General features: G+C 52.2%; 3 protein-coding genes, 1 long non-coding RNA gene and 4 pseudogenes across 6 annotated transcripts; 1 reads left to right on the forward strand and 7 right to left on the reverse strand.

Annotated features, from left to right (window-relative positions):
* Positions 1-5396: 5396 nt before the first annotated feature.
* On the reverse strand, positions 5397-83247 carry LOC119566310 (perforin-1-like). 2 transcript variants are annotated; one of them, XM_037898910.2, is made up of 4 exons: positions 82892-83247; positions 81728-81901; positions 8571-9156; positions 5397-7946 (listed from the first exon to the last, which is right to left on the reverse strand). In XM_037898910.2, the coding sequence occupies exons 2-4, from the start codon at positions 81864-81866 to the stop codon at positions 6824-6826; spliced, it is 1848 nt and encodes a 615-aa protein (XP_037754838.1). In that variant the 5' UTR covers positions 81867-81901; positions 82892-83247; the 3' UTR covers positions 5397-6823. The 2 variants fall into 2 exon arrangements, with proteins under 2 accessions (XP_037754838.1, XP_037754839.1); XM_037898911.2 differs by lacking the exons at positions 81728-81901; positions 82892-83247 and adding an exon at positions 12713-12887.
* Positions 31961-37536, reverse strand: LOC119566311 (perforin-1-like). The gene is made up of 3 exons (XM_037898912.1): positions 37372-37536; positions 35182-35768; positions 31961-34642 (listed from the first exon to the last, which is right to left on the reverse strand). The coding sequence occupies exons 1-3, from the start codon at positions 37522-37524 to the stop codon at positions 33565-33567; spliced, it is 1818 nt and encodes a 605-aa protein (XP_037754840.1). The 5' UTR covers positions 37525-37536; the 3' UTR covers positions 31961-33564.
* LOC119566313 lies at positions 31961-47898 on the reverse strand (annotated as a pseudogene).
* Positions 54131-57789, reverse strand: LOC102935685 (annotated as a pseudogene).
* Positions 62073-68315, forward strand: LOC122466125. The gene is made up of 2 exons (XR_006291411.1): positions 62073-62120; positions 68237-68315. It is a non-coding gene; the product is annotated as an uncharacterized LOC122466125 (long non-coding RNA).
* Positions 83248-83509: 262 nt separating the features above from the next.
* On the reverse strand, positions 83510-92376 carry LOC119566315 (perforin-1). 2 transcript variants are annotated; one of them, XR_006291409.1, is made up of 4 exons: positions 89284-89448; positions 86820-87406; positions 84851-86193; positions 83510-84458 (listed from the first exon to the last, which is right to left on the reverse strand). XR_006291409.1 is itself a non-coding variant. In XM_037898915.2 (3 exons), the coding sequence occupies exons 1-3, from the start codon at positions 89431-89433 to the stop codon at positions 85119-85121; spliced, it is 1812 nt and encodes a 603-aa protein (XP_037754843.1). In that variant the 5' UTR covers positions 89434-92376; the 3' UTR covers positions 83510-85118. The 2 variants fall into 2 exon arrangements, 1 of the variants encoding a protein (XP_037754843.1); XM_037898915.2 differs by having other exon boundaries at positions 83510-86193; positions 89284-92376.
* A 4481-nt stretch (positions 92377-96857) lies between these two features.
* The window catches only part of LOC119566317, a 40750-nt pseudogene continuing 9015 nt past the window's right edge, over positions 96858-128592 (reverse strand).
* Positions 112466-115964, reverse strand: LOC119566316 (annotated as a pseudogene).

The raw sequence follows: 128592 nt of genomic DNA on the forward strand, positions 1-128592 counted from the left end.
GAGCCGAGGTCGTGGCTGGGTCTGGCCACTAGGGGGAAGTGCACTGTGAAAAGAATCCGTGGCTCGTAATTAGTGGGCCGATGCAGTGGCTGGGTCTGGCCTCTAGTAGACAGTGCAAAGCCACACACAACCCGTGGATTGCGAGTGGTGGCTTTTATAGCCAGCCAGAGCAGTGGGAGCTTGGGCCATGCTAGGCGTGACTGGCGTTGCTGTAGATACTGGTGGGGCCCCCTTGTGGCCAGCCCTAACCGCCGACAGGCCCCAGAGCTAAAATATTCCTCAGCTCAGTTCCTGAGGCAGGTGAGTGATGGGTGCGTCTGCTCAGACCCTGGCTGAGATCAGGAAACTCATTGCACTAGGCCCTGCACAGACCCTGACAGAGATCAGGGACCCCATTGCGCCGGGTGCTGCACAGTCTTACCGACCCAGGTTGAGGACCCCGTCTCTCTTGGTGCTGCACAGATCCATCCCAACTGAGATCGGGGGGCCCCCTAATGCCGGGCTCTGTACAGATCCCTCTATTGAGATTGGGGGCCCTGTCACATTGGGTTCTACACAGACTGCAACCAAGATCATGGTCCCCAGTCCCTCCTGCTCTAACCCACTCGATCCCACTCCCCACCCCGTGCAACAATAGAAGTCAACAGTCCTGATTCCCTGCCCCCCATCCTCTAACCAACTGCACCCCACTCCCCTGCCAGAGCGACAATAGAACCCAGGTGTCCTGACCTTCTCTGCTGGGAGAGACGCACTTTGAAGGTGGATCAAGGCAGCGCACAAGGTGTCCCTCTGATTCTGGGGGGCAGGACTATGCCCCTGACATGCTGTTTGTGGATCGCAGGTGTTGACATTGAAGATGTGAAAATCTCTTTGACCAAGAGCTGTTCACACCGGCACTTTCTGTTAGTAAAGCTTGTTTGGTGGGGCGGTGTTTTTCACACAATTGAATGACAGAAGTGATACCCACAAAAGTGCAGTTTACTGAAAGCCAGAGACTTATAAGATGATAGATAGTTACGAGGGTGTATTGGGGGAGAGAGAGAGAGAGAGAGATGGGGGTGAAAGTGGATGGATAGATAGATTAGATTGATCTGTAAATATGTTATGGGGACAGATAGATAGAACTTCTTAAGACATTGAACATTTCATATCTCTGGGGTCTAGATCTGGGAGAAAGAAGCAATTTAACAGATCTCACAGTAAAGATTTCTACCTCTCCAGTGAGTGCTCATGACAAAGGCTTAATGTTTGGGGTGAGCTGGGTGGGTGGGAGGCAGGACCCCTGGGTTCTCTCCTGATGAGAAAGGCCCAGGCTTGGATGGAGGGGCAACTCTGACTGTCCTGACAGCGGGCGTGGCAGGGAGCTCTGGGGTCTCCCCCCACAACCCAATCATTGACATCGCAGGCGCTCTCTCCCTGCCCCAGTGCCGAGCAGCTGCAGAGAGGGGCAAGAGGAAGTCTGGTGGTCAGAACTGCTCTCCCTCCCTCTAGAAACTCGGCTGTGTGGCTCTGATGCTACAGCTTGACTCATAGGGGCTCCATTTGCCAGGCAGGGGGCCATGAGTCTAGGGGAGGGGGATACGGGAACCCAACCCCCATCGTGTCACATCTCCCAGGCCCCCTTTTCTCCTGGCCTCCTTCCCAGCAGGAGCATTCTGCTCTGGGATGGGCTACATCCCAGCTCCTTACTGGTGTGGGCCGCATGGCTCCCAGTTTCCCAACCTGGGCTCCGTGACCTTAGCATTCAGCCCCTTGGAACAGAGGTAGCTTACAGGTGGGAGCATGTTGCACTGGGATCTCCTGCCTCCCAGCCCCCATCCTGACCTGGTCTTTGTGGCTCCTCGTTTCCTGATCTGGGCTCTGGGATGAATTTTTGCACCCCGCCCCCCCGCCACTGCTCGTGGTTGTATGAGGAGAGCAACACTACAAGTCACCTGTATTGGCCCCAGTGTCTCATCAGCCTCACCATGTCCTTATCTCCTCTCCCATTCATCTTGGCTCCACCACCTGCCATGGGATGCCCACTTTTGCCCATCTTGCTTTCCTTGTCAGGGCGCTTCAGCAACTAGATGATTCACACTCTGCCTCTCCTAGCCCCAGGGCACTGGGGTATAGGGAAGGGCTAGGGCCAGGGGGCAGTGGGTTGGAAGTGGGCTGTGCCAGCTAAGGACTGGTACTTTGCAGGGATATGCTCTGAAGCCACTGGGTGTGTGGTGGGGCAGGAGGACGCTATGGAAAGATCCTCACCAGTCCACCATGCTGTGACATTATTGACATGAACTGTGACCGTATTGTGGAAGTATAACATTGTATAAGTATAACATTGTATAAGGGGACATGCTGGATACATTGTATATGAGAGGGCATGCCAAAACATGTTACAAAGTATCTGAGGGAGCACACCTAGGGACAGTTAGCTTTTGAATGGAGAAGCAATTAAGATAGAGCCAGCACGTCTAAGAAGCAGGCATCAGAATAGAAGGTGTGAAGGGCAATTAGTTAAGTTAACTGGAAGCTGTTAAAGGAGATTGTTAAGGGTGGCAGGTAATTGAAGATACGTGACTGGTCTCAGGGATCTCGAAGGGTGGTGACTAAAATCTTTTTCTTCTTTTGTCTGTAACTTCTCTGTAACTTGTTCTCCAAAAATCTGTATAAATTAAGAGACACAAGCCCCACTCGGGGGGCTCACTTCTAAATGTATTAGCAGAGCAGCTTTGCTAATAAAACAGAGTGGTCTGATAAATTGTGAGTCTGAGTCAAACTTTGACAGTATAGATCATTGTTGCAACCAGGGTCCTATGGCTGCACCAGGTCTTGTACAGAGGAGGTCAAATTGGGTGTCTATGGGAAGACTGTATTTGGTGGTTATGCTTATGCTGTCTGTATGTGTGTACCATTTTTGTATTTTAAGTTATGAATATTGGCTATGTACTTGTATCTCAAAGTGTTTGATTCTAATTAGCCTCAGGGAAGCATTTGGTCAGCTTCCTGAGAAAGGACAATTCTCAGTAAGTGCCCAGTCAAGAAATACTTAATTGACAGTGGACTTTGGGAGACGCCATTCCACATCTGAGCTTTCCTTGGGAACGTTCAAACTGACATGTAAACACTGATGTCGGCCTACAAAAAGCTGAATCATTCATGGACATGTGATTTGTCCATGTGGCTACAAACTCCATCTTGTTGCTGTGATTTTGCACACGAGAACAAGGGGTTTCTGGCCAGAAGATGAAGAATATAAAAGGCCCTGGAACCCCCTCCATTTTGTCTTCAGCTGGCTCAAGAGATGGCCTCTCTACCCACAACAGATGCCTGAAAGAGCCTGGAAAAAAGGCCCAGATGAGAGTCATGGGGCCAGATCAGAACCAGTGCCCCCAAGAGCGGAAGGGCCTCGTGTCCAATTCCCCAGCCCCCTGAGATAGCCAATCCCCCTGCTCTAGGGCCAGATCAGAGCTGAATCCCCTTAGAAGGAAAATTCCTCATATCCCCTTCTGGATCCCTTGGCAATAGCAGTGTCTTGCAAATATCAGCTGGGGGATATTAATACCCCCTAATAACATAGCCCATCTCCCTGTAGCTCTTTCCCACTGTGATGTTCCCCTCTGGTGTTATCTGGACTGGTGATCTCCAAGGTCACGCCAATGCTTGATTCTGGGAACCAGCCTGACCCTGCTTTGCTGTGAGAACCCCCACTCCTGGGCTGTTCACGCACAACCTCTGGCATTCAAGCTGCTCCTTGGATTGTGCAACCCAATGACACGAGCCAATATCTCCGGTCCCAGAGACTACCCTGGGAACCTCCATCTGGCAGTGTCCAGTTATGCCCGCTGGATGCTGCAAGCGTATATAAGTTCATCAATTTAACAATAAAATTGATATGTACCAGGCTTGTTATCGCAAGGGGAGTCTCTGACACGCTTCAAACCAAACGCACTGCATCAGGTAGAATACACAAACAGATATATTACTATAAAGATAAATTTTAACTGATTATCAGTCAAAGCACAACAAGTCAGTATCGGTCAAATGAAATAAAAGCAAAACACATTCTAAGCTGATCTTAACGCTTTCAGTGCCCTTACAAACTTAGGGCCTGGCTACTCTTGCCGATGTAGAGTGCTGTGAGTTAAACCCGCCTTCGCAGAGCGCAGTCGGGAAAGCCCTGCAGTCTGTCCACAGGGACAGCGCACTGGCGTGGCCACATTTGCAGCACTTGCAGCGGCATTGGGAGCGGTGCATTGTGGGCAGCTATCCCAGTGGGCAAGTGGCTGCAATGTACTTTTCCAATGCGGTGGGATGGGGTGAAGTGTGACAGGGAGTGTGTTGTGTGTATATGGGGGGAGAGAGAGTGGGTTTTTGGGGTTCTGAGAGTGTGTCTGCATGCTGTCTTGTAAGTTCAGACCCCCCTTCTGCCCCCCGCCTCTCTCTCACTCACTCAAAGCAAACAGTAAATGTTTACTTTGTCTCTGGCTTCTCCGAAACGGAGCTCTCAACGGGCATTTCCGCATTCCTGCAGCCGACTTCACAACAATGACAAGAGTGGCCACTTGACTTAAGGGGATTATGGGATGTTTCCGGAGGCTGACAAGAGCGCAGTAATGCAACACCTCATTCACACTGGCGCCGCGGCGCTCCAGCGGGGGTGCAGCAAACGCTATTCCACTCGCCGAGGTGGAGTACCAGCAGCGCTGTAGCCGTGGAGTCAGAGCGTTCTGAGTGCCTTGCCCGTGTGGACAGGGAGTGAGCTAGTTGCGCCCGGGGCTCCTTTATTGTGCTGTAACTCGCAAGTGTAGCCAAGCCCTTAGATGCTTCTTACCACAGGCTGGCTACACTTGGTTGCTCTGCAGCCAAATTCTCCCCTTTGATCAGCGCTTCATTCGCTTGTTGTAGTGTCCGTAGATGTAGGTGGAAGAGAGAGAGAGAGCATGGCAAATGTCTCTCCCTTTTACCATGTCCTTTCTTCTCTCTTGGCTTTGCCCCCCCCCCCCCCACCCGAGCCCCTTCAGAGTCAGGTGAGCATTACCTCATTGCAGTCCCAAACTGACCAAAGGAAGGGGGTGACTCCCTGGAGAGTCTAACAGATTCTTTTGTTGTTGCCTAGGTCAGGAACCTAGGATGTTCCCCCGAGGTAAAGAGAGTCACACCCACCCACCACACTCTCTCCCGGACAGAAGCCACTCCCTTTGACTGGCATTAGCCACATTACACCAGATTCCCCATTGCAGCAAATTCATCCAGCTGTCTAGCTCCCCTGTCTTGCCATGCCTTGCTTCTCTCCCTCCCAGAGCTCCCCCTAGTGTTCCCAAGCATGTATTGTAGCCACTCATTTCTACTCTAGATCTAGGTCCAGCCCACTGAGGTTAGAAGAATCACAAGACTTCCTGCTTAGAAATTTGATTTCACATATGTTTATTGAGGCAGGGAGATACATTTGCAAAGATCCAGAGACCTGGAATCGTCCCAGAAACAAATCATTTTGCAGTGGTGCTGCAAAGCTGCATGGCAGTTTTCCAGGCTGGAGATGTTTAACTTGCAGTCAGTAGGGTTCAGAGTTAACCACACCCATCATCAGTGAGGTGCACCGTGGAGCTATTGATCTAGGCTCTCAACAGAGGCAGGTAGAAGTGAGACAGGAAGAATCTTGAATCCCAGAATTAGGGAGAATTTGCTCTTCCCAAATGTGACCCCAATGCAGTGCCATGTCCCTGAGCCTGCTGACAGCCTCAATCAATAGCCCTGTGGCATGTTCTCCTGGGTACTAACTCTGAAGCTTCCTGACGGTGAGTGATACGTCATCATCTGTGACGACCATCTGAGCAGAGAACATCGAGCTGGTTGGTGGGTGGGACCTGTGAATTTATAATGATATAACTAACCCCAAAGCAGCTGGGTAATTGTGGAAAGCAACAGAAACAACATTTAGGGAACAGCCCCCTAATGAATCCTCCCCCTGGGACTCTGGCCCATCGGCTGGGTGTTTTGAACCATGTCCACCCTGGAATATCTTCAGGCTTCTACAGAGGGTTGATCACTGAAGCCGCAATAGGACAGGGCTAAGCTCTGGACCTTATCCCTTCCTGCAGAGAACATCGGTTTTCCAGTGGATACACTAGACAGATAAATACCGTTGGTGGCTGGAGACATGGGGCGGTGGATTGGTTGCCCGGTCTGCACATCTTGGTTGACTGGTTGGTTGGACGTACTTGGGACATTCATTGGTTGGTTGGTTGCACAGTCTACACATATTGGTTGGTTGGTTGGATGTACTTAAGACCTTAGTTGGTTGCTTGGTTAGTTATATTGGATGCACTAGATCAGTAGTTCTCAACCCGAAGTCGCTCGTGCCCCAGTCAGCACACAGCTGAAGCTCGTGTCACATCTGAGGGCCATACAGATAGTATATATGCACTGCGGATGTGGCCAAAATAACACATAGAGAGCCGCATATGCAACCCACAATGCAACCTCCCTTACATATGCAACGCAAAATGGTAAATAGGTTGAGAACAGGTATGCAGTAGATACACACATTAGTTTGTTGATTGGATGGATCCATTGGATGGTTGGAATCATTGGACAGGCTGGTCTGATGGATTTGAAATGGACGGTTCTTGATGGGATGTTTTCCCAGAGGGAGGTGTGAGGATAATGGACCCACAGGAGCAGACGTCTCTTATGGGCATAGGAGACCCCGATTCCCGAGCAAGAGGGACAGCATGAAGCTCAGCAGCATCAGCAGAGCGGGAACTAGCAAATGGTTGGACAGGGAGTGCTATTGACCAATGCACACCCATGCCCCTCTCCGATCCCCTATCTAAGGGGCTCACCAGAAGGCCTCCACCTTCTTCCCCTTGGCTGTTCCCAGCTGGGGTGGCTGGGAGACATAATCAGAGCAGCTCGGCCCCCCGAGGTGAGGCCCACAGCGTAAGCTGTACTGGAACCAGATGCGGCCATGGTTCAGGTAGCAATCCTTCCGGTGGGGCCCCCCACCCTCCAGCGGGATGTCGCAGCTTCCCAGCAGGTCATCGTCCCACTTGTTGTCCTCGTCCCAGACCTGGACTCGGATCTTGCTGGCGCTGGTGATGCGGACGGTACTGAAGTCCAAGTGGACGTTCCAGACGGGATTGTTGTTGTTCCAGATGGTGCCAGTCCGCATCTCCCGCCTCTCAAAGAAGACCTTGACGAAGGCATCCGTAGCAGTAAAGTAATCCCCCCACAGGCCGCTGGCCATCTTCACTGTCACTGTGAGCTTCCCCAGGCCTCGCTCCCGCGAGCAGCACATGGTGTTGGTCATGGTATCCCCACGGCAGACGCAGGAGCAGGGGTCATGGGCGCTGCGTTGAGTCCCCGGGGGGCAGCTTCGGGTGCAATTCCTCCACAGGGCCCTCTCACGGATGTACTCACTCACCGCCCGCCTCAGTGCCTCCCGCTTGGGGTCGTCCTGCTCCAGTAGGATGTGGATGGGGTGCAGCGAATAGGACACCAGGCCAGGGCTGTCTTTGAGGCTCTCCTTCCAGGCCGAGAAGACCTTGGCATCACTCCTGGAGAAGAGCACATCACTTGTGCTCTCTCCTCCCTCCACCTCCACGTGGCGCTCCCGATACGTCTCATGGAAGCTCCCCTGGACCTTCCCCTTCTTCTTTTCCTCCTCGCACTTGCTGTACCCACTCTTGACTGAGCCCATTCCGATACTCACGGCTGCCTCCATGCTCAAGCAGTCCTTGATCTTGTCGTCAGTCAAGCTGCTCATTGACGCTTCGCAGACCCGAACAGCTGTCACGTCCCGTGCCCGGCCCCCCAGCTGCAGCTGGGACAGGTAGTGGGTGCCGTAGTTGCTGATTAGCTGCTGGTACTCCAGCTTGGATTTGCTGTTGTACTGCTCCGGGAGGTTCTCCAGCGCCAGAGTGAAATGGCTGGTGAGCGGGGGCATCTCGCTGACCCGGAACCTGGTCAGGGACACAAGAGGTGGATTGTGCGCCCGGTGAGTCAGCTGAGGTTATTAGCTGCCAGTCCTAAGGCTCCAGCCAACCCAGAAGAAAGGGTCTAAGCAGGTGGCTCCTACTCAAAACAGCCACCCATTGTGCTGAACCTCACAAGCTTGCTGGGGATACCGCCGGCTGCTTGATTGTTCTGACAGACTGCCCCCGCTCTGCTCATAGCAGGTCACCGGGCTGTCCTGACATGCATGAGAAGAAAATCCCCATAACTGTCCAGTCCCACGTGGGAGCCAGTGCCCCCTAGAGGGGAAAGGGCCTGTGTAGCATTCCCTGCCTTCCTAGCTAACCAGTCCCCTGGCCTGGGGCCAGATCGGAGATGGTGCCTGCTAGAGGGGAAAGGTCCTGTGTCCCATTCCCCATTATCCTGAATCAGTCCCCCATCCTGCTGCCAGATTGAAGCCAGTGTTCCCTAGAGAGGAAAGGTTCTGTGTCACATTCTCTGCCCCCCTGAGCCAGCCCTCCTAGGCCTGGATCAGAGCTGGTGCCCCATAGAGGGAAAGACGCCGTATCACTGTGTGGTGTTGCTGTGATCCCAATTTGAGGTGAACCCTCTCGACCCAGGCTGGCTCTCACCTGTAATAGCCACAGGAGACCTCATGGCTCATGAAGCTGTATTTGTCCATTCGCGCGTGGTCTACCACGAAACTGGCCAGTTTGGAGTGCGATCCAGCCAGGGCCACCTGCACATTAACCTTGGGCTTCACAGGCACGTCCAGCCCCACCTTCCAGTCATTCTGCACCGCGGACGCCGCCAAATCCATCATGCCCATCGCAGACTGCTGTACTGAGCTGCTCAGCTTCCGGCGGCACGAGACACGGACCCTCCAGTCCACCACGGCCAGTGGCAGCCTCTGCCACTGCCCTCTTTGAAGTCGGTTCCGGCACAGGGTGCAGGTGCTGTCCTGATGTTGCCAGAGGCTGCTGTCTACCAGATAGGCCCCCTTTCTGGCCATCGTGGTCACATCAATGCCCTCCCCAGCCAGGCTGTGCCCGGGCACAAAGGCTGTGTTTTTCTTGCATTCATTGACCGTACTTGTGTGACAATGAGAGGAGGCCCCAGGGAAGATGAAGAGGAGGAGGGGGATGAAGGCACCAAATCTGGGCATGGCTGATGTGATGGGTTCCCGCACCAAGGAGAGGCCGTCAGCCTCTGAACAGCCTAGAGGAACAGACATACAGAGGTCCAGAATTAGTGACAATCCAGTGGCAGGCAGTTCTGTAAGTTATCTCTGTTGTAGAGACAGAGACATCCACCTACCACCGACGACATCAGCCATGTTTTATTGCACACCTACGAAAACTCTGGGCTCTAGGAGGCATTACACAAATGATGTGATGCCTCATTTCATGTTTGACTACAGATTACCTAACTGGCATCAATTCCCTCCCCTCCCTATTTCCCAGATGTTGTAATACCAGCACTAACTACGAGGAGGAGGTATAGTTTCACATGCCTACTCTACGGTGAGCAACAGAATAATACGTCATTGCAATTCCCCAATGGGGCCACAAGAGGGCGGTGCCACGTGGCTTGTACTGAGTGAGCTGATTCAGTGGCTGGGTCTGGCCACTAGGGGACAATGCAAAGCCACGCACAACCCATGTCGTGGCTTTTTAACCAGCAAGAGCAGCGGGAGCTTGGGTCGTGCTAGGCATGACTGGCTTTGGCGTAGAAACTACTGGGGCCCCCTTGTGGCCACGCCAAGTGGTGGATTTGGTTATGTTGGACTACTGATGGAGGGTCATTTTCTGGGGTTTCTCATGGTCAGCATCAGCCCTAGCATCTGGCGCTGCCACCTTTACACTGCAGCTGTTGGGGAAAGAAGGCAGGAAATGTTACCACCCCGGAAGAGATCCTGGGCCCATCTAACCTCTTATCTTGCTCCCTCCGTTTTGCCCTGGAGCAGGCCAATGTCCCATCTAGCCCAATATCCTGACCCCTCCCTGCTACCCAGAGTAGACCCATAGAATAATAGAATCATAGAACTGGAAGAGACCTTGAGAGGTCATCTAGTCCAGTCCCATGCACTCAAGGCAGGGGTAAGTATTATCTAGACCATCCCTAACAGGTGTTTGTCCAACCTGCTCTTAAAAATCCCCAGTGATGGAGATTCCACAACCTCCCTAGGCAATTGATTCCAGGGCTTAACCACCCTGACAGGTAGGAGGTTTTTCCTAATGTCCAACCTAAACTGCCCTTGCTGCAATTAAGCCCATTGCGTCTTGTCCCATCCTCAGAGGTTAAGAAGAACAATTTTTCTCCCTCCTCCTTGTAACAACCTTTTATGTACTTGACAACTGTTATCACGTCCCCCTCAGTCTTCTCTTCTCCAGACTAAAGAAACTCAGTTCTTTCAATCTTCCCTCGTAGGTCATGTTTTCTAAGAGTTTAATCATTTTTGTTGCTCTTCTCTATACTCTCTCCAATTTGTTCACACCTTTCCTGAAATGTGGAGCCCAGAACTGGACACATTACTCCACTTGAGGCCTAATCAGTGCAGAGTAGGGTGGAAGAATTACTTCTCATGTCTTGCTTACAACACTCCTGTTAATACATTGTCAAGCTTCCTTCCCCACTCTGAACTCTAGGGTCCAGATGTGGGGACCTGCATGAAAACCTTCTAAGCTTACTTTTACCAGCTTAGGTTAAAACTTCCCCAAGGTCCAAACTATTTTACCCTTTGCCCTTGGACTTCCACTGCCACCACCAAACGTTTATCCGGGTTCCTGAAAAAAACGTAGTTTGGAAACGTCTTTCCCCCCAAAATCCTCTCAACCCTTGCACCCCACTTCCTGGGGAAGGTTTGGTAAAAATCCTCACCAATCTGCGTAGGTGACCACAGACCCAAACCCTTGGATCTTAGAACAATGAAAAAGCATTCAGTTTCCTTACAAGAAGACTTTTAATAGAAGAAAATAAAAGAATCACCTCTGTAAAATCAGGATGGTAAATACCTTACAGGGTAATTAGATTCAAAACAGAGAATCCCTCTAGGCAAAACCTTAAGTTACAAAAAAGACACAAAAACAGGAATATCCATTCCATTCAGCACAGCTCTTTTCTCAGCCATTGAAAGAAATCATAATCTAACACATACCGAGCTAGATTATTTACTAAGTTCTAAGACTCCATTCTTGTTCTGTCTCTGGCAAAAGCATCACACAGACAGACAGAGACCCTTTGTTTTTCTCCCTCCTCCCAGCTTTTGAAAGTATCTTGTCTCCTCATTGGTCATTTTGGACAGGTGCCAGCGAGGTTACCTTTTGCTACTTAACCCTTTACAGGTGAGAGGATTTTTCCTCTGGCCAGGAGGGATTTTAAAGGGGTTTACCCTTCCCTTTATATTTATGACAACATCCCAGAATGATGTTTGCTTTTTTTGCAACAGTGTTACACTGTTGACTCATATTTAGCTTGTGATCTGCTCTGACCCCCAGATCTCTGTCCGCAGTACTCATTTCTCGGCCGTCATTTCCCATTCTGTATGTGTGCAACTGATTGTTCCTTCCTAAGTGGAGTACTTTGCATTTTTCCTTTTTGAATTTCATCCTCTTGACTTCAGACCATTTCTCCAGTTTGTCCAGAGCATTTTGAATTTTTATCCTATCCTCCAAAGCACTTGCAACCCTTCCCACTTTGGTATCGTCCCCCAACTTTATCAGTGCACTCTCTATGCCATTATCTAAAACATTGATGTAGATATTGAACAGAACCAGACCCAGAACCCATCCCTGTGAGACCCCACGTGTTATGCCCTTCCAGCCTGTGAACCACTGTCTTCTTCCTTCCGCCCCAGATGCTTTGAGCATCTCACACTTCTCTTTGCATCCCCTGCCGTACTAACCACAAGGGATGCTGTGTTAAATGTCGATTTGAATTATGTTCCACTTGGGTTGGAACTGTACAGCAATGCTGGCTGAGGGGCAGGAAAGGGTAACAGCTCTGCCTCCTGTCAGGGTAGCAGGCTTGGACTGGGAGGGGACAGTAAATGTTTGAACTCACCCCAGCAGAACCAGGCAGGAAAAAACGTATTTGAATATGGACTGCTTGGTTCTGGACAGCCCCCAGCCCCCTGCAATCCGAGCCTTGGGGTTCCCTCCTCCCCGACTCTGCCGGTGCTCCTCAGTCCAGATCTGCTGCTCCCCACTGCTTTGTTGCCAATAGAAAATGAAACAGCCTGAAATTGCAAGATGCCCCGATATGAAAGGTATCAACTAGGTAAATTAATGATCAAAAGCTGAGTGGCAATGTGGGCGAGTTGGCTGGGGCACTGGATTGAGACTCAGGACTCCTGGGTTCTTTTTTTGCTCTGGCAGGGGTTTAGGGTGAAATGAGTTAGAGGATGTAGGGTGGTGGGGGAGTCAGGACTCCTGGGTTCTATTGTCGTACTGGGAGGGGAGTGGGATCGAGTGGGTTATAGTAGGAGGGACTGGGGACCATGATCTTGGTTGAGTTCTGTGTAGCACCCGGTGTGACAGAGCCCCCAATCTCAATGGGGGGAGGGGTCTGTGCAGTGCTCAGCATTAGGGAGCCCAGATCTCAGTTGGGATGGGTCTGTGGAGCACCCAGAGTGATGGGGTCCTCAATCTTGGTCGGGGTTTGTGCAGTGCCCGGCACGATGGGGTCTCTGATCTCGGTCGGGGTCTGTGCAGGGCCTGGGGCAATGGGGTTCCTGATCTCAGCTAGGGTATGAGCAGACCCCCCCATCACTCACCTGCCTCAGGATTCGAGCTGAGGTATATTTCGGCTCTGGGGCCCGTCGGCAGCCAGGGTTGGTCTGTGTCTCTGCTGGGAGAGACGCGCTTTGAAGGTGGATCAAGGCACCGCAAAAGGTCTCCTGTGTTCTCAGTGGCTCAACCATCCTCACACTCCACCCAGCACTGAGCTCCTGCCCCCCTTTACACCCCCAGCCACAGCTAGCTGGGAAGGAAGCTGTGGCCAGAAATTGTTCCACTCATGTAGTGAATCAAATGCACCTACCATGGGTGTCGACCCAGGTTATGAGGAGTTAGAGAGGCTGAAAAGGAACCCACAGTGAGACAAATTCTGCACTGAGTCATTGGGGCCAGCACTGCATGCCAGGGAAGAGCGCCCCCTATTGAGCCGCAGCCCTGCAGCACAGCACCCCCTAGTGCCACACTGGGGCCAGCACCTAGTGCCTCAGGGACCCCACTGTAAATACAGAGCCACCCCACCGATGCCAATGGAATCAGGCCAGGATTCTGATCCCTGGGTAAATCCAGAGCAAGCTCAATGCCCTGGCCCTGTGGGGCAGGCTGGGGCGGAGGTGGGGAAATTGGGCACTGAGCGGGGCACAATGACCCTTGGCTGCAATAGAGCAGGTTTGAGGTTTCTTTCTCTGTCTCTGTTCTCCCAAGTTTTGTTCTATCCACCCTTTCATGCCCTAGGATTCCAACCCCAGGGTCCCACAGCTCCCATATTCCCCCATCAGGGGATTCTGCTCACTCCTTCACCCCCTGCTGGTAGGACCCCATCACCCTTCACCCCCATTATCTTGCCAGGGTCACCCCACTTTCTGCATCGCCATATATTCTACCAAGGGTCTCCCTCACTCCATCCCAGCATGCCCCCATCCGCTTTTGTCTCCTTCCCCCCATGGAGATACAAGCTGGGGGTGGGGGTGTGGCACACTGTACCTCAAAATAACAGCCAGGAACCCCCATATTCAACACTGTGATATGACAATGAAATGTTTTGTGCAATACATGCTGTCAAGGTTCCTTCCCCACTCTGAACTCTAGGGTACAGATGTGGGGACCTGCATGAAACCCCCCCCAGTACCTTCCCCCCAAATCAGAGTACATGGAGGGGCAAAATGCAAGGCTAGATCGGCCCGTGGCTCTTCTCGGGGGCAGGATAACAGGCTAGAAGGGCCCCTGGGTCTAATGCAGAGTGGCACGGAGGGGGAAGGATACCGAGCTAGATGGGACCATGGGTCTGCTCAGGAGTGGTGCGGTTGGAGCAGGATACTGGGCTAGCTGGACCCATAGGTGTGACACTGCATGCCATATTTCTCATCGTAATATTATTATGATATGATTATGGCATAATTATAATGCATTTTCTACAAGATAGGTCATGTGAGGTGTCATTGGAAAAGATACAGTTTTCTGAATGTGATTATCCTATGTGTATGCATGTATCCTTTTTGTATCTAAATTTAGGAATATTGACGATATCTCTGTATTTCAATCATGCTTATTCTACATGACACGCACAACTAGACTTTCTGGTACAACAATGAAGAAGCCGGACAGTGCTGGTGGCCCACCAGCAAAGACAATGGACTGGAATAGCTTAACCTTCCTGTGGGCATTTTGGCCAGCTTGTAAACAATGGCTGCTACAACAAGGCAAGGGCATGTGATCAGACCACAGGTCTCTGGATTCCACTTGGGATGTCAGTATTTTTCCACAAACTGGTCTGGGGACCAAGCTTTGAAACGAAGAGTTCCTACCGTATGCCTACCAATAAATCTCCGGGCATGGACGGGCTGACCTTGGAGTTCTACTGCGTATTCTGGGACATGCTCAGCCTGACCTTGTCACTGTCTGGGGCTAGTCCTCGGGGAGCAGGATCCTCCCTCTGTCATGCAGGCGAGCCGTGCTCGCCTTGCTACAGAAGAAGGGGGACCTCTGTGTCCTTCAGAATTGGCATCCCGTCTTCCTCCTCAGTACGGTCTACAACGTCGTTGCGAAGGCCATCTCGCTGCAGCTGGAGTCCGTGCTGGTGGACGTGGTCCATCCAACGAGACGTACACCATCCTAGGCCTCACCATCTTTGATCATTTGTTTTTGGTCTGGGACCTCCTGGAGCTCAGGTGTAGGGATGGTCTGTCGCTCGCCCTCCTGTTCTTGGAGAAGACGTTCGACAGGACAGAGCAGCGGATCCTCACCTGCGAGCGCCCCTACACGTGCCTGCAGTGCGATGAGACCTTCCTGGCCTCCTGCGATTTCATGCCGCACCACCGGGTGCACTCGCGCGAGCGGCTCTTCCAGTGCGACCGCTGCAGGAAAACCTCTGTGGTCTCCTCCAGCCTCCACGAGCACAAGCGGACGCATGGCTAGCAGCGGGACGGGGAGGAGGCAGGGGTCATGGCAAGGTACGGCTGCTGCCTCTGCCGGGCCACCTTCCCTGATGCAGGGGCACTGTGGTGCTGCCAGCAGGGGGAGCACCAGGAGGCAGGTCATGGGGCGCTCACCTGCCCCGAGGGCGGGGAGGCCTTCGCCTTGCCCTACGATCTGTGTCAGCCCGAACGTCTCCGCCCCTTCCTGCGAATGACCCAAATGCAGCAAGGGCTTCTCCAGCCATGCCGGCCTGAGCCCCACACCCCCTCTCAACAGAGTGGCTCTGTGCGTGGCTGCGGCCCCTCCCCGCTCTGGGGGCATGGATCTCTGCATCACTGGGGCCCCTCAACTCTCTTTGCGGGGGGTGGCTCTGTGTGCCACTGGGGCCCACCCCCTCTGGGGGCTTGGCTCTTTGGTAACCCCCGCCCCCAACGTTGGCATGGCCTCTGATCCCCCTGGGGCTCCTTGCTCTGCTCAGCCCTCAGAGGATCCCCACCCATCTATATGGCTATATGCCCCCCAGGGCTCCTCCCCCTCCTGAGTCCCTGGGGGGCATGGCTCTCAGCCCCTAACCCACACTTTCTCTGGAACATAGCTGTCTGCTCCCCTAGAACCCCGAATTCTTCTGGGTCCATGGGGGCGTGGCTCTGTGCTCCCAGGCTCCTCCCCATCACTCTAAGGGCGTGGCTATGAGACACTTCTTCCAGGGGCTGTAACTGTCTCATCTCCTGGGCCCCTCCCTCTCCTGAGCCCCCACGGGGGTTGCTTTTTGTTCCCCAAGACATGGGGGGGCCTGTTCCCCAACTGAGCGTGGGCTTTACACCAAGCAGTCTCCTTCTCTTGTCCTTCTGCTGCCCTGGGGAGGGGTAGGAGGCTGGAGAGATTATGAAAGGAGAACAGGTCGTGCGAGGGGGGCAGAGGAGTGGCACTATATGTGAAAGAAAATGTAGAATCAAATGAAGTAAAAATCTTAAATGAATCCACATGTTCCATAGAATCTCTGTGGATAGTAATTCCAGGCTCAAGTAAGAATATAACAGTAGGGATCTACTGTCGACTTGACCAGGACAGTGATAGTGACGATGAAATGCTGTGGTGGGAAGAACACCTCAACAGCCCAACACTGTGGCCTTTAATTTCAGAAAGGGGAACTATGCAAAAATGAGGGGGTTAGTTAAACAGAAATTAAAAGGTACAGTGACTAGAGTGAAATCCCTGCAAGCTGCATGGGCACTTTTCAAAGAAAACCCTAAGAGAGGCCCAACTTCAATGTAAACCCCAAATTAAAAAACACAGTCAAAGAACTAAAAAAGAGCCACCGTGGCTTAACAACCATGTAAAAGAAGCAGTGAGAGATAAAAAGGCATCTTGTAAATACTGGAAGTCAAATCCTAGTGAGGTAAATAGAAAGGAGCATAAACACTGCCAAATTAAGGGTCAACATGTAATAAGAAAAGCCAAAAAGGAGTTTGAAGAACAGCTAGCCAAAAGCTCAAAAGGTAATAATAAAATATTTTTTGGGTACATCAGAAGCAGGAAGCTTGCTAAACAACCAGTGGGGCCCCTGGACGATCGCGATACAAAAGGAGCACTTAAAGACCACAAAGTCACTGCGGAGAAACTCAATGAATTCTTTGCTTCAGTCTTCACGGCTGAGGATGTTAGGGAGAATCCCAAACCTGAGCCGATCTTTGTAGGTGACAAATCTGAGGAATTGTCACAGATTGAAGTGTCATTAGAAGAGGTTTTGGAATTAATTGACAGTAACAGGTCACCGGGACCAGATGGCATTCAGCCACAAGTTCTGAAAGAACTCCAATGTGAAATTGCGGAACTATTAACTATGGTTTGTAACCTGTCCTTTAAATCAGCTTCTGTACCCAATGACTGGAAGACAGCTAATGTAACGCCAATATTTAAGAAGGGCTCTAGAGGTGATCCCGGCAATTACAGATCGGTAAGTCTAACATCAGTACCGGGCAGATTAGTTGAAACAATAGGGATGCCCCCTTCCTAACATTCAGTGGGGGTGTTTTAGTTGCTAGCTCCCAGTACCAAAAGGGGAAGGGTCGATGGGAAACCAGGACCCTGAGACTGACAATGGGGAGAGGCCAATGCTCCTGATCAGCCTGAATGACAGGGCAGGCAGGCTAATCAGGGAGTCAGGAGGCCGGGGAGGTCCCGTCCTCCCTGTGAGCTGGATTTGCCTGGGTCAGACAGAGTGGGGCTGAGCTAAGGAGAAAGCAGGGGCCCAAGCTGAGCTGGGGAGCAGAGCTGTGCCAGATCCAGAGGGACCAGAAAAGCAGCCCAGAGAGAGCAGCCCATGTCCTGGGAGCAGAGCTGCAGCAATGAGAGCCAGAGGGGCCAGAGAAGCAGCCCAGGGAGCTGGAGGCAGAGCAGCAGCGGTGCAGAGACCAAGTGGTGGAGCTGGGGCTGCAGCAGTCCGAGCTGGGTGCAGTGAGCAGCTGGGAAGAGCGAGGGGGACGCTGGGCAGCGGGCCCAGCACAGGGAGATGCCTCAGCCAAGAGGCTCTGCAGGCCGGGCTTGGATCGTAACCCCGACACTTAGAGCCTGAGAGCGTGCGGCCACCACCACAGCGAGTGTCCAACCCACAGCATCCCTGCAGCACAGCCAGGGCCGGAGGAGAAGGCCTGGGACTTACAAGGAGCAGACTGTGAACTGCCCTGACGTTCCAGAGACACTGTTTGTGATGTTCCCTGCCACAGAGCTGGATGATGTGTTTCCTTATTCTTTTTAAAATTAATTGTTGATGAAATAACTTGCATTTGCTTTAACTTGTATGTAATGGTCAGTGGGTCAGAGAAGTGCCCAGTGCAGAGAGAGTACCCCGGAGTGGGGACACCCAAGCCACTGTCCTAGGTGACCACAACAGAGTTGGGGGTTGAGCCCCCCAGGAATCCTGGGCCCAGCCTTGTTGGAGTTAGGAGGACTCTGCCAGACAGAAGAGTGGAAGGGGAGTCCTCAAGGGCAGGGAGACCACTGGTTAAAGGAAGTGGGAGTGAGGACTCGGATCCTTTTGCTCACCCAATTCACCGCGGTAGTGCAGAAGCCAGGAAAGTTCCCCACAAGAGCGGGACTATTCCCCCGCTTACATAAAGAATAAAATTGTCAGACACATAGAAGAACATAAATTGTTGGGCAAAAGTCAATATGGTTTCTGTAAAGGGAAATCGTGTCTTACTAATCTATTAAAGTTCTCTGAGGGAATCAAGAAACGTGTGGACAAGGGGGATCCAGTGGACATAGTGTACTTGGATTTCTAGAAAGCCTTTGACAAGGTCCCTCACCAAAGGCTCTTACGTAAATTAAGTTGTCCTGCGATAAGAGGGAAGATCCTTTCATGGATTGAGAACTGGTTAAAAGACAGGGAACAAAGGGTAGGAATAAATGGTAAATTTTCAGAATGGGGAGGGATAATTAGTGGTGTTCCCCAGGGGTCAGTCCTAGGACCAATCCTATTCAACTTATTCATAAATGATCTGGAGAAAGGGGTACACAGTGAGGTGGCCAAGTTTGCAGAGTATACGAAACTGCTCAAGATAGTTAAGACCAAAGCAGACTGTGAAGAACTTCAAAAAGATCTCACAAAACTAAGTGATTGGGCAAAAAAATGGCAAATGAAAGGTAATGTGGAGAAATGTAAAGTAATGCACATTGGAAAACATAACCCCAACTATACTTACAATATGATGGGGGCTAATTTAGCTACAACTAATCAGGAAAGAGATCTTGGAGTCATCGTGGATAGTTCTCTGAAGACGTCCACGCAGTGTGCAGCGGCAGTCAAAAAAGCTAACAGGATGTTAGGAATCATTAAAGAAAAGATGGAGAATAAGATGGAGAATATCTTATTGCCCTTTATAAATCCATGGTACGCCCACATCTTGAATATTGCATACAGATGTGGTCTTCTTATCTCCAAAAAATATATACTGGCATTAGAAAAGGGTCAGAGAAGGGCAAGTAAAATGATTCAGGGTTTGGAAGGGTCCCATATGAGGAGAGATTAAAGAGACTAGGACTTTTCAGCTAGGAAAAGAGGAGACTGAGTGGGGATATGAAGGGTTCATGTTTAGTCCATCCACCTGGAAACAGTCAGGGCACACCCTGACTGTTGTGTAGGAGCAACACATTGCTCCGTCCAAGGACGAGGACCAGATATGAACCCTGGGAAGTTAATTAAAGGACAGTAATCGTGGGAAGCTTCCTTGGCCTGGCCTCAAGGCCTGAGAATTAGGATTGTAGTAGATAGAGGCTGGAAAATAAGAATATTAATCAAAGTCATGTATTCCTTTGTTGTGTCTTTTTGCGGTGGAAGTAGGTAATGCGCAGGGGGGAGAAATATAATAAAAGGGAAGGTGGAAAGCTGACAGGCAGCAGCCCATTTCAGCTGACCAGCTTGTTTGCTTGGATAAATTTGTGTTCTGTCTCATCATTGAACCGCCACAGGGATATGATAGAGGTATATGAATTCATGAGTGGTGTGGAGAAAGTGAAGAAGGAAAAGTTATTTCCTTGTCCCCATAATAGAAGAAGTAGGGGCCACCAAATGAAATTAACGGGCAGCAGGTTTAAAACAAATAAAAGGAAGTTCTTCTTCACAGCGCACAGTCAACCTGTGGAACTCCTTGCCTGAGGAGGTGGTGAAGGCTCGGACTATAACAGGGTTTAAAAGAGAACTAGATAAATTCATGGAGGTTAAGTCCATTAATAGCTATTTGCCAGGATGGGTGAGGAATGGTGTCCCTAGCGGCTGTTTGTCAGAGGGTGGAGATGGAGGGCAGGAGAGAGATCACTCGATCTTTGCCTGTTAGGTTCGCTCCTTCTGGGGCACCTGACATTGGCCACTGTTGGCAAAGAGGATACTGGGCTGGATGGACCTTTGGTCTGACCCAGTCTGGCCATTCTTATATTCTTATGTTCTTAACAGCACATGGGTCAATGCCCCTCCCTCCCCGGGATTGTGGCTGTACTGGCCTCTCACTCCCCAGAGGGCGTGGCTCTGTGGTTCCAGGCCCCACCCCATCGGGCATGTCTGACTGGTGAAATACCATCCTCATGCGTATAAGTGTGTGGGGGGTGGCGCTGCCCCCTGCTGGAGGGAAATGGAGCAGTCTGTGAGAGCAATTCATTGATTCCCTTCGGCGCTGTGGAGTGGGGGTGCTGGGGGGCTGGCAGGGATTGTCGGGCTGAGGGTTTTGAACTGAAACGTAAAGGGAAGCTCATGGTAACCCCCGTCTAAAGCTTCTTTGTAAATCGGCCTCGCGCTGATGCTGTGAAAAGAATATGAAAACAACATCTCTTTTTGTTACCTGGGGGCTTCTGTGATTCCTCCCCACCCAGAGACTGGAGAGAACCCTGGCTCCCAGCCCCCCTACTCTGTCCCGCTAGACCCCACTCCCCTCTCATAACAGGGGCCAGAACCCAGGAGTTCTGTGCTGGGGCTGGACCTGGGGTGGCCTCTTTCCCTGAAATGGGCAGACTCACACTAACCCCCCATCCCCTCAGCTGCCTGCCTAAGCCCTACCCCTTCCTGAACCCCATGGGATGTGGTGTATGGTCCCAAGCCCCAACCCCTCACTGAAGAGGCATGGCTGTTTGATACCCTCATGGGAGCATGATTCTCATGCCCTAGTGCTCCTCGCCTTTTCTGGGGCTCTTCCCAGAGGCTCCTCCTCTCCTGGGGTCATCTCCCTAGACTAGAAGGGCATGGCTGTCTCATCTCTGGGGCCCCTTCCCTCCAACTCCAGTTCTGGGAGTGTGGGTCTGTACTCCCAAGTAGGGTGGGACTCTACTTCCATAGCCGCCCCCTCTCCCGAAGAGGGCATGGTGTTCTCTGCTCCTGGGCCCTTCCTCCAAGGGGGTGTGACTCTGAGTTCTCCTGGACCCTCCCCAATTTATTTCCCATGCCTCTGTACTGCCCCCTGTGACTGGATCCCCAGGGTAGAACCTTGAATTGGGGCACCGCTGTGCCCTCTTACCTCTCCAACCCAGACTGTCTCTTACAGTGCTTTGCCGGTGACAAGCAGCAAAACCCATCCAGGGGCTGAGCTCACTCTGCCAACAATAGGCAAGGAGACACCCAGTTAAATGGCAGGAATGCTCTAATTAGACGGATACAGACATCTGCAAATCTCCCCAGCCTTGGACCCAGGAAATGTACCCTTTTACATGGCTCAAGACCTTCTCTTAAACAGCGCAAGTTCATTAGTTACTTCACCACTTTGTCAAAGGAAAGTGGACATGCACCAGCCTTTCTAGCCTGAGCCGATTCCCCAAGCCCTCTAGGCAAACTCACTGGTAAGGATAAAATGTTAAAGTTAGTTTATTAACCACAGAAAGATCGATTGGAGGTGATTAGAAGTGATAAACACAGAGGTCAATGTTGGTTACACAAGAAATAAAAATAGAATCGCAGTCTAAATTGCTTAGTCTGTTAAACTTAGAAGATTTGAATCCAAGAACATTTCTCACCCCACTGGGTGTTCCAGGGTATTGACAGTTCTCTGTACACAGGCTGGATTTCCTTCTCAGCCTGGGACCCATCTCCCCAGTTCAAAGTCTGTCTTCCCAATGATATTGAGATGCGGGAGAAGAGAGGCCAAGTGGTGATGTCACTAGGAGTCTGGATTCTTCTTGATTGGCCATCAATACGTGTCCGGCCCAGCCTCAGATAAATGTGGATAAGGAATAATGTGCATTTCCCACTTACCACATATTTCAGAAGCAAATGTATTGAAATACTTGTAACTTCACCTACAGTGATAGCACTCACCATTCAACAGGATATTCATGTTCAACAGAGCAAGACTTCTTAAATGATACCTCACAAGGCATGTGTCATAAATATAAAGGGAAGGGTAAACACCTTTAAAATCCCTCCTGGCCAGAGAAAAAATCCTCTCACCTGTAAAGGGTTAAGAAGCTAGGATAACTTCTCTGGCACCTGACCAAAATGACCAATGAGGACACAAGATACTTTCAAAAGCTGGGAGGAGGGAGAAAAACAAAGGGTCTGTCTCTGTCTGTGTGATGCTTTTGCCGGGGAAAGAACAGGAATGGAGTCTTAGAACTTAGTAAGTAATCTAGCTAGATATGCATTACATTATCATTTCTTTAAATGGCTGAGAAAATAAGCTGTGCTGAATAGAATGTCTATTCCTGTCTGTGTGTCTTTTTTGGTAACTTAAGGTTTTGCCTAGAGGGATTCTCTATGTTTTGAATCTAATTACCCTGTAAGGTATTTACCAACCTGATTTTACAGAGGTGATTCTTTTTTACTTTTTACTTCTCTTAAAAGTCTTCTCGTAAGAAAACTGAATGCTTTCTCATTCTTCTAAGATCCAAGGGTTTGGGTCTATGGTCACCTATGCAAATTGGTGAGTTTTTTTTTACCAGATCTTCCCCAGAAAGGGGGGTGCAAGGTTTTGGTGAGGATTTGGGGGGGAAAAGACGTTTCCAAACAATACTTTCTCAAAAATAAACCCGGATAAATGTTTGGTGGTGGCAGTGGAAGTCCAAGGGCAAAGGGTAAAATAGTTTGTACCTTGGGGAAGTTTTAACCTAAGCTGGTAAAAGTAAGCTTGGGGGGTTTTAATGCAGGTCCCCACTTCTGTACCTAGAGTTCAGAGTGGGGAAGGAACCTTGACATGGTGGCAGAGTGGTGGAATTAACTTGAAATCAATTTGAGATTTTTTGAACCAGAAACACAGATTTTAAAAGGAAATTTTTTTTTTCCTTTGGGGCTGCTGGAAAGCAGATTTCCAACTGGGAATAGTTGGAAGCTTTTTTACTTTGCTTTGGGGCCAGAGCAGAGACAAAAGGGAATTATCTTTTGTGAATTGCAGGTTTTCTCGACCTAAAGGCAGAGTAGTTAATCTCCTCCAGGGAATTCACAAGTCTTCACAGACCTGAAGTTTTCTTTTCTTTTTTTTTTTTTTTTTAATTAAAAGTAACTAGAGGGGTTTTCTGCCTATTTGCCTGGAGAAAAAGGTGTTAGGGTTTGTTTTTGTTTTTTGAATTTTTTTTATTATTCTTGTTGTTGGTTTTTTGCGGGGGGGAGTGTGGATTTTTCTGTAGGCTGACAATCACTATCAGAGAACAGGTGTCCGATTACAGCACAGCAAAATTTTACAAGCCAAGTTTTGTTTGTTTTATTTCTAACCCTCGAGGGTAAAGTTAGTTAAAAACAGAGAGGTAAAGATGACAGACACCAAGGCACTACACAAATAGGAGTTAGCCAAAGTGGAGGCAGTGAAAGAAGCAGAAAAAGCTCTAGAAGCTGCTCACAGAAGAGCTATGGAGGCAAAGGACAAAGAAAGGGAGGCAGTGAGAGAGGCAGAACAACACCAAGCGGCTGCTCACAGGAGAGCTATGGAGGCAAAGGAAAAAAGATATGGAGGCAAGGGCCAAAGAACTGGAGGAGAAGGAAAAAGAGAGGAAGCATGTGGAGGAAGAGAAGGAAAAAGAGAAGAAGCATGAACTGGAGATGGAGAACATAAGGGCTCCACCAAATATACCAACAACCCTAGCAATCCTTCTCCAGGCATCACTTCCTAAACCAGAAAGTTCCCCACCTACAAGGCAGGCGATGATACCGAGGCCTTCTTAGAAAACTTCAAAAGGGCCTGCCTTGGGTAGAACATCTCTACAGACGAGTACATGGTAGAGCTGAGGCCACAGCTCAGTGGACCCTTAGCTGAGGTGGCGGCTGAAATGCCTAAGGACCACATGAACAAGTATGCACTGTTTAAAACCAAGGCGAGAGTCAGAATGGGGCTAACACCTGAGCATTCCCGTCAGCGGTTCAGAGCCCTAAGGTGGAAACCAGACATGTCATTTACCTGCCATGCCTACCACATTGTGAAACATTGGGATGCCTGGATATCAGGAGCAAGTGTTAAATCTGCAGAAGAGTTGCCCTTCCTAATGCAAATGGAGCAGTTCTAGAGGGTGTTCCTGAGGAAATAGAAAGATACATCCTAGATGTGAAGCCCAAAACTGTAATCGAGGTGGGAGAGATTGGAGCCAAATGGGTGGAGGTGGTAGAGAGAAAAAAAACTGGTCACATTTGGAGCGGATACCAGCAGGGACAACCTCAGACCACACCCTACTACCGGGGGCTGCCCAAGGCCCCACCTACCCCGACAAGGAACCCTCCAGACACCTTATCATCCCGCCACACCATTCTCTGGCAACCCACCTCGCCCCAGTGACCCGTCAGCTGGACGATGTTATAAATGTAATGAGCTGGGGCATGTAAAGACCAACTGCCCCAAGAACCCCGACAGATTACAGTTCATTGCACCGGAACCACCCCAGAGGTCCTCAGGCCCAGATACCTCCCAGATACCCTTGGAGTGGAGGGAAACTGTGAGTGTGGGCGGGAAGAAGGTCACCGCGTGGAGGGACACAGGAGCACAGGTGTCAACTATCCATGCTTCCTTAGTGGACCCCAGTTTAATCAACCAGGAGATCCAAGTGACGATTCACCCCTTCAAGTCCAACTCTTTCAATTTGCCGACAACCAAGTTGCCTCTCCAGTACAAGGGCTGGTCAGGAACGTGGACTTTTGCAGTCTATGATGATTATCCCATCCCCATGCTGCTGGGGGAAGACTTGGCCAATCATGTGAAGCAGGCCAAGAGGGGGGGAATGGTCACCAGCAGCCAGGCTAAACAAGCCATGACGCCTAGTTCTGTTCTGGAAACTTCTATCAGGATCCGGTCAGAGATGATGGACCCGGACCCTAGGCCAATGTCTGCAACAGCAGTAGTGGATCCAGTCCCAGAGACCCAGATGGAACCAGTCCCAGAATCGGAAACGGCGGAACAACCAGCACCAGACCCATTGCCAGCACTGAATCCAGTTCTTGCAACCCCAACACCAGAGGGCCCAACCGAACCTGAACCGGCAGCAGCCCATAACCCTACACAAGAGGCTCAGCCAGAGCCTGAACCCCAACATAGTGCCGCAGCGGAGAGAGGTTCACAGTCAACGGAAACAGCCCCATCCCCTACATCGCTTCCAGAGGGACCAAGCATAGGTCCACAACCCAATGAGGAACTCATGTCTCCAGCATCAAGGGAACAGTTCCAGACCGAACAGGAAGCAGATGAAAACCTCCAGAGAGCTTGGACGGTGGCATGGAGCAACCCACTGCCTCTCAGATCTTCTAATCGATTCAGGTTTGTTGTAGAAAGAGGACTTTTATACAAGGAAACTCTTTCTGGTGGACACAAGGAAGATTGGCATCCTCAGAGACAGTTGGTAGTTCCAACTGAATACCGGGCCAAGCTCTTGAGCTTAGCCCATGATCATCCTAGTGGCCATGCTGGGGTGAACAGGACCAAAGACCATTTTGGGGGAGTCATTCCACTGGGAGGGAATGGGCAAGGATGTTTCCACCTATGTCCGGTCTTGTGAAGTATGCCAAAGAGTGGGAAAACCCCAAGACCAGGTCAAAGCCCCTCTCCAGCCACTCCCCATCATTGAAGTTCCATTTCAGTGAGTAGCTGTGGATATTCTGGGTCCTTTTCTGAAAAAGACACCCAGAGGAAAGCAGTACATACTGACTTTCATGGATTTTGCCACCCGATGGCCGGAAGCAGTAGCTCTAAGCAACACCAGGGCTAAAAGTGTGTGCCAGGCACTAGCAGACATTTTTGCCAGGGTAAGTTGGCCCTCCAACATCCTCACAGATGCAGGGACTAATTTCCTGGCAGGAACTATGGAAAACCTTTGGGAAGCTCATGGGGTAAATCACTTGGTTGCCACTCCTTACCACCATCAAACAAATGGCATGGTGGAGAAGTTTAATGGAACTCTGAGGGCCATGATACGTAAATTCGTAAATGAGCACTCCAATGATTGGGACCTAGTGTTGCAGCAGTTGCTCTTTGCCTACAGAGCTGTACCACATCCCAGTTTAGGGTTCTCCCCATTTGAACTTGTATATGGCTGTGAGGTTAAGGGGCCATTACAGTTGGTGAAGCAGCAATGGGAGGGATTTACACCTTCTCCAGGAACTAGCATTCTGGACTTTGTAACCAACCTACAAAACACCCTCCAAACCTCTTTAGCCCTTGCTAAAGAAAACCTACGGGAAGCTCAAAAAGAGCAAAAAACCTGGTATGATAAACATGCCAGAGAGCGTTCCTTCAAAGTAGGGGACCAGGTCATGGTCTTAAAGGCGCACCAGGCCCATAAAATGGAAGCATCGTGGGAAGGGCCATTCACGGTCCAGGAGCCCTTGGGAGCTGTTAATTATCTCATAGCATTCCCCACCTCCAACCGAAAGCCTAAGGTGTACCATATTAATTCTCGAAAGCCCTTTTATTCCAGAGAATTCAAGGTTTGTCAGTTTACAGCCCAGGGAGGAGACGACGCTGAGTTGCCTGAAGGTGTCTACTACAAAGAGAAAAGTGCTGGTGGTGTGGAAGAGGTGAACCTCTCCATGACCCTTGGGCGTATGCAGCGACAGCAGATCAAGGAGCTGTGCACTAGCTACGCGCCGACATTCTCAGCCACCCCAGGTCTGACTGTACGGGCATACCACTCCATTGACACAGGTAATGCTCACCCAATTAAAGTCCAACCTTATCGGGTGTCTCCTCAAGCTAAAACTGCTATAGAACGGGAGATCCAGGATATGTTACAGATGGGGGTAATCCACCACTCTGGAAGTGCATGGGCATCTCCAGTGGTTCTAGTTCCCAACTCAGATGGGGAGATCCTTTTTTGCCTGGACTACTGTAAGCTAAATGCTGTAACTCGCCCAGACAACTTTCCAATGCCACACACAGATGAACTATTAGAGAAATTGGGATGGGCCCAGTTCATCTCTACCTTGGACTTAACCAAGGGGTACTGGCAGGTACCGCTAGATGAATCCGCCAAGGAAAGGTCAGCCTTCATCACCCATGTCGGGCTGTATGAATTTAATGCACTCCCTTTCGGGCTGCAGAATGCCCCCACCACCAGCCAAAGACTTGTAGATGGTCTCCTAGCAGGATTGGGAGAATATGCAGTTGCCTACCTTGATGATGTGGCCATATTTTCGGATTCCTGGGCAGAACACCTGGAACAGCTACAAAAAGTCTTTGAGCGCATTAGGGAGGCAGGACTAACTGTTAAGGCTAAGAAGTGTCAAATAGGCCTAAACACAGTGATTTCCCTTGGACACCAGGTGGGTCAAGGAAGTATCAGCCCCCTACAGGCCAAAGTGGATGCTATCCAAAAGTGGCCTGTCCCAAAGTCAAAGAAACAGGTTCAATCCGTCTTAGGCTTGGCCGGTTATTACAGACGATTTGTACCGCAATACAGCCAAATCGCCGCCCCACTGACAGACCTAACCAAAAAGAAACAGCCAAATGCCGTTCAGTGGACCGAAGAGTGTCAGAAGGCCTTTAGCAGCTTAAAGCAACACTCATGTCGGACCCTGTACTAAGGGCCCCAGACTTTGACAAACCATTCCTCGTAACCACAGATGAGTCCGAGCATGGTGTGGGAGCAGTTTTAATGCAGAAAGGACCGGATCAAGAATTGCACCCTGTAGTGTTTCTCAGCAAAAAACTGTCTGAGAGGGACAGCAACTGGTCAGTCAGTGAAAAAGAATGTTACGCCATTGTCTATGCTCTGGAAAAGCTACGCCCATATGTTTGGAGACGGGGTTTCCACCTGCAAACCGAGCATGCTGCGCTACGGTGGCTTCATACCGCCACGGGAAATAGCAAAAAACTTCTTCGGTGGAGTTTAGCTCTCCAAGATTTTGATTTTGACATCCAACACATCTCAGGAGCTTGTAACAAAGTGGCTGATGCACTGTCCCATGAAAGTTTCCCAGAATCAACTGGTTAAAATCGTCCTTGAGATGTGGAAAATATTGTTAGTCTTTACATACTTGGTAGTATATTTAGAGGTGCATGTGTCTTATTAATTCTGTTTTTCCTAGAGCTCCAGGAAGAAATCCCAGCCAGCGTTTCACCCTAGCTGTGATTTGGGAGGTGTGTCATAAATATAAAGGGAAGGGTAAACCCCTTTAATATCCCTCCTGGCCAGAGGAAAAATCCTTTCACCTGTAAAGGGTTAAGAAGCTAGGACAACCTCACTGGCACCTGACCAAAATGACCAATGAGGACACAAGATACTTTCAAAAGCTGGGGAAGGGAGAAACAAAGATTCTCTCTCTGTCTGTGATGCTTTTGCCGGGGACAGAACAGGAATGGAGTCTTAGAACTTAGTAAGTAATCTAGCTAGATATGCATTAGATTCTGATTTCTTTAAATGGCTGAGAAAATAAGCTGTGCTGAATGGAATGGATATTCCTGTTTTTGTGTCTTTTTGTAACTTAAGGTTTTGCCTAAAGGGATTCTCTGTGTTTTGAAGCTAATTACCCTGTAAGGTATTTACCATCTTGATTTTACAGAGGTGATTCTTTTACTTTTTCTTCAATTCAAATTCTTCTTTTAAGAACATGATTGCTTTTTCATTGTTCTTAAGATCCAAGGGTTTGACTCTGTGTTCATCTATGCAAATTGGTGAGGATTTTTATCAAGCCCTCCCCAGGAAAGGGGGTGTAGGGTTTGGGGAGGATTTTGCAGGGAAAGACATTTCCAAGCGGGCTCTTTCCCTGTTATATATTTGTTCATAGATTCATAGATACTAAGGTGAGAAGGGACCATTATGATCACCGAGACCGACTCCTGCACAACGCAGGCCACAGAATCTCACCCACCCACTCCTGCGAAAAACCTCTCACCTATGTCTGAGCTATTGAAGTCCTCAAATCGTGGTTGAAAGACTTCAAGGAGCAGAGAATCCTCCAACAAGTGACCCGTGCCCCATGCTACAGAGGAAGGCGAAAAACCTTCAGGACCTCTTCCAATCTGCCCTGGAGGAAAATTCCTTCCCGACCTCAAATATGGCAATCAGCTAAACCCTGAGCATATGGGCAAGATTCACCAGCCAGATGCTACAGACAATTCTTTCCTGGGTAACTCAGCTCCCACCCCATCTAATATCCCATCACAGGGCATTAGGCCTATTGACCATGAATATTTCAAGATCAGTTAATTACCAAAATCATGTTATCCCATCATACCATCTCCTCCATAAACTTAGCGAGTTTAATCTTAAAGCCAGATAGATCTTTTGCCCCCAGTGCTTCCCTTGGAAGGCTATTCCAAAACTTCACTCCTCTGATGGTTAGAAACCTTTGTCTAATTTCAAGTCTAACCTGCCCAATGATCAGTTTATATCCATTTGTTCTTGTGTCCACATTGGTACTGAGCTTCAATAATTCCTCTCCCTCTCCGGTATTTATCCCTCTGATAGATTTATAGAGAGCAATCAGATCTCCCCTCAGCCTTCTTTTGGTTAGGCTAAACAAGCCAAGCTCCTTGAGTCTCCTTTCATAAGACAAGTTTTCCATTCCTTGGATCATCCTAGTAGTCCTTCTCTGTACCTGTTCCAGTTTGAATTCATCCTTCTTAAACGTGGGAGACCAGAACTGCACACAGTATTCCAGGTGAGGTCTCACCAGGGCCTTGTAGAACGGTACTAAAACCTCCTTATCTCTACTGGAAATACCTCACCTGATGCATCCCAAGACCGCATTAGCTTTTTTTCACGGCCATATCACATTGGCAACTCATAGTCATCCTATGATCAACCAATACTCCAAGGTCCTTCTCCTCCTCCGTTACTTCTAAGTGACGCATCCCCAGCTTATAACTAAAATTCTTCTTCTTCATCCCTAAATGCGTGACCTTACACTTCTCACTATTAAATTTCAGCCTATTACTATTATTATTATTAGACGCTTGATGGTGGCACCATAAAGTCCAAGGGCAAAAGGTAAAGTAGTTTGTACCTTGGGGAAGTTTTAACCTAAGCTGGTAAAAATAAGCTTAGGGGGTTTTCATGCAGGTCCCCACATCTGTACCCTAGAGTTCAGAGTGGGGAAGGAACCTTGAGAGGGAGTCAATCTGGGAGTCAGGACTCCTGGGTTCTATCCCCAGCTCCAGGAGGGGCCTGAGAGCTCAGAGATTCTCCCACCACCATTCACTCACCTGCTGGGAGTGACTGTCCCGGGGTGAAGGGCTGATGAGAAAGGCCCAGGCTTGGATGGAGGTGCAGCTCTGACTGGTGCGGCAGAGGACATGGCAGGGAGCTCTGGGGTCTCCCCCTCCTCCTTCATCACTGACATCAAAGGCGCTCTCTCCCTGCCGCAGCGCCATGCAGCTGCAGAGAAGGGCAGGGGGAAGCCTGTGGTCAGAACAGATCTTCCTGCCGCTAGAAACTCAGAGGTGCGGCTCTAGCGCTGCCCGATGCTACAGCTTGAGTCTGAGGGGCTACATGTGTGAAGCAGAGGGACCATCACTCTAGGGGAAGGGGCTACGGGAATCCCATCCCCATTCTGCCATATCTCCCAGGCCCCCTTTTCTCCTGGCCTCCCCCCCATGATTCCACCCGACTGCTTCCCAGCAGGAGCATTCTGCTCTGGGGTGGGCTATGTCCCAGCTCCATACTGGTCTGCACTGCATGGCTCCCAGTTTCCCAACCTGGGCTCCGTTCAGCCCCTTGGAGCAGAGGTCGCCTACAGGTGGGACCATGCTGCCCTGGGATCTCCTGCCTCCCAGCCCCATCTTGACCTGGCCTTTGTGGCTCCTCGTTTCTCCATCTGGCTCTGGGATGAATTTTTGCACACACATCCCTGACCCCACGACTCACCCATGGTTCTATGAGGAGAGCAACACTGAGACATGCCCATGTTGGCCCCTATGTCTCTTGGGCATTACCATGTCCTTATCCCCCTCCCCCCATCTCAGCTCCACCATTGGCCATGGGGCTCCCACTTCTGCCCATCCCTCTGTCCCTGGCAGCTTAGAGTATTGCCCAGGGTACTCTAACAACTAGCTGATTTGTGCTCTGCCCATGCCCAGGGCACTGGGGTACGGGGAAGGGCTCGGGCCCAGGGGGCAGTGGGTTGGAGGTGGGCCGTGCCAGCTAGGGCCTTGTACTCTGCAGCCATTGGGTGTGGGTTGGGGCAGAAGCAGGCTATGGAAAGATCCTTTCCTCTTCACAATGAATGACAACCACACCCCCATCGGCTCTCGGAGCCGCCACGTTTCTCTACGCCTGCACCATGTTCCCAGCCTTCATTCCAGGGGCAGATCAGGAGCTCGCAGCCTCCCCCCGTCCCCAACACCTTCCATGCACTGTCAGAACTGACCTGCAAGATCGGTTTAGCTGATCACCCGGCTTGGGGCTTCACGAGTCCAGGATGGCACTTGCTGGAGGGAATCGGAGCTGCACCATTAGAAGAGGATTATTATTCTAATTCCCCAGCCTCCGGATCCTGCCATGTCACGGGGCCAGATCAGAACCAGCGCCCCCTACAGGGGAAACACTCGGTGTCCCATTCTCCAGCCTCCTGAGCCAGCCAATCCCCCTGCCCTGGAGCCAGATGAGAGCTGAATCCCCTTAGAGGGAAACTTCCTCATATCCCCTCCTCAATCTCTTGGCAATAGCAGTGTCTTGCAAATATCAGCTGGGGGATGTTAATGCCCACTAATAACACGGCCCATCTCCCTGTATCTCTTTCCCACCCACCCCACTCTGTGCTGAACAGAAGCCAATCCCTTTGGTTGGCGTTAGCCACATTACATTGGATTCCCAATTGCAGCAAATTCATCCAGCTATTTAGCTCCCGTGTCTTGCCATGCCTTGCTCCTCCCAGCCTAGAGCTCCCTGTCGTGTTCCCAAGTGTGTATTGCAGCCACTCATTTCTACTCTACATCTCGGTCCAGCCCATTGAGGTTAGAAGAATCACAAGGCTTCCTGCTTAGAAATTTGCTTTCACAAATGTTTATTGAAGCAAGGAGATACATTTGCAAAGATCCAGAGAGCTGGAATCCTACCAGAAGCAAATCATTTTGTGGTGGAGATGCAAAGCTGCCCGGCATTTTAACAGGCTGGAGAGATTGAACTTACAGTCAGTAGGGTTCAGAGTTAACAACCCTCATTACCAGTTAACAGCACCATGGATCTAGGCTCTCACAGATGCAGATAGGGGTGAGCCAGGAAGATGCTTTAATCCCAGAAGTAGGGGGAATTTTCCTTTTCCAGGGTGACCCCAATGCAGTGCCATCTCCCTGAGCCTGCTGATAGCCTGAACCGATAGGCCTGTGGCATGTCCTTGTGGGTGTTCACTCTGAATCCTACCAATGGCAAGTAATGTCGCATCATCTCTGCTGATCATCTGAGAATGGAACTTCCAGCTCGATGGTAGTGGGGCCTGCACATTCAGGATGAGATAGTTAACCCCAAAGGTACTGGATAATTGTGGAAAGCCACAGAAATGACAGCTAGGGAACAGCCCTCTAATGAATCCTCCCTCCAGGAGCCCATCCCATCCACTGGTGTTTAGAACTTTTCCCATGGCTGGAGTATCTTCGGGTTTCTGCAGAGGGTTAATCCCTGATGCCACAATAGGACGGGACTGAGCTTTGTTCCTGATGATCTCTTTTCAGCTGGATACACTAGACAGGCAAAGACAGTGGGTGGATGGATACATGGGGTAGTGGATTAGTTGCACTACCTGCAATATTGTTTGACTGGATGAACTTGACATTGGTTGGTTGGTTGGTTGCACTGGCTACACATGTTGGTTGGAAGGACATAAGATATTAGTTGCGTGGCTACACCAGATGCACTAGGTACTTACACTGGTTGGTTGCCTGGATGGATACATTAGGTGCATTGGATACACTGGTTGGCAGGATACGCTAAATACATTTGTTGGTTGGTTGGTTACAGTGGGCATCCGAAACACATTCATTTGTTGGTTGGCTGGCGGGCTGGCTTTTTACATTGGATGCTCTAGATAAATTGAATGGCTGTTTGGATGCACTGGATACATTCATTTGTTGGTTTGTTGCATATGTTGGATGCACGAGATATATGCATTGGTTGGTTGGAGGGATGGATATGGTGGATGCACGTCACATGTTCTTTGATAGGTTGGTTGGATAAATTGGATACACTAAATCCAATTGGTGGTTTACTGGTTGAATACCTTGGATAAATTAAATGCAACAACTGTTTCGTTGGTTGGCTGGCAGTTGGCTGGATGCGGGGGGCAGATAGGTTGGATGCGGTAGGTGAACGCCTTGGTTTGTTGGGCACACTGGATGGCTGGAATCATTGGACAGGCTGGTCTGAGGGATCTGGAATGGGCAGTTCATGTTGGGATATTTTCCCAGAGGGAGTTGTGAGGATATTGGGCCACAGGAGCAGACCGTCTCTTCTGGGTATAGGAAAGACCAATACCTGAGCAGGAGTACCAGCATGAAGCTCAGTAGCGTTAGCAGAGTGGGAGCTAGAAAATGCTCTGGGAGATAGGGAGTGCTATTGACCAGAAGACCTCCACCTCCTTCCCCTTGGCTGTGCACTGCTAGGGTGGCTGGGAGACATAGTCAAAGCAGCTCCGGCCCCCGAGGTGGGGCCCACAGCGCAGGCTGTACTGGAACCAGATGCGGCCGTGGTTCAGGTAGCAATCCTTCTGGTGGGGCCCCCCAGCCTCCAGCGGGATGTCGCAGCTTCCCAGCAGGTCATCGTCCCACTTGTTGTCCTCGTCCCAGACCTGGACTCGGATCTTGCTGGCGCTGGTGATGCGGACGGTACCAAAGTCCAAGTGGACGTTCCAGATGGGATTGTTGTTGTTCCAGATGGTGCGGGTCTGGATCTCCCTTCTCTCAAAGAAGACCTTGACGAAGGCATCCGTAGCAGTTACGTAATCCCCCCAGAGGCCACTGGCCGTCTTCACTGTCACCATCAGCTTCCCCAGGCCGCGCTCCCGCGAGCAGCACATGGTGTTGGTCATGGTATCCCCAGGGCAGAAGCAGGAGCAGGGGTCATGGGCGCTGCGTTGAGTCCCCGGGGGGCAGCTTCGGGTGCAATTCCTCCACAGGGCCCTCTCACAGATGTACTCACTCACCGCCTGCCTCAGCGCCTCCCGCTTGGGGTCATCCTGCTCCAGCAGGATGTGGATGGGGTGCAGCGAATAGGACACCAGACCGGGGCTGGCTTTGAGGCTCTCTATCCAGGTGGAGAAGACCTTGGCATCACTCCCGAAGAGCACATCAGTCGTGCTCTCTCCTCCCTCCACCTCCACGTGGCGCTCCCGATACGTCTCGTGGAAGCTCCCCTGGATCTTCCCCTTCTTCTTCTCCTCCTCGCACTTGCTGTGCCCACCCTTGACCGAGCCCATTCCGATACTCTTCGCTGCCTCCATGCTCAAGCAGTCCTTGATCTCGTCGTCACTCAAGCTGCTCAATGCCGCTTCGCAGACCCGCACAGCCGTCACGTCCCGTGCCCGGCCCCCCAGCTGCAGCTGGGACAGGTAGTGGGTGCCGTAGTTGCTGATTAGCTGCTGGTACTCCAGCTTGGATTTGCTGTCGTACTGCTCCGGGAGGTTCTCCAGCGCCAGAGTGAAATGGCTGGTGAGCGGGGACGTCTCGCTGACCCGGATCCTGGTCAGGGAGACAAGGGGAGGAGTGTGCTCAGCCCAATGAGTCAGCTGAGATCATTAGCTCTGCAGCCTAAGGCCCCAGCCAACCCAGAAGAAAGGGTCTAAGCAGGTGGTTCCTATTCAATGCAACCACCCAGTCTGCTGAACTTCACAACCTTGCTGGGGATACCGCCAGCTGCTTGATAGTTCTGGCCACAGCAGGTGGCTGTGGTGTCCTGACATACAGGACAGGAAAATCCCCCACAGCTGGCCCGTCCCAGATGTGAGCTGGTGCCCCCTAGAGGGGAAAGGCCTCTCTTCCCTCTTCCCCGCTCCCTTGAAACAAGCTAGTCTCCTGTCCTGGGGCTGGATGGGAACCAGGGCCCCCCAGAGGGGAAAGGCCCCATGTCCCATTCCCTGTTTCCCTAAAACAAGCTATTCTTCTGTCCTGGGGCTGGATGGGAACCAGAGCCCACTAGAGGGGAAAGGCCCTGTGTCACCTTGTGGTGTTGCTGTGATCCCAACTCCAGATGAGCCCTCCTGACTGAGGCTGGCTCTCACCTGTAATAGCCGCAGGAGACCTCATGGCTCATGAAGCTGTATTTGTCCTTCCGCGTGCGGTCTAGCAGGAAACTGGCCAGTTTGGAATGCGATCCGGCCAGCGCCACCTGGACATTAACCTTGGGCTTCACCGGCACGTCCAGCCCCACCTTCCAGTCGTTCTGCACCGGGGATGCCGCGGACTCCATCATGCCCATCGCCGACTGCTGCACCGAGCTGCTCAGGTTGTGTTGGCATGAGACGTGGACCCTCCAGTCCACCACAGCCAGTGGCAGCCTCTGCCACTGCCCTCCCTGCAGTTGGTTCCGGCACAGGGTGCAGGTGCCGTCTGGATTCTGCCAGTCACTGCTGTCCACCAGATCGGCCCCCTTCCTGGCCATCGTGGTCACATCGATGCCCATTCCTACCAAGCTGTGCCCGGGCACGAAGGCCGTGTGCTTCTTGCATTCATTGACCGTGCCTGTGTGACAATGGGAGGAGGCCCCAGGGCAGATGAAGAGGAGGAGGGGGATGAAGGCACCACATCTGGGCATGGCTGATGTGATGGGTTCCGCCACCCACGAAGGGCCGTCGGCCTCTGAACTCCCCTACAGGGAGAGAAACAGAGAGATCCAGAATTAGTGACAATCCAGTGGCAGGCAGTTCCATTGGTTAACTCTGTTGTAGCAACAGAGACATCCACTTACCATCCATGACATCTACCATGTTCTACAGCACACCCATGAAAACTGTGGGCTCTAGAAACTCTGGTGGCAATACATAAATGACCTGATGCCTCATTTGCATGTTTGACTACAGATTGTTTAATTTGCATCAATTCCCTCCCGTCCCTATTTCCCAGATGTTGTAATACCAACACTAATTAGGAGGAGGAGGTAGAGTTTCACGTACCCACTCGACAGCTTGCTATATAATCATGGGTCATTGCAGTTCCTCATTGGGGCTATTAAAGGACGGTGCAATGTGGACAGATTCTATGGCTTATAATTAGTGAGCTGAAGTAGTGGCTGGGTCTGGCCACTAGCGGGCAGTGCAAAGCCACACGCAACCCGTGGCTTCGAGTGGTGGCTTTTATAGCCAGCAAGAGCAGGGGGACCTTGGGCCACGCTAGGCCTGACTGGCGTTGCTGTGGAAACTGCTGGGGCCCCCTTGTGGCCATGCCGAGTGGTGGATTTGGTTGGTGGTATCCTGTCCCCTTCCTTCTGCCCCAGATGCTTTGAGCACCTCACACTTCTCTTTGCGTCCCTCCCCTTCCTAACCACAAGGGATGCTGTGTTAAATGTCGATTTGAATTGTTTTCAACTTGCGTTCTAACTGTTCAGCAATGCTGGCTGTGGGGCAGGAAAGGTTAACAGCTCTGCATCCTGTCAGGGTAGCAGGCTCAGACTGGGAGGAGACAGTAAATGTTTGAACTCACTCCAGCAGAACCAGGCAAGAAAAATGCATTTGAATATGGACTGCTTGGTTTTGGCCAGCCCCCAGTCTCCCAGCAATCCGCGCCTTGGGGTTCCCTCCCCCCCGACTCTGCCGGTGCTCCTCAGTCCAGATCTGCTGCCCCCCACTGCTTCATTGCCAATAGAAAATCAAACAGCCTGAAATTGCAAGATGCTCCTGATATGAAAGGTATCAACTATGTAAATTAATGATCAAAAGCTGAGTGGCAACATGGGCTAGTGGCTGGAGCACTGGATTGAGCGTCAGGACTCCTGGGTTCTATTTTCGCTCTGGCGGGGGAGTGGGGTGAAGTGGGTTAGAGCAGAAGAGACTGGGAACCACGATCTTGGTTGAGGTCTGTGCAGCACCCGGTGTGACAGGGTTCCCAATCTCAATGTGGGGTGGGGGTCTGTGCAGAGCCTGGCATTAGCGGGGGGGGGGTCATCTCAGTTGGGATGGGTCTGTGCAGCGCCCAGAGTGATGGGGTCCTCAATCTTGGCCGGGGTTTGTGCAGCACCTGGTGCGATGGGGTCCCTGGTCTTAGTCAAGGTTTGTGCAGTGCCCAGCGCGATGGGGTTTCTGATCTCAGCCGGGGTCTGTGCAGGACCCGTCGCGATGGGGTTCCTGATCTCGGCTGAGGTCTGTGCAACGCCTGGCGCGAAGGGGTCTCCGATCTCGGTCAGGGTCTGTGCAGGGCCTGGCACAATGGAGTTCCCGATCTCAGCCATGATCTGTGCAGACCCACCCATCACTCACCTGTCTGAGGAGCCAAGCTGAGGTATATTTAGGATCCGAGGCCCATCGGCAGCCAGGGCTGGGATGTGTCTCTGCTGGGAGAGACGCGCTTTGAAGATGGATCAAGCCACCACAAAAGGGCTCTTGTGTTCTCAGTGTCTCAGCCGTCATCATGCTTCCCACAGCGCTGAGTTCCTGCCCCCCTTCACACCCCCAGCCACAACCAGCTGGGAAGGAAGCTGTGGCCACCAATTTTTCCACCCCTGTGGTGGATCAAACACGCCTCCCGTGAGTCTCGTCCCAGGGTATGAGGAGCTAGAGATGCTGCAAAGGAAACCACAGTGAGCCGAAACCTGCACCGAGTCATTGGGGCCATTGCGTACCCGAGGAGAACGTCCCCTGCTAAGCCCCCTGCCCAGCAGCACAGCACCCCCCTAACACCACACTGGGGCATTGGGGCCAGCACTGCCTGCCAGGGGAGAGCGCCCCCTGCTGAGCCCCCCACCCTGCAGCATAGCGCCCCCTAGTGCCGCACTGGGGCCAGCACCTAGCGCCTCAGGGACCCCACTGTAAATACAGAGCCACCCCACTGATGCCAATGGAATCAGGCCAGGATTCTGATCCCTGGGTAAATCTGGAGCAAGCCCAATGTCCTGGCCCTGTGGGGCAGGCTGGGGTGGAAGTGGGGAAATTGGACATTGAGGGAGGGATGACGACCCTGGGCTGCTGTAGAGTAGGTTTGAGGTTTCCTTCTGTCTCTCTGTTCTCCCGAGTTTTGTTCTATCCACACGTTCATTTCCTGGGACTTCAACCCCAGAGACCCACAGCCCACACAGGAGCCCCTGGACTCCCCCCATCAGGGGATTCTGCTCACTCCTTCACCCCACTGCTGGGAGGATCCCTGTCTCCCTGCACCCTCCAATATCTTTCCAGGAGTCATGCCCAATCCTTGCACCCCTCATTATTCTGCCGGGGTCACCCTCACTTTCTGCATCCCCATATATTCTACCAGGGGTCTCCCTCACTCCATCCCAGCATGCCCCCCATCCGCTTTTGTCTCCTTCTCCCCCATGGAGATACAAGCTGGGGGTGGGGGGGGTGACACTCTGTACCTCAAAATAACAGCCAGGAACCCCCATATTCAACACTGTGATATGACAATGAAATGTTTTGCACAATACATGCCTTGTGAGGTATCTTTTAAGAAGTCTTGCTCTGCTGAATAGTAATATCCTGTTGAATGGTGAGTCCTATCATTGTAGGTGAAGTTATCAAGTGTTGCAGTGTATTTGCTCCTGAGATATGTGATAAGTGGAAATGCCCACAGTGACAACAAAAATTCAACAAACAAGACACATTTACATGAGGCTGGGCCGGACCCATGTTGGTGGCCCATCAAGAAGAATCCAGACTCCCAGTGACATCACCACTTGGCCTCTCTCTTCCCCCATCTCAACATCCTTGGGAAGACAAAGACTTTGGACTGGGGAGACTTGTCCCAGGCTGAGAAGGGAATCCATCCAGCCTGTGTAATTTTCACGTTTTATCCTTACCAGTGAGCTTGCATATAGGGTTTGGGGAATCGGCTCAGGCTAGAAAGGCTGGTGCATGTAAACTTTCCTTTGACAGAGTGGTGAACTAATTAATGAACTTGCACTATTCAAGAGAAGGTCTTGAGCCATGTGAAAAGGTACATTTCCTGGGTCCAAGGCTGGGGAGATTTGCTGATGTCTGTCTCTTTAATTAGAGCATTCGTGCAATTGAGCTGGGTGTCTCCCTGCCTGTTGTTGGCAGAGTGACCTCAGCGCCTGGAGGGGTTGGCTGCTTGTCACTGGCAAGGCATTGTAAGTGACAGCCCACGTTGGAGAGTTGGGGAGGGGGGAAGGGTCTGGACGCAGGGTCCCACCCTGCCTGGGAGCACAGAGCCGTACTCCCAGGGCTGGGGAGGGGCCCCAGGGATGAGACAGCCACACCCTTCAAGGGACGGCGAGGGGATTGGAAGTGCAGAGATAGGTCCCAGGAGGGAAGGAGCCTCTGGCAAGGGCCCCAGAAAGGGCGAGGAGCACTAGGGCATGAGAATGGTGATCCCATGAGGGTATCACACAGCCACACTTCTTTAGTAAGGGGATGGGGCATGAGACCATACAGCCACATCTCATACGGTTCAGGAGGGGGAGGGTCTTAGGCAGGCAGCTGGTGGGGGTGGGGGGGTGAGGGTCTGCCCATTTCAGGGAACGGCCCACCCCAGGTCCAGCCTCCAGCACAGGACTCCTGGTTTCCGGCCCCTGCTTTGAGAGTGGAGTGGGGTCTAGTAGGCTAGAGTAAGGGGGCTGGGAGCCAAGACTCCTGGGTTCTATCCAGTCTCTGGGAGGGGAGGAATCACACAAGCCCCCAGGCGACAAAAAGGTGTGTTGCTTCCATATTCCTTACACAGCATCAGCGCGAGGCCGGTTTACAAAGAAGCTTTGGGCGGGGGTTACCATGAGCTTCCCTTAACTGTTAAGTTTGAAACCCTCAGCCGGACAATCCCTTCCAGCCCCACTGCACCCCCATGCCACTGCACTGCAGGGAATCAATCAATTGGTTTGAGCATTGGCCTCCTAAACCCAGGGTTGTGAGTTTAATCCTTGAGGGGGCCATTTCAGGATCTTAGGCAAAAATTGGGAATTGGTCCTGCTTTGAGGAGGGAGTTGCACGAGATGATCTCCTGACGTCCCTTCCAACCCTGATATTCTATGATTCTGGGAATTGCTCTCACAGACTGCTCCAATTCCCTCCAGCAGGGGGCAGTGCCCCCCCCGCTCTCCCCCCGCACTTACATGGATAAGGACAGTGTATTACCAGGCGGAGGCAGCCATGCCCGATGGGGTGGGGCCTGGGAGCACTGAGCCACGCCCCCTGGGGAGGGAGGGGCCAGTACAGCCACACCCCCTGTGAAGGGTGGGGCCTACACAGCCACACCCAGGGAGGGAGGGGCATTGAACCATGTGCTGTGCGACTTTCATAAATCTCCCCCGCCCTCCCCAAAAAAAGCAGAGGGACAAGAGAAGGAGACGGCTCATTAGAGCCCACCCTCAGTTGGGGAACAAGCCCCACATCTCTTGGGGAACAAAAAGCAGCCCCCCCCATGGGGGCTGAGGAAAGGGAGAGGCCCTGGGGATGAGATAGTTACATCCCCTGAGGGAGTGTCCGATAGCCACGCCCTCAGAGTGAAGGGGAGGAGCCTGGGAGCTCAGAGCCACGCCCCCATGGACCCAGAAGAGGGAGGGGCTCTAGGGGAGCAGACAGCTATGTTCCAGAGAGGGGAGCATCGGAGCTCAGAGACATGCTCCCCAGGGACTCAGGATGGGGAGGAGCCCTGGGGGGCACAGAGCCATATAGAGGGCTGAGTAGAGCAAGGAGCCCCAGGGGGATCAGAGGGACACACCAACCTGAGTGTGTGTGGGGGGGAGTTACCAAAGAGCCAAGCCCCCAGAGGAGGTGGGCCCCAGCGGCACACAGAGCCACACCCCCCAAGACGAGGGATTGGCCCCAGTGATGCAGAGAGCCACCCTCAAAGACAGAGGAGGGGCCACAGCAATGCACAGAGCAACGGTGCCTAGACTGTGGGGTGGGGCTCATGCCGGCGCGGTCAGATAAGCCCTTGCTGCACTTGGGGTACGGGAAGGGGCGCAGGATGGGGTGGAGCTCCCTGTGCTTCCTCAGGTCGCAGGGCAAGCAGAGGGCCTCCCCATATTTGGTGCGGGTGGGTCCCCCGGGGCCTACCTGCAGGTGCTGCCCTGCTGATGGTACCACAGTGCCCCTGCTTCCTCCCCCTCCCCACCCCACTGCTCGCCGTGCATCTGCTCGTGCTCGTGGAGGCTGGAGGAGACGAGAAAGTTCTTTCTGCAGCAGCCGCACTGGAACGGCTGCTCGCTCGAGTGCACCAGCTGGGGCCACTTGAGATCCCAGGAGACCAGGAAGGTCTTGTCGCACGGCAGGCACGTGTAGGGGTGCTCGCCGGTGTGGTCCATGACCAGGACGGCTGGCTAGCGGAGCGTCTTGCTGGATTGGTCACATTGATATGGCTTAACTCCTCACCACTAGGCTGAAGGCAGGACAGTCGGATGCCTGTGGAGGGCAGGGGGGGCAGGGAGGCCAATTGAGGCAGGGTGGTGGGGCACAATCACCGGCAGGGTGGGGATGCCAGATCCTCTGGATGCCCTGGGAGGGGCAGGGACTACAATATCATCGTGGGTGTGGGTGTGCAGTGAACAGAGGGGGGCAACGTAGAAGGGAAAGAAGTGCTTAAGAAGAGGATATGGGCTCACGAAGCAAGGGGACTGAGTGGGGGCGCAATGGAAGGTAAGGGGGAAAAGGGTCAGGAGTGGAAACAGGATGTGGGTGGGGGCGGGTAAAGCACAGGGAGGACCCACAGGATTGAGGGCGGGACAGGGAAACCAACAGACACTGACGGGCTAGGGAGGGGCAGGCAAACTCACAAACACTCAGGGGGTGGGGAAGGGCCGGGAAAGTAACCAAAAACTCCTAAGGGGGCAAGTCGACAGCAGGGACGGGAAGCAAAATGGGCAGCAAGGGGCGGGCGAGGCAGGCAACAACAGGCAAGGGGGCAAAATGCTGCAGGGAAGCTGGTGAGCAAAACGCAGGGGGGGGCTCACTTTATAATGCAGCAGGGTAGGGAAGGGGGAAAAGCATGAGCGTTTGCACAAGTCTTTGCCAGCTGCTGCGGTCAGCCCCAGATGGTGAAGCAGGGCAAAGCAAACAGCTGAATATCATAGAATATCAGGGTTGGAAGGGACCTCAGGAGGTCATCTAGTCCAACCCCCTGCTCAAAGCAGGACCAGTCCCCAGTGTTTGCCCCAGATCCCGAAATGGCCCCCTCAAGGATTGAACTCACAATCCTGCGTTTAGCAGGCCAATGCTCAAACCACTGAGCTATCCCTGCCCCGTGTGGAGGGGTGAAGAGCAGGTCCAGATGGTAAGTGGGGGTGCTGGAGGTGGGAGCAGATGGGCTAGGGGGAGGGCCCTACACCACTCCCCCTGCTCCCCACAACTGTCGCTACCACCACCCCAGGAGCAAAGAGGAAAGTCACTCAGTTCAGCAACGAAGCCCCTCCACAGTGTCCAGCACCCGTCTTCGCGCTCCCCCAACAGGGTCCTCCTCCTGAATGGTAACAGCAGCCGGCTCCGAGGGAGCAGCAGCAAGCAACCCGCAGCCAGCCAGGCAATACCCCAGAGATGGAGGTGGGGTCAGCTGCTGGCCCCCGGAGGGCAGGCCGGCAGGGCCACCCCGAGCAGCAACAGCAGCCGGAGCCGGGGAGACCTCCAGCCAGCGGAACAGCCAGAGGGAACTCGCCCGCCGCTAGCGTGAGGCCTTCTTGACATCCCGGGAGGCGGGCGGGCTCTTGCCCTTTTTCTTCCCCTGGCCCTTTTGACCAGCCAAGGAGGCTCCCTGGAAACTGGAGCGGGCCGTGGCATGGCACCTGCGGAGTCCGGACCCATGTCCAGCGGCGCCCAATGAGGGGCGGAGGCAAAGGGGCTGGTGGTGGTGGTGGTGAAGAGATTAGCCACAGGGAGAGATGGGGGATTTGGCAGGGGTGGGGCCACCGGGTCAAGGTGAGGGGCCCCACCCACAGTTTCCCCCAGTATTTTGGCACGAGGCAGGAGAGAGAAGGGATGGTTAGGGGAGAGGGGAAAGGCGAACCACTTGTCCCCGCTAGAGTGCGGGCAGGGGAGGGGAAGGATACCAAGCGGGTGGGGCGTGGGAAGGTCTCTCGAGGTGGGGGGGGCGTGATCAGCAGCATGGGATAGGGAGACTGTCTCCTCCGGCTGCACTGGGGAGAGAGAGACTACAATATCAATGGGGGGATAGTGAACAGTGTGTGGGGGCAATGTAAAGGGGGCACAAGCACTTAGGGAGGGGGCGTGGGCGCACAAAGCAAGGTGACTGAAGAAGGGGGGGCAATGGAAGATAAGGGGAACGACCTGGAGACAGGCAGGGGGTGGGGCAGGAAAAGCACTGGGACAAACTTTGACTTTCTGGGTCCACGGAAACAGTATGAATATGTGAAGAGGTGGGGGGGGGGAAGTGCAGCCTTAATGGCAGTGGGAAGTTCTGGAGGAGCTGCGATTGGGGCTGCAGGTTCTTAAGGGGCCAGCTGCATTTGCTTTACATCTTGGAAGCCCCAGGTCTTACATACCCAGGCTAAAAATCCCTCTAGCCTGGCTCCAGCGCTTCCCCCAGTTTAGTCTTTGTTTCTCAGGTGTTTCCAGGAGTCTTCTTGTGTGGAGAGTGAAGAACCAGATGATGTCACTCTCTGCCTTATATAGCTTTAGCATAGGGTGGGAACTCTTTGTTTCAAAGCTTGGTTCCCAGACCAGTTTGTGGAAAAATACTGACATCCCAAGATGGAGTCCAGAGACCTGTGGTCTGATCACATGCCCTAGCATTGTTGTAACAGCCATTGTTTACAAGCTGGCCAAAATGCCCACAGGAAGGTTAAGCTCTTCCACAGTCCGGCTTCGCCATTGTTGTACCAGAAAGTCTAGTTGTGGGTGTCACGCAGAATCAGCACGATTGAAATACAGAGATATAGCCAATATTCCTAAATTTAGATACAAAAATGATACATGCATACACATAGGATAATCACATTTAGAAAATTGTACCTTTTCCAATGACACCTCACTTGACCTATCTTGTACAAAATGCATCATAATTATGCCATAATCATATCATAATAATATTATGATGACAAATATGGCGTGCAGTGTCACACCCCCGAGGTCAGCTCACCCGGTATCCTACCCCTACCCTGCCACTCCTGATCAGACCCATGGTCACATCGAGCCCGGTTTCCTTCTCCCTCTGTGCTACCCTGGATTAGAGCCATGGGCCCCTCTAGCCTGGTATCCTGCTGCCGATCAGATCCATGGAACGATGTAGCCTTGTATTTTGCCCCTCCATGTACTCTGATTCGGGGGGTAGGACCATGCCGCTGACATGCTCTTTGTAGGTGGCAGGGGCTGACGTTGAAGATCTCTTTGACCAAGCACTTTTTCTTGATCAAACTTCTGTCATTTGGGGGTGTGTGTGTGTGTGTGTTTTTCACACCTCTGAATGACAGAAGTTTACCCACAAGAGTGCCGTGTAGACAAAGCCAAAGTCATATAAGATGATAGATAGATAGATATGAGAGTGTATGGGGATAGACAGACAGACAGACAGACAGATAGAGAGAGAGGTGGATGGGGATAGTGTGGGGGAGTGTATGGGGATAGATAGCTAGTTACGAGGGTGTATGGGGATAGATAGAGAGATAGATAGACAGACAGATAGAGGGAGGTGGATGCGGATAGAGGGGTGTGTATGGGGATAGATAGCTAATTATGAGGGTGTATGGGGATAGATAGAGATAGATAGACAGACAGACAGATAGATAGAGGGGGGTGTATGGGGGTGTTTGCATAAACAGAAAGGGGGTGTATGGAGATAGATAGATAGATAGATCTGTAAATATGTTATGGGGACAGATAGATAGAACTTAACACATTAAACATTTCATATCTCCGGGTTCTAGATCTGGGAGAAAGAAACAATTCTCCTGATGAGAAAGGCCCAGGCTTGGAAGGAGGGGCAGCTCTGACTGGCGCGGCAGCGGGCGTGGCAGGGAGCTCTGGGATCTCCCCCCACTCCCCGATCCCTGACTCACATGTGCTCTCTCCCTGCCCCAGCGCCGTGCAGCTGCAGAGAGGGGCGGGGGGAAGCCTGTGGTCAGAACTGCTCTTCCTGCCTCTAGAAACTCAGATGTGCGGCTCTAGCACTGCCCGATGCTGCAGCTTGAGTCAGAGGGGCTACATGTGCCAGACAGGGGGGCCATGACCAAAGGCGCCAACTTTACCTGGCGCTGGTGGGTGCTCACCCCCCCCCCCCGGCCCCACCCCAACTCCACCCCTTCCCCGCCCCTGCCCTGCCACCATTCCAACCCCTTCCCTAAAGTCCCTGCCCCAACTCCACCCCCTCCCTTCCCCATTAGACCCCTCCCCAAAACCCCACCCTGGCCCCGCCTCTTCCCTGAGTGCACCGTGTTCCCCCTCCCTCCCAGCGTTTGCTGCGCGAAACACCTGTTTCACGGCGGCAAGCGCTGGGAGGGAGGGGGGAGAAGCGGGACGCAGCGCGCTCAGGGGAAGGAGGCGGAGCAGAGGTGGAAGGGAACTGGGGTGGGGGTGCAGGGGGCTGCCAGAGGGTGCAGAGCACCCACCAGTAGCATCAGTAGAGCGGGAACTAGGAAATGCTCTGGGGGACAGGGGTGCTATTGACCAATGCACACCCATGCCCCTCTCTGATCCCCTATCTATGGGGCTCACCAGAAGGCCTCCACCTCCTTCCCCTTGGCTGTGCTCTGCTAGGGTGGCTGGGAGACATAGTCGAAGCAGCTCCGGCCCCCAAGGTGAGGCCCACAGTGCAGGCTGTACTGGAACCAGATGCGGCCGTGGTTCAGGTAGCACTCCTTCTGGTGGGGCCCCCCAGCCTCCAGCGGGATGTCGCAGCTTCCCAGCAGGTCATCGTCCCACTTGTCCTCGTCCCAGACCTCTATGCACATGTTGCTGGCGCTGGTGATGCGGACTGTACTGAAGTCCAAGTGGACGTTCCAGATGGGACTGTTTTTGTTCCAGACGGTGCCAGTCCGGATCTTCCTTCTCTCCAAGAAGACCTTGATGAAGGCATTCGTAGCAGTAAAGTAGTGCCCCCACAGGCCATTGGCCATCTTCACTGTCACCATGAGCTTCCCCAGGCCGCGCTCCCGCGAGCAGCAGGTGGTGTTGGTCATGGTATCCCCGGGGCAGACGCAGGAGCAGGGGTCATGGGCGCTGCGTTGATTCCCTGGGGGGCAGCTTCGGGTGCAATTCCTCCACAGGGCCCTCTCACGGATATACTCACTGACTGCCCGCATCGGAGCCTTCCACTTGGGGTCATCCTACTCCAGCAAGTTGTGGATGGGTTGCAGCGAATAGGACACCAGGCCAGGATTGCCTTTGAGGCTCTCCATCCAGGCTGAATAGACCTTGGTATCACTCCTGGAAAAGATCATGTCAGTCATGCTGTTTTCTCCATCCACCTCCACATGGCACTCTTGATACGTCTCATGGAAGCTCCCCTGGACCTTCCCCTTCTCCTCCTCCTCGCACTTGCTGTGCCCACCCTTGACTGAGCCCATTCCGATACTCACGGCTGCCTCCATGCTCAAGCAGTCCTTGATCTCGTCGTCACTCAAGCTGCTCAATGCCGCTTAGCAGACCCGCACGGCCATCACTTCCCACGCCCGGCCCCCCAGCTGTAGCTCGGACATGTAGTGGGTGCCGTAGTTGCTGATTAGCTGCTGGTACTCCAGCTTGGATTTTCTGTCCTACTGCTCTGGGAGGTTCTCCAGCGCCAGAGTGAAATGGCTGGTGAGTGGGGGCATCTCGCTGACCAGGAATCTGGTCAGGGACACAGGAGGAGAAGTGTGCTCAGCCCGGTGAGTCAGCTGAGGTCATTAGCTGTGCATCCTAAGGTCCCAGCTAACCCACAGGTAAGGATCTAAGCAGGTGGATCAAAGCAACCACCCAGTCTGCCAAACCTCACAACCTTCGTGGGGATACTGCCGGCTGCTTGATAGCCCTGACAGACTGCCCATGCTCTGGCCACTGCAGGCCACTGGGCTGTCCTGGCACACAGGACAAGAACATCCTCCATAGCTGGCCAGCCCAGATGTGAGCTGGCGCCTCCTACAGAAGAAAGACCCCATGTCTCATTCCCTGCTTCCCTAAACCAGCTAGTCTCCTGTCCTGGGGCCGGATGGGAACCAGAGCCCACTAGAGGGGAAAAGCCCCATGTCCCATTCCCTGTTTCCCTAAAACAAGCTAGTCTTCTGTCCTGGGGCTGGATGGGAACCAGATCCCACTAGAGGGGAAAGGCCCTGTGTCACCTTGTGATGTTGCTGTGATCCCAACTCCAGATGAGCCCTCCTGACTGAGGCTGGCTCTCACCTGTAATAGCCGCAGGAGACCTCATGGCTTGTGAAGCTGTATTTGTCCTTCCGCGTGTGGTCTAGCAGGAAACTGGCCAGTTTGGAATGTGATCCGGCCAGCGCCACCTGGACATTAACCTTGGGCTTCACAGGCACGTCCAGCCCCACCTTCCAGTTGTTATGCACCGGGGACGCTGCGGACTCCATCATGCCCATCGCCGACTGCGGCACCGAGCTGCTCAGATTCCGTCGGCACGAAACGTGGACCCTCCAGTCCACCACGGCCAGCGGCAGCCCCTGCCACTGCCCTCCCTTGAGTTGGTTCCAGCACGGGGTGCAGCTTCCAGTCACTGCTGTCCACCAGATCGGCCCCCTTCCAGGCCATTGTGGTCACATCGATGATCCTTCCTACCAAGCTGTGCCCAGGCATGAAGGCCGTGTGCTTCTTCCATTCATTTTCCATGCCTGTGTGATAATGGGAGGAGGCCCCAGGGCAGATGAAGAGGAGGAGGGGGATGAAGGCACCAAATCTGGGCATGGCTAATGTGATGGGTTCCACCACCCAGGAGGGGCATCTGCTTCTGACCTCCCCTAGAGGAAGAGAGACAGAGAGATCCAGAATTAGTGACAATCCAGTGGCAGGCAGTTCCGTTGGTTAACTCTGTTGTAGCAAAAGAGACATCCAGTTACCATCCATGACATCAACCATGTTCTGTAGCACACCTACAAAAAACTCTGGGCTCTAGGAACTCTGGTGGCATTACACAAATGACCTGGTGCCTCATTTGCATGTTTGATTACAGATTATCTAATTTGTATCAATTCCTCCCCTCCCTGTTTCCCAGATGTTGTAATACAGGTACTAACTACGAGGAGGAGGTATAGTTTCACATGCCAACTCTACAGCGTGCAATATAATAATGGGTCATTGCAGTTCCTCAGAGAGGCCATTAAAGGATGGTGCAATGTGGACAGATTCTGTGGTTTATAATTAGTGAGCCGAGGTCGTGGCTGGGTCTGGCCACTAGGGGGCAGTGCACTGTGAAAAGAATCCGTGGCTCGTAATTAGTGGGCCGATGCAGTGGCTGGGTCTGGCCTCTAGTAGACAGTGCAAAGCCACACACAACCCGTGGATTGCGAGTGGTGGCTTTTATAGCCAGCCAGAGCAGTGGGAGCTTGGGCCATGCTAGGCGTGACTGGCGTTGCTGTAGATACTGGTGGGGCCCCCTTGTGGCCAGCCCTAACCGCCGACAGGCCCCAGAGCTAAAATATTCCTCAGCTCAGTTCCTGAGGCAGGTGAGTGATGGGTGCGTCTGCTCAGACCCTGGCTGAGATCAGGAAACTCATTGCACTAGGCCCTGCACAGACCCTGACAGAGATCAGGGACCCCATCGCGCCGGGTGCTGCACAGTCTTACCGACCGAGGTTGAGGACCCCGTCTCTCTTGGTGCTGCACAGACCCATCCCAACTGAGATCGGGGGGCCCCCTAATGCCGGGCTCTGCACAGATCCCTCTATTGAGATTGGGGGCCCTGTCACATTGGGTTCTACACAGACCGCAACCAAGATCATGGTCCCCAGTCCCTCCTGCTCTAACCCACTCGATCCCACTCCCCACCCCGTGCAACAATAGAAGTCAACAGTCCTGATTCCCTGCCCCCCATCCTCTAACCAACTGCACCCCACTCCCCTGCCAGAGCGACAATAGAACCCAGGAGTCCTGACCTTCTCTGCTGGGAGAGACGCACTTTGAAGGTGGATCAAGGCAGCGCACAAGGTCTCCCTCTGATTCGGGGGGGCAGGACTACGCCCCTGACATGCTGTTTGTGGATCGCAGGTGTTGACATTGAAGATGTGAAAATCTCTTTGACCAAGAGCTGTTCACACTGGCACTTTCTGTTAGTAAAGCTTGTTTGGTGGGGCGGTGTTTTTCACACAATTGAATGACAGAAGTGATACCCACAAAAGTGCAGTTTACTGAAAGCCAGAGACTTATAAGATGATAGTTACGAGGGTGTATTGGGGGGGGGGGGGAGAGAGAGAGAGAGATCGGGGTGAATGTGGATGGATAGATAGATTAGATTGATCTGTAAATATGTTATGGGGACAGATAGATAGAACTTCTTAAGACATTGAACATTTCATATCTCTGGGGTCTAGATCTGGGAGAAAGAAGCAATTTAACAGATCTCACAGTAAAGATTTCTACCTCTCCAGTGAGTGCTCATGACAAAGGCTTAATGTTTGGGGTGAGCTGGGTGGGTGGGAGGCAGGACCCCTGGGTTCTCCCCTGATGAGAAAGGCCCAGGCTTGGATGGAGGGGCAGCTCTGACTGTCCTGACAGCGGGCATGGCAGGGAGCTCTGGGGTCTCCCCCCACAACCCAATCATTGACATCGCAGGCGCTCTCTCCCTGCCCCAGTGCCGAGCAGCTGCAGAGAGGGGCAAGAGGAAGTCTGGTGGTCAGAACTGCTCTTCCTGCCTCTAGAAACTCGGCTGTGTGGCTCTGATGCTACAGCTTGACTCATAGGGGCTCCATTTGCCAGGCAGGGGGCCACGAGTCTAGGGGAGGGGGATACGGGAACCCCACCCCCATCGTGTCACATCTCCCAGGCCCCCTTTTCTCCTGGCCTCCATCCCAGCAGGAGCATTCTGCTCTGGGATGGGCTATGTCCCAGCTCCATACTGGTGTGGGCCGCATGGCTCCCAGTTTCCCGACCTGGGCTCCGTGAACTTGGAGCAGAGGTAGCCTACAGGTGGGAACATGCTGCACTGGGATCTCCTGCCTCCCAGCTCCCATCCTGACCTGGTCTTTGTGGCACCTCGTTTCCTGATCTGGGCTCTGGGATGAATATTTGCACACACACCCCCCCCCACTGCTCATGGTTCTATGAGGAGAGCAACACTACAAGTCACCTGTATTGGCCCCAGTGTCTCATCAGCCTCACCATGTCCTTATCTCCTCTCCCATTCATCTCGGCTCCACCACCTGCCATGGGACGCCCACTTTTGCCCATCTTGCTTTCCTTGTCAGGGCGCTTCAGCAACTAGATGATTCACACTCTGCCTCTCCTAGCCCCAGGGCACAGGGGTATAGGGAAGGGCTAGGGCCGGGGGCAGTGGGTTGGAAGTGGGCCGTATCAGCTAAGGACTGGTACTTTGCAGGGACATGCTCTGAAGCCACTGGGTGTGTGGTGGGGCAGGAGGACGCTATGGAAAGATCCTCACCAGTCCACCATGCTGTGACATTATTGACATGAACTGTGATCGTATAGATCATTGTTGCAACCAGGGTCCTATGGCTGCACCAGGTCTTGTACAGAGGAGGTCATATTGGGTGTCTATGGGAAGACTGTATTTGCTGGTTATGATTATGCTGTCTGTATGTGTGTACCATTTTTGTATTTTAAGTTATGAATATTGGCTATGTACTTGTATCTCAATGTGTTTGATTCTAATTAGCCACAGGGAAGCATTTGGTCAGCTTCTTGAGAAAGGACTACTCTGAGTAAGTGCCCAGTCAAGAAATACTTAATTGACAGCTGTCATAAATATAAAGGGAAGGGTAAACCCCTTTAAAATCCCTCCTGGCCAGAGGAAAAATCCTCTCACCTGTAAACGGTTAAGAAGCAAAAGGTAACCTTGCTGGCACCTGACCGAAATGACCAATGAGGAGACAAGATACTTTCAAAAGCTGGGAGGAGGGAGAAAAACAAAGGGTCTGTGTCTGTCTGTATGCTGCTTTTGCCGGGGACAGAATAGGAATGGAGTCTTAGAACTTTTAGTAAGTAATCTAGCTAGGTATGTGTTAGATTCTGATTTTTTGAAATGGCTGAGAAAAGAGCTCTGCTGAATAGAATGACTATTCCTGTCTGTGTGTCCTTTTTGTAACTTAAGGTTTTACCTAGAGGGATTCTCTATGTTTTGAATCTAATTACCCTGTAAGGTATCTACCATCCTGATTTTACAGAGGTGGTTCTTTTTTTCCCTTCTATTACAAGTCTTCTTGTAAGAAAACTGAATGCTTTTTCATTGTTCTAAGATCCAAGGGTTTGGGTCTGTGGTCAGTACCAAACCTTCCCCAGGAAGTGGGGTGCAAGGGTTGGGAGGATTTTGGGGGGAAAGACATTTAAAAACTACGTTTTTTCAGGAACACGGATAAACTTTGGTGGTGGCAGTGGAAGTCCAAGGGCAAAGGGTAAAATGAATTTGTACCTTGGGGAAGTTTTAACCTAAGCTGGTAAAAGCAAGCTTAGGAGGTTTTCATGCAGGTCCCCACATCTGTACCCTAGAGTTCAGAGTGGGGAAGGAACCTTGACAACAGTGGACTTTGGGAGACGCCAATCCACATCTGAGCTTTCCTTGGGAACGTTCAAACTAACATGTAAACAATGGTGTCGGCCTGCAAAAGGCTGAATCATTCATGGACATGTGATTTGTCCATGTGGCTACAAACTCCATCTTGTTGCTGTGATTTTGCACAGGAGAAGAAGGGGTTTCTGGCCACAAGAGGAAGAATATAAAAGGCCCAAGATACCCCTCCATTTTGTCTTCAGCTGGCTCAAGAGATGGCCTCTCCACCCACCAGAGATGTCTGAAAGAGACTGGAACAAAGGCCCAGATGAGAGTCATGGGGCCAGATCAGAACCAGCGCCCCAAGAGCGGAAGGGCCTCATGTCCCATTCCCCAGCCCCCTGAGATAGCCAATCCCCCTGCTCTAGGGCCAGATCAGAGCTGAATCCCCTTAGAAGAAAAATTCCTCATATCCCCTTCTGGATCCCTTGACAATAGCCGTGTCTTCAAATATCACCTGGGGGATATTAATATCCCCTAATAACACGGCCCATCTCCCTGTAGCTCTTTCCCACTGTGACGTTCCCCTCTGGTGCTATCTGGACTGGTGATCTCCAAGGTCACGCCAATGGTTGATTCTGGGAGCCAGCCTTACCCTGCTTTGCTGTGAGAACCCCCACTCCTGGGCTGTTCACGCACAACCTCTGGCATTCAAGCTGCTCCTTGGATTGTGCAACCGAATGACACGAGCCAATATCTCCGGTCCCAGACACTACCCTGGGAACCTCCGTCTGGCAGTGTCCAGTTATGCCCGCTGGATGCTGCAAGCGTATATAAGTTTGTCAATTTAACAATAAAATTGATATGTACCAGGCTTCCTACTGCAAGGGGAGTCTCTGACATGCTTCAAACCAAACGCACTGCATCAGGTAGAATACACAAACAGATATATTACTATAAAGATAAATTTTAACTGATTATCAGTCAAAGCACAACAAGTCAGTATCGGTCAAATGAAATGAAAGCAAAACACATTCTAAGCTGATCTTAACGCTTTCAATGCCCTTACAAACTTAGGGCCTGGCTACGCTTGCCGATATAGAGTGCTGTGAGTTAAACCCGCCTTTGTAGAGTGCAGTCGGGAAAGCCCTGCAGTCCGTCCACACGGACAACGCACTGCCATGGCCACATTTGCAGCACTTCCAGATGCATTGGGAGAGGTGCATTGTGGGCAGCTATCCCAGCATGCAAGTGGTTGCAATGTACTTTTCAAATGGGGGTGGAGTGGGGTGAATTGTGACAGAGAGTGTGTTGTGTGTATGTCGGGGGAGAGAGAGTGGGTTTTTGGGGTTCTGAGAGTGTGTCTGCATGCTGTCTTGTAAGTTCAGACCCCCCTTCTGCCCCCCGCCTCTCTCTCACTCACTCAAAGCAAACAGTAAATGTTTACTTTTTCTCTGGCTTCTCCAAAAAGGAGCTTTCAAGGGGCATTTCCGCATTCCTGCAGCCGACTTCACAACAATGAGAAGAGTGACCACTTGACTTAAGGGGATTATGGGACTTTTCCGGAGGCTGACGAGAGCGCAGTAATGCAACATCTCATTCACACTGGTGCTGTGGCGCTCCAGCGGGTATGCAGCAAACGCTATTCCACTCGCTGAGGTGGAGTACCAGCTGCGCTGTAGCCGTGGAGTCAGAGCGCTCTACGTGCCTTGCCCGTGTGGACAGGGAGTGAGCTAGTGCGCCCGGGGCTCCTTTATTGCGCTGTAACTCGCAAGTGTAGCCAAGCCCTTAGATGCTTCTTACCACAGGCTGGCTGGTTGCTCTGCAGCCAAACTCTCCCCTTTGATCAGCGCTTCATTCGCTTGGTGTAGTGTCCGTAGATGTCGGTGGAAGAGAGAGAGAGAGCATGGCAAATGTCTCTCCCTTTTACCATGTCCTTTCTTCTCTCTTGGCTTTGCCCCCGCCCCCCGAGCCCCTTCAGAGTCAGGTGAGCATTACCTCATTGCAGTCCCAAACTGACCAAAGGAAGGGGGTGACTCCCTGGAGAGTCTAACAGATTCTTTTGTTGTTGCCTAGGTCAGGAACCTAGGATGTTCCCCCGAGGTACAGAGTGTCACACCCACCCACCACACTCTCTCCCGGACAGAAGCCACTTCCTTTGACTGGCATTAGCCACATTACCCCACCAGATTCCCCATTGCAGCAAATTCATCCAGCTGTCTAGCTCCCCTCTCTTGCCATGCCTTGCTTCTCTCAATCCCAGAGCTCCCCCTAGTGTTCCCAAGCATGTATTGTAGCCACTCGTTTCTACTCTAGATCTAGGTCCAGCCCACTGAGGTTAGAAGAATCATAAGACTTCCTGCTTAGAAATTTGATTTCACACATGTTTATTGAGGCAGGGAGATACATCTGCAAAGATCCAGAGACCTGGAATCGTCCCAGAAACAAATCATTTTGCAGTGGTGCTGCAAAGCTGCATGACAGTTTTCCAGGCTGGAGATGTTTAACTTGCAGTCAGTAGGGTTCAGAGTTAACCACACCCATCATCAGTGAGGTGCACCGTGGAGCTATTGATCTAGGCTCTCAACAGATGCAGGTAGAAGTGAGACAGGAAGAATCTTGAATCCCCGAATTAGGGAGAATTTGCTCTTCCCAAATGTGACCCCAATGCAGTGCCATCTCACTGAGCCTGCTGACAGCCTCAATCAATAGCCCTGTGGCATGTGCTCCTGGGTATTAACTCTGAAGCTTCCTGACGGTGAGTGATACGTCATCATCTGTGACGACCATCTGAGCAGAGAACATCCATTTGGTTGGTGGGTGGGGCCTGTGTATTTATAATGTTATAACTAACCCCAAAGCAGCTGGGTAATTGTGGAAAGCAACAGAAACAACATTTAGGGAACAGCCCCCTAATGAATCCTCCCCCTGGGACTCTGGCCCATCTGCTGGGTGTTTTGAACCATGTCCACCCCGGAATATCTTCAGGCTTCTACAGAGGGTTGATCACTGAAGCCGCAATAGGACAGGGCTAAGCTCTGGACCTTATCCCTTCCTGCAGAGAACATCGGTTTTCCAGTGGATACACTAGACAGATAAATACCATTGGTGGCTGGAGACATGGGGCGGTGGATTGGTTGCCCGACCTGCACATCTTGGTTGACTGGTTGTTTGAATGTACTTGGGACATTCATTGGTTGGTTGGTTGCACTGGCTACACATATTGGTTGGTTGGTTGGATGTACTTAAGACCTTAGTTGGTTGCTTGGTTAGTTATATTGGATGCACTAGATCAGTAATTCTCAACCCGCAGCGGCTTGTGTCCCAGTCAGGACACAGCTGAAGCTCATGTCACATCTGAGGGCCATACAGATAGTATATATGCACTGCGGATGTGGCCAAAATAACACATAGAGAGCCGCATATGCAACCCACAATGCAACCTTCCCTGCTTATGGAACCCAAAATGGTAACTAGGTTGAGAACAGGTATGCAGTAGGTAGATACATTAGTTTGTTGATTGGATGGATCCATTGGATGGTTGGAATCATTGGACAGGCTGGTCTGATGGATTTGAAATGGACGGTTCTTGATGGGATGTTTTCCCAGAGGGAGGTGTGAGGATAACGGACCCACAGGAGCAGACGTCTCTTATGGGTATAGAAGACCCCGATTCCCAAGCAGGAGGATCAGCATGAAGCCGCCCAGCATCAGCAGAGCGGGATCTAGGAAATGGTTGGACAGGGAGTGCTATTGACTAATGCACACCCATGCCCCTCTCCGATCCCCTATCTAAGGGGCTCACCAGAAGGCCTCCACCTCCTTCCCCTTGGCTGTTCCCAGCTGGGGCGGCTGGGAGACATAATCAGAGCAGCTCGGCCCCCCAAGGTGAGGCCCACAGCGCAGGCTGGACAGGAACCAGATGCAGCCATGGTTCAGGTAGCAATCCTTCCGGTGGGGCCCCCCAGCCTCGAGTGCTATGTCGCAGCTTCCCAGCAGGTCATAATCCCACTTGTTGTCCTCGTCCCAGACCTGGACTCAGATCCTGCTGGCGCTGGTGATGCGGACGGTACCGAAGTCCAAGTGGACGTTCCAGATGGGATTGTTGTTGTTCCAAATGGTGCCAGTGCGCATCTCCCTTCTCTCAAAGAAGACCTTGACGAAGGCATCCGTAGCGGTAAAGTAATCCCCCCACAGGCCGCTGGCCCTCTTCACTGTGACCATCAGCTTCCCCAGGCTGCGCTCCCGCGAGCAGCACATGGTGTTGGTCATGGTATCCCCAGGGCACACGCAGGAGCAGGGGTCATGGGCGCTGCGTTGAGTCCCCGGGGGGCAGCTTCGGGTGCAATTCCTCCACAGGGCCCTCTCACGGATGTACTCACTCACCGCCTGCCTCAGCGCCTCCCGTTTGGGGTTGCCCTGCTCCAGCAGGATGTGGATGGGGTGCAGCGAATAGGACACCAGGCCAGGGCTGGCTTTGAGGCTCTCCTTCCAGGCCGAGAATACCTTGGCATCACTCCTGGAGAAGAGCACATCAGTTGTGCTCTCTCCTCCCTCCACCTCCACGTGGCGCTCCCGATACGTCTCATGGAAGCTCCCCTGGACCTTCCCCTTCTTCGTATTCTCCTCGCACTTGCTGTGCCCACCCTTGACCGAGCCCATTCCGATACTCACACCCGCCTCCATGCTCAAGCAGTCCTTGATCTCGTCGTCACTCAAGCCGCTCATTGACGCTTCGCAGACCCGCACGGCCGTCACGTCCCGTGCCCGGCCCCCCAGCTGCAGCTGGGACACGTAGTGGGTGCCGTAGTTGCTGATTAGCTGCTGGTACTCCAGCTTGGATTTGCTGTCGTACTGCTCCGGGAGGTTCTCCAGTGCCAGAGTGAAATGGCTGGTGAGCGGGGACGTCTCGCTGACCCGGAACCTGGTCAGGGACACAAGAGGTGGATTGTGCGCCCGGTGAGTCAGCCGAGGTTATTAGCTGCCAGTCCTAAGGCTCCAGCCAACCCAGAAGAAAGGGTCTAAGCAGGTGGCTCCTACCCAAAACAACCACCCATTGTGCTGAACCTCACAACCTTGCTGGGGATACTGTCGGCTGCTTGATTGTTCTGACAGACGGCCCCCGCTCTGCTCATAGCAGGTCACCGGGCTGTCCTGACATGCATGAGAAGAAAATCCCCATAACTGTCCAGTCCCACGTGGGAGCCAGTGCCCCCTAGAGGGGAAAGGGCCTGTGTAACATTCCCTGCCTTCCTAGCTAACCAGTCCCCTGGCCTGGGGCCAGATCGGAGATGGTGCCCGCTAGAGGGGAAAGCTCCTGTGTCCCATTCCCCATTATCCTGAATCAGTCCCCCATCCTGCTGCCAGATTGAAGCCAGTGTTCCCTAGAGAGGAAAGGTTCTGTGTCACATTCTCTGCCCCCCGAGCCAGCCCTCCTAGGCCTGGATCTGAGCTGGTGTCCCATTGAGGGGAAAGACCCCGTATCACTGTGCGGTGTTGCTGTGATCCCAATTTGAGGTGAGCCCTCCCGACCCAGGCTGGCTCTCACCTGTAAGAGCCACAGGAGACCTCGTGGCTCATGAAGCCGTATTTGTCCATTCGCGCGTGGTCTACCACGAAACTGGCCAGTTTGGAGTGCGATCCAGCCAGGGCCACCTGCACATTAACCTTGGGCTTCACAGGCACGTCCAGCCCCACCTTCCAGTCATTCTGCACCGCGGACGCCGCCAAATCCATCATGCCCATCGCAGACTGCTGCACCGAGCTACTCAGCTTCCAGCAGCACGAGACACGGACCCTCCAGTCCACCATGGCCAGTGGCAGCCTCTGAGTGATCTTGTACTGAGTGAGCTGATTCAGTGGCTAAGTCTGGCCACTAGGGGACAGTGCAAAGCCACACAACCCATGTCGTGGCTTTTTAACCAGCAAGAGCAGCGGGAGCTTGGGTCATGCTAGGCGTGACTGGCTTTGCCGTAGAAACTACTGGGGCCCCCTTGTGGCCACGCCAGGTGGTGGATTTGGTTATGTTGAACTACTGACGGAGGGTCATTTTCTGGGGTTTCTCATGGCCAGCATCAGCCCTAGCGTCTGCCGCTGCCATCTTTACACTGCAGCTGTTGGGGAAAGAAGGCAGGAAATGTTACCACCCCGGAAGAGATCCTGGGCCCATCTAACCTCTTATCTTGCTCCCTCCGTTTTGACCTGGATCAGGCCCATGGGCCCATCTAGCCCAATATCCTGACCCCTCCCTGCTACCCAGAGTAGGCCCATAGAATAATAGAATCATAGAACTGGAAGAGACCTCGAGAGGTCATCTATTCCAGTCCCATGCACTCAAGGCAGGGCTAAGGATTATCTAGACCATCCCTGACGGGTGTTTGTCCAACCTGCTCTTAAAAATCCCCAGTGATGGAGATTCCACAACCTCCCTAGGCGATTGATTCCAGGGCTTAACCACCCTGACAGGTAGGAAGTTTTTCTTCATGTCCAACCTAAACTGCCCTTGCTGCAATTAAGCCCATTGCGTCTTGTCCCATCCTCAGAGGTTAAGAAGAAGAATTTTTCTCCCTCCTCCTTGTAACAACCTTTTATGTACTTGACAACTGTTATCACGTCCCCCTCAGTCTTCTCTTCTCCAGACTAAAGAAACTCAGTTCTTTCAATCTTCCCTCGTAGGTCATGTTTTCTAGACGTTTAATCATTTTTGTTGCTCTTCTCTATACTCTCTCCAATTTCTCCACACCTTTCCTGAAATGTGGCGCCCAGAACTGGACACAATACTCCACTTGAGGCCTAATCAGTGCAGAGTAGGGTGGAAGAATTACTTCTCGTGTCTTGTTTACAACACTCCTGCTAATACATTGTCAAGGTTCCTTCCCCACTCTGAACTCTAGGATCCAGACGTGGGGACCTGCATGAAAACCTTCTAAGCTTACTTTTACCAGCTTAGGTTAAAACTTCCCCAAGGTACAAAGTATTTTACCCTTTGCCCTTGGACTTCCACTGCCACCACCAAACGTTTATCCGGGTTCCTGAAAAAACGTAGTTTGGAAACGTCTTTCCCCCCAAAATCCTCCCAACCCTTGCACCCGACTTCCTTTGGAAGGTTTTGTAAAAACCCTCACCAATCTGCATAGGTGACCACAGACCCAAACCCTTGGATCTTAGAACAATGAAAAAGCATTCAGTTTTCTTACAAGAAGACTTTTAAGAGAAGAAAAAAAAAGAATCACCTCTGTAAAATCAGGATGGTAAATACCTTACAGGTAATTAGATTCAAAACATAGAGAATCCCTCTAGGCAAAACCTTAAGTTACAAAAAAGACACACAGACAGGAATAGTCATTCTATTCAGCACAGCTCTTTTCTCAGCCATTGAAAGAAATCATAATCTAACACATACCGAGCTAGATTACTTACTAAGTTCTAAGACTCCATTCCTGTTCTGTCCCCGGCAAAAGCATCACACAGACAGACACAGACCCTTTGTTTTTCTCCCTCCTCCAGCTTTTGAAAGTATTTTGTGTCCTCATTGGTCATTTTGGTCAGGTGCCAGTGAGGTTACCTTTAGCTTCTTAACCCTTTACAGGTGAGAGGATCTTTCCTCTGGCCAGGAGGGATTTTAAAGGGGTTTACCCTTCCCTTTATATTTATGACAACATCCCAGAATGATGTTTGCTTTTTTTGCAACTGTGTCACACTGTTGACTCATATTTAGCTTGTGATCTGCTCTGACCCCCAGATCCCTGTCCGCAGTACTCCTTTCTCGGCCGTCATTTCCCATTCTCTATGTGTTCAACTGATTGTTCCTTCCTAAGTGGAGTACTTTGCATTTTTCCTTTTTCAATTTCATCCTATTGACTTCAGACCATTTCTCCAGTTTGTCCCAAGCATTTTGAATTTTCATCCTATCCTCCAAAGCACTTGCAACCCTTCCCAGTTTGGTATCATCCCCAAACTTTATCAGTGCACTCTCTATGCCATTATCTAAAACATTGATGAAGATATTGAACAGAACCAGACCCAGAACCCATCCCTGTGAGACCCCACTTGTTATGCCCTTCCAGCCTGTGAACCACTGATAACTACTCTCTGGGAACAGTTTTCCAGCCAGTTTTGCACCCACCTTATACTAGCTCCATGTAGGTTGTATTTCCCTAGATTGTTTATGAGAAGGTCATGCGAGAAGGTATCAAGAGCCTTACTAAAGGGACCATCTAGCCTGCTATCCTGTCTTCTTCCTTCCGCCAAAGATGCTTGAGGACCTCACACTTCTCTTTGCGTCCGTCTCCTTCCTAACCACAAGGGATGCTGTGTTAAATGTCGATTTGAATTATGTTCCACTTGGGTTGGAACTGTACAGCAATGCTGGCTGTGGGGCAGGAAAGGGTAAGAGCTCTGCATCCTGTCAGGGTAGCAGGCTCGGACTGGGAGGGGACAGTAAATGTTTGAACTCACCCCAAGGGAACCAGGCAGGAAAAATGCATTTGAATATGGACTGCTTGGTTGTGGCCAGCCCCCAGCCCCGTGCAATCCGAGCCTTGGACTTCTCTCCCCCCGCAACTCTGCCGGTGCTCCTCAGTCCAGATCTGCTGTCCCCCACTGCTTCGTTGCCAATAGAAAATCAAACAGCCTGAAATTGCAAGATGCTCCTGATATGAAAGGTATCAACTACGTAAATGATCAAAAGCTGAGTGGCAACGTGGGCTAGTGGCTGGGGCACTGGATTGAGGCTCAGGACTCCTAGGTTCTTTTGTTGCTCTGGCAGGGGTTTGGGGTGAAATGGGTTAGAGGATGTACGGTGGAGGGGGAGTCAGGATTCCTGGGTTCTATTGTCGTACTGGGAGGGGAGTGGGATCGAGTGGGGTATAGCAGGAGGGACTGGGGACCATGATCTTGGTTGAGTTTTGTGTAGCACCCGGTGTGACAGAGCCCCCAATCTCAGTCGGGGGGGGGGGGGAGTCTGTGCAGTGCCCAGCATTAGGGGGCCCAGATCTCAGTTGGGATGGGTCTGTGCAGCACCCAGAGTGATGGGGTCCTCAATCTTGGCCGGGGTTTGTGCAGTGCCCGGCACGATGGGGTCCCTGATCTCAGTCGGGGTCTGTGCAGGGCCTGGGGCAATGGGGTTCCCGATCTCAGCTGGGGTATGAGCAGACCCCCCCATCACTCACCTGCCTCAGGATTCAAGCTGAGGTATATTTCGGTTCTGGGGCCCGTCGGCAGCCAGGGTTGGTCTGTGTCTCTGCTGGGAGAGACGCGCTTTGAAGGTGGATCAAGGCACCGCAAAAGGTCTCCTGTGTTCTCAGTGGCTCAACCATCCTCACACTCCACCCAGCACTGAGCTCCTGCCCCCCTTTACACCCCCAGCCACAGCTAGCTGGGAAGGAAGCTGTGGCCAGCAATTGTTCCACTCATGTAGTGAATCAAATGCACCTACCATGGGTGTCAACCCAGGTTATGGGGAGCTAGAGAGGCTGAAAAGGAACCCACAGTGAGACAAATCCTGCACTGAGTCATTGGGGCCAGCACTGCATGCCCGGGAAGAGCGCCCCCTATTGAGCCGCAGCCCTGCAGCACAGCACCCCCTAGTGCCACACTGGGGCCAGCACCTAGTGCCTCAGGGACCCTGCTGTAAATACAGAGCCACCCCACCGATGCCAATGGAATCAGGCCAGGATTCTGATCCCTGGGTAAATCCAGAGCAAGCTCAATGCCCTGGCCCTGTGGGGAGGCTGGGGCGGAGGTGAGGAAATTGGGCACTGAGCAGGGGACAATGACCCTTGGCTGCAATAGAGCAGGTTTGAGGTTTCTTTCTCTGTCTCTGTTCTCCCAAGTTTTGTTCTATCCACAGTGTCATGCCCTAGGATTCCAACCCCAGGGTCCCACAGCTCCCATATTCCCCCGTCAGAGAATTCTGCTCACTCCTTCACCCCCTGCTGGTAGGACCCCATCACCCTTCACCCCCATTCTCTTGCCAGGGGTTACCCCACTTTTTGCATCCCCATATATTCTACCCAGGGTCTTCCTCACTCCATCCCAGCATGCCCCCAATCCGCTTTTGTCTCCTTCCCCCCCATGGATATACAAGCTGGGGGTGGGGGTGTGCCACACTCTACCTCAAAATAAGAGCCAGGAACCCCCATATTCAACACTGTGATATGACAATGAAATGTTTTGTACAATACATGCTGTCAAGCTTCCTTCCCAACTCTGAACTCTAGGGTACAGATGTGCGGACCTGCATGAAACCTGCCCCCCGGCAAGCTTACTTTTACCAGCTTAGGTTAAAACTTCCCCAAGGTACAAACTATTTTACCCTTTGCCTTCCACTGCCACCACCAAACGTTTATCTGGGTTTATTTTTGAGAAAGCATTGTTTGGAATCGTCTTTCCCTCCAAAATCCTCACTAAAACCTTGCAGCCCACTTCCTGGGGAAGATTTGGTAAAAATCCTCACCAATTTGCATAGGTGACCACAGACCCAAACCCTTGGATCTTAAGAACAATGAGAAAGCATTCAGTTTTCTTACAAGAAGACTTTTAAGAGAATTAAAAAGTGAAAAAGAATTACCTCTGTAAAATCAGGATGGTAAATACCTTACAGGGTAATTAGATTCAAAACATAGAGAATCCCTCTAGGTAAAACCTTAAGTTACCAAAAAAGACACACAGAGAGGAATATTCATTCTATTCAGCACAGCTTATTTTCTCAGCCATTTATAGAAATCAGAATCTAACGCATATCTAGCTAGATTACTTACTAAGTTCTAAGACTCCATTCCTGTTCTGTCCCCGCAAGAGCATCACACAGACAGAGAGAGAACCTTTGTTTCTCCCTTCCCCACCTTTTGAAAGTATCTTGTGTCCTCATTGGTCATTTTGGTCAGGTGCCAGCGAGGTTGTCCTAGCTTCTTAACCCTTTACAGGTGAAAGGATTTTTCCTCTGGCCAGGAGGGATTTTAAAGGGGTTTACCCTTCCCTTTATATTTATGACACGCCTCCCAAATAACAGCTAGGGTGAAACGCTGGCTGGGATTTCTTCCTGGAGCTCTAGGAAAAACAGAATTAATAAGACACATGCACCAAGTATATAAAGACTAACAGTATTTTCCACATCTCAAGGATGATTTTGACCAGTTGATTCTGGGAAACTTTCACGGGAGAGTGCATCAGCCACTTTGTTAGAAGCTCCTGAGATTTGTTGGATGTCGAAATCAAAATCTTGGAGAGCTAAACTCCACTGAAGAAGTTTTTTGTTGTTTCCCTTGGCGGTATGAAGCCACCGTAGCGAAGCATGGTCGGTTTGCAGGTGGAAACGCCGTCCCCAAACATATGGGCGTAGCTTTTCCAGAGCGTAGACAATGGTGTAACATTCTTTTTCACTGACTGACCAGTTGCTTTCCCTCTCAGACAGTTTTTTGCTGAGAAACGCTACAGGTCGAATTCTTGATCCAGTCCTTTCTGCATTAAAACTGCTCCCACACCACGCTCGGACGCATCTGTGGTTACTAGGAACGGTTTGTCAAAGTCTGGGGCCCTTAGTACAGGGTTAGACATGAGTGTTGCTTTAAGCTGGTTAAAGGCCTTCTGATACTCTTTGGTCCACTGAACAGCATTTGGCTGTTTCTTTTTGGTTAGGTCTGTCAGTGGGGTGGCGATTTGGCTGTATTGCGGTACAAATCGTCTTTTAATAACCGGCCAAGCCTAAGAAGGATTGAACCTGTTTCTTTGACTTTGGGAGAGGCCACTTTTGGATAGCATCCACTTTGGCCTGTAGGGGGCTGATACTTCCTTGACCCACCTGGTGTCCAAGGGAAGTCACTCTGTTTAGGCCTATTTGACACTACTTAGCCTTAACAGTTAGTCCTGCCTCCTTTATGCGCTCGAAGACTTTTTGTAGATGTTCCAGGTGTTCTGCCCAGGAATCCGAAAATATGGCCACATCGTCAAGGTAGGCGACTGCATAGACTCCCAATCCCACTAGGAGACCATCTACAAGTCGTTGGAAGGTGGTGGGTGCATTCCGCATCCTGAAAGGGAGTACTTTAAATTCATACAGGCCGACATGGGTGATGAAGGCTGACCTTTCCTTGGCGGATTCATCTAGCGGTACCTGCCAGTACCCCTTGGTTAAGTCCAAGGTAGAGATGAACTGGGCCCGTCCCAGTTTCTTTAATAGTTCATCTGTGCGTGGCATTGGAAAGTTGTCTGGGCGAGTTACAGCATTTAGCTTACAGTAGTCCAGGCAAAAACATATCTCCCCATCTGGTTTGGGAACTAGAACCACTAGAGATGCCCATGCACTTCCAGAGGGGCGGATTACCCCCATCTGTAACATATCCTGGATCTCCTGTTCTATAGAAGTTTTAGCTTGAGGAGACACCCAGTAAGGTTGGACTTTAATTGGGTGAGCATTACCTGTGTCAATGGTGTGGTATGCCCGTTCAGTCAGTCCTGGGGTGGCTGAGAATGTCGGTGCATAGCTAGTGCACAGCTCCTTGATCTGCTGTCGCTGCATACGCCCAAGGGTCATGGAGAGGTTCACCTCTTCCACACCACCAGCACTTTTCCCGTCGTAGTAGACACCTTCAGGCCACTCAGCGTCGTCTCCTCCCTGGGCTGTAAACTGACAAACCTTGAATTCTCTGGAATAAAAGGGCTTTCGAGAATTAATATGGTACACCTTAGGCTTTCGGTTGGAGATGGGGAATGCTATGAGATAATTACCAGCTCCCAGGCGCTCCTGGACCGTGAATGGCCTTTCCCACGATGCTTCCATTTTATGGGCCTGGAGCATCTTTAAGACCATGACCTGGTCCCCTACTTTGAAGGAACGCTCTCTGGCATGTTTATCATACCAGGCTTTTTGCTCTTTTTGAGCTTCCCATAGGTTTTCTTTAGCAAGGGCTAAAGAGGTTTGGAGGGTGTTTTGTAGGTTGGTTACAAAGTCCAGAATGTTAGTTCCTGGAGAAGGTGTAAATCCCTCCCATTGCTGCTTCACCAACTGTAATGGCCCCTTAACCTCACGGCCATATACAAGTTCAAATGGGGAAAACCCTAAACTGGGATGTGGTACAGCTCTGTATGCAAAGAGCAACTGCTGCAACACTAGGTCCCAATCATTGGAGTACTCATTTACGAATTTACGAATCATGGCCCCCAGAGTTCCATTAAACTTCTCCACCATGCCATTTGTTTGATGGTGGTAAGGAGTGGCAACCAAGTGATTTACCCCATGAGCTTCCCAAAGGTTTTCCATAGTTCCTGCCAGGAAATTAATTCCTGCATCTGTGAGGATGTCGGAGGGCCAACTTACCCTGGCAAAAATGTCTGCTAGTGCCTGGCACACACTTTTAGCCCTGGTGTTGCTTAGACCCACTGCTTCCGGCAATCGGGTGGAAAAATCCATGAAAGTCAGTATGTACTGCTTTCCTCTGGGTGTCTTTTTCAAAAAAGGACCCAGAATATCCACAGCTACTCACTGAAATGGAACTTCAATGATGGGAAGTGGCTGGAGAGGGGCTTTGACCTGGTCTTGGGGTTTTCCCACTCTTTGGCATACTTCACAAGACCGGACATAGTTAGAAACATCCTTGCCCATTTCCTCCCAGTGGAATGACCCCCCGAAACGGTCTTTGGTCCTGTTCACCCCAGCATGGCCACTAGGATGATCGTGGGCTAAGCTCAAGAGCTTGGCCCAGTATTTAGTTGGAACTACCAACTGTCTCTGAGGATGCCAGTCTTCCTGGTGTCCACCAGAAAGAGTTTCCTTGTATAAAAGTCCTCTTTCTACAACAAACCTGGATCAATTAGAAGAGCTGAGAGGCGGTGGCTTGTTCCATGCCACCGTCCAAGCTCTCTGGAGGCTTTCATCTGCTTCCTGTTCGGTCTGGAACTGTTCCCTTGATGCTGGAGACATCAGTTCCTCATTGGATTGTGGACCTACGGTTGGTCCCTCTGGAAGCGATGTAGGGGATGGGGCTGTTTCTGTTGACTGTGAACCCCTCTCCGCTGCGGCACTATGTAGGGGTTCAGGCTCTGGCTGAGCCTCTTGTGTAGGGTTATGGGCTGCTGCTGGTTCAGGTTCGGAGGGGCCCTCTGGTGTTGGGATTGCAAGAACTGGATTCAGTGCTGGCAATGGGTCTGGTGCTGGTTGTTCTGCCGTTTCCGATTCTGGGACTGGTTCCATCTGGGTCTCTGGGACTGGATCCACTACTGCTGTTGCAGACATTGGCCTGGGGTCTGGGTCCATCACCTTTGACTGGGTCCTGATAGAAGTTTCTGGAACAGAGCTAGGCGTGACAGCTTGTTTAGCCTGGCTGCTGGTGACCATTCCCCCCCTCTTGGCCCGCTTCACATGATTGGCCAAGTCTTCCCCCAGCAGCGTGGTGATGGGATAATCATCATAGACTGCAAAAGTCCACGTTCCTGACCAGCCCTTGTACTGGAGAGGCAACTTGGTTGTTGGCAAATTGAAAGAGTTGGACTTGAAGGGGTGAATCGTCACTTGGATCTCTGGGTTGATTAAACTGGGGTCCACTAAGGAAGCTTGGATAGCCGACACCTGTGCTCCGGTGTCCCTCCACGCGGTGACCTTCTTCCCGCCCACACTCACAGTTTCCCTCCACTCCAAGGGTATCTGGGAGGTATCTGGGCCTGAGGACTTCTGGGGTGATTCCGGTGCAATGAACTGTAATCTGTCGGGGTTCTTGGGGCAGTTGGTCTTTACATGCCCCAGCTCGTTACATTTATAACATCGTCCAGCTGACGGGTTACTGGGGTGAGGTGCGTTGCTGGAGAACGGTGTGGCAGGACGATAAGGTGTCTGGAGGGTTCCTTGTCGGGGTAGGTGGGGCCTTGGGCAGCCCCCGGTAGTAGGGTGTGGTCTGAGGTTGTCCCTGCTGGTATCCGCTCCAAATGTGACCAGTTTTTTTTCTCTCTTCCACCTCCACCCATTTGGCTCCAATCTCTCCCGCCTCGATTACAGTTTTGGGCTTCACATCTAGGATGTATCTTTCCATTTCCTCAGGAACACCCTCTAAGAACTGCTCCATTTGCTTTAGGAAGGGCAACTCTTCTGGAGATTTAACACTTGCTCCTGATATCCAGGCATCCCAATGTTTCACAATGTGGTAGGCATGTCAGGTAAATGACATGTCTGGTTTCCACCTTCGAGCTCTGAACCGCTGATGGGAATGCTCAGGTGTTAGCCCCATTCTGACTCTCGCCTTGGTTTTAAACAGTTCATACTTGTTCATGTGGTCCTTAGGCATTTCAGCCGCCACCTCAGCTAAGGGTTCACTGAGCTGTGGCCTCAGCTCTACCATGTACTCGTCTGTAGAGATGTTCTACCCAAGGCAGGCCCTTTTGAAGGTTTCTAAGAAGGCCTCGGTATCATCGCCTGCCTTGTAGGTGGGGAACTTTCTGGTTTGGGAAGTGATACCTGAAGAAGGATTGCTAGGGTTTGTTGGTATGTTTGGTGGAGCCCTTATGTTCTCCATCTCCAGTTCATGCTTCCTCTATTTTTCCTTCTCTTCCTCCACATGCTTCCTCTCTTTTTCCTTCTCCTCCAGTTCTTTGGTCCTTGCCTCCACTTCTTTTTCCTTTGCCTCCATAGCTCTCCTGTGAGCAGCTTCTAGGGCTTTTTCTGCTTCTTTCACTGCTTCCAGTTTGGCTAACTCATATTTGTGTAGTGCCTTGGTATCTGTCATCTTTACCTCTCTGTTTTTAACTAACTTTACACTCTAGGGTTAGAAATAAAACAAACAAAACTTGGCTTGTAAAATTTTGCTGTGCTGTAATCAGATACCTGTTCTCTGATAGTGATTGTCAGCTTGCAGAAAAATCCACCCCCCCCCCAAAAAAAACCAACAACAAGAATAATAAGAAAAATTAAAACAAAAACAAAAAGAAAAACCCTAACACCTTTGTCTCCAGGCAAATAGGCAGAAAACCCCTCTAGTTACTTTTAGGTAAAAAAAAAACAACAAAAAAACTTCAGGTCTGTGAAGACTTGTGAATTTCCCTGCAGGAGATTAACTACTCTTCCTTTAGGTAGAGAAAACCTGCAATTCACAAAAAATAATTCCCTTTTGTCTCTGCTCTGGCCCCAAAGCAAAGCAGAAAAGCTTCCAACTATTCCCAGTTGGAAATCTGCTTTCCAGCAGCCCGAAAGGAAAAAAAAAATATTTCCTTTTAAAAGCTGTGTTTCTCGTTCAAAAAATCTCAAATTGAGATTTCAAGTTAATTCCACTAAATCAATCAAAATGATTTCAAGTTAATCCCACCACTCTGCCACCATGTCAAGGTTCCTTCCCCACTCTGAACTCTAGGGTACAGATGTGGGTACCTGCATGAAAACTCCCCAAGCTTACTTTTACCAGCTTAGGTTAAAACTTCCCCAAGGTACAAACTATTTTACCCTTTGCCCTTGGACTTCCATTGCCACCACCAAACGTTTATCCGGGTTTATTTTTGAGAAAGTGTTGTTTGGAAACGTCTTTCCCCCCCAAATCCTCACCAAAACCTTGCACCCCCCTTTCCGGGGAAGATCAGGTAAAAAAAAAACCTCACCAATTTGCATAGGTGACCATAGACCCAAACCCTTGGATCTTAGAAGAATGAGAAAGCATTCATTTTTCTTATGAGAAGACTTTAAGAGAAGTAAAAAGTAAAAGGATTCACTCTGTAAAATCAGGATGGTAAATACCTTACAGGGTAATTAGATTCAAAACATAGAGAATACCTCTAGGCAAAACCTTAAGTTACCAAAAAAGACACACAGACAGGAATAGTCATTCTATTCAGCACAGCTTATTTTCTCAGCCATTTAAAGAAATGATAATGTAATGCATATCTAGCTAGATTACTTACTAAGTTCTAAGACTCCATTCCTGTTCTGTCCCCAGCAAAAGCATCACACAGACAGAGACAGACCCTTTGTTTTTCTCCCTCCTCCCAGCTTTTGAAAGTATCTTGTCTCCTCATTGGTCATTTTGGTCAGGTGCCAGAGAAGTTATCCTAGCTTCTTAACCCTTTACAGGTGAGAGGATTTTTCCTCTGGCCAGGAGGGATTTTAAAGGGGTTTACCCTTCCCTTATATTTATGACACATGCCTTGTGAGATATTATTTAAGAAGTCTTTCTCAGTTGAACATGAATATCCTGTTGAATGGTGAGTGCTATGACTAGGTGAAGTTAAAAGTATTTCAATACTTTGCTTCTGAAATATGTGGTAAGTGGGAAATGCACATTATTCCTTATCCACATTTATCTGAGTCTGGGCCTGACACGTATTGATGGCCAATCAAGAAGAATCCAGACTCCTAGTGACATCACCACTTGGCCTCTCTTCTCCCACATCTCAATATCATTGGGAAGACAAAGACTTTGAACTGGGGAGATGGGTCCCAGGCTGAGAAGGAAATCCAGCCTGTGTACAGAGAACTGTCAACAGCCTGGAACACCCAGTGGGGCGAGAAATGTTCTTGGATTCAAATCTTCTAAGTTTAACAGACTAAGCAATTTAGACTGCTATTCTATTTTTATTTCTTGTGTAACCAACATTGACCTCTGTGTTTATCACTTCTAATCACCTCCAATCGATCTTTCTGTGGTTAATAAACTGACTTTAACACTTTATCCTTACCAGTGAGTTTGCCGAGAGGGCTTGGGGGATCGGCTCAGGCTGGAAAGGCTGGTGCATGTCCACTTTCCTTTGACAAAGTGGTGAAGTAAATAATGAACTTGCGCTGTTTAAGAGAAGGTCTTGAGCCATGTAAAAGGGTACATTTCCTGGGTCCAAGGCTGGGGAGATTTGCAGATGTCTATATCCGTCTAATTAGAGCATTCCTGCAATTTAGCAGGGTGTCTCCTTGCCTGTTGTTGGCAGAGTGAGCTCAGCCCCTGGATGGGTTTTGCTGCTTGTCACTGGCAAAGCACTGTAAGAGACAGTCTGGGTTGGAGAGGTAAGAGGGCACAGCGGTGCCCCAATTCAAGGTTCTACCCTGGGGATCCAGTCACAGGGGGCAGTACAGAGGCATGGAAAATAAATTGGGGAGGGTCCAGGAGAACTCAGAGTCACACCCCCTTGGAGGAGGGGCCCAGGAGCAGAGAACACCATGCCCTCTTCGGGAGAGGGGGCGGCTATGGAAGTAGAGTCCCACCCTACTTGGGAGTACAGACCCACACTCCCAGAACTGGAGTTGGTGGGAAGGGGCCCCAGGGATGAGACAGCTACGCCCTTCTAGTCTAGGGAGATGACCCCAGGAGAGGAGGAGCCTCTGGGAAGAGCCCCAGAAAGGGCGAGGAGCACTAGGGCATGAGAATCATGTTCCCATGAGGGTATCAAACAGCCATGCCTCTTCAATGAGGGGTTGGGGCTTGGGACCATACAGCCACATCCCATGGGGTTCAGGAAGGGGTAGGGCTTAGGCAGGCAGCTGAGGGGATGGGGGGTTAGTGTGAGTCTGCCCATTTCAGGGAAAGAGGCCACCCCAGGTCCAGCCCCAGCACAGAACTCCTGGGTTCTGGCCCCTGTTATGAGAGGGGAGTGGGGTCTAGCGGGACAGAGTAGGGGGGCTGGGAGCCAGGGTTCTCTCCAGTCTCTGGGTGGGGAGGAATCACAGAAACCCCAGGTAACAAAAAGAGATGTTGATTTCATATTCTTTTCACAGCATCAGCACGAGGCCGGTTTACAAAGAAGCTTTGGACGGGGGTTACCATGAGCTTCCCTTTACGGTTAAGTTCAAAACCCTCAGCCCGACAATCCCTTCCACCCCGCTGCACCCCCACTCCACAGTGCCGAAGGGAATCAATGAATTGCTCTCACAGACTACTCCATTTCCCTCCAGCAGGGGGCAGCGCCACCCCCCCACACTTATACGCATGAGGACGGTATTTCACCAGTCAGACATGCCCGATGGGGTGGGGCCTGGAACCACAGAGCCACGCCCCCTGGGGAAGGAGGGGCCAGTACAGCCACAATCCCGGGGAGGGAGGGGCATTGACCCATGTGCTGTTAAGAACATAAGAATATAAGCATGGCCAGACTGGGTCAGACCAAAGGTCCATCCAGCCCAGTATCCTCTTTCCCAACAGTGGCCAATGTCAGGTGCCCCAGAGGAAGCGAACCTAACAGGCAAAGATCGAGTGATCTCTCTCCTGCCCTCCATCTCCACCCTCTGACAAACAGCCACTAGGGACATCATTCCTCAGCCATCCTGGCAAATAGCTATTAATGGACTTAACCTGCGTGAATTTATCTAGTTCTCTTTTAAACCCTGTTATAGTCCGAGCCTTCACCACCTCCTCAGGCAAGGAGTTCCACAGGGTGACTGTGCGCTGTGTGAAGAAGAACTTCCTTTTATTTGTTTTAAACCTGCTGCCTGTTAATTTCATTTGGTGGCCCCTACTTCTTCTATTATGGGGACAAGTAAATAACTTTTCCTTCTTCATTTTCTCCACACCACTCATGAATTCATATATACCTCTATCACATCCCCACTCAGTCTTCTCTTTTCCTTGCTGAAAAGTCCTAGCCTCTTTAATCTCTCCTCATATGGGACCCGTTCCAAACCCTGAATCATTTTAGTTGCCCTTCTCTGAACCTTTTCTAATGCCAGTGTATCTTTTTTGAGATGAGGAGACCACATCTCTACGCAGTATTCAAGATGTGGGCAGACCATGGATTTATATAAGGGCAATAAGATATTCTCCATCTTATTCTCTATCCCTTTTTTAATGATTCCTAACATCCTGTTAGCTTTTTTGACTGCCGCTGCACAGTGCGTGGACGTCTTCAGAGACCTATCCACGATGATTCCAAGATCTCTTTCCTGATTAGTTGTAGCTAAATTAGCCCCCATCATATTGTAAGTATAGTTGGGGTTATGTTTTCCAATGTGCATTACTTTACATTTCTCCACATTACCTTTCATTTGCCATTTTTTTGCCCAATCACTTAGTTTTGTGAGATCTTTTTGAAGTTCTTCACAGTCTGCTTTGGTCTTAACTATCTTGAGCAGTTTAGTATACTCTGCAAACTTGGCCACCTCACTGTGTACCCCTTTCTCCAGATCATTTATGAATAAGTTTTATAGGATTGGTCCTAGGACTGACTCCTGGGGAACACCACTAATTATCCCTCCCCATTCTGAAAATTTACCATTTATTCCTACCCTTTGTTCCCTGTCTTTTAACCAGTTCTCAGTCCATGAAAGGATCTTCCCTCTTATCGCAGGACAACTTAATTTACGTAAGAGCCTTTGGTGAGGGACCTTGTCAAAGGCTTTCTAGAAATCCAAGTACACTATGTCCACTGGATCCCCCTTGTCCACACGTTTCTTGATTCCCTCAAAGAACTTTAATAGATTAGTAAGACACGATTTCCCTTTACAGAAACCATATTGACTTTTGCCCAACAATTTATGTTCTTCTATGTGTCTGACAATTTTATTCTTTATGTAAGCGGGGGAATAGTCCTGCTCTTGTGGGGAACTTTCCTGGCTTCTGCACTACCCCGGTGAATTGGGTGAGCAAAAGGATCCGAGTCCTCACTCCCACTTCCTTTAACCAGTGGTCTCCCTGCCCTTGAGGACTCCCCTTCCACTCTTCTGTCTGGCAGAGTCCTCCTAACTCCAACAAGGCTGGGCCCAGGATTCCTGGGGGGCTCAACCCCCAACCCTGTTGTGGTCACCTAGGACAGTGGCTTGGGTGTCCCCACTCCGGGGTACTCTCTCTGCACTGGGCACTTCTCTGACCCACTGACCTTTTCATCAGCAATTAATTTTAAAAAGACTAAGGAAACGCGGGAAAGGTTAAAGGAAACACATCACCCCGCTCTGTGGCAGGGAAGATCACAAACAGTGTCTCTGGAACGTCCGGGCAGCTCACAGTCTGTTTCTTGTAAGTCCCAGAACCTTCTTCCCAGGCCCTGGCTGTGCTGCAGGGATGCTGTGGGTTGGACACTTGCTCTGGTGGTGTCCACACGCTCTCAGGCTCTAGGTGGCAGGACCCTTCTGCCCAGTGTCACCCCCGCCCCGTCGGGGTTACGATCCAAGCCCGGCCTGCAGAGCCTCTTGGCTGAGGCGTCTTCCTGTGCTGGGTCCGCTGCCCAGGGTCCCCCTCACTAACCCCAGCTGCTCACGACACCTGGCTCCGGACTGCTCCAGCCCCAGCTCCACCGCTCGGTCTCTGCACTGCTGCTGCTCTGCCTCCAGCTCCCTGGGCTGGTTCTCTGGCCCCTCTGGCTCTGGTTGCTGCAGCTCTGCTCCCAGGACAGGGGCTGCTCTCTCTGGACTGCTTTTCTGGTCCCTCTGGATCTGGCCCAGCTCTGCTCCCCAGCTCAGCTTGGGCCCCTGCTTTCTCCTTAGCTCAGCTCCACTCTGTCTGACCCAGGCAAATCCAGCTGACATGGAGGATGGGATCTCCTGACTCCCTGATTAGCCTGCCCGCCCTGTCATTCAGGCTGATCAGGAGCATTGGCCTCTCCCCATTGTTCCTGGGGACTGTCAGTCTCAGGGTCCTGGTTTCCCATCGACCCTTCCCCTTTTAGTACTGGGAGCTAGCAACTAAAACACCCCCACTGAATGTTAGGAAGGGGGCAACAGTCCCCTTACATTTACTATTGTTTCAACTAATCTGCCCGGTACTGATGTTAGACCTACCCGTCTGTAATAGCCAGGATCACCTCTGGAGCCCTTCTTAAATATTGGCGTTACATTAGCTGTCTTCCAGCCATTGGGTACAGAAGCTGATTTAAAGGACAGGTTACAAACCATAGTTAATAGTTCTGCAATTTCACATTGGAGTTCTTTCAGAAGTTGTGGGTGAATGCCATCTGGTCCCGGTGACCTATTACTGTCAATTAATTCCAAAACCTCTTCTAATGACACTCCAATCTGTGACAATTCCTCAGATATGACACCTACAAAGATCGGCTCAGGTTTGGGAATCTCCCTAACATCCTCAGCCGTGAAGACTGAAGCAAAGAATTCATTGAGTTTCTCCGCAGTGACTTTGTGGTCTTTAAGTGCTCCTTTTGTATCGCGATCGTCCAGGGGCCCCACTGGTTGTTTAGCAAGCTTCCTGCTTCTGATGTACCCAAAAAACATTTTGTTATTACCTTTTGAGTTTTTGGCTAGCTGTTCTTCAAACTCCTTTTTGGCTTTTCTTATTACATGTTGACACTTAATTTGGCAGTGTTTATGCTCCTTTCTATTTACCTCACTAGGATTTGACTTCCACTATTTACAAGATGTCTTTTTATCTCTCACTGCTTCTCTTACAGGGTTGTTAAGCCACGGTGGCTCTTTTTTAGTTCTTTGACTGTGCTTTTTAATTTGGGGTATACATTGAAGTTGGGCCTCTCTTAGGGTTTTCTTTGAAAAGTGCCCATGCAGCTTGCAGGGATTTCACTCTAGTCACTGTACTTTTTAATTTCTGTTTAACTAACCCCCTCATTTTTGCATAGTTCCCCTTTCTGAAATTAAATGCCACAGTGTTGGGCTGTTGAGGTGTTCTTCCCACCACAGCATTTCATCATCACTATCACTGTCCTGGTCCGGTCGACAGTAGATCCCTACTGTTATATTCTTACTTGAGCCTGGAATTACTATCCACAGAGATTCTATGGAACATGTGGATTCATTTAAGATTTTTACTTCATTTGATTCTACATTTTCTTTCACATATAGTGCCACTCCTCTGCCCCCCCTCGCACAACCTGTTCTCCTTTCATAAACTCCCCAGCCTCCTACCCCCCCGCAGGGCAGCAGAAGGACAAGAGAAGGAGACTGCTTGGTGTAGAGCCCACGCTCAGTTGGGGAACAGGCCCCCCCATGTCTTGGGGAACAAAAAGCAACCCCCCGTGGGGGCTGAGGAGAGGGAGGGGCCCAGGAGATGAGACAGTTACAGCCCCTGGAGGAAGTGTCTCATAGCCACGCCCTTAGAGTGACGGGGAGGAGCCTGGGAGCACAGAGGCACGCCCCCATGGACCCAGAAGAATTCGGGGTTCTAGGGGAGCAGACAGCTATGTTCCAGAGAAAGTGTGGGTTAGGGGCTCAGAGCCATGCCCCCCAGGGACTCAGGAGGGGGAGGAGCCCTGGGGGGATATAGCCGTATAGAGGGGTGGGGATCCTATGAGGGCTAAGCAGAGCAAGGAGCCCCAGGGGGATCAGAGGCCATGCCAATGTTGGGGGCGGGGGTTACCAAAGAGCCAAGCCCCCAGAGGGGGTGGGCCCCAGTGGCACACAGAGCCACCCCCCGCAAAGAGGGTTGAGGGGCCCCAGTGATGCAGAGAGCCATGCCCCCAGAGCGGGAAGGGGCCGCAGCCGCGCACAGAGCCACACTGTTGAGAGGGGGTGTGGGGCTCAGGCCGGCACGGTTGGAGAAGACCTTGCTGCATTTGGGTCATTCGCAGGCAGGGGCGGAGACGTTCGGGCTGATGCAGATCGTAGGGCAAGGCGAAGGCCTCCCCGCCCTCGGGGCAGGTGGGTGCCCCGGGACCTGCCTCCTGGTGCTCCCCCTGCTGGCAGCGCCACTCTGCCCCTGCATCAGGGAAGGTGGCCCAGCAGAGGCAGCAGCCGTACCGCGCCATGGCCCCTGCCTCCTCCCCGTCCCGCCGCTAGCCATGCGTCCGCTCGTGCTCGTGGAGGCTGGAGGAGACCCCATAGATTTTGCTGCAGCGGTCGCACTGGAAGGGCGGCTCGCGCGAGTGCGCCCGGTGGTGCCGCATGAGATCCCAGGAGGCCAGGAAGGTCTCGTCGCACTGCAGGCACGTGTAGGGGCGCTCGCCGGTGGGGATCCACTGCTCCGTCCTGTCGAACGTCTTCTCCTGGTCCAAGAACAGGAGGGCGAGTGACAGACCATCCCTACGCCCGAGCTCCAGGAGGTCCCAGACCAAAAACAAATGATCAAAGATGGTGCGGCCTGGGATGGTGTAGGTCTGGTTGGATGGACCACGACCACCAGCACGGACCCCCGCTGAAGTGACATGGCCTTCGCAATGACTTTGTAGTCCATACCGAGGAGGAAGATGGGATGCCAATTCTGAAGGTCACAGAGGTCCCCCTTCTTCGTTAGCAAGGCGAGCATGGCTCACCTGCACGACAGAGAGAGGATCCTGCTCCACAAGGACTAGCCCCAGACAGTGACAAGCTCAGGCCGAGCATGTTCCAGAATACGCAGTAGAACTCCACGGTCAGCCTGTCCATGCCGGAGATTTATTGGTAGGCATACGGTAGGAACTCTTCTTTTCAAAGCTTGGTTCCCAGACCAGTTTGTGGAAAAAATACTGACATCCCAAGTGGAGCCCAGAGACCTGTGGTCTGATCACATGCCCTTGCATTTTTCTAGCAGCCATTGTTTACAAGCTTTCCAAAATGCCCACAGGAAGGTTAAGCTATTCCAGTCCATTGTCTTTGCTGATGGGCCACCAGCACTGTCCGGCTTCTTCATTGTTGTACCAGAAAGTCTAGTTGTGCGTGTCACGTAGAATAAGCAAAATTGAAATACAGAGATATCGTCAATATTCCTAAATTTAGATACAAAAAGAATACATGCATACACACAGGATAATCACATTCAGAAAACTGTATCTTTTCCAATGACACCTCACATGACCTATCTTGTAGAAAATGTATCATAATTATGCCATAATCATATCATAATAATATTACGATGAGAAATATGGCATGCAGTGTCACACCCATGGTCCAGCTAGCCCAGTATCCTGCTCCAACCGCACCACTCCTGAACAGACCCATGGTCCCATCTAGCCCGGTATGCTTCCCCCTCCATGCCACTCTGGATTAGACCCATGGGCCCTTCTAGCCTGTTATCCTGCCCCCGAGAAGATCCACAGGCCAATCTAGCCCTGTATTTTGCCCCTCCATGTACTCTGATTTGGGTGGCAGGATATGGCCCTGACATGCTCTCAAGGTTCCTTCCCCACTCTGAACTCTAGGGTCCAGATGTGGGGACCTGCATGAAAACCTCCTCAGCTTACTTTTACCAGCTTAGGTTAAAACTTCCCCAAGGTACAAACTATTGAAACCTTTTGCCCCTGGACTTCCACTGCCACCACCAAACTTTATCTGGCTTTCTGAAAAAACGGAGTTTGGACACGTCTTTCCCCCCAAAATCTTCCCAACCCTTGCACGCCACTTCCTGGGGAAGGTTTGGTAAAAATCCTCACCAATTTGCATAGGTGACCACAGACCCAAACCCTTGGATCTTAGAATAATGAAAAAGCATTCAGTTTCCTTACAAGAAGATTTTTAATAGAAGTAAAAAAGAATCACCTCTGTAAAATCAGGATGGTAGATACCTTACAGAGTAATTAGATTCCAAACATAGAGAACCCCTCTAGGCAAAACCTTAAGCTACAAAAAAGACACACAGACAGGAATAGTCATTCTATTCAGCACAGCTCTTTTCTCAGCCATTGAAAGAAATCATAATCTAACACATACCTAGCTAGATTACTTACTAAGTTCTAAGACTCCATTCCTGTTCTGTCCCTGGCAAAAGCAGCATACAGACAGACCCAGACCCTTTGTTTTTCTCCCTCCTCCCAGCTTTTGAAAGTATCTTGTCTCCTCATTGGTCGTTTTGGTCAGGTGCCAGCGAGGTTATCTTTAGCTTCTTAACCCTTTCCAGGTGAGAGGATTTTTCCTCTGGCCAGGAGGGATTTTAAAGGGGTTTACCCTTCCCTTTAAATTTATGACACATGCTGTTTGTGGGTCGCAGGGGCTGACGTTGAAAATGTGAATATCTCTCTGGTACAGGATACCTCGGAACATGAAACAGAAACTTGGAAGCTGGTGGTGGCGAGGTGGGGGAGTGGTGTCACCTCAGGTTTCTCTGTGTGTGTGTGTGTGTGTATTTACACTTGTCACACACAGGCAGGAGTTCTGATCCCTGAAAAAGAAGGACAGAATGAGAAATTAACCTCGAACCACGGCCTCCTACAAGGCTAGCCCTGGGGTCCCCCAACCAGCTCTGCGGCTGCCCCTCAACGCCAACCAGCCGCTCCCCTGCGAACGCAGAACTGGGGTCCCTCCACCCTCCACAGCTCTGCTGGTGCCCCTCAGTCCTGACCCACAGCCCCCTGCTATCCTAGAAGTGGGCTCCCCCCACACTTCTGCAGTGCCCCTCCATTTTAAAGATCCTGTCCAGAGTGATAAACAGAGGCTATGTCTTCACTATGCACCTTTTAGTAACAATGCTGTGCCGCTAAGAGGTGTGCAGTGTAGCTGCTCTTTGGTGACAGGAGAGAGCTCTCCCATTGACCAAGCGCTGTTCATTTTGTCAGTAAAACTTTTGTCATTTGGGGTGTGTGTGTGTGTTTTTCACACCCCTGAATGACAAATATTTTACCCACAAGACTGCAGTGTAGACAAAGCCAGAGTCATATAAGATGATAGATTGATACGAGGGTGTATGGCAATAGATAGATAGATAGATAGATAGATAGATAGATAGATAGATAGATAGATAGATAGATAGATAGATAGATAGATGCGGGTGTAAGGGGATGGATGGATAGATAGATTAGATCAGACTGATGTGTAAATATGTTATGGGGACAGATAGATAGAACTTTTTAACACATTAAACATTTCATATCTCTGGGTGTGAGGTTCTGTACATTGTGGGAACACCCTACACCCCCACATTCATCCTTCTACTGTGATTGTGTGGTATCCCATGCAAATCTTGACATGTCGGGTGTCTTCAGAAGGCTCATGATGCACTGAGCATTGTTGTTATACTGATGTTATAGTAATTGTTGTTACAGTATTGTTATAGGTTATAATTTCATGTATATAGTTAAGAGGCTGAAAATGTGTCTTCATGGCTAAAAAATAAGCCCAGGCCAAAGCTCTCCAAGAGCAGAGGGGCAGTTCACACCTCATCAGGGCATGTATGGGACAAACCCAGCCCAGCCTCACAGGAAGAAAGGATGCTGGCCTAGGCAGCAAGAAAGGAGCTGCTGGACTCTCGAGTGAGTCACCCCCCTTCCTTTCATCAGTTTGGGACTGTGATGAGGTCATATACACCTGACTCCAAAGGGGGAGGGGGGCGCAAAGCCAAGAGGGAAGAAAGGACACGATAAAAGGGAGAGATCTTTGCCGTGCTCTTCCTCTCTCTTCCACCTCCATCTACAGACATCACCACCAAGCGACTGAAGCGCTGATCAAATGGGAGAGCCTGGCTGAAGAGCAACCAGCCAGCCTGTGCTGAGAAACATCTAAGTTTGTAAGGGCACTGAAAGTGTTAAGATCAGCTTAGAATGCGTTTTGCTTTTATTTCATTGGACCAAATCTGACTGGTTATTCTTTGACTTATGATCACTTAACATTTATCTTTTTAGTTAATAAATCTGTTTGTTTATTCTACCTGAAGCAGTGCGTTTGGTTTGAAGTGTGTCAGAGACTCCCCTTGGGATAACAAGCCTGATGCATATCAATTTCTTCCTTAAACTGACAAACTCATATAAGCTTGCAGCATCCAGCGGGCATAATTGGACACTGCCAGACGGAGGTTCCCAGGGTAGTGTCTGGGACCGGAGATAGTGGCTCGTGTCATTCAGTTGCACAATCCAAGGAGCAGCTGACATGCCAGAGGCTGTGCGTGAACAGCCCAGGAGTGGGGGTTCTCACAGCAGAGCAGGGTAAAGATGGCTGCAAGACAAAAGGATTGGTGTGACCTGGCAGATCACCGGTCCAGATAACACTAGGGGAAAGTCACACTGGGGTCTAGATCTGGGAGAAAGAAATAATTTAACAGATCTCACAGTGAAGCTTTCTACCTCTCCAGTTCATGCTGATGAAAAAGGCTTAAAGTTTGGTGTGAGGGGGTGGGTGGGAGGCAGGACTTCTGGGTTCTCTCCCTGGCTTTGGGAGGGGAGTGGCTCTAGTGGGTTAGAGCGGGGTGGGGGGAGGGGGACTGGGAACCAGGACTCCTGGGTTCCATCTTGTTTCTGAGTGGGGAGTGGGGTCTAGTGGGTTAGAGGGGGTGTCATAAATGTAAAGGGAAGGGTAAACCCCTTTAAATCCCTCCTGGCCAGAGGAAAAACCCTTTCACCTGGAAAGGGTTAAGAAGCTAGGATAACCTCGCTGGCACCTGACCACAATGACCAATGAAGAGACAAGATACTTTCAAAGCTGGAGTGGGGAAGAAACAAAGGCTCTCTCTGTCTGTGTGATGCTTTTGCCGGGAACAGAACAGGAATGGAGTCTTAGAACTTAGTAAGTAATCTAGCTAGATATGCGTTAGATTCTCTTTTCTTTAAATGTCTGAGAAAATAAGCTGTGCTGAATGGAATGGATATTCCTGTTTTTGTGTCTTTTGTAACTTAAGGTTTTGCCTAAAGGGATTCTATGTGTTTTGAATCTAATTACCCTGTAAGGTATTTACCATCCTGATTTTACAGAGGTGATTGTTTTACTTTTTCTTCAATTAAAATTCTTCTTTTAAGAACCTGATGGCTTTTTCATTGTTCTTAAGATCCAAGGGTTTGGGTTTGTGTTTACCTATGCAAATTGGTGAGGATTTTTATCAAGCCTTGCCCAGGAAAGGGGGTGTAGGGTTTGGGGAGGATTTTGCAGGGAAAGACATTTCCAAGCGGGCTCTTTCCCTGTTATATATTTGTTCATAGATACATAGATACTAAGGTCAGAAGGGACCATTATGATCATCGAGTCCGACTCCTGCACAACGCAGGCCACAGAATCTCACCCACCCACTCCTGCGAAAAACCTCTCACCTATGTCTGAGCTACTGACGTCCTCAAATCATGGTTGAAATACTTCAAGGAGCAGAGAATCCTTCAGCAAGTGACCCGTGCCCCATGCTACAGAGGAAGGCGAAAAAGCTCCAGTGTCTCTTCCAATCTGCCCTGGAGGAAAATTCCTTCCCGACCCCAAATATGGCAATCAGCTAAACCCTGAGCATATGGGCAAGATTCACCAGCCAGATACTACAGACAATTCTTTTCTGGGTAACTCAGCTCCCACCCCATCTAACATCCCTTCACAGGCCATTAGGCCTATTGACCATGAATATTTCAAGATCAGTTAATTACCAAAATCATGTTATCCCATCATACCATCTCCTCCATAAACTTAGCGAGTTTAATCTTACAGCCAGATAGATCTTTTGCCCCCACTGCTTCCCTAGGAAGGCTATTCCAAAACTTCACTCCTCTGATGGTTAGAAACCTTTGTCTAATTTCAAGTCTAAACTTCCCAATGACCACTTTATATCCATTTGTTCTTGTGTCCACATTGGTACTGAGCTTCAATAATTCCTCTCCCTCTCCGGTATTTATCCCTCTGATAGATTTATAGAGAGCAATCAGATCTCCCCTCAGCCTTCTTTTGCTTAGGCTAAACAAGCCAAGCTCCTTGAGTTTCCTTTCATAAGACAAGTTTTCCATTCCTCGGCTCATCCTAGTAGCCCTTCTCTGTACCTGTTCCAGTTTGAATTCATCCTTCTTAAACGTGGGAGACCAGAACTGCACACAGTATTCCAGGTGAGGTCTCACCAGGGCCTTGTAGAACGGTACTAAAACCTCCTTATCTCTACTGGACATACCTCGCCTGATGCATCCCAAGACAGCATTAGCTTTTTTCACGGCCATATCACATTGGCTGCTCATAGTCGTCCTATGATCAACCAATACTCCAAGGTCCTTCTCCTCCTCCCTTACTTCTAAGTGACGCATCCCCAGCTTAGAACTAAAATTCTTCATCCCTAAGTGTGTGACCTTACTCTTCTCACTACTAAATTTCAGCCTATTACTATGATTATTATTAGACGCTTGGTGGTGGCACCATAAAGTCCAAGGGCAAAAGGTAAAATAGTTTGTACCTTGGGGAAGTTTTCACCTAAGCTGGTAAAAGTAAGCTTAGGGGGTTTTCATGCAGGTCCCCACACCTGTACCCTAGAGTTCAGAGTGGGGAAGGAACCTTGAGAGGGGGTCAATCTGGGAGTCAGGACTCCTGGGTTCTATCCCCAGCTCCAGGAGGGGCCTGAGAGCCGAGAGATTCTCCCACCACCATTCACTCACCTGCTGGGGGTGACTGTCCCGGGGCTGGAAGGGCTGATGAGAAAGGTCCAGGCTTGGATGGAGGTGCAGCTCTGACTGGTGAAGCAGTGGGCGTGGCAGGGAGCTCTGGGGTCTCCCCCTCCTCCTTCATCACTGACATCAAAGGCGCTCTCTCCCTGCCGCCGCGCCGTGCAGCTGCAGAGAAGGGCAGGGGGAACCTGTGGTCAGAACCGCTCTTCCTGCCGCTAGAAACTCAGACGTGCGGCTCTAGCGCTGCCCGATGCTACAGCTTGAGTCTGAGGGGCTACATGTGTGAATCAGGGGGGCCATCACTCTAGGGGAGGGGGCTACAGGAATCCTGTCCCCATTCTGCCACATCTCCCAGGCCCCCTCTTCTCCTGGCCTCTGCCCCATGATTCCGCCCGACTGCTTCCCAGCAGGAGCATTCTGCTCTGGGCTGGGCTATGTCCCAGCTCCATACTGGTCTGCACTGCATGGCTCCCAGTTTCCCAACCTGGGCTCCGTTCAGCCCCTTGGAGCAGAGGTCGCCTACAGGTGGGAACATGCTGCCCTGGGATCTCCTGCCTCCCAGCCCCATCTTGACCTGGCCTTTGTGGCTCCTCGTTTCTCCATCTGGCTCTGGGATGAATTTTTGCACACACATCCCCGACCCCACAACTCGCCCCTGGTTCTATGAGGAGAGCAACACTGAGACATGCCCATGTTGGCCCCTATATCTCTTGGGCGTCACCATGTCCTTATCCCCCTCCCCCCATCTCAGCTCCACCATTGGCCATGGGGCTCCCACTTCTGCCCATCCCTCTGTCCCTGGCAGCTTAGAGTATTGCCCAGGGTACTCTAGCAACTAGCTGATTCATGCTCTGCCAATGCCCAGGGCACTGGGGTACGGGGAAGGACTCGGGCCCAGGGGGCAGTGGGTTGGAGGTGGGCCGTGCCAGCTAGGGCCTTGTATTCTGCAGCCATTGGGTGTGGGTTGGGGCAGAAGCAGGCTATGGAAAGATCCTCTCCTCTTCACAATGAATCACAACCACACCCCCATCGGCTCTCGGAGCCGCCACGTCTCCCTACCTCTGCACCATGTTCCCAGCCTTCATTCCAGGGGCAGATCAGGAGCTCGCAGCCTCCCCCCATCCGCCAAACCTTCCATGCACTGTCAGAACTGACCTGCAAGATCGGTTTAGCTGATCACCCGGCTTGGGGCTTCACGAGTCCAGGATGGCACTTGCTGGAGGGAATCGGAGCTGCACCATTAGAAGAGGACTATTATTCTAATTCCCCAGCCTCCGGATCCTGCCATGTCATGGGGCCAGATCAGAACCAGCGCCCCCTACAGGGGAAACGCTCGGTGTCCCATTCTCCAGCCTCCTGAGCCAGCCAATCCCCCTGCCCTGGAGCCAGATGAGAGCTGAATCCCCTTAGAGGGAAAATTCCTCATATCCCCTCCTCAATCTCTTGGTAATAGCAGTGTCTTGCAAATATCAGCTGGGGGATATTAATGCCCACTAATAACACGGCCTATCTCCCTGTATCTCTTTCCCACCACCCCACTCTGTGCTGGACAGAAGCCAATCCCTTTGGTTGGTGTTAGCCACATTACATTGGATTCCCAATTGCAGCAAATTCATCCAGCTATTTAGCTCCCGTGTCTTGCCATGCCTTGCTCCTCCCAGCCTAGAGCTACCCGTCGTGTTCCCAAGTGTGTATTCCAGCCACTCATTTCTACTCTACATCTCGGTCCAGCCCACTGAGGTTAGAAGAATCACAAGGCTTCCTGCTTAGAAATTTGCTTGCACAAATGTTTATTGAAGAAAGGAGATACATTTGCAAAGATCCAGAGAGCTGGAATCCTACCAGAAGCAAATCATTTTGTGGTGGAGATGCAAAGCTGCCCGGCATTTTAACAGGCTGGAGATACTGAACTTACAGTCAGTAGGGTTCAGAGTTAACAACCCTCATTACCAGTTAACAGCACCATGGATCTAGGCTCTCACAGATGCAGATAGGGGTGAGCCAGGAAGATGCTTTAATCCCAGAAGTAGGGGGAATTTTCCCTTTCCAGGGTGACCCCAATGCTGTGCCATCTCCCTGAGCCTGCTGATAGCCTGAACCAATAGGCCTGTGGCATGTCCTTGTGGGTGTTCACTCTGAATCCTACCAATGGCAAGTAATGTCGCATCATCTCTGCTGATCATCTGAGCATGGAACATCCAGCTAGATAGTAGGTGGGGCCTGCACATTCAGGATGAGATAGTTAACCCCAAAGGTACTGGATAATTGTGGAAAGCCACAGAAATGACAGCTAGGGAACAGCCCTCTAATGAATCCTCCCTCCAGGAGCCCATCCCATCCACTGGTGTTTAGAACTGTGCCCATGGCTGGAGTCTCTTCGGGTTTCTGCAGAGGGTTAATCCCTGATGCCACAATAGGACGGGACTGAGCTTTGCTCCTGATGGTCTCTTTTCAGCTGGATGCACTAGACAGGCAATGACAGTGGGTGGATGGATACGTGGGGTGGGGGATTAGTTGCACTACCTGCAATATTGGTTGACTGGATGAACTTGACATTCATGGGTTGGTTGGTTGCACTGGCTACACATGTTGGTTGGACGGAGATAAGATATTAGTTGCGTGGCTACACCAGATGCACTAGGTACATACACTGGTTGGTTGCCTGGATGGATACATTAGGTGCATTGGATACACTGGTTGGCAGGATACGCTAAATACATTTCTTGGTTGGTTACAGTGGACATCCGAAACACATTCATTTGTTGGTTGGCTGGCGGGCTGGCTTTTTACATTGGATGCTCTAGATAAATTGAATGGCTGTTTGGATGCACTGGATACATTAATTGGTTGGTTTGTTGCATATGTTGGATGCACGAGATATATGCACTGGTTGGTTGGAGGGATGGATATGGTGGATGCACGTCACACATTCTTTGAGAGGTTGGTTGGATAAATTGGATACACTACATCCAATTGGTGGTTTACTGGTTGAATACCTTGGATAAACTAAATGCAACAACTGGTTGGTCGGTTGGCTGGCAGTTGGCTGGATGCGGGGGGCAGATAGGTTGGATGCGGTAGGTGAACGCCTTGGTTTGTTGGTGAGATGGGCACCTTGGATGGCTGGAATCATTGGACAGGCTGGTCTGAGGGATCTGGAATGGGCAGTTCATGCTGGGATATTTTCCCAGTGGGAGTTGTGAGGACATCGGGCCACAGGAGCAGACCGTCTCTTCTGGGTATAGGAAAGACCAATACCTGAGCAGGAGTAACAGCATGAAGCTCAGTAGCGTTAGCAGAGCGAGAGCTTGGAAATGCTCTGGGGGATAAGGAGTGCTATTGACCAGAAGGCCTCCACCTCCTTCCCCTTGGCTGTGCTCTGCTAGGGTGGCTGGGAGACATAGTCGAAGCAGCTCCGGCCCCCGAGGTGAGGCCCACAGCGCAGGCTGTACTGGAACCAGATGCGGCCGTGGTTCAGGTAGCAATCCTTCTGGTGGGGTCCCCCAGCCTCCAGCGGGATGTCGCAGCTTCCCAGCAGGTCATCGTCCCACTTGTCCTCGTCCCAGAGCTGGACTCGGATCTTGCTGGCGCTGGTGATGCGGACGGTACCGAAGTCCAAGGGGACGTTCCAGATGGGACTGTTGTTGTTCCAGATGGTGCGGGTCTGGATTTCCCTTCTCTCAAAGAAGACCTTGACGAAGGCATCCGTAGCAGTAATGTAATCCCCCCAGAGGCCACTGGCCCTCTTCACTGTCACCGTGAGCTTCCCCAGGCCGCGCTCCCGCGAGCAGCACATGGTGTTGGTCATGGTATCCCCGGGGCAGAGGCAGGAGCAGGGGTCATGGGCGCTGCGTTGAGTCCCCGAGGGGCAGCTTTGGGTGCAATTGCTCCACAGGGCTCTCTCACGGATGTACTCACTCACTGCCCGCCTCAGTGCCTCCCGCTTGGGGTCATCCTGCTCCAGCAGGATGTGGATGGGGTGCAGCGAATAGGACACCAGACCGGGGCTGGCTTTGAGGCTCTCTATCCAGGTGGGGAAGACCTTGGCATTACTCCCGAAGAGCACATCAGTCATGCTCTCTCCTCCCTCCACCTCCATGTGACGCTCCCGATACGTCTCGTGGAAGCTCCCCTGGATCTTCCCCTTCTTCTTCTCCTCCTCGCACTTGCTGTGCCCACCCTTGACTGAGCCCATTCCGATACTCTTGGCTGCCTCCATCCTCAAGCAGTCCTTGATCTCGTCGTCACTCAAGCTGCTCAATGCCGCTTCGCAGACCCGCACGGCCGTCACGTCCCATGCCCGGCCCCCCAGCTGCATCTGGGACAGGTAGTGGGTGCCGTAGTTGCTGATTAGCTGCTGGTACTCCAGCTTGGATTTGCTGTCGTACTGCTCCGGGAGGTTCTCCAGCGCCAGAGTGAAATGGCTGGTGAGCGGGGGCGTCTCGCTGACCCGGATCCTGGTCAGGGAGACAAGGGGAGGAGTGTGCTCAGCCCAATGAGTCAGCTGAGATCATTAGCTGTGCAGCCTAAGGCCCCAGCCAACCCAGAAGAAAGGGTCTAAGCAGGTGGTTCCTATTCAGTGCAACCACCCAGTCTGCTGAACTTCACAACCTTGCTGGGGATACCGCCAGCTGCTTGAGAGTTCTGGCCACACCAGGTGGCCGGGGTGTCCTGACATACAGGACAGGAAAATCCAACACAGCTGGCCCATCCCAGATGTGAGCTGGTGCCCCGTAGAGGGGAAAGGCCTCTCTTCCCTCTTCCCCGCTCCCTTGAAACAAGCTAGTCTCCTGTCCTGGGGCTGGATGGGAACCAGGCCCACTAGAGGGGAAAGGCCCCATGTCCCATTCCCTGTTTCCCTAAAACAAGCTAGTCTTCTGTCCTGGGGCTGGATGGGAACCAGGGCCCACTAGAGGGGAAAGGCCCCATGTCCCATTCCCTGTTTCCCTAAAACAAGCTAGTCTCCTGCCCTGGGGCCGGATGGGAACCAGAGCCCACTAGATGGGAAAGGCCCTGTGTCACCTTGTGGTGTTACTGTGATCCCAACTCCAGATGAGCCCTCCTGACTGAGGCTGGCTCTTACCTATAATAGTCGCAGGAGACCTCATGGCTCATGAAGCTGTATTTGTCCTTCCGCTTGTGGTCTAGCAGGAAACTGGCCAGTTTGGAATGCGATCCGGCCAGCGCCACCTGGACATTAACCTTGGGCTTCACCGGCACGTCCAGCCCCACCTTCCAGTCGTTCTGCACCGGGGACGCCGCGGACTCCATCATGCCCATCGCCGACTGCGGCACCGAGCTGCTCAGGCTGTGTTGGCATGAGACGTGGACCCTCCAGTCCACCACAGCCAGTGGCAGCCTCTGCCACTGCCCTCCCTGCAGTTGGTTCCTGCACAGGGTGCAGGTGCCATCTGGATTCTGCCAGTCACTGCTGTCCACCAGATCAGCCCCCTTCCTGGCCATCATGGTCACATCGATGCCCATTCCTACCAAGCTGTGCCCGGGAACGAAGGCCGTGTGCTTCTTGCATTCATTGAGCGTCCCTGTCTGACAATGGGAGGAGGCCCCAGAGAAGATGAAGAGGAGGAGGGGGATGAAGGCAACAAATCTGGGCATGGCTGATGTGATGGGTTCCCCCACCCACGAAGGGCCGTCGGCCTCTGAACTCCCCTACAGGGAGACAAACAGAGAGATCCAGAATTAGTGACAATCCAGTGGCAGGCAGTTCCATTGGTTAACTCTGTTGTAGCAACAGAGAAATCCACTTACCATCCATGACATCTACCATGTTCTATAGCACACCCATGAAAACTGTGGGCTCTAGAAACTCTGGTGGCAATACATAAATGACCTGATGCCTCATTTGCATGTTTGACTATAGATTACCTAATTTGCATCAATTCCCTCCCATCCCTATTTCCCAGATGTTGCAATACCAACACTAACTATGAGGAGGAGGTAGAGTTTCACGTACCCACTCGACAGCTTGCTATATAATCATGGGTCATTGAGGTTCTTCAATGGGGCCATTAAAGGATGGTGCAATGTGGACAGATTCTGTGGCTTATAATTAGTGAGCCAAGGTAGTGGCTGGGTCTGGCCACTAGTGGGCAGTGCAAAGCCACATACAACCCGGGGCTACGAGTGGTGGCTTTTATAGCCAGCAAGAGCAGCCGGACCTTGGGCCACGCTCGGCGTGACTGGCGTTGCTGTGGAAACTGCTGGGGCCCCCTTGTGGCCACGCCCAGTGGTGGATTTGGTTCTGTTGAACCACTGGTGGGGGGTCATTTTATGGGGCTTCTCTCTGGCGCTGCCACCTTTACACTGTGGCTGTTGGTCAAAGAGAGCAGGAAATGCTGGTGCCCCAGAGGAGACTCTGGGCCCATCTAGCCCAGTATCCTGCCCCCTCCCTTTGCCCTGGATCAGGCCCATGGGCCCATCAAGCCTGCTATCCTGCCCCCTCCTTGCCACCAGAGAACAGACCAATGGGCCCATCTACTCTGGTATCCTCTCCCCTTCCTTCTGCCCCAGATACTTTGAGCACCTCACACTTCTCTTTGTGTCCCTCCCCTTCCTAACCACAAGGGATGCTGTGTTAAATGTCGATTTGAATTGTTTTCAGCTTGGGTTGGAACTGTACAGCAATGCTGGCTGTGGGGCAGGAAAGGGTAACAGCTCTGCATCCTGTCAGGGTAGCAGGCTCGGCCTGGGAGGGGACAGTAAATGGTTGAACTCACCCCAGCAGAACCAGGCAGGAAAAACCCATTTGAATATGGACTACTTGGTTCTGGCCAGCCCCCTGCAATCCGCGCCTTGGGGTTCCCTCCCCCCCGCACTCTTTCGGTGCTCCTCAGTCCAGATCTGCTGCCCCCCACTGCTTCGTTGCCAATAGAAAATCAAACAGCCTGAAATTGCAAGATGCCCCTGATATGAAAGGTATCAACTAGGTAAGTTAATGATCAAAAGCTGATTTCCAACGTGGGCTAGTGGTTGGAGCACTGGATTGAGCGTCAGGACTCCTGGGTTCTATTTTCGCTCTGGTGGGCGAATGGGGTGAAGTGGGTTAGAGCAGAAGAGACTGGGAACCACGATCTTGGTTGAGGTCTTTACAGAACCCGGTGTGACAGGGTTCCCAGTCTCAATGGGGCGGGGGGTCTGTGCAGAGCCCGGCATTAGCCGGGGGGGGGTCATCTCAGTTGGGACGGGTCTGTGCAGCACCCAGAGTGATAGGGTCCTCAATCTCGGCCGGGGTTTGTGCAGCACCTGGCGCGATGGGGTCCCTGGTCTTGGTCAAGGTTTGTGCAGTGCCCAGCGCGATGGGGTTTCTGATCTCGGCTGGGGTCTGTGCAGGACCTGTCACGATGGGGTTCCTGATCTCGGCCGGGGTCTGTGCAGGACCCGTCAAGATGGGGTTCCTGATCTCGGCCGGGGTTTGTGCAATGCCCAGCGCGAAGGAGTCTCTGATCTCCGTCAGGGTCTGTGCAGGGCCTGGCACAATGGAGTTCCCGATCTCAGCCATGATCTGTGCAGATCTACCCATCGCTCACCTGTCTCAGGAGCCAAGCTGAGGTATATTTAGGATCCGGGGCCCGTCGGCAGCCAGGGCTGGGATGTGTCTCTGCTGGGAGAGACGCGCTTTGAAGGTGGATGAAGGCAGCACACAAGGTCTCCTGTGTTCTCAGTGTCTCAGACGTCATCACGCTCCCCCCAGTGCTGAGTTCCTGCCCCCCTTCACACCCCCAGCCACAGCCAGCTGGGAAGGAAGCTGTGGCCACCAATTTTTCCACCCCTGTGGTGGATGAAACGCCCCTCCCGTGACTCTCGTCCCAGGGTATGAGGAGCTAGAGAGGCTGCAAAGGAAACCACAGTGAGCCAAAGCCTGCACCGAGTCCCTGGGGCCATTGCGTACCCGAGGAGAACGCCCCCTGCTAAGCCCCCTGCCAGCAGCATAGCGCCCCCTAACGCCACGCTGGGGCATTGGGGCCAGCACTGCCTGCCAGGGGAGAGCGCCCCCCGCTGAGCCCCCCAACCTGCAGCATAGCGCCCCATAGTGCCGCACTGGGGCCAGCACCTAGCGCCTCAGGGACCCCACTGTAAATACAGAGCCACCCCACTGATGCCAATGGAATCAGGCCAGGATTCTGATCCCTGGGTAAATCTGGAGCAAGCCCAATGCCCTGGCCCTGTGGGGCAGGCTAGGGTGGAGGTGGGGAAATTGGGCATTGAGGGAGGGATGACCACCCTGGGCTGCTGTAGAATAGGTTACAGGTTTCCTTCTGTCTCTCTGTTCTCCCAAGTTTTGTTCTATCCACACTTTCATTTCCTGGGACTTCAACCCCAGGGACCCACAGCCCGCACAGGAGACCCTGGACTCCCCCCATCAGGGGATTCTGCTCACTCCTTCACCCCACTGCTGGGAGATCCCTGTCCCCCTGTCCCCCCCAATATCTTTCCAGGGGTCACGCCCAATCCTTGCACCTCTCATTATTCTGCCGGGGTCACCCCCACTTTCTGCATCCCCATATATTCTACCAGGGGTCTCCCTCACTCCATCCCAGCATGCCCCCCATCTGCTTTTGACTCCTTCTCCCCCATGGAGATACAAGCTGGGGGTGGGGGGGTGACACTCTCTACCTCAGTCATGCAATTGAGCTGGGTGTCTCCCTGCCTGTTGTTGGCAGAGTGACCTCAGCGCCTGGAGGGGTTGGCTGCTTGTCACTGGCAAGGCATTGTAAGTGACAGCCCACGTTGGAGAGTTGGGGAGGGGGGAAGGGTCTGGACGCAGGGTCCCACCCTGCCTGGGAGCACAGAGCCGTACTCCCAGGGCTGGGGAGAGGCCCCAGGGATGAGACAGCCACACCCTTCAAGGGACGGCGAGGGGATTGGAAGTGCAGAGATAGGTCCCAGGAGGGAAGGAGCCTCTGGCAAGAGCCCCAGAAAGGGCAAGGAGCACCAGGGCATGAGAATGGTGATCCCATGAGGGGATCACACAGCCACACTTCTTCAGTAAGGGGATGTGGCATGGGACCCTACAGCCATATCTCATATGGTTCAGGAAGGGGAGCCTCTTAGGTAGGCAGCTGGTGGGGGTGGGGGGGTGAGGGTGGGTCTGCCCATTTCAGGGAAAGGCCCACCCCAGGTCCAGCCTCCAGCACAGGACTCCTGGGTTCTGGCCCCTGCTTTGAGAGTGGAGTGGGGTCTAGTAGGCTAGAGTAAGGGGGCTGGGAGCCAGGACTCCTGGGTTCTATCCAGTCTCTGGGAGGGGAGGAATCACATGAGCCCCCAGGCGACAAAAAGAGGTGTTGCTTTCATATTCCTTACACTTCATCAGCGCGAGGCTCTTTTACAAGGAAGCTTTGGGCGGGGTTACCATGAGCTTCCCTTAACTGTTAAGTTCGAAACCCTCAGCCGGACAATCCCTTCCAGCCCCGCTGCACCCCCAGGCCACTGCACTGCAGGGAATCAATGAATTGGTTTGAGCATTGGCCTGCTATCATCTCATCCAACCTCCTGCTCGCAGCAGGACCAGTCCCCAGTGTTTGCCCCAGATCCCTAAATGGCCCCCTCAAGGATTGAACTCACAACCCTGGGTTTAGCAGGCCAATGCTCAAAGCACTGAGCTATCCCTGCCCCGTGTGGAGGGGTGAAGAGCAGGTCCAGATGGTAAGTGGGGGTGCTGGAGGTGGGAGCAGATGGGCTAGGGGGAGGGCCCCACACCACTCCCCCTGCTCCCCACAACAACTGTCGCTACCACCACCCCAGGAGCAAAGAGGAGAGTCACTCAGTTCAGCAACGAAGCCCCTCCACGGTGTCCAGCACCCGTCTGCGCGCTCCCCGAACAGGGTCCTCCTCCTGAATGGTAACAGCAGCCGGCTCAAGGGAGCAGCAGCAAGCAACCCGCAGCCAGCCAGGCAATACCCCAGAGATGGAGGTGGGGTCAGCCGCTGGCCCCCGGAGGGCAGGCCGGCAGGGCCACCCCGAGCAGCAACAGCAGCCGGAGCCGGGGAGACCTCCAGCCAGCGGAACAGCCAGAGGGAACTCGCCCGCCGCAAGCGTGAGGCCTTCTTGACACCCCGGGAGGCGGGCGGGCTCTTGCCCTTTTTCTTCCCCTGGCCCTTTTGACCAGCCAAGGAGGCTCCCTGGAAACTGGAGGGGACCGTGGCCATGGCAGCTGCAGAGTCCGGACCCATGTCCAGCGGCGCCCGATGAGTGGTGGAGGTAGAGGGCCCGGTGGTGGTGGTGAAGAGATTAGCCACAGGGAGAAATGGGGGATTTGGCAGGGGTGGGACCACAGGGTCAAGGTGAGGGGCCCCACCCACAGTTTCCCCCAGTATTTTGGCACGAGGCAGGAGACAGAAGGGATGGTTAGGGGAGAGGGGAAAGGCGAATCACTTGTCCCAGCTAGGATGCAGGCAGGGGAGGGGAAGGATACCAAGAGGGTGGGGCGTGGGAAGATCTCTCGAGGCGGGGTGGCGGGGAGTGATCAGCAGCATGGGATAGGGATACTGGCTCCTCCGGCTGCACTGGGGGGAGAGAGACTACAATATCAATGGGGGGAGAGTGAACAGTGTGTGGGGGGTGTCCTAAATATAAAGGGAAGGATAAACCCCTTTAAAATCCCTCCTGGCCAGAGGAAAAATCCTCTCACCTGGAAAGGGTTAAGAAGCTAAAGGTAACCTCGCTGGCACCTGACCAAAATGACCAATGAGGAGACAAGATACTTTCAAAAGCTGGGAGGAGGGAGAGAAACAAAGGGTCTGTGTCTGTCTGTGTGTTGCTCTTGCCGGGGATAGAATGGAGTCTGAGAACTTTTAGTAAGTAATCTAGCTAGATATGCATTAAATTATGATTTCTTGAAATGGCTGAGAAAAGAACTGTGCTGAATAGAATGACTATTCCTGTCTGTGTGTCTGTTTTGTAACTTAAGGTTTTGCCTAGAGGGATTCTCTATATTATGATTCTAATTACCCTGTAAGGTATCTACCATCCTGATTTTACAGAGGTGATTCCTTTACTTCTATTAAAAGTCTCCTTGTAAGAAAACTCAATGCTTTTTCATTGTTCTAAGATCCAAGGGTTTGGGTCTGTGGTCACCTATGCAAATTGGTGAGGGTTTTTACCAAACCTTCCCCAGGAAGTGGGGTGCAAGGGTTGGGAGGATTTTGGGGGGAAAGACGTGTCCAAACTCTGTTTTTTCAGGAAGCCAGATAAAGTTTGGTGTTGGCAGTGGAAGTCCAGGTGCAAAAGGTTTCAATAGTTTGTACCTTGGGGAAGTTTTAACCTAAGCTGGTAAAAGTAAGCTGAGGAGGTTTTCATGCAGGTCCGCACATCTGCACCCTAGATTTCAGAGTGAGGAAGGAACCTTGACAACAGTGGACTTTGGGAGATGCCAATCCACATCTGAGCTTTCCTTGGGAACGTTCAAACTAACATGTAAACAATGGTGTCGGCCTGCAAAAAGCTGAATCATTCATGGACATGTGATTTGTCTATGTGGCTACAAACTCCATCTTGTTGCTGTGATTTTGTACAGGAGAACAAGGGGTTTCTGGCCACAAGAGGAAGAATATAAAAGGCCCTGGAAACCCCTCCATTTTGTCTTCAGCTGGCTCAAGAGATGGCCTCTCCACCCACAAGAGATGCCTGAAAGAGACTGAAACAAAGGCCCAGATGAGAGTCATGGGGCCAGATCAGAACCAGCGCCCCAAAAGCGGAAGGGCCTCGTGCCCCTTTCCCCAGCCCCCTGAGATAGCCAATCCCCCTGCTCTAGGGCCAGATCAGAGCTGAATCCCCTTGGAAGGAAAATTCCTCATATCCCTTGGCAATAGCAGTGTCTTGCAAATATCAGCTGGGGGATATTAATACCCCCTAATAACACGGCCCATCTCCCTGTAGGTCTTTCCCACTGTGACGTTCCCCTCTGGTGTTATCTGGACTGGTGATCTCCAAGGTCACGCCAATGCTTGATTCTGGGAGCCAGCCTGACCCTGCTCTGCTGTGAGAACCCCCACTCCTGGGCTGTTCACGCACAACCTCTGGCATTCAAGCTGCTCCTTGGATTATGCAACCGAATGACACGAGCCAATATCTCCGGTCCCAGACACTACCCTGGGAACCTCCGTCTGGCAGTGTCCAGTTATGCCCACTGGATGCTGCAACCGTATATAAGTTCGTCAATTTAACAATAAAATTGATATGTACCAGGCTTGTTATCGCAAGGGGAGTCTCTGACACGCTTCAAACCAAACGCACTGCATCAGGTAGAATACACAAATAGATATATTACTATAAAGATAAACTTTAACTGATTATCAGTCAAAGTACAAAAAGTTAGTATCGGTCAAATGAAATAAAAGCAAAACACATTCTAAGCTGATCTTAACGTTTCAATGCCCTTACAAACTTAGGGCCTGGCTACGCTTGCCAATGTAGAGTGCTGTGAGTTAAATCCGCCTTCGCAGAGCACAGTCAGGAAAGCCCTGCAGTCTGTCCACAGGGACAGCGCACTGACGTGGCCGCATTTGCAGCACTTGCAGCGGCATTGGGAGCGATGCATTGTGGGCAGCTATCCCAGCATGCAAGTGGCTGCAATGTGCTTTTCAAATGGGGTGGGGGGTGGGGTGAAGTGTGACAGGGAGTGTGTTGTGTGTATGTGGGGGGAGAGAGAGTGGGTTTTTGGGGTTCTGAGAGTGTGTCTGCATGCTGTCTTGTAAGTTCAGACCCCCATTCGCCCCCGCCTCTCTCTCACTCACTCAAAGCAAACAGTAAGTGTTTACTTTTTCTCCGGCTTCTCCTAAACGGAGCTTTCAAAGGGCATTTCCGCATTCCTGCAGCCGACTTCACAACAATGATAAGAGTGGCCACCTGGCTTAAGGGGATTATGGGATGTTTCCGGAGGCTGACAAGAGCTCAGTAATGGAACACCTCATTCACACTGGTGCCGTGGTGCTCCAGGGGGGGTGCAGCAAACGCTATTCCACTCGCCGAGGTGGAGTACCAGCAGCGCTGTAGCCGTGGAGTCAGAGCGCTCTGCCTGCCTTGTCCGTGTGGACGGGGAGTAAGCTAGTGCACCCGGAGCTCCTTTATTGCGCTGTAACTCGCAAGTGTAGCCAAGCCCTTAGATGCTACTTACCACAGGCTGGTTGCTCTGCAGCCAAACTCTCCCCTTTGATCAGCTCTTCATTCGCTTGGTGTAGTGTCCGTAGATGTCGGTGGAAGAGAGAGAGAGAGCATGGCAAATGTCTCTCCCTTTTACCATGTCCTTTCTACTCTCTTGGCTTTGCCCCCCCCCCGGCCCCCTTCAGAGTCAGGTGAGCATTACCTCATTGCAGTCCCAAACTGACCAAAGGAAGGGGGGTGACTCCCTGGAGAGTCTAACAGAGTCTTTTGTTGTTGCCTCGGTCAGCAACCTAGGATGTTCCCCCGAGGTACAGAGCATCACACCCACCCACCACACTCTGTCCCGGACAGAAGCCACTCCCTTTGACTGGCATTAGCCACATTACACCAGATTCCCCATTGCAGCAAATTCATCCAGCTGTCGAGCTCCCCTCTCTTGCCATGCCTTGCTTCTCTCAATCCCAGAGCTCCCCCTAGTGTTCCCAAGCATGTATTGTAGCCGCTCATTTCTATTCTAGATCTAGGTCCAGCCCACTGAGGTTAGAAAAATCACAAGACTTCCTGCTTAGAAATTTGATTTCACACATGTTTTTTGAGGCAGGGAGATACATTTGCAAAGATCCAGAGACCTGGAATCCTCCCAGAAACAAATCATTTTGCAGTGGTGCTGCAAAGCTGCATGGCAGTTTTCCAGGCTGGAGATGTTTAACTTGCAGTCAGTAGGGTTCAGAGTTAACCACACCCATCATCAGTGAGGTGCACCGTGGAGTTATTGATTAGGCTCTCAACAGAGGCAGGTAGAAGTGAGACAGGAAGAACCTTGAATCCCCGAATGAGGGAGAATTTGCTCTTCCCAAATGTGACCCCAATGCAGTGCCATCTCCCTGAGCCTGCTGACAGCCTCAGTCAATAGCCCTGTGGCATGTTCTCCTGGGTACTAACTCTGAAGCTTCCTGATGGTGAGTGATACGTCATCATCTGTGACGACCATCTGAGCAGAGAACATCCAGCTGGTTGGTGGGTGGGACCTGTGAATTTATAATGATATAACTAACCCCAAAGCAGCTGGGTAATTGTGGAAAGCAACAGAAACAACATTTAGGGAACAGCCCCCTAATGAATCCTCCCCCTGGAACACCGGCCCATCTGCTGGGTGTTTTGAACCATGTCCACCCTGGAATATCTTCAGGCTTCTACAGAGGGTTGATCACTTAAGCAGCAATAGGACAGGGCTAAGCTCTGGACCTTATCCCTTCTTGCAGAGAACATCGGTTTTCCAGTGGATACACTAGACAGATAAATACCATTAGTGGCTGGAGACATGGGGCGGTGGATTGGTTGCCCGGCCTGCACATCTTGGTTGACTGGTTGGTTGGACGTACTTGGGACATTCATTGTTTGGTTGGTTGCACCGGCTACACATATTGGTTGGTTCGTTGGATGTCCTTAAGACCTTAGTTGGTTGCTTCGTTAGTTATATTGGATGCACTAGATCAGTAGTTCTCAACCCGCAGCCGCTCGTGCCCCAGTCGGCACACAGCTGAAGCTCGTGTCACATCTGAGGGACATACAGATAGTATATATGCACTGTGGATGTGGCCAAAATAACACATAGAGAGCCGCATATGCAACCCACAATGCAACCTCCCCTGCATATGTAATCCAAAATGGTAAATAGGTTGAGAACAGGTATGCAGTAGGTAGATACATTAGTTTGTTGATTGGAGGGATCCATTGGATGGTTGGAATCATTGGACAGGCTGGTCTGATGGATTTGAAATGGACGGTTCTTGATGGGATGTTTTCCCAGAGGGAGCTGTGCGGATAAGGGACCCACAGGAGCAGACGTCTCTTATGGGCATAGGAGACCCCGATTCCCAAGCAGGAGGGTCAGCATGAAGCCGCCCAGCATCAGCAGAGCGGGATCTAGGAAATGGTTGAACAGGGAGTGCTATTGACCAATGCACACCCATGCCCCTCTCCGATCTCCTATCTAAGGGGCTCACCAGAAGGCCTGCACCTCATTCCCCTTGGCTGTTCCCAGCTGGGGTGGCTGGGAGACATAATCAGAGCAGCTCCGGCCCCCGAGGTGGGGCCCACAGCACAGGCTGTACTGGAACCAGATGCGGCCGTGGTTCAGGTAGCAATCCTTCTGGTGGGGCCCCCCAGCCTCCAGCGGGATGTCGCAGCTTCCCAGCAGGTCATCGTCCCACTTGTTGTCCTCGTCCCAGACCTGGACTCGGATCTTGCTGGCGCTGGTGATGCGGACGGTACCGAAGTCCAAGTGGATGTTCCAGATGGGATTGTTGTTGTTCCAGATGGTGCGGGTCTGGATCTCCCTTCTCTCAAAGAAGACCTTGACGAAGGCATCCGTAGCAGTAAAGTAATCCCCCCACAGGCCGCTGGCCATCTTCACCGTGACCATCAGCTTCCCCAGGCTGTGCTCCCGCGAGCAGCACGTAGTGTTGGTCATGGTATCCCCAGGGCACACGCAGGAGCAGGGATCATGGGCGCTGCGTTGAGTCCCCGGGGGGCAGCTTCGGGTACACTTCCTCCACAGGGCTCTCTCACGGATGTACTTACTCACCGCCCACCTCAGCGCCTACCGCTTGGGGTCGTCCTGCTCCAGTAGGATATGGTGGTTTGCAGCGAATAGGACACCAGGTCAGGGCTGTCTTTGAGGCTCTCCTTCCAGGCCGAGAAGACCTTGGCATCACTCCTGGAGAAGAGCACATCAGTCGTGCTCTCTCCTTCCTCCACCTCCACCTGGCGCTCCCGATACGTCTCGTGGAAGCTCCCCTGGACCTTCCCCTTCTTCTCCTCCTCGCACTTGCTGTACCCACTCTTGATCGAGCCATTTCCGATACTCACGGCTGCCTGCATGCTCAAGCAGTCCTTGATCTCGTCGTCACTCAAGCCGCTCATTGACGCTTCGCAGACCCGCACGGCCGTCACGTCCCGTGCCCGGCCCCCCAGCTGCAGCTGGGACAGGTAGTGGGTGCTGTAGTTGCTGATTAGCTGCTGGTACTCCAGCTTGGATTTGCTGTCCTACTGCTCCGGGAGGTTCTCCAGCGCCAGAGTGAAATGGCTGGTGAGCGGGGGCATCTCGCTGACCCAGAACCTGGTCAGGGACACAAGAGGTGGATTGTGCGACCGGTGAGTCAGCTGAGGTTATTAGCTGCCAGTCCTAAGGCTCCAGCCAACCCAGAAGAAAGGGTCTAAGCAGGTGGCTCCTACTCAAAACAACCACCCATTGTGCTGAACCTCACAAGCTTGCTGGGGATACTGCCGGCTGCTTGATTGTTCTGACAGACGGCCCCCGCTCTGCTCATAGCAGGTCACCGGGCTCTCCTGACGTGCATGAGAAGAAAATCCCCATAACTGTCCAGTCCCACGTGGGAGCCAGTGCCCCCTAGAGGGGAAAGGGCCTGTGTAGCATTCCCTGCCTTCCTAGCTAACGAGTCCCCTGGCTTGGGGCCAGATTGGAGATGTTGCCCGCTAGAGGGGAAAGCTCCTGTGTCCCATTCCCCATTATTCTGAATCAGTCCCCCTCATCCTGGTGCCAGATTGAAGCCAGTGTTCCCTAGAGAGGAAAGGTTCTGTGTCACATTCTCTGCCCCCCTGAGCCAGCCCTCCTAGGCCTGGATCTGAGCTGGTGTCCCATTGAGGGGAAAGACCCCGTATCACTGTGTGGTGTTGCTGTGATCCCAATTTGAGGTGAGCCCTCCCGACCCAGGCTGGCTCTCACCTGTAAGAGCCACAGGAGACCTCGTGGCTCATGAAGCCGTATTTCTCCATTTGCGCGTGGTCTACCATGAAACTGGCCAGTTTGGAGTGCGATCCAGCCAGGGTCACCTGCACATTAACCTTGGGCTTCACAGGCACGTCCAGCCCCACCTTCCAGTCATTCTGCACCGTGGACGCCGCCGAATCCATCATGCCCATCGCCGACTGCTGCACCGAGCTGCTCAGCTTCCGGCGGCAAGAGACACGGACCCTCCAGTCCTCCACAGCCAGTGGCAGCCTCTGCCACTGCCCTCCTTGAAGTTGGTTCTGGCACAGGGTGCAGGTGCTGTCCTGATGTTGCCAGAGGCTGCTGTCTACCAGGTAGGCCCCCTTTCTGGCCATCGTGGTCACATCGATGCCCTCCCCAGCCAGGCTGTGCCCGGGCACAAAAGCTGTGTTTTTCTTGCATTCGCTGACTGTGCCTGTGTGACAATGGGAGGAGGCCCCAGGGAAGACGAAGAGGAGGAGGGGGATGAAGGCACCAAATCTTTGCATGGCTGATGTGATGGGTTCCCCCACCAAGGAGAGGCCGTCAGCCTCTGAACAGCCTAGAGGAACAGACACACAGAGGTCCAGAATTAGTGACAATCCAGTGGCAGGCAGTTCTGTAAGTTATCTCTGTTGTAGAGACAGAGACATCCACCTACCACCGACGACATCAGCCATGTTTTATTGCACACCTACGAAAACTCTGGGCTCCAGGAGGCATTACACAAATGACGTGATGCCTCATTTGCATGTTTGACTACAGATTACCTAATTGGCATCAATTCCCTCCTCTCCCTATTTCCCAGATGTTGTAATACCAGCACTAACTACGAGGAGGAGGTATAGTTTCACATGCCTACTCCACGGTGCGCAATCTAATAATACGTCATTGCAATTCCCCAATGGGGCCACTAGAGGGCGGTGCCACATGGCTTGTACTGAGTGAGCTGATTCAGTGGCTGGGTCTGGCCACTAGTGGGGAGTCCAAAGCCACGCACAACCCATGTCGTGGCTTTTTAATCAGCAAGAGCAGCGGGAGCTTGGGGCATGCTAGGAGTGACTGGCTTTGCTGTAGAAACTACTGGGGCCCCCTGTGGCAACGCCAAGTGGTGGACTTGGTTATGTTGAACTACTGACGGAGGGTCATTTTCTGGGGTTTCTCCTGGCCAGCATCAGCCCTAGCGTCTGGCGCTGCCACCTTGACACTGCAGCTGTTGGGGAAAGAAGGCAGGAAATGTTACCACCCCGGAAGAGATCTTGGGCCCATCTAACCTCTTATCTTGCTCCCTCCGTTTTGACCTGGATCAGGCCCATGGGCCCATCTAGCCCAATATCCTGACCCCTCCCTGCTACCCAGAGTAGACCCATAGAATAATAGAATCATAGAACTGGAAGAGACCTCGAGAGGTCATCTACTCCAGTCCCATGCACTCAAGGCAGGGCTAAGGATTATCTAGACCATCCCTGACAGGTGTTTGTCCAACCTGCTCTTAAAAATCCCCAGTGATGGAGATTCCACAGCCTCCCTAGGCGATTGATTCCAGGGCTTAACCACCCTGACAGGTAGGAAGTTTTTCTTCAAGTCCAGCCTAAACTGCCCTTGCTGCAATTAAGCCCATTGCATCTTGTCCCATCCTCAGAGGTTAAGAAGAACAATTTTTCTCCCTCCTCCTTGTAACAACCTTTTATGTACTTGATAATGTACATATGGAGCTAGAGAAACAGAGAGATCCAGAATTAGTGACAATCCAGTGGCAGGCAGTTCCATTGGTTAACTCTGTTGTAGCAACAGAGACATCCACTTACCATCCATGACATCTACCATGTTCTATAGCACACCCATGAAAACTGTGGGCTCTAGAAACTCTGGTGGCAATACACAAATGGCCTGATGCCTCATTTGCATGTTTGACTACAGATTACCTAAGTTGCATCAATTCCCTCCCATCCCTATTTCCCAGATGTTGCAATACCAACACTAACTATGAGGTGGAGGTAGAGTTTCACGTACCCACTCGACAGCTTGCTATATAATCATGGGTCATTGCAGTTCCTCAATGGGGCCATTAAAGGATGGTGCAATGTGGACAGATTCTGTGGCTTATAATTAGTGAGCTGAGGCAGTGGCTGGGTCTGGCCACGAGTGGGCAGTGCAAAGCCACATACAACCCGTGGCTACGAGTGGTGGCTTTTATAGCCAGCAAGAGCAGGGGGACCTTGGGCCACGCTCGGCGTGACTGGCGTTGCTGTGGAAACTGCTGGGGCCCCCTTGTGGCCACGCCCAGTGGTGGATTTGGTTCTGTTGAACCACTGATGGGGGGTCATTTTATGGGGCTTCGCTCTGGCGCTGCCACCTTTACACTGTGGCTGTTGGTCAAAGAGAGCAGGAAATTCTGGTGCCCCAGAGGAGACTCTGGGCCCATCTAGCCCAGTATCCTGCCCCCTCCCTTTTGCCCTGGATCAGGCCCATGGGCCCATCAAGCCCGCTATCCTGCCCCCTCCTTGCCACCCGAGAACAGACCCATGGGCCCATCTACTCTGGTATCCTCTCCCCTTCCTTCTGCCCCAGATGCTTTGAGCACCTCACACTTCTCTTTGCGTCCCTCCCCTTCCTAACCACAAGGGATGCTGTGTTAAAGGTCAATTTGAATTGTTTTCAGCTTGGGTTGGAACTGTACAGCAATGCTGGCTGTGGGGCAGGAAAGGGTAACAGCTCTGCATCCTGTCAGGGTAGCAGGCTCGCCCTGGGAGGGGACAGTAAATGGTTGAACTCGCCCCAGCAGAACCAGGCAGGAAAAATGCATTTGAATATGGACTGCTTGGTTCTGGCCAGCCCCCTGCAATCCGCGCCTTGGGGTTCCCTCCCCCCGGCACTCTTTCGGTGCTCCTCAGTCCAGATCTGCTGCCCCCCACTGCTTCGTTGCCAATAGAAAATCAAACAGCCTGAAATTGCAAGATGCCCCTGATATGAAAGGTATCAACTAGGTAAATTAATGATCAAAAGCTGAGTTCCAACGTGGGCTAGTGGCTGGGGCACTGGATTGAGAGTCAGGACTCCTGGGTTCTATTGTCACTCTGGCAGGGGCCTGGGGTGAAGTGAGTTAGAGGATGTGGGGTGGAGGAAGAGTCAGGAATCCTGGGTTCTATTTTCGCACTGAGAGAGGAGTGAGGTGAAGTGGATTAGAGGATGCGGGGGTGGAGGGGGAGTCAGGACTCCTGGGTTCTATTGTCGTACTGGAAGGGGAGTGGGATTGAGTGGGTTATAGCAGGAGGGACTGGGGACCATGATCTTGGTTGAGTTCTATGTAGCACCCGGTGTGACAGAGCCCCCAATCTCAGTCGGGGGGGGGTCTGTGCAGTGCCCAGCATTAGGGGGCCCAGATCTCAGTTGGGATGGGTCTGTGCAGCACCCAGACTGATGGGGTCCTCAATCTTGGCTGGGGTTTGTGCAGCGCCCGGCGCGATGGGGTCCCTGATCTCGGTTGGGGTCTGCTCAGGGCCTGGGGCAATGGGGTTCCCAATCTCGGCTGGGATCTGTGCAGTGCCTGGGGAGATGGGGCTCCTGATTTTGGCCGTGCAGTGCCCGACACAATGGGGTCCCTCATTTTAGTCTGGTCTGTGCAGGGCCTGGTGCATTGGGGTTCCTGATCTCAGCTGATGTCTCAGCAGACCCACCCATCACTCATCTGTCTCAGGATTTGAGCTGAGGTATATTTGGGCTCTGGGGCCTGTCGGCAGCCAGGGTTGGTCTGTGTCTCTGCTGGGAGAGACGCGTTTTGAAAGTGGATCAAGGCACCACAAAAGGTCTCTTATGTTCTCAGTGTCTCAACCATCCTCACACACCCCCAGCACTAAGCTCCTGCTCCCCTTTACACCCCCAGCCACAGCTAGCTGGGAAGGAAGCTGTGGCCAGCAATTGTTCCACCCACGTAGTGAATCAAACGCATGTACCGTGGGTCTCGACCCACGGTATGAGGAGCTAGAGAGGCTGAAAAGGAATCCACAGTGAGACAAATCCTGCAACGAGTCATTGGTCCACTGCATGCCCAGGAAGAGCACCCCCTGCTGAGCCCCCCAACCTGCAGCATTGCGCCCCCTAGTGCCGCACTGGGGCCAGCACCTAGCGCCTCAGGGACCCCACTGTAAATACAGAGCCACCCCACCGATGCCAATGGAATCAGGCCAGGATTCTGATCCCTGGGTAAATCCAGAGGAAGCCCAATGCCCTGGCCCTGTGGGGCAGAGCTGGGGAAACTGGGCACTGAGGGGCGGGGGATGACCCTGGGCTGCTATAAAGCAGGTTTGAGGTTTCTTTCTCTGTCTCTGTTCTCCGTGTTTTGTTCTCTCCACCTTTTCATGCCCTGGGACTCCAACCCCAGGGTCCCACAGCTCCCATATTCCCCCATCAGGGGATTCTGCTCACTCCTTCACCCCCTGCTGGTAGGACCCCTATCCCTCTGCATCCCCATTATCTTGCCAGGGGTCACCCCACTTTCTGCATCCCCACGTATTCTACCAGGGGTCTCCCTCACTCCATCCCAGCATGCCCCCCATCCGCTTTTGTCTCCTTCCCCCCCCCCATGGAGATACAAGCTGGGGGTGGGGGGGTAACACACTGTACCTCAAAATAAGAGCCAGGAACCTCCATATTCCACACTGTGATATGACAATGAAATGTTTTGTACAATACATGCCTTGTGAGGTATCGTTTAAGAAGTCTTGCTCTGCTGAACAGGAATATCCTGTTGAATGGTGAGCGCTATCATTATCGGTGAAGTTATCAAGTGTTGCAATAACTTTGCCTCTGAAATATGTGGTAAGTGGGAAATGCACATTATTCCTTATCCACATTTACCTGAGGCTGGGCCGGACACGTATTGATGGCCAATCAAGAAGAATCCAGACTCCCACTGACATCACCACTTGACCTCTCTTCTCCCGCATCTCAATATCATTGGGAAGACAAAGACTTTGAAGTGGGGAGATTGGTCCCAGGCTGAGAAGGGAATCTAGCCTGTGTACAGAGAACTGTCAACAGCCTGGAACACCCAGTGGGGCGAGAAATGTTCTTGGATTCAAATCTTCTAAGTTTAACAGACTGAGCAATTTAGACTGCGATTCTATTTTTATTTCTTGGGTAACCAACATTGACCTCTGTGTTTATCACTTCTAATCACCTCCAATCGATCTTTCTGTGGTTAATAAACTGACTTTAACACTTTATCCTTACCAGTGAGTTTGCCTAGAGGGCTTGGGGAATCGGCTCAGGCTAGAAAGGCTGGTGCATGTCCACTTTCCTTTGACAAAGTGGTGAAGTAAATCATGAACTTGCGCTGTTTAAGAGAAGGTCTTGAGCCATGTAAAAGGGTACATTTCCTGGGTCCAAGGCTGGGGAGATTTGCAGATGTCTGTATCCGTCTAATTAGAGCATTCCTGCAATTTAGCAGGGTGTCTCCTTGCCTATTGTTGGCAGAGTGAGCTCAGCCCCTGGATGGGTTTTGCTGCTTGTCACTGGCAAAGCATTGTAAGAGACAGTCTGGGATGGAGAGGTAAGAGGGCACAGCGGTGCCCCAATTCAAGGTTCTACGCTGGGGATCCAGTCACAGGGGGCAGTACAGAGGCATGGGAAATAAATTGGGGAGGGTCCAGGAGAACTCAGAGTCACACCCTCTTGGAGGAGGGGCCCAGGAGCAGAGAAGACCATGCCCTCTTTGGGAGAGGGGGCGGCTATGGAAGTAGAGTCCCACCCTACTTGGGAGTACAGACCCACACTCCCAGAACTGGAGTTGGTGGGAAGGGCCCCAGGGATGAGACAGCCACGCCCTTCTAGTCTAGGGAGATGACCCCAGGAGAGGAGGAGCCTCTGGGAAGAGCCCCAGAAAGGGCGAGGAGCACTAGGGCATGAGAATCATGCTCCCATGAGGGTATCAAACAGCCATGCCTCTTCAGTGAGGGGTTGGGGCTTGGGACCATACAGCCACATCCCATGGGGTTCAGGAAGGGGTAGGGCTTAGGCAGGCAGCTGAGGGGATGGGGGGTTAGTGTGAGTCTGCCCATTTCAGGGAAAGAGGCCACCCCAGGTCCAGCCCCAGCACAGAACTCCTGGGTTCTGGCCCCTGTTATGAGAGGGGAGTGGGGTCTAGCGGGACAGAGTAGGGGGGCTGGGAGCCAGGGTTCTCTCCAGTCTCTGGGTGGGGAGGAATCACAGAAGCCCCCAGGTAACAAAAAGAGATGTTGATTTCATATTCTTTTCACAGCATCAGCGCGAGGCCGGTTTACAAAGAAGCTTTGGACGGGGGTTACCATGAGCTTCCCTTTACGTTTCAGTTCAAAACCCTCAGCCCGACAATCCCTTCCAGCCCCGCTGCACCCCCACTCCACAGCGCCGCAGGGAATCAATGAATTGCTCTCACAGACTGCTCCAGTTCCCTCCAGCAGGGGGCAGCGCCACCCCCCACACACTTATACGCATGAGGACGGTATTTCACCAATCAGACATGCCCGATGGGGTGGGGCCTGGAACCACAGAGCCACGCCCCCTGGGGAGTGAGGGGCCAGTACAGCCATAATCCCGGGGAGGGAGGGGCATTGACCCATGTGCTGTTAAGAACATAAGAATATAAGAATGGCCAGACTGGGTCAGACCAAAGGTCCATCCAGCCCAGTATCCTCTTTGCCAACAGTGGCCAATGTCAGGTGCCCCAGAGGGAGCGAACCTAACAGGCAAAGATCGAGCGATCTCTCTCCTGCCCTCCATCTCCACCTTCTGACAAACAGATGCTAGGGACACCATTCCTCAGCCATCCTGGCAAATAGCTATTAATGGACTTAACCTGCGTGAATTCATCTAGTTCTCTTTTAAACCCTGTTATAGTCCGAGCCTTCACCACCTCCTCAGGCAAGGAGTTCCACAGGTTGACTGTGCGCTGTTTGAAGAAGAACTTCCTTTTATTTGTTTTAAACCTACTGCCTGTTAATTTCATTTGGTGGCCCCTACTTCTTCTATTATGGGGACAAGTAAATAACTTTTCCTTCTTCACTTTCTCCACACCACTTATGAATTCATATACCTCTATCATATCCCCACTCAATCTCCTCTTTTCCTAGCTGAAAAGTCCTTGACTCTTTGATTTCTCCTCATAGGGGACCCGTTCCAAACCGTGAATCATTTTAGTTGCCCTTCTCTGAAGCTTGTCTAATGCCAGTGTATCTTTTTTTGAGATGAGAAGACCACATCTGTACACAGTATTCAAGATGTGGGCAGACCATGGATTTATATAAGGGCAATAAGATATTCTCCATCTTATTCTCTATCCCTTTTTTAATGATTCCTAACATCCCATTTGCTTTTTTGACCGCCGCTGCACACTGCGTGGACGTCTTCAGAGAACTATCCAAGATGACTCCAAGATCTCTTTCCTGATTAGTTGTAGCTAAATTAGCCCCCATCATATTGTATGTATAGTTGGGGTTATGTTTTCCAATGTGCATTACTTTACATTTACCCACATTACCTTTCATTTGCCATTTTTTTGCCCGATCACTTAGTTTTGTGAGATCTTTTTGAAGTTCTTCACAGTCTGCTTAGGTCTTAACTATCTCGAGCAGTTTCGTATACTCTGCAAACTTGGCCACCTCACTGTACCTGCTCCTGATGTTATCGCCTTTTGAGTTTTTGGCTAGCTGTTCTTCACACTCCTTTTTGGCTTTTCTTATTACATGTTGACACTTAATTTGGCAGTGTTTATGCTCCTTTCTATTTCCCTCACTAGGATTTGACTTCCAGTATTTACAAGATGCCTTTTTATCTCTCACTGCTTCTTTTACAGGGTTGTTAAGCCATGGTGGCTCTTTTTTAGTTCTTTGACTGTGTTTTTTAATTTGGGGTATACATTGAAGTTGGGCCTCTCTTAGGGTTTTCTTTGAAAAGTGCCCATGCAGCTTGCAGGGATTTCACTCTAGTCACTGTACCTTTTAATTTCTGTTTAACTAACCCCCTCATTTTTGCATAGTTCCCCTTTCTGAAATTAAAGGCCACAGTGCTGGGCTGTTGAGGTGTTCTTCCCACCACAGGAATGTTAAATAGAGAGCGAGAGTTGCCTCTAGAGCGAGAGTTGCCTCTCCCCTTGTGGGTTCCTGTACCAGCTGCTCCAAGAAGCAGTCATTTAAAGTATTGTGAAATTTTGTCTCTGCATTTCATCCTGAGGTGACATGTAGCCAGACAGTATGGGGATAATTGAAAACCCCCACTATTATTGAGTTCTTTATTTTGATAGCCTCTCTAATCTCCATTAGCATTTCATCGTCACTATCACTATCCTGGTCAGGTGGTCAACAATAGAACCCTACTGTTATATTCTTATTCGAGTCTGGAATTACTATCCACAGAGATTCTATGGAACATGTGGATTCATTTAAGATTTTTACTTCATTTGATTCTACATTTTCTTTCACATACAGTGCCACTCCTCCCCCCCTCGCATGACCTGTTCTCCTTTCATAATCTCCCCCGCCTCCTACCCCTCCTCAGGGCAGCAGAGGGACAAGAGAAGGAGACTGCTTGGTGTAGAGCCCACGCTCAGTTGGGGAACAGGCCTCCCCATGTTTTGGAGAACAAAAAGCAACCCCCCCTGGGGGCTCAGGAGAGGGAGGGGCCCAGGAGATGAAACAGTTACAGCCCCTGGAAGAAGTGTCTCATAGCCACGCCCTTACAGTGAAGGGGAGGAGCCTGGGAGCACAGAGCCACGCCCCCATGGACCCATAAGAATTAGGGCTTCTAGGGGAGCAGACAGCTATGTTCCAGAGAAAGTGTGGGTTAGGGGCTCAGAGCCATGCCCCCTCATGATGCACTGAGCATTGTTGTGATAGTGATGTTATAGTAATTGTTGTTACAGTACTGTTATAGGTTATAATTTCATGTATATAGTTAAGAGGCTGAAAATGTGTCTTCATGGCTAAAAAATAAGCCCAGGCCAAAACTCTCCAAGAGCAGAGGGGCAGTTCAGACCTCATCAGGGCATGTATGGGACAAACCCAGCCCAGCCTGACAGGAACAAACGATGCTGGCCTAGGCAGCAAGAAAGGAGCTGCTGGACTCTCGAGTGAGTCACCCCCCTTCCTTTCATCAGTTTGGGACTGTGATGAGGTCATATACACCTGACTCCAAAGGGGGAGGAGGGTTCAAAGCCAAGGGGGAAGAAAGGACATGATAAAAGGGAGAGACCTTTGCCGTGCTCTTCCTCTCTCTTCCACCTCCATCTACAGGCATCACCACCAAGCGACTGAAGCGCTGATCAAATGGGAGAGCCTGGCTGAAGAGCAACCAGCCAGCCTGTGGTGAGAAGCATCTAAGTTTGTAAGGACACTGAAAGTGTTAAGATCAGCTTAGAATGCGTTTTGCTTTTATTTCATTGGACCAAATCTGACTGGTTATTCGTTGACTTATGATCACTTAACACTTATCTTTTTAGTTAATAAATCTGTTTGTTTATTCTACCTGAAGCAGTGCGTTTGGTTTGAAGTGTGTCAGAGACTCCCCTTGGGATAACAAGCCTGGTACATATCAATTTCTTCCTTAAATTGACAAACTCATATTAGCTTGCAGCATCCAGTGGGCATAACTGGACACTGCCAGAGGGAGATTCCCAGGGTAGTGTCTGGGACCGGAGATATTGGCTAGTGTCATTCAGTTGCAGAATCCAAGGAGCAGCTGACATGCCAGAGGCTGTGCGTGAACAGCCCAGGAGTGGGGGTTCTCACAGCAGAGCAGGGTAAGGCTGGCTCCCAGAGAAAAGGATTGGTGTGACCTGGCAGATCACCGGTCCAGATCACACTAGGGGGAAGTCACGCTGGGGTCTAGATCTGGGAGAAAGAAATAATTTAACAGATCTCACAGTGAAGCTTTCTACCTCTCCAGTTCATGCTGATGAAAAAGGCTTAAAGTTTGGTGTGAGGGGGTGGGTGGGAGGCAGGACTTCTGGGTTCTCTCCCTGGCTTTGGGAGGGGAGTGGCTCTAGTGGGTTAGAGCGGGGTGGGCGGAGGGGGATTGGGAACCAGGACTCCTGGGTTCCATCTTGTCTCTGAGTGGGCAGTGGGTCTAGTGGGTTAGAGGGGTGTCATAAATATAAAGGGAAGGGTAAACCCCTTTAAATCCCTCCTGGCCAGAGGAAAAACCCTTTCACCTGGAAAGGGTTAAGAAGCTAGGATAACCTCGCTGGCACCTGACCACAATGACCAATGAGGAGACAAGATACTTTCACAGCTGGAGGGGGGAAGAAACAAAGGCTCTCTCTGTCTGTGTGATTGCTTTTGCCGGGAACAGAACAGGAATGGAGTCTTAGAACTTAGTAAGTAATCCAGCTAGATATGCGTTAGATTCTCTTTTCTTTAAATGTCTGAGAAAATAAGCTGTGCTGAATGGAATGGATATTCCTGTTTTTGTGTCTTTTGTAACTTAAGGTTTTGCCTAGAGGGATTCTCTATGTTTTGAATCTAATTACCCTGTAAGGTATTTACCATCCTGATTTTACAGAGGTGATTGTTTTACTTTTTCTTCCATTAAAATTCTTCTTTTAAGAACATGATTGCTTTTTCATGTTCTTAAGATCCAAAGGTTTGGGTCCGTGTTCACCTATGGAAATTGGTGAGGATTTTTATCAAGCCTTCCCCAGGAAAGGGGGTGTAGGGTTTGGGGAGGATTTTGCAGGGAAAGACATTTCCAAGCGGGCTCTTTCCTGTTATATATTTGTTCATAGATTCATAGATACTAAGGTCAGAATTGACCACTATGATCATCTAGTCCGACTCCTGCACAACGCAGGCCACAGAATCTCACCCACCCACTCCTGCGATAAACCTCTCACCTATGTCTGAGCTATTGAAGTCCTCGAATCGTGGTTGAAAGACTTCAAGGAGCAGAGAATCCTCCAGCAAGTGACCCGTGCCCCATGCTACAGAGGAAGGCCAAAAAGCTCCAGGGCCTCTTTCAATCTGCCCTGGAGGAAAATTCCTTCCCGACCCCAAATATGGCGATCAGCTAAACCCTGAGCATATGGGCAAGATTCACCAGCCAGATACTACAGACAATTCTTTCCTGGGTAACTCAGCTCCCACCCCATCTAATATCCCATCACAGGCCATTAGGCCTATTGACCATGAATATTTCAAGATCAGTTAATTACCAAAATCATGTTACCCCATCATACCATCTCCTCCATAAACTTAGCGAGTTTAATCTTACAGCCAGATAGATCTTTTGTCCCCACTGCTTCCCTTGGAAGGCTATTCCAAAACTTCATTCCTCTGATGGTTAGAAACCTTTGTCTAATTTCAAGTCTAAACTTCCCAATGACCAGTTTATATCCATTTGTTCTTGTGTCCACATTGGTACTGAGCTTCAAAAATTCCTCTCCCTCTCCGGTATTTATCCCTCTGATAGATTTATAGAGAGCAATCAGATCTCCCCTCAGCCTTCTTTTGGTTAGGCTAAACAAGCCAAGCTCCTTGAGTTTCCTTTCATAAGACAAGTTTTCCATTCCTCGGCTCATCCTAGTAGCCCTTCTCTGTATCTGTTCCAGTTTGAATTCATCCTTCTTAAACGTGGGAGACCAGAACTGCACACAGTATTCCAGGTGAGGTCTCACCAGGGCCTTGTAGAATGGTACTAAAACCTCCTTATCTCTACTGGAAATACCTTGCCTGATGCATCCCAAGACGGCATTAGCTTTTTTCACGGCCATATCACATTGGTGGCTCATAGTCATCCTATGATCAACCAATAATCCAAGGTCCTTCTCCTCCTCCGTTACTTCTAAGTGACGCATCCCCAGCTTAGAACTAAAATTCTTCTTCTTCATCCCTAAATGTGTGACCTTACTCTTCTCACTATTTTCATGCAGGTCCCCACATCTGTACCCTAGAGTTCAGAGTGGGGAAGGAACCTTGAGAGGGAGTCAATCTGGGAGTCAGGACTCCTGGGTTCTATCCCCAGCTCCAGGAGGGGCCTGGGAGCCCAGAGATTCTCCCACCACCATTCACTCACCTGCTGGGGTGACTGTCCCAGGGCTGGAAGGGCTGATGAGAAAGGCTCAGGCTTGGATGGAGGTGCAGCTCTGACTGGTGCGGCAGTGGGCGTGGCAGGGAGCTCTGGGGTCTCCCCCTACTCCTTCATCACTGACATCAAAGGCGCTCTCTCCCTGCCGCAGCGCCATGCAGCTGCAGAGAAGGGCAGGGGGAAGCCTGTGGTAAGAACCGCTCTTCCTGCCGCTAGAAACTCAGAGTGCGGCTCTAGCGCTGCCCGACGCTACAGCTTGAGTCTGAGGGGCTACATGTGTGAATCAAGGGGGCCATCACTCTAGGGGAGGGGGCTATGGGAATCCTGTCCCCATTCTGCCACATCTCCCAGGCCCCCTCTTCTCCTGGCCTCTGCCCCATGGTTCCACCCGGCTGCTTCCTAGCAGGAGCATTCTGCTCTGGGGTGGGCTATGTCCCAGCTCCATACTGGTCTGCACTGCATGGCTCCCAGTTTCCCAACCTGGGCTCCGTGACCTTAATGTTCAGCCCCTTGGAGCAGAGGTCGCCTACAGGTGGGGAACATGCTGCATTGGGATCTCCTGCCTCCCAGCCCCATCTTGACCTGGCCTTTGTGGCTCCTGGTTTCTCCATCTGGCTCTGGGATGAATTTTTGCACACACATCCCTGACCCCACGACTCGCCCCTGGTTCTATGAGGAGAGCAACACTGAGACATGCCCATGTTGGCCCCTATGTCTCTTCGGCTTCACCATGTCCTTATCCCCCTCTCCCCATCTCAGCTCCACCATTGGCCATGGGGCTCCCACTTCTGCCCATCCGTCTATCCCTGGCAGCTTAGAGTATTGCCCAGGGTACTCTAGCAAGTAGCTGATTCATGCTCTGCCCATGCCCAGGGCACTGGGGTACGGGGAAGGGCTCGGGCCCAGGGGGCAGTGGGTTGGAGGTGGGCCGTGCCAGCTAGGGCCTTGTATTCTGCAGCCATTGGGTGTGGGTTGGGGCAGAAGCAGGCTATGGAAAGATCCTCTCCTCTTCACAATGAATCACAACCACACCCCCATCGGCTCTCGGAGCCGCCACGTCTCCCTACCTCTGCACCATGTTCCCACCCTTCATTCCAGGGGCAGATCAGGAGCTCACAGCCTCCCCCCCGTCCCCCAAACCTTCCATGCACTGTCAGAACTGACCTGCAAGATCGATTTAGCTGATCACCCGGCTTGGGGCTTCACGAGTCCAGGCTGCCACTTGCTGGAGGGAATCGGAGCTGCACCATTAGAAGAGGACTATTATTCTAATTCCCCAGCCTCCGGATCCTGCCATGTCACGGGGCCAGATCAGAACCAGCGCCCCCTACAGGGGAAACGCTCGGTGTCCCATTCTCCAGCCTCCTGAGCCAGCCAATCCCCCTGCCCTGGAGCCAGATGAGAGCTGAATCCCAGTAGAGGGAAAATTCCTCATATCCCCTCCTCAATCTCTTGGCAATAGCAGTGTCTTGCAAATATCAGCTGGGGGATATTAATGCCCACTAATAACACGGACCATCTCCCTGTATCTCTTTCCCACCCACCCCACTCTGTGCTGGACAGAAGCCAATCCCTTTGGTTGGTGTTAGCCACATTACATTGGATTCCCAATTGCAGCAAATTCATCCAGCTATTTAGCTCCTGTGTCTTGCCATGCCTTGCTCCTGCCCAGCCTAGAGCTCCCCGTCATGTTCCCAAGTGTGTATTGCAGCCACTCATTTCTACTCTACATCTAGGTCCAGCCCACTGAGGTTAGAAGAATCACAAGGCTTCCTGCTTAGAAATATGCTTTCACAAATGTTTATTGAAGCAAGGAGATACATTTGCAAAGATCCAGAGAGCTGGAATCCTACCAGAAGCAAATCATTTTGTGGTGGAGATGCAAAGCTGCCCGGCATTTTAACAGGCTGGAGAGATTGAACTTACAGTCAGTAGGGTTCAGAGTGAACAACCCTCATTACCAGTTAACAGCACCATGGATCTAGGCTCTCACAGATGCAGATGGGTGAGCCAGGAAGATGCTTTAATCCCAGAAGTAGGGGGAATTTTCCCTTTCAAGGGTGACCCCAATGCAGTGACATCTCCCTGAGCCTGCTGATAGCCTGACCGATAGGCCTGTGGCATGTCCTTGTGGGTGTTCACTCTGAATCCTACAATGGCAAGTGATGTCGCACCATCTCTGCTGATCATCTGAGCATGGAACATCCAGCTAGATGGTAGGTGGGACCTGCACATTCAGGATGAGATAGTTAACCCCAAAGGTACTGGATATATGTGGAAAGCCACAGAAATGACAGCTAGGAACAGCCCTCTAATGAATCCTCCCTCCAGGAGCCCATCCCATCCACTGGTGTTTAGAACTTTGCCCATGGCTGGAGTATCTTCGGGTTTCTGCAGAGGGTTAATCCCTGATGCCACAATAGGACGGGACTGAGCTTTGCTCCTGATGATCTCTTTTCAGCTGGATACACTAGACAGGCAATGACAGTGGGTGGATGGATACGTGGGGTGGTGGATTAGTTGCACTACCTGCAATATTGGTTGACTGGATGAAGTTGACATTCATGGGTTGGTTGGTTGCACTGGCTACACATGTTGGTTGGACGGAGATAAGATATTAGTTGCGTGGCTACACCAGATGCACTAGGTACATACACTGATTGGTTGCCTGGATGAATACATTAGGTGCATTGGATACACTGGTTGGCAGTGTAAATACATTTGTTGGTTGGTTGGTCGGTTACAGTGGACATCCGAAACACATTCATTTGTTGGTTGGCTGGCGGGCTGGCTTTTTACATTGGATGCTCTAGATAAATTCAATGGCTGTTTGGATGCACTGGATACATTCATTGGTTGGTTTGTTGCATATGTTGGATGCACGAGATATATGCACTGGTTGGTTGGAGGGATGGATATGGTGGATGCACGTGACACATTCTTTGAGAGGTTGGTTGGATAAATTGGATACACTACATCCAATTGGTGGTTTACTGGTTGAATACCTTGGATAAACTAAATGCAACAATTGGTTGGTCGGTTGGCTGGCAGTTGGCTGGATGTGGGGGGCAGATAGGTTGGATGCGGTAGGTGAACGCCTTGGTTTGTTGGTGAGATGGGCACATTGGATGGCTGGAATCATTGGACAGGCTGGTGTGAGGGATCTGGAATGGGCGGTTCATGCTGGGATATTTTCCCAGAGGGAGTTGTGAGGACATCGGGCCACAGGAGCAGACCGTCTCTTCTGGGTATAGGAAAGACCAATACCTGAGCAGGAGTAACAGCATGAAGCTCAGTAGCGTTAGCAGAGCGGGAGCTAGGAAATGCTCTGGGGGATAGGGAGTGCTATTGACCAGAAGGCCTCCACCTCCTTCCCCTTGGCTGTGCTCTGCTAGGGTGGCTGGGAGACATAGTCGAAGCAGCTCCGGCCCCCCGAGGTGAGGCCCACAGCGCAGGCTGTACTGGAACCAGATGCGGCCGTGGTTCAGGTAGCACTCCTTCTGGTGGGGCCCCCCAGCCTCCAGCGGGATGTCGCAGCTTCCCAGCAGGTCATCGTCCCACTTGAAGTCCTCGTCCCAGACCTCTATGCGGATCTTGCTGGCGCTGGTGATGCGGACGGTACCGAAGTCTAAGTCGACGTTCCAGATGGGATTGTTGTTGTTCCAGATGGTGCCGGTCCGGATCTCCCTTCTCTCAAAGAAGACCTTGACGAAGGCATCCGTAGCAGTAATGTAATCCCCCAGAGGCCACTGGCCCTCTTCACTGTCACCGTGAGCTTCCCCAGGCCGCGCTCCCGCGAGCAGCACATGGTGTTGGTCATGGCATCCCCGGGGCAGAGGCAGGAGCAGGGGTCATGGGCGCTGCGTTGAGTCCCCGAGGGGCAGCTTTGGGTGCAATTGCTCCACAGGGCCAGCTCACGGATGTACTCACTCACTGCCCGCCTCAGTGCCTCCCGCTTGGGGTCATCCTGCTCCAGCAGGATGTGGATGGGGTGCAGCAAATAGGACACCAGACCGGGGCTGGCTTTGAGGCTCTCTATCCAGGTGGAGAAGACCTTGGCATTACTCCCGAAGAGCACATCAGTCGTGCTCTCTCCTCCCTCCACCACCACGTGGCGCTCCCGATACGTCTCGTGGAAGCTCCCCTGGATCTTCCCCTTCTTCTTCTCCTCCTCGCACTTGCTGTGCCCACCCTTGACTGAGCCCATTCCGATACTCTTGGCTGCCTCCATGCTCAAGCAGTCCTTGATCTCGTCGACAGTCAAGCCGCTCATTGACGCTTCGCAGACCCGCACGGCCGTCACGTCCGTGCCCGGCCCCCCAGCTGCATCTGGGACAGGTAGTGGGTGCCGTAGTTGCTGATTAGCTGCTGTACTCCAGTTTGGATTTGCTGTCGTACTGCTCCGGGAGGTTCTCCAGCGCCAGAGTGAAATGGCTGGTGAGCGGGGGGCGTCTCGCTGACCCGGATCCTGGTCAGGGAGGCAAGGGGAGGAGTGTGCTCAGCCCAATGAGTCAGCTGAGATCATTAGCTGTGCAGCCTAAGGCCCCAGCCAACCCAGAAGAAAGGGTCTAAGCAGGTGATTCCTATTCAATGCAACCACCCAGTCTGCTGAACTTCACAACCTTGCTGGGGATACCGCCAGCTGCTTGAGAGTTCTGGCCACAGCAGGTGGCCGGGGTGTCCTGACATACAGGACAGGAAAATCCAACACAGCTGGCCCATCCCAGATGTGAGCTGGTGCCCCCTAGAGGGGAAAGGCCTCTCTTCCCTCTTCCCCGCTCCCTTGAAACAAGCTAGTCTCCTGTCCTGGGGCTGGATGGGAAACCAGGGCCCACTAGAGGGGAAAGGCCCCATGTCCCATTCCCTGTTTCCCTAAAACAAGCTAGTCTTCTGTCCTGGGGCTGGATGGGAACCAGAGCCCACTAGAGGGGAAAGGCCCTGTGTCACCTTGTGGTGTTGCTGTGATCCCAACTCCAGATGAGCCCTCCTGACTGAGGCTGGCTCTCACCTGTAATAGCCGCAGGAGACCTCATGGCTCATGAAGCTGTATTTGTCCTTCTGCTTGTGGTCTAGCAGGAAACTGGCCAGTTTGGAATGCGATCCGGCCCAGCGCCACCTGGACATTAACCTTGGGCTTCACCGGCACGTCCAGCCCCACCTTCCAGTCGTTCTGCACCGGGGATGCCGCGGACTCCATCATGTTCATCGCCGACTGCGGCACCGAGCTGCTCAGGCTGTGTTGGCATGAGACGTGGACCCTCCAGTCCATCACGGCCAGTGGCAGCCTCTGCACTGCCCTCCCTGCAGTTGGTTCCGGCACAGGGTGCAGGTGCCGTCTGGATTCTGCCAGTCACTGCTGTCCACCAGATTGGCCCCCTTCCTGGCCATCGTGGTCACATCGATGCCCATTCCTACCAAGCTGTGCCCGGGAACGAAGGCCGTGTGCTTCTTGCATTCATTGAGCGTCCCTGTCTGACAATGGGAGGAGGCCCAGGGAAGATGAAGAGGAGGAGGGGGATGAAGGCACCAAATCTGGGGCATGGCTGATGTGATGGGTTCCCCCACCCACGAAGGGGCCGTCGGCCTCTGAACTCCCCTAGAGGGAGACAAACAGAGAGATCCAGAATTAGTGACAATCCAGTGGCAGGCAGTTCCATTGGTTAACTCTGTTGTAGCAACAGAGACATCCACTTACCATCCATGACATCTACCATGTTCTACAGCACACCCATGAAAACTGTGGGCTCTAGAAACTCTGGTGGCAATACATAAATGACCTGATGCCTCATTTGCATGTTTGACTATAGATTACCTAATTTGCATCAATTCCCTCCCATCCCTATTTCCCAGACGTTGTAATACCAACACTAACTATGAGGAGGAGGTAGAGTTTCACGTACCCACTCGACAGCTTGCTATATAATCATGGGTCATTGAGGTTCTTCAATGGGGCCATTAAAGGATGGTGCAATGTGGACAGATTCTGTGGCTTATAATTAGTGAGCCGAGGTAGTGGCTGGGTCTGGCCACGAGTGGGCAGTGCAAGCACACACAACCCGTGGCTACGAGTGGTGGCTTTTATAGCCAGCAAGAGCAGGGGGACCTTGGGCCACGCTAGGCCTCACTGGCGTTGCTGTGGAACTGCTGGGGCCCCCTTGTGGCCACGCCCAGTGGTGGATTTGGTTATGTTGAACCACTGATGGGGGGTCATTTTATGGGGCTTCTCTCTGGCGCTGCCACCTTTACACTCTGGCTGTTGGTCAAAGAGAGCAGGAAATTCTGGTGCCCCAGAGGAGACTCTGGGCCCATCTAGCCCAGTATCCTGCCCCCTCCCTTTTGCCCTGGATCAGGCCCATGGGCCCAGCAAGCCCGCTATCCTGCCCCCTCCTTGCCACCCGAGAACAGACCCCATGGGCCCATCTACTCTGGTATCCTGTCCCCCTCCTTCTGCCCCAGATGCTTTGAGCACCTCACACTTCTCTTTGCGTCCCTCCCCTTCCTAACCACAAGGGATGCTGTGTTTAAAGGTCAATTTGAATTGTTTTCAACTTGGGTTGGAACTGTACAAGCAATGCTGGCTGTGGGGCAGGAAAGGTTAACAGCTCTGCATCCTGTCAGGGTAGCAGGCTCGCCCTGGGAGGGGACAGTAAATGGTTTGAATTCACCGCAGCAGAACCAGGCAGGAAAAACGCATTTGAAAATGGACTGCTTGGTTCTGGCCAGCCCCAGTCCTCCCTGCAATCCGCGCCTTGGGCTTCCCTCCCCGCCGACTCTGCCGGTGCTCCTCAGTCCAGATCTGCTGCCCCCACTGCTTCGTTGCCAATAGAAATCAAACAGCCTAAATTGCAAGATGCCCCTGATATGAAAGGTATCAACTAGGTAAATTAATGATCAAAAGCTGAATGGCAACATGGGCTATTGGCTGGGCACTGCATTGAGCGACAGGACTCCTGGGTTCTATTTTCGCTCTGGTGGGGGAGTGGGGTGAAGTGGGTTAGAGCAGAAGAGACTGGGAACCACGATCTTGGTTGAGGGTCTTTACAGAACCCGGTGTGACAGGGTTCCCAATCTCAATGGGGGGGGGGGTCTGTGCAGAGCCCGGCATTAGCTGGGGGGGGCATCTCATTTGGGATAGGTCTGTGCAGCACCCAGAGTGATGGGGGTCCTCAATCTCGGCTGGGGTTTGTGCAGCACCTGCGCGATGGGGTCCCCTGGTCTTGGTCAAGGTTTGTGCAGTGCCCCAGTGCGATGGGGTTCCTGATCTCGGCCAGGGTCTGTGCAGGACCGTCAAGATGGGGTTCCTGATCTGGGTCGGGGTCTGTGCAGGACCCGTCACGATGGGGTTTCCTGATCTCAGCTGGGGTCTGTGCAGGACCCGTCGCGATGGGGTTCCTGATCTCGGCCAGGGTTTGTGCAATGCCCAGCGGGAAGGGGTCTCTGATCTCGGTCAGGGTCTGTGCAGGGCCTGCACAATGGAGTTCCCGATCTCAGCCATGATCTGTGCAGATCCACCCATCGCTCACCTGTCTCAGGAGCCAAGCTGAGGTATATTTAGGGATCCGGGGCCCGTCGGCAGCCAGGGCTGGGATGTGTCTCTGCTGGGAGAGACGCGCTTGAAGGTGGATGAAGGCAGCACACAAGGTCTCCTGTGTTCTCAGTGTCTCAGACGTCATCACGCTCCCCCCATGCTGAGTTCCTGCCCCCCTTCACACCCCCAGCCACAGCCAGCTGGGAAGGAAGCTGTGGCCACCAATTTTTCCACCCCTGTGGTGGATGAAGCGCCCCTCCCGTGACTCTCGTCCCAGGGTATGAGGAGCTAGAGAGGCTGCAAAGGAAACCACAGTGAGCCAAAGCCTGCACCGAGTCCCTGGGGCCATTGCGTACCCGAGGAGAACGCCCCCTGCTAAGCCCCCTGCCCAGCAGCACAGCGCGCCCTAAGGCCACACTGGGGCATTGGGGCCAGCACTGCCTGCCAGGGGAGAGCGCCCCCTGATGAGCCCCCCACCCTGCAGCATGCGCCCCTAGTGCCGCACTGGGGCCAGCACCTAGCGCCTCAGGGACCCCACTGTAAATACAGAGCCACCCCACTGTTGCCAATGGAATCAGGCCAGGATTCTGATCCCTGGGTAAATCTGGAGCAAGCCCAATGTCCTGGCCCTGTGGGGCAGGCTGGGGTGGAGGTGGGGAAATTGAGCATTGAGGGAGGGATGATGACCCTGGGCTGCTGTAGAGTAGGTTTGAGGTTTCCTTCTGTCTCTCTGTTCTCCCAAGTTTTGTTCTATCCACACGTTCATTTCCTGGGACTTCAACCCCAGGGACCCACAGCCCGCACAGGAGACCCTGGACTCCCCCCATCAGGGGATTCTGCTCACTCCTTCACCCCACTGCTGGGAGGATCCCTGCCCCTGTACCCCCCAATATCTTTCCAGGGGTCACGCCCAATCCTTGCACCCCTCATTATTCTGCCGGGGTCACCCCCACTTTCTGCATCCCCATATATTCTACCAGGGGTCTCCCTCACTCCATCCCAGCATGCCCCCCATCTGCTTTTGTCTCCTTCTCCCCCATGGAGATACAAGCTGGGGGTGGCGGGGGGTGACACTCTGAACCTCAAAATAACAGCCAGGAAGCCCCTTATTCAATACTGTGATATGACAATGAAATGTTTTGCACAATACATGCCTTGTGAGGTATCATTTAAGAAGTCTTGCTCTGCTGAATAGTAATATCCTGTTGAATGGTGAGTCCTATCATTGTAGGTGAAGTTATCAAGTGTTGCAGTGTATTTGCTCCTGAGATATGTGATAAGTGGAAATGCCCACAGTGACAACAAAGGTTCAACAAACAAGACACATTTACATGAGGCTGGGCCGGACCCATGTTGGTGGCCCATCAAGAAGAATCCAGACTCCAGTGACATCACCACTTGGCCTCTCTCCTCCCCCATCTCAACATCCTTGGGAAGACAAAGATTTGAACTGGGGAGACTGGTCCCAGGCTGAGAAGGGAATCCATCCAGCCTGTGTAAGTTTCATGTTTTATCCTTACCAGTGAGCTTGCATATAGGGTTTGGGGATCGGCTCAGGCTAGAAAGGCTGGTGCATGTAAACGTTCCTTTGACAAAGTGGTGAACTAATTAATGAACTTGCACTATTCAAGAGAAGGTCTTGAGCCATGTGAAAAGGTACATTTCCTGGGTCCAAGGCTGGGGAGATTTGCTGATGTCTGTCTCTTTAATTAGAGCATTCGTGCAATTGAGCTGGGTGTCTCCCTGCCTCTTGTTGGCAGAGTGACCTCAGCGCCTGGCGGGGTTGGCTGCTTGTCACTGGCAAGGCATTGTAAGTGACAGCCCACGTTGGAGAGCTGGGGAGGGGGGAAGGGTCTGGACGCAGGGTCCCACCCTGCCTGGGAGCACAGAGCCGTACTCCCAGGGCTGGGGAGAGGCCCCAGGGATGAGACAGCCACACCCTTCAAGGGACGGCGAGGGGACTGGAAGTGCAGAGATAGGTCCCAGGAGGGAAGGAGCCTCTGGCAAGAGCCCCAGAAAGGGCGAGGAGCACCAGAGCATGAGAACGGTGATCCCATGAGGGTATCACACAGCCACACTTCTTCAGTAAGGGGATGCGGCATGGGACCCTACAGCCATATCTCATATGGTTCAGGAAGAGGAGGGGCTTAGGTAGGCAGCTGGTGGCGGGGGGGGTGAAGGTCTGCCTATTTCAGGGAACGGCCTACCCCAGGTCCAGCCTCCAGCACAGGACTCCTGGTTCCGGCCCCTGCTTTGAGAGTGGAGTGGGGTCTAGTAGGCTAGAGTAAGGGGGCTGGGAGCCAGGACTCCTGGGTTCTATCCAGTCTCTGGGAGGGGAGGAATCACACAAGCCCCCAGGCGACAAAAAGGGGTGTTGCTTTCATATTTCTTTCACAGCATCAGCGCGAGGCTGGTTTACAAAGAAGCTTTGGACGGGGGTTAGCATGAACTTCCCTTTACCGTTAAGTTCAAAACCCTCAGCCCGACAATCCCTTCCAGCCCCACTGCACCCCACTCCACAGCGCCGAAGGGAATCAATGAATTGCTCTCACAGACTGCTCCAATTCCCTCCAGCAGGGGGCAATGCTCCCCCTGGCCCCCCCCGCCAATTACATGGATAAGGACAGTGTATTACCAGGCGAGGCAGCCATGCCCGATGGGGTGGGGCCTGGGATCACTGAGCCACGCCCCTGGGGAGGGAGGGGCCAGTACAGCCACGCCCCTGTGAAGGGTGGGGCCTACACAGCCACACCCAGGGAGGGAGGGCATTGAACCATGTGCTGTGCTACTTTCATAAATTTCCCCCGCCCTCCCCAGAGAGAGCAGAGGGACAAGAGAAGGAGACGGCTCATTGTAGAGCCCACCGCAGTTGGGGAACAGGCCCCGCATCTCTTGGGGAACAAAAAGCAGCCCTCCCGTGGGGGCTGAGGAAAGGGAGAGGCCCTGGGGATGAGACAGTTACATCCCCTGGAGGGAGTGTCCGATAGCCACGCCCTCAGAGTGAAGGGGAGGAGCCTGGGAGCTCAGAGCCACGCCCCCATGGACCCAGAAGAGGGAGGGGCTCTAGTGAGGAGACACTATGTTCCAGAGAGGGGAGCATCGGAGCTCAGAGACATGCCCCCAGGGACTCAGGATGGGGAGGAGCCCTGGGGGCACAGAGCCATATAGAGGGCTGAGTAGAGCCCCAGGGGGATCAGAGGGACACACCAACCTGAGTGCGTGTGGGGGGGAGTTACCAAAGAGCCAAGCCCCCAGAGGGGGTGGGCCGCAGCGGACACAGAGCCACACCCCCAAGAGCGGGGATTGGCCCCAGTGATGCAGAGAGCCACCCTCAAAGACAGAGGAGGGGCCACAGCAATGCACAGAGCAACGGTGCCTAGACTGTGGGGTGGGGCTCATGCTGGCGCGGTCAGAGAAGCCCTTGCTGCACTCGGGGTATGGGAAGGGGCGCAGGATGGGGTGGAGCTCCCTGTGCTTCCGCAGGTCGCAGGGCAAGCAGAGGGCCTCCCCATATTTGGCGCAGGTGGGTCCCCCGGGGCCTACCTGCAGGTGCTGCCCTGCTGGTGGTACCACAGTGCCCCTGCTTCCTCCCCCTCCCCACTAAACCACTCGCCGTGCATCTGCTCGTGCTCATGGAGGCTGGAGGAGACGAGAAAGTTCTTTCTGCAGCAGCCACACTGGAACGGCTGCTCGCTCGAGTGCACCAGCTGGGGCCACTTGAGATCCCAGGAGGCCAGGAAGGTCTTGTCGCACGGCAGGCAAGTGTAGGGGTGCTCGCCGGTGTGGTCCATGGCCAGGATGGCTGGCTAGCGGAGCGTCTTGCTGGACTGGTCACATTGATATGACTTAACTCCTCACCACTAGGGTGAAGGCAGGACAGGGGGTGCCTGTGGAGGGCAGGGGGCGCAGGGAGGCCAATTGAGGCAGGGTGGTGGGGCACAATCACCGGCAGGGTGGGGATGCCAGATCCTCTGGATGCTCTGGGAAGGGCAGGGACTACAATATCATCGTGGTGTGTGGGTGTGCAGTGAACAGAGGGCGGCAACATAGAAGGGAAAGAAGTGCTTAAGAAGAGGATATGGGCTCACGAAGCAAGGGGACTGAGTGGGGGCGCAATGGAAGGGAAGGGGGAAAAGGGTCAGGACTGGAAACAGGATGTGGGTGGGGGCAGGTAAAGCACAGGGAGGACCCACAGGATTGAGGGCGGGACAGGGAAACCAACAGACACTGATGGGCTAGGGAGGGGCAGGCAAACTCACAAACACTCAGGGGTGGGGAAGGGCCGGGAAAGTAACCAAAAACTCCTAAGGGGCAAGTCGACAGCAGGGACGGGAAGCAAAATGGGCAGCAAGGGGCGGGCGAGGCAGGCAACAACAGGCAAGGGGCAAAATGCTGCAGGGAAGCAGGTGAGCAAAACGCAGGGGGGCTCACTTTATAATGCAGCAGGGTAGGGAAGGGGGAAAAGCATGAGCGTTTGCACAAGTCTTTGCCAGCTGCTGCGGTCAGCCCCAGATGGTGAAGCAGGGCAAAGCAAACAGCTGAATATCATAGAATATCAGGGTTGGAAGGGACCTCAGGAGGTCATCTAGTCCAACCCCTGCTCAAAGCAGGACCAGTCCCCAGTGTTTGCCCCAGATCCCGAAATGGCCCTCTTAAGGATTGAACTCACAACCCTGGGTTTAGCAGGCCAATGCTCAAACCACTGAGCTATCCCTGCCCCGTGTGGAGGGGTGAAGAGCAGGTCCCGATGTAAGTGGGGGTGCTGGAGGTGGGAGCAGATGGGCTAGGGGAGGGCCCCACACCACTCCCACTGCTCCCCACAACTGTTGCTACCACCAGCCCAGGAGCAAAGAGGAAAGTCACTCAGTTCAGCAACGAAGCCCCTCCACAGTGTCCAGCACCCGTCTGCGCGCTCCCCCAACAGGGTCCTCCTCCTGAATGGTAACAGCAGCCGGCTCAAGGGACCAGCAGCAAGCAACCCGCAGCCAGCCAGGCAATACCTCAGAGATGGAGGTGGGGTCAGCCGCTGGCCCCCGGAGGCAGGCCGGCAGGGCCACCCCGAGCAGCAACAGCAGCCGGAGCCGGGGAGACCTCCAGCCAGCGGAACAGCCAGAGGGAACTCGCCCGCCGCTAGCGTGAGGCCTTCTTGACATCCCGGGAGGCGGGCGGGCTCTTGCCCTTTTTCTTCCCCTGGCCCTTTTGACCAGCCAAGGAGGCTCCCTGGAAACTGGAGGGGACCGTGGCCATGGCAGCTGCAGAGTCCGGACCCATGTCCAGCGGCGCCCGATGAGGGGCGGAGGCAGAGGGGCCGGTGGTGGTGGTGAAGAGATTAGCCACAGGGAGAGATGGGGGATTTGGCAGGGGTGGGACCACAGGGTCAAGGTGAGGGGCCCCACCCACAGTTTCCCCCAGTATTTTGGCACGAGGCAGGAGACAGAAGGGATGGTTAGGGGAGAGGGAAAAGGCGAATCACTTGTCCCAGCTAGGATGCAGGCAGAGGAGGGGAAAGATACCAAGAGGGTGGGGCGTGGGAAGATCTCTCGAGGCGGGGTGGCGGGGAGTGATCATCAGCATGGGATAGGGATACTGGCTCCTCCGGCTGCACTGGGGAGAGAGAGACTACAATATCAATGGGGGGAGAGTGAACAGTGTGTGTGGGGTGAAATATAAAGGGAAGGGTAAACCCTTTAAAATCCCTCCTGGCCAGAGGAAAAATCCTCTCACCTGGAAAGGGTGAAGAAGCTAAAGGTAACCTCGCTGGTACCTGACCAAAATGAGCAATGAGGAGACAAGATACTTTCAAAAGCTGGGAGGAGGGAGAGAAACAAAGGGTCTGTGTCTGTCTGTGTGCTTTTGCCGGGGATAGAATGGAGTCTTAGAACTTTTAGTAAGTAATCTACCTAGGTATGCATTAAATTATGATTTCTTTCAATGGCTGAGAAAAGAACTGTGCTGAATAGAATGACTATTCCTGTCTGTGTGTCTGTTTTGTAACTTAAGGTTTTGCCTAGAGGGATCCTCTATATTATGAATCTAATTACCCTGTAAGGTATCTACCATCCTGATTTTACAGAGGTGATTCCTTTACTTCTATTAAAGTTCTCCTTGTAAGAAACTGAATGCTTTTTCATTGTTCTAAGATCCAAGGGTTTGGGTCTGTGGTCACCTATGCAAATTGGTGAGGATTTTTACCAACCTTCCCCAGGAAGTGGGGTGCAAGGGTTGGGAGGATTTTGGGGGGAAAGACGTGTCCAAACTCTGTTTTTTCAGGAAGCCAGATAAAGTTTGGTGTTGGCAGTGGAAGTCCAGGGGCAAAAGGGTACAATAGTTTGTACCTTGGGGAAGTTTTAACCTAAGCTGGTAAAAGTAAGCTGAGGAGGTTTTCATGCAGGTCCCCACAACTGTACCCTAGAGTTCAGAGTGGGGAAGGAACCTTGACAACAGTGGACTTTGGGAGACGCCAATCCACATCTGAACTTTCCTTGGGAACGTTCAAACTAACATGTAAACAATGGTGTCGGCCTGCAAAAAGCTGAATCATTCATGGACATGTGATTTGTCCATGTGGCTACAAACTCCATCTTGTTGCTGTGATTTTGCACAGGAGAACAAGGAGTTCCTGGCCACAAGAGGAAGAATATAAAAGGCCCTGGAAACACTTCCATTTTGTCTTCAGATGGCTCAAGAGATGGCCTCTCCACCCACAAGAGATGCCTGAAAGAGACTGGAAGAAAGGCCCAGATGAGAGTCATGAGGCCAGATCAGAACCAGTGCCCCAAAAGCGGAAGGGCCTCATGTCCCATTCCCCAGCCCCCTGAGATAGCCAATCCCCCTGCTCTAGGGGCAGATCAGAGCTGAATCCCCTTAGAAGGAAAATTCCTCATATCCCTTTCTGAATCCCTTGGCAATAGCAGTGTCTTGCAAATATCAGCTGGGGGATATTAATACCCCCTAACAACACGGCCCATCTCCCTGTAGCTCTTTCCCACTGTGACGTTCCCTCTAGTGTTATCTGGACTGGTGATCTCCAAGGTCACTCCAATGCTTGATTCTGGGAGCCAGCCTGACCCTGCTCTGCAGTGAGAACCCCCACTCCTGGCTGTTCACGCACAACCTCTGGCATTCAAGCTGCTCCTTGGATTGTGCAACCAAATGACACGAGCCAATATCTCCGGTCCCAGACACTACCCTGGGAACCTCCATCTGGCAGTGTCCAGTTATGCCCGCTGGATGCTGCAAGCGTATATAAGTTCATCAATTTAACTGGTAAATTGATATGTACCAGGCTTGTTATCGCAAGGGGAGTCTCTGACACGCTTCAAACCAAACGCACTGCATCAGGTAGAATACACAAACAGATATATTACTATAAAGATAAATTTTAACTGATTATCAGTCAAAGCACAACAAGTCAGTATCGGTCAAATGAAATAAAAGCAAAACACATTCTAAGCTGATCTTAACACTTTCAATGCCCTTACAAACTTAGGGCCTGGCTACGCTTGCCGATGTAGAGTGCTGTGAGTTAAACCCGCCTTCGTAGAGCGCAGTCGGGAAAGCCCTGCAGTCTGTCCACAGGGACAGCGCACTGGCGTGGCCACATTTGCAGCACTTGCAGCGGCATTGGGAGCGATGCATTGTGGGCAGCTATCCCAGCATGCAAGTGGTTGCAATGTGCTTTTCAAATGGAGGGGTGGGGTGAAGTGTGACAGGGAGTGTGTTGTGTGTATGTGGGGGAGAGAGAGTGGTTTTTCGAGGTTCTGAGAGTGTGTCTGCATGCTGTCTTGTAAGTTCAGACCCCATTCCCCCGTCTCTCTCTCACTCACTCAAAGCAAACAGTAAATGTTTACTTTGTCTCCGGCTTCTCCGAAATGGAGCTTTCAACAGGCATTTCCACATTCCTGCAGCCGACTTCACAACAATGACAAGAGTGGCCACTTGGCTTAAGGGGATTATGGGACGTTTCCGGAGGCTGACAAGAGCCCAGTAATGCAACACCTCATTCACACTGGCGCCGCGGTGCTCCAGCGGGGGTGCAGCAAACGCTATTCCTCTCGCCGAGGTGGAGTACCAGCAGCGCTGTAGCCGTGGAGTCAGAGCGCTCTGCGTGCCTTGTCCGTGTGGACGGGGAGTGAGCTAGTGCTCAGGGGGCTCCTTTATTGTGCTGTAACTCGCAACTGTAGCCAAGCCCTTAGATGCTACTTACCACAGGCTGGTTGCTCTGCAGCCAAACTCTCCCCTTTGATCAGCCCTTCATTCGCTTGGTGTAGTGTCCATAGATGTCAGTGGAAGAGGAGAGAGAGAACATGGAAATGTCTCTCCCTTTTACCATGTCCTTTCTACTCTTCATTCATTGGTTGGTTGGTTGCACCGGCTACACATATTGGTTGGTTGGTTGGATGTACTTAAGACCTTAGTTGGTTGCTTGGTTAGTTATATTGGATGCACTAGATCAGTAGTTCTCAACCCGCAGCCGCTCGTGCCCCAGTCAGCACACAGCTGAAGCTCGTGTCACATCTGAGGGCCATACAGATAGTATATATGCACTGTGGATGTGGCCAAAATAACACATAGAGAGCCGCATATGCAACCCACAATGCAACCTCCCCTGCATATGTAATCCAAAATGGTAAATAGGTTGAGAACAGGTATGCAGTAGGTAGATACATTAGTTTGTTGATTGGAGGGATCCATTGGATGGTTGGAATCATTGGACAGGCTGGTCTGATGGATTTGAAATGGACGGTTCTTGATGGGATGTTTTCCCAGAGGGAGCTGTGAGGATAATGGACCCACAGGAGCAGACGTCTCTTATGGGCATAGGAGACCCCGATTCCCGAGCAGGAGGGTCAGCATGAAGCCCCCAGCATCAGAGCGGGATCTAGCAAATGGTTGGACAGGGAGTGCTATTGACCAACGCACACCCATGCCCCTCTCCGACCCTATCTAAGGGGCTGACCAGAAGGCCTGCACCTCATTCCCCTTGTCTGTTCCCAGCTGGGGTGGCTGAGAGACATAATCAGAGCAGCTCGGCCCCCCGAGGTGAGGCCCACAGCACAGGCTGTACTGGAACCAGATGCGGCCGTGGTTCAGGTAGCAATCCTTCTGGTGGGGTCCCCCAGCCTCCAGCGGGATGTCGCAGCTTCCCAGCAGGTCATGGTCCCACTTGTTGTCCTCGTCCCAGACCTGGACTCGGATCTTGCTGGCGCTGGTGATGCGGATGGTACCGAAGTCCAAGTGGACGTTCCAGATGGGATTGTTGTTGTTCCAGATGGTGCCAGTCCGCATCTCCCTTCTCTCAAAGAAGACCTTGACGAAGGCATCCGTAGCAGTAAAGTAATCCCCCCACAGGCCGCTGGCCATCTTCACCGTGACCATCAGCTTCCCCAGGCTGTGCTCCCGCGAGCAGCACGTAGTGTTGGTCATGGTATCCCCAGGGCACAGCAGGAGCAGGGATCATGGGCACTGCGTTGAGTCCCCGGGGGGCAGCTTCGGGTGCACTTCCTCCACAGGGCTCTCTCACGGATGTACTTACTCACCGCCCACCTCAGCGCCTACCGCTTGGGGTCTTCCTGCTCCAGTAGGATGTGGTGGTTTGCAGCGAATAGGACACCAGGTCAGGGCTGTCTTTGAGGCTCTCCTTCCAGGCCAAGAAGACCTTGGCATCACTCCTGGAGAAGAGCACATCACTGTGCTCTCTCCTTCCTCCACCTCCACCTGGCGCTCCCGATACGTCTCGTGGAAGCTCCCCTGGACCTTCCCTTCTTCTCCTCCTTACACTTGCTGTACCCACTCTTGACCGAGCCCATTCCGATACTCACGGCTGCCTGCATGCTCAAGCAGTCCTTGATCTCGTCGTCAGTCAAGCTGCTCATTGACGCTTCGCAGACCCGCACGGCCGTCACGTCCAGTGCCCGGCCCCCCCAGCTGCAGCTGGGACAGGTAGTGGGTGCCGTAGTTGCTGATTAGCTGCTGGTACTCCAGCTTGGATTTGCTGTCCTACTTTCCGGGAGGTTCTCCAGCGCCAGAGTGAAATGGCTGGTGAGCGGGGGCATCTCGCTGACCCGGAACCTGCTCAGGGACACAAGAGGTGGATTTTGCGCCCGGTGAGTCAGCTGAGGTTATTAGCTGCCAGTCCTAAGGCCCAGCCAACCCAGAAGAAAGGGTCTAAGCAGGTGGCTCCTACTCAAAACAGCCACCCATTGTGCTGAACCTCACAAGCTTGCTGGGGATACTGCCGGCTGCTTGATTGTTCTGACAGACTGCCCCCGCTCTGCTCATAGCAGGTCACCGGGCTGTCCTGACATGCATGAGAAGAAATCCCGATAACTGTCCAGTCCCACGTGGGAGCCAGTGCCCCCTAGAGGGGAAAGGCCTGTGTAG

This window comes from Chelonia mydas, chromosome 6 (genome assembly GCF_015237465.2).
Source record: "Chelonia mydas isolate rCheMyd1 chromosome 6, rCheMyd1.pri.v2, whole genome shotgun sequence".
NCBI lineage: Eukaryota > Metazoa > Chordata > Testudines > Cheloniidae > Chelonia > Chelonia mydas.

Coding starts and splice junctions, on each gene's coding strand:
- LOC119566310 (XM_037898910.2), bottom strand. CDS start 81,866: ATGTCAGTGATGAAGGAGGAGGGGGAGACCCCAGAGCTCCCTGCCACG. Junction 9,157..81,727: donor GGGACAGTCACCCCCAGCAG/GTGAGTGAATGG, acceptor CTGTTCCTCTAG/GCTGTTCAGAGGCTGACGGC. Junction 7,947..8,570: donor GTCTCCTGTGGCTATTACAG/GTGAGAGCCAGC, acceptor GTCCCTGACCAG/GTTCCGGGTCAGCGAGATGC.
- LOC119566311 (XM_037898912.1), bottom strand. CDS start 37,524: ATGATGACGGCTGAGACACTGAGAACACAAGAGCCCTTTTGTGGTGGC. Junction 35,769..37,371: donor CAGCTTGGCTCCTCAGACAG/GTGAGTGATGGG, acceptor CTCTCCCTGTAG/GGGAGTTCAGAGGCCGACGG. Junction 34,643..35,181: donor GTCTCCTGCGGCTATTACAG/GTGAGAGCCAGC, acceptor CTCCCTGACCAG/GATCCGGGTCAGCGAGACGT.
- LOC119566315 (XM_037898915.2), bottom strand. CDS start 89,433: ATGACGTCTGAGACACTGAGAACACAGGAGACCTTGTGTGCTGCCTTC. Junction 87,407..89,283: donor CAGCTTGGCTCCTGAGACAG/GTGAGCGATGGG, acceptor GTCTCCCTGTAG/GGGAGTTCAGAGGCCGACGG. Junction 86,194..86,819: donor GTCTCCTGCGACTATTATAG/GTAAGAGCCAGC, acceptor CTCCCTGACCAG/GATCCGGGTCAGCGAGACGC.